This window comes from Colletotrichum karsti (assembly GCF_011947395.1).
Source record: "Colletotrichum karsti strain CkLH20 chromosome Unknown Scaffold12, whole genome shotgun sequence".
Taxonomy (NCBI): Eukaryota; Fungi; Ascomycota; class Sordariomycetes; order Glomerellales; family Glomerellaceae; genus Colletotrichum; species Colletotrichum karsti.
In genome coordinates, this window is record NW_024065912.1 from 913,037 (window position 1) to 1,036,659 (window position 123,623).

Sequence of the window (123,623 nt, forward strand, 5' to 3'; positions counted from 1 at the left end):
GGCCCTTGCCTCCCTCGTTTCTTTTCCATGTTCCCTCGCGCTCCCCCCTCCCCTCACCCCTTAGCAATTTTCCCTCCACCACCCACTTTCTCCCAGCAAAAAAAAAGAGGGCAACCGGTCCAAAACATCACCGTGAACCAGGAAGTTACTTCCATCAGAGGTACATCCACATCGCGAGCAGAGAGCATCCCAACTCCGAGTCCCAACATCACCAGCAGCACTTGCACTCGCACTCCACCCTCAAGCCTCGCTACCTACTCCGTACCTACTGGCTGTACTTGTCGCTCTGCTCACCGAAACCTCACCACCCATCACCGTCGTCATTCCCTTCGCGACAGCACCGAAAAGAACAACATCGTTGTCGCTGCTTCCCGGTGCTGCCGTCGCTGCCGTCCATCACCGCCAAATACCTACCACACCACACCACCATTACCTCACTTCACCTCGACTAAACCAGCCCGAGGCCAAAGCAGCAGCAACAGCGACAGCGTTCAACGCAATTACTTGTTCGCGTCTCATCAATTTCCCTTACATCGACGTTACCTACACCTTACCTCATCGCTTTTGACCTCGCTGATCAAATCTCACCACTTGCGCCCTGGTACCCGTACGGACACCACCACTACTACCTATCACACATACATCCGCAATCGCATCGCACGCGCTGTCTTCCACGCCGGCGCTTCCTTCCCTTTTGCTCCCTGTCCTTCCGTACGGTACACCGTACCCGATCTTTCTCTCACGCACGTCAAACTCATCGGCCAGCCACACGCATTTCGCTCGCCGTCAGCCGTGTGTCCCGCCATTCATTCTCACTCTTTTGACCGCGGTCAGTCCCAGTCGCAGAGTCACCTCACAACCCACCTCGCCTCGCGCACCGCAAGGACTTCCAAAAGTCACTTCATCCCGGGGTTCGATCTCTCTCTGAGCCTGCCGCTACCGCTACCGAGACCAAGACCGCCCGCTGCACCCACCGCGGCGACGCAAGGCCACTTACCGAGCCGTCTACCTACCTTACGTCTACGTCTGCGTTTACCTCGCCTTAACAAGCTGTCGTCTGCCTTACCTCGCGGGCCAGCAGTTACTTCTGATTTCTCGCCTCTACATCCATCTACCTACGTCTCTCTACAGTCTACCTTACCACCCGCCACTTCGGCTACTTCCAGGACTTCCACTCACGACGTGGCCCGGTCCATCCTGACCAGACCAGACCTGACCTCAACTGAACGGAAGGCTCGTTACCTGAATATACCCGGAAGGACAACCTGAACAGAACAGACCGGGGCATCAACACCCTTCTCACGGTTCCTCTTCCATCTTGTCGCGCAGCGCACGCTTCATCTCCACACGAAGCGAAGCGAGGCAAATCATCCACCATCCATTCTCTTCCCTTTCTGTCGCGCAACTTTGCCCGCGCGTCGTCGCTACTTCTCTGTTCTCGGTCTACCTCAGCGACAGATTCCTGACCTCACCGTCATTGTCACTCTCAGGACGCCGCGTCGCCAACCCTGTCTATCTATCTATCTGCCTTCCAGGTTGCCTACCTTTTACGGCATCCACAGCTTCCGCCCGCTGCACCGCCTCTTTTTTTTTCTTCCCTGCCCTGCCACCCTGCCCTCTGCCACTGTTGTTTGCCTGCTGCGTGTCGCGTCGCTTTCGCTCACTACCTTATTACCTACACACACACGCACGCCACCCTGAGAACCCACCCCCAGCTTACTGGAAGGGACGAAGAAAAAAAAAAGAAGCGCCAAAGGAGTACTTGAAGGAAACACGTCCTCGGCCTCGCGGACCTTTGTATCTTTGTTCCTTTTTTATTTTTCGCCGTCACTCTTCCTTCCGTCCTCCCCCCCTCCCCTCCCCTCCCTTCCCTTTCCCAATACCATCCACGTCCCCCCTTCAACAAGTTCCTTCCACGTCCTTCCCCCCCTGGGCGTGTGCGTGACCCGCTTCTTGCCTTGCGACGTCAGGCTTTCCCGCTTGGTCCATTAAGTCTCTTTTTTTTCTCCTACAGAGAGAGACCAGCGACCAGAAAAAATATTCCCCATCCATCAAACCGTCGGTTTATGCATCGCTGCTTGAGTTAATACTGCTACTACATCGCCCGTAAGTACCTTCACCCATCTCCTATGTCGCTTTTCACGCATTGGTCCCATTGACGACGCTCGACTCGCTTGTACCCCAAGCTTGAAGTCATTGTCGTTGATCCTCTTGCGCTTCGCCTCATCGTCGTCGACCTTGCTGGCCTTGAAGCTGTCGCGATTTTTTTTCTTTCTTCGCCTTCGCCTTCCCTCGTGTCGCCGCAATCGGCTTTTCGTCGCGCGCGCGAGAGAGAGAGAGAACACGTCATATCATCGCGTCAAAGATGTCGCCCAATGCCCTCCAACGACTCGACTGTCGTCGCGATGTCAGTTGAGAGAGCGCGCGCTTCTTTGGTCGACGGCGTCAATCTACGTCGCGTTTCTCATCGCGACTTGAGCCCAGTCATGTACCTTTCACCAAGCGCAGACACAGGCCACAGGCGCCCGTGTCGCGTCCGCGCTTGACGCCCGCGCCGTGGGGCCCATGACTCTCTCTCTCAAGCAACAACGATTTTGTTTCTCTCGGTCGCGAAACATCAGCGGATACAAACCGGTACTAACGTTTGGCCCGTTTGTTAGAACATGCAGCAGTGGCAAGTCGGCCCAGTGCCGGAGTACATCTACTCCAACTCCACCCCCCATCAACCTAACGACATGCAGTAAGTACCTCCTCCACCTTGTTGTACCTGTCCTCCGATACCTTCCACCCTCTACCCTCTACCATCTCCGTATCCTCCCGCATGCCTTTCCATCCATCCAAAGTCGGCCCCTATCCCGTTCCCTCCTCCGCCCCGCGAGGCTGCGTACCGACCACCACTTCCGTCCTCTCCTCCGGGGTTCGGTCCATGTACCTGTTCATGTACCGTTGGTATATGGGATACCATACCATACCTTGCTTCGAACTACTCTACACTACTTGAGCAACCCCGGCCATTCTTGGCCTTGCTCGATGGTCTCGAGAGAGGAGGAGGGTGTAACGGGCAACAATAACAACACAACCCTTCTGCTACCGCCTGAGATGCATGCACACACGCACACTCACTCTCGCTTGGTCACCGTGACCTCGCGAGAGTCACTTCCACTCGACTCGCTTTGTTGATCCCGTCAAAATGAAACCTCGCTGACACTCGCTTCCAGTCCTCAGCACCCCTACCAGCAGGACATGTCTCGTCGGGATCAGCATCCCCAGTTTCCTCAGTACGCCCCGCCGCCTCAGCAGAGTCCGGCACCCCATCATCAGCAGGCCACTCCGGTCCAGCCTCCGATGCAAATCCCGCAGCCGCCTTCGCAAGCTCCGGCCCAGCCCCAGCACCCGGCGCACCAGGCCCAGCATCCGGCGCATCAGGCCCAGCAACATGTTCAGCACCAAGCTCAGCATCAGGCTCAGCATCAGGCCCAGCAGCACCAGGCCCAGCACCAGCCCGCACCCCAGGCTCCTCCCCAGACGAACAGGAACCGCAAGCGCCCGGCTCCCGCTCCGACCCCGGTTGCTCCTCCGGTTGTGACCAGCGCCCCGCCTATGCCGGCCGCTCAACCCGCTCCTACCGCAACTCCTATTCCCCCGCCCGTTCAGCCACCTGCTGCCGCCGCTCCCCCTCCTCAACCTCAACCCACGGAAGACGCCGCTGCTCCGGCGCCTCCCCCGGCCAAGAAGAGCCGCACAAATACCCCATGGACCCCGGCTGAGGAGCTCCGTCTGAAGCAGATGAGAGACGCCGGCAGCAGTTGGGCTGAAATTGCCAAGGTTCGTGACTTTCAACTTGCGTTGCCTCTCAAGGATTCAGCTAACATGACACAGACCTTCCCCACACGCACTGAGGGTAGTGTTAAGAAGCACTGGTACAAGGATATGCACTACGCAGAGTTTGCTGAAGACGAGGTAGGTTGCCATTCGGTGTCTTCCGTGTGAAGGGCGTCGTTAACAAGATACAGTCCCAAGCTCTTCTCAACGCCATCAAGGAGTACGAGAACAACAAGTGGAAGGTCATTGGGCAGAAGGTCGGAAAGCCCGCAAAAGCCTGCGAACAATACGCCAAGGAGCACTTCCCGGGTATGCCCTCTCTCAACATCGCGTCGGCACGGCCGCAGTCGCATCAACGGTACTAAATCATTCGTAGACCTCTGGGCCAAACCGAACGCTCGATAGAGGAACTCAAAATATCGGCGGTTCTGAGGATACTCAGGAGGCGGGCAACACTGCGAAACGGCGCTGGGAGTGTCTCGATGCCTTGGGCTTATACCAAATGTGTTCTTCTTTCTCGTTCTGACGATCTCGACGACCCGGACTCGAAAAGACGATTCCCCCTCAGCACATTTTTTGTTGTTGTTTTTACTTTTCTTACCATGGAGGTTGAACTTTAATGTCCCTTTCGACTTGTGCGCATCCTCGTCGTCCATCTGTGGTCGCGATGGGTTGGCTTGGAATTCATGTGGCTCTGGATGGTGTGGATGGTTTTTGCTCGGAGAAGATGGCTTTACATGTATGACGGATGGTCTGGTCGGGCCACTGGGCTATCAATGTGCTTTGAGTCTTCATAGCGCAAACAAGAAAAGGAAGTTGAGAGATGGCGGGTGAACGTCATGCCGTTGAGAGTCGTCCGCGTACCTATGGTTTGCCTGGGCTGGCTCGGCGGTAGTGACAAGCGCGGACTCATCGGTGGGACATGGCCTTCCGTTGAATCGACAGAGCACGGGAGGGATGTCATGACCATGGGGCCAGACCTTGGGCGTGGAAGGTGGCGGATGTCCGAGCACAAGACAAATTTCGAAAGGGCCGGTGTCAAGGATGGATGGTGGGACTGGACGGTGAAATTGTTCGATTCATGATGAGTCTATACCCTTTAGTGTGAAGAGATGTGTTATTAGCGGTCCTGAGCAAATGTCCGGAATAGGATGGGTCGATCGAGATTTAAAAGTGACGTTGTCGTTCATATTGGTGTAGTGATGTCTGAGTGAGGTCTATGGTGTTGCCGAAAAGAGGACTCAGAATCATATCGAACCTGTATTGTATCGAGTCTGAGTTGCTCGCCTTCACGTTGTGTACATCTCCAAGGTTAATATGACATGTGTGAAACTGGGAGTGGGCGATCTGAGCTTCTGCCTCTGACTTGCCTGCCCTTGAATAGAAGACGAGTCTTATATTGGAACTTCAGAGCTAATATGGGCCAAAGTGATTTGTCGGGTTGCATCGTATTCACAGTAATTCGAGTGTATCATCTAGATATGGGAGAGTTAACTCGTTTTTGCCTGCGTTTATGGGTGAAAAGGGTTATGTGATGTCGTGGTGATTTGATATATACATTAATACATTGTCTATCATCTATTACTTATCTACTCCAAATTCAATTGACGCATAAATTTCTAGAGAACTCGGGAATTCAGAACCGCATCATTTGGTATTTGAGAATCTACTTCCCTCACACGTATGAATTCAAGACGCAGCCTCGCGAGATACGGGTGCCCAAGTTTCTCGGCCGAGTCTGTCAGGCTGCTTGCTGCTGGCCACCCGTGGCGTCCTCGTGTCACAGCATGGCGCGGCAAAGTCGACGATTGGCCGGAGAGGTCAAGGCAGGCAGGCTGGCGAACGATGCGCGATCTCGCACCTGTCGGACGGACGCCGTCAGACAGTCCACAGCAGTTGCAGGGCGTCTCGGAGTGGCCAAACGGTCGTGCATGTGCGAGTCTACGAAGAGGTGAGAGGAGTGTGATTGGATGGGTGATTGCATTCCCCCGCGTTGGCATCATCTTTTCTGTTGTTCAAACGGTCAACGGCGCTGGAGATGAGATGGCTGTGAGCCTGGACTTTTCATTTATTGATAGTCTTTTGGGCATCATCGTGTTAGAGGGAGTTGAGATTACGAGTGTCGTGGGATTGGGACGCTAATGGCTGGTAGGATTGGCATGTATGTATGATCCGCACATGAGCCATCGCCCGTCCGAGCACATTGCATCCTGTATGTACGTCACGGGCAGGCGCCTGTCATGTACATCAGTCAATCCTACATGCCGCCTTCTTCTGTGCCACAGTCGTCTGAACACCGGCTGAGGCTGGATCGCGACGTGACGTGACGTGACGGGATGAAATGTCAACGTCGAAAAATAAAATGTCGTGACCCGTGCGCCGAGCCGAAAGCACAGAGCACAGAACAACTTTCTTCACCCCCATGGAAGGGGGGCGAAAATCGCTGCAGGTTGAGACTCAATCGAATTGCAAAAGTGGGCGGATTGGCAATCAGGTCGGGGGAGGCTAATCCCAAAAGGGGCCCTGGTGGAAAAGCCGAGAAGAACACTGGGAATAGGGAGACGCAGGGAAAGGGAAAAAGGCATGATCTGGGGTGAATGGCGAAGGCGAATCACGGTGTTTTAGGCCAATACGATACGAGGATCAGCAGCCACTTCATTACGAAGGGGATTCTCCAGGTTCTTGGTCGATTCTTAGGTGAATCGATGAGTGTGATTGACAGCCAGTCACCAAGTGCCTGCAGTTGTCGTCGTTGTTTGTTTTCCCCGTATTTTCTTGCTGGTTGGGCCTCGCATCGGACAGGGGCAGGGGCATTCCGGGTCTGCTACCTAAATCAAGGATGCTAGCACCGATTAGGCAAGCGAGGGGCGGAGAAGAGGATCCATTGGTTTGCTTTGGATAGAGAAAGAATTGGGCAAACAGGTCAGGTGCCCGGTTGATGTGTGAGTGAGCCCTGGAGATCTCCAGGTTTTTTTTAGGGAGCGGCAGGAGAAGAACCTGGAAGAAGAAAAGGGGATGAACACAGTGAATATGGATGACAGTGACTCGAGGGAGGTACGGCGTCAGACACCTGCTAATCATCAGAATAAGGTCGCTAGAGTTCGGCCGTGCCATCGCCTGATTTGACTTCCCGCGCCAATTCCCACTCCTCCCGCCGTACCCATCCCTTCCTTCCACCCTTCCACGCTTCCAGTTCTGGTTCCCCCTCCCCGAATTAATTCTCGCGGCCTTGGCTTTTCTCCCACTGTCCATTTCCACTCTCCCTCTCCCTCCTCTATCCATCTATCCCGTCGTCTTTCTGGTCGTCACTCGTTTCCTGACCAGCCCGGCGTCTATCAACATTATCTTTACTACCTACTATCGCTTAATATATCATTCTACACCCTTTTGCTAGGTTGTATCGCACGACATCGACCCCTTTGTGCCATTGTACTGTAACAAAGCACACAAAGAACTCGGCACCGTTTTTCCATCATCCCGCGTCGAGACCAGACGAACTCTATCCGAACACCTTGTTTCGTCCCAAATAAGAGACTCGAGTCAATTTCGAAGCCGGGGTCCCGTCCTCGTCCCCATCGTTCGACCCAACGCGCGAACCCGTCGTGTCACCGTCATCAGACAGCCGAATTCCACCGGCCCGCGGCAGTAAATACAAACAGCCGCCTACCAAATCCCGCTCCCCGCGGACGGCGACGTCTTCGATATCCCATCGACGCCGCCCTTTTTGGTCAACCGTTCGCTTTCACTGCCACTCGTTCTATCGTCTTAATACCCTAATACCACCCAATACCACGCACCATGTTGTCGATTCTTCCTCTGGGCCTCGCCCTCCTCGGTGCCTCGACAGTCCTCGCCCAGACTCCTCCCAGTTGTTCCCTGACCAAGAAGTGCCCTGAAGATGCCCCCTGCTGCTCCCGTAAGTTGTTCTCCCGATACCCTATCGAGGCTTCGTCTGACACGTCCAGAATATGGCCAGTGTGGTACCGGTGCCTTCTGCCTCGGCGGCTGCGATCCTCGAATGTCCTTCTCCCTCGACGCCTGCGTACCTGCACCCGTTTGCAAGGATAAGAAGATGCCCATGGACTCCATGGACGGCATCATGGACATCAGCAAATACCTCGGCGACCCGAGCAAGGCCGACTGGGTTTCCCAGGGCGAGCCTGCTCTGCGCAACGGCGCCGTTCTCCTGACCATGCCCGCCAAGAGTGTCGGCACCGTCCTCGCCTCCACCACCTACCTCTGGTACGGCAGCGTCAAGGCTAGCATCAAGACCTCCCGCGGTCCCGGTGTCGTGACTGCTTTCATCCTGTACGGAGACGTCAAGGACGAAATCGACTACGAATGGGTCGGTGCCGACCTGGAGATGTCACAGACCAACTACTACTTCCAGGGTATCCCCAAGTGTAAGTCCAAGTCTGGCCTGTGCTTTGCCTCCAAAACTCAAACTGACTCTTGCAGACGACCAATCCGGCAACATCTCTCTGTCCAACACCTTCAATAACTGGCACACGTACGAGATCCAGTGGACCCCCGATGAAATCAAGTGGCTCGTCGACGGTCAGGTTGGCCGCACCAAGAAGCGCGCCGACACCTGGAACGCGACTGCCCAGCAGTGGGACTACCCCCAAACGCCCGCTCGTGTTCAGCTGTCCATCTGGCCCGGTGGTGCCGACACCAACGCCAAGGGAACCATCGACTGGGCCGGTGGCCCCATCGACTGGGATCACCAGGATATCAAGAACGCCGGATACTTCTACGCCCAGGTCAAGGACGTCGAGATCAACTGCCTCAACGCCAAGAGCTCACCTGGCACCAGCAACAAGAAGAGCTACTACTACAACGACGCCAAGGCGACCAACGACACTGTCGTGGACAGCGACAAGGACACCGTCCTGAAGAGCTTCCTCGGTACCGGTCTCGACATGAATGCGGGCGCTTCATCGGCCTCTGGCACGGCGGCCAAGCCCACCGCGTCGGCAGCCACGATCCCCGGCGGCAGCAACTCTGGCCCGGGTGCTGACCCCGGCCAGAGCAGCAGTGGCTCTGGTTCCGATTCCGGGTCCGGATCCGGATCCGGATCTGGGTCGTCGGGTGACTCCGGCTCCTCCTCCGGCTCTGGCGACAGCTGCGGCAGCAACAGTTTCTCACAAGACTGCAACAGCGGCAGCAGTGGAAGTGGCAGCGGCACCTCGTTTGGAGTCCGCCACGAGTCCATGGCTGGCGCCAGCGCTTTTGCCGCGCTTATTGCTGCGGCTGCTGCTTTCTGGGTCTAAAATGGTGTGAGAAAACATCTTGGAAGATTTGGGTTTAAAATGTTTAATGGATAGCGTGAAGCACTCACTGGGGTTTCGATTCACCTCGTTGTATGTAATGAGAGCATTTTCTCAGGGTCATGTTTTGGGGCATTTCGTGGTAATGGCGCTTGCCGTCCGTTCCTTTTCAGGAGTCGAACAGCCACATTGCATATGTAGGCGGCCGTTGTGACTTGGGTTTAAAACAGGTATATAAGAGGAAATCGACGTGTTGAAACTTTGCATCTGTACATGTACCGATTGAGCAATTGGGCGGAGCACAAGATGCAACGATCCCTGCGATGACTTTGGCTGCAGCGAGGCATCGTGGGGTTGGAGCTACACGACATATGCCGCCGTTTCCGAGGGCCCCTGGATATTGCAAAGACCATCAATAAGAATCAGCGGGCAGAAAGAAACCAACTAATTGCCATCAAAGTGATATCAAGGCTGTGTAGGTCCTGATGCGGCGCAATCGATTGACGCTGATCTGATAAGCCGACAAGGCGATATCCTAGCAGCGAAAGGCAAGCGTGTTTCGCGAGGCGAGTTGTTCTGCTTGAGAGCGAGAGGGCGAGCTGTTGGTTGTTGGTTAGGCCGTCGGGGGAACTTTGGTCGGCATGTGCCGTTGAGGTCTGTTAGGTTTTACGTGGCTATCAAGTCAAAACGCTATCAGATTCTAGCAAATTTCCAGATCGCTATTTTCCAACGACAGGGCACCCAAGACCAATCGAACGCGAACAGGGATGGCCCAAGCGGCGATCGACCTCGCTCATTCAGGGTTTGGGACTTTGGGACGAAGGGGAGAAGTGACGGGCCAACAGCACACCCGACTTTGCTGGTTTTCAATATGAAGACGCTGAGCGAGATGAGAGCGATGCGGCACGGTTGATTGCAAGGCCGACTTGATGTTGGCATGCAGATGAAGACCGGGATGGCGATGTCAAGTCTGCCTGGCTGCCTTCTGGGATGGATGTTGTATTTAAGAAAGATGAATATCGCTGTTGGTGGTAAGGAGAAGGCATCATCATTGTTCACATTTGAGGACATCAGGCTGTCATCTGATATCACAATCACGAATCATTGAAACAAATTTTCACCAACCAACATACCACAACTTACCAGCATGTCCAACATCAGGACCATCGCCTTCTTCGGGGCCTCCGGCGGCTGCGGCCTCGCGGCCCTCAAGCACTCCCTGGCCGCGGGCTACGTCTGCGTCGCCCTCTGCCGCAACCCGGCCAAGATGACGGACGCACTCCCGGAAGCCCAGAACCCCAACCTGGTGGTCAAGCAAGGCAACGCGCACAACGTCGACGACGTGGCCGCGTGCCTGGTCAACCCGACGGACCCGGACCGCCTCGTGGACGCGGTCTGCTTCAGCATCGGCAGCCCCCTGAACCTGTGCAAGATGACGGTGGAGGACCCGGACGTGTGCAAGAACGGGATCGCGGCGGTGCTGGGCGCGCTGGAGCGGCTGCGGGCCAAGGGTGTCGGCGTCGGCGTCGAGGGCAAGCCGGCGCGGGTGGTGGCCATCTCGACGACGGGCATCTCGGAGAACCAGAGGGACGTGCCGGTGCTGCAGGTGCCGATGTACCACGTGCTCCTCAAGGCGCCGCACGCGGACAAGAAGGTCATGGAGGAGAGGCTGGCGGGCAGCGGGGAGGAGTGGACTTTTGTGAGGCCGGCGTTCCTGAGCGACGGGGCGGACCCGGCGAAGAGGGTCCGGGTCGGGGTGGAGGATCCCGGGACGGGGGTTGTGGAGAGCAAGGCGGTGGGGTACGGGATCTCGAGGGAGGATGTCGGGAGGTGGATTTTTGAGAATCTTTTGAGGGACGGGGGGAGGCAGTATGTCAGGAAGGCTGTTTCTATTACCTGGTGATGCAGTTGTCGAATGCGAGGAGGGCGTGGTTGGATGGGGTACCTAATGTGTGGATTCGAATTCGAGTTCTTTGCTCCGCGAGTATCGCAAATCTTAAGCCGTGACCAACGGTTTCCCATGTAGCCGATGTGACATCCGAGTGGAATAGATCAGTGACACAATACTTCTTTGAGTGTCAGGAGCGGCTCCATCCACTGGCGATTCAATTCGGCTGCATCTGTGGCCCGCCTCGAAGTCTCCTACCCGCTGTTCTGCGGCTTGGCTGTTCATCTTCTACCGCGTGTGTCTGCATGCGAGATTTGGCATGTTCGGTTGGATGCCGGTGGTGGACTGTTTTCTGTTCTGGTGTTTGTGTGTGTGTGTAATGTAGTTGGTTGGATCGGTCTGGTTGGCCCTCGAAGCGCAGCCACGCCGAGAATAGGTGCAGCTTTACAAGCGATCCGCTTTTAGTAGCGGTACGTACCGGGACCTATTTAGCGGTTCGTTAGTTGACGTTTTAATCTCTGTTCCAGGTTCGAGAACGTGCTGTTGTTTCTTATAAGTTGGATCGCCTCTATTTTGCATTTTCTCGCGGAAAATGAAAGAGACGGCAGAAATACTGTGCCACGAACATGATCGACGACGTTAATCAGGTCGGGACCAACGAAGCTTGGGGGGCAGCCGCCTCCTGCACGCAGGTCAGCCGGTCGGGATGTTTCTCATCCAACCCGTCAACGGCCAAGAACAACGCGGGCGGGTTGAACATGTTTCGAAACGCGGTCAAGTCAGCCCTCCCAGCTGCTGCCCACCCAGCCGGCGGCCAACCGCAGCGCTTGAAAGAGCCCGAGATGCACTGTTTGGCAACCGCCCCCCCGTTGCATTCTGGCATGTTGGTCTCCCCTGTTTCAAGAGTATTGGGTAGCACACACGCACGTACAGCGAGTGAGTGTGTGGTACATGGTTTTTGTCTGCTGGAATAGGAGAACAGCAGTCTTCATTGGGGGCGAATAGACTTCTTTGCAAGGAACTGCGGACTGTTTGTGAGTGTGTGATTGCTACTTTTTTCTATGGCTGGTGATGACTGGTTTGCTGGGGAGGCTTACTGCGGATGACAGGATCTCACCCCGGAGCTCCTCTCGGACTCAATTCCTCTGATATGACGCTAATTACTGCTTACCTGCGTCGATGGGGTTTGGAATGCATGCAAGCAGCAATGACAGCGGCCAAAAGGTCAGAGCCTTGCCTGCCAAGGTCACCTCAGTAGGCGCCTGTCGATTTCGTTTCTTCTTGGGGGCGTTCTTCTGCATAGGTCGGTAGCTGGCGACTAAGTCGTGCAACGCTCTTCCAAACCAACAAGAGCGCCTTCTTTCTTCTGCGTGCTGTTTCTCTTCCCTCCGCCAATCGTTTCCCTCTTTGAACAGGCCCATGATATTGGACCGCCCTTGTCGTTGCGTCTTCTTTGAGTCTCTTGAACAGGACCCAAGGCAAAGGATCTGGTTGTGCGGGGTCCAGTCCGAGGAGAAGGCGCATGCAGAAAGGGGCCTTTGTGCGATGGATTGGTTGTTTGGTGGTCTGTTACGGTTTCTGCCTCTGCCTCTGCCTCTGCCTCTGCCTCTGCCTCTGCCTCTGCAGGCTTGTCATCTCATTCCCATGCCATCCCTTTGCTCAGCCGTGGCTGGGGCGAGGGAACTTGAAGATGCATTGGATGGGATGGGTCGGGATGGGATTAGAGTCAACAACCATGCTGCAGCCTCCTCGCCCCCAAAACATCTGTGGGTGATTTGAACTTATAAGGTTGGCCCTGCCTCCTTGCTGGATATTCAGATGAAGTCTCTTCTTGTGTATTATTCGCAGCTTTCGACCAAACTTAATTTCAGCTCTTCAAGAAACGAAACGTCCTTTTTTTTTCGGGAAGGAGCATCCCAACTGACAGACCACCACTGCTCTTTCCTCCATCTCAACATTCCAACGCTCTTTTGCCTTGTTGATTATTATTTTTTTCTCCTTCCCACGCGTCTGCCTTTTGATTTTCTTCCCTCGGCACACTTACTCAGTCAATCACTCTTACTCACAAAACCATCCCATCTCTCTCACCCATAAAAAGGGAAAAATCAAAGCCAGTCGTTCCAGGTTTAATCATCACGATGCGCTTCTCATCTCTCGTCATGTCGGCCTCTGCTGCCTCCGCCGCTGTCATCAGCAGACAGGCCAACTCGGCGGCCTCAGCCAAGCTCCTGATCGGCCAGCCCTGGGCCATCTCCATTGCCGACTACGATGGCAAGGAGTTCAAGATCGTCGCGAACCTCACTGAGGAGGGTACTTCGCCCAGCTGGATGACCGTCAAGGAGCCCAACCTCCTCTACGCTGTCGACGAGAACAGTAACTTCACTCGCTTGTACAACGTGAGCCATCCCTTCCTTCCGCTGACTTGACTTCTGTCATCCCACCCCTCCCAATCCTTCTGAATGCTGACCACATTCCATACATAGTATGACACTACCGCCAACAGCCTGAAGTTCGTGGCCAACGGCACTGGCGCCAGCGGTGTCGTCTCTCTTGCCTTCAACTCTGACAAGACCCGCCTTGTGGGTGCGTCCTAGTAAGTCGAAATACTCCGGCCTGATCCACGATCCATCCAGCTAACCAATGCGCAGCGGCGAGGGCAAGATCGATGTCTGGGACGTCTCGTCGCCTACCGAGCTGAAGCTCCTCAAGCAGCTCCAGGCCACCGCGGCTCTCGGTCCCGACCAGGACGGCGGCCAGACCGCGAACCGCGCTCACCAGGCCATCCTCGACCCCTCCGGCCGCTTCTTCGCCGTCAACGACCTCGGCAGCGACACCATCCTCGTCATCGACTCCAAGGACGACGCTTACAAGGTTGTCAACGTCCACAACGTCGGCACCGCCGGCTGCGGCCCCCGTCACGGCGTCTGGTACCCTGCCAAGTCCGACCAGGCCACTCACTACATCGTCGTCTGCGAGATGCTCAACCTGGTCCAGGTCTTCAAGCTCGACTACAACGGCACCGGCATCGGCTTCACCCGCACCCAGGAGCTGAGCACCTTCGGCGCCGCGTTCCCCCCGGCCACCCCCGACACCGCCGCCGCCGGTGAGATCGCCCTCACCAGCGACAACAACCACGTCTACATCTCCAACCGTCTCACCGGCAACGACACCGACTCCATCGCCCACTTCAAGGTCAAGCAGACGGCCGCGGCTGGCGCCTCCCCCTGCAAGGCCGTCGCAGGCGGCATCGAGCTCGAGTTCGTCGACAGCGTCTCCTCCGGCGGCAAGGTCCCGCGCATGTTCAGCCTGTCCTGCGATGACAAGACCCTCTTCGTCGCAAACCAGCAGGGCACGTCTGGCATCGTCGCGTTCGGCCGCGGCGAGGACGGCAAGCTCACCGCGGGTGCCTCGCTCCCGCTCATCTTGACCGGCGCGCCCGAGAACTCTGGCGGCTTCCAGTTCGTCCAGCAGATTGCCTGAGCTCGCTCCGGGCGAGGTCTGGTGTTTCGGTCTTTCTAGGAGAACGTTCTTTTTCACGGAAAAAAGGGATTATCGGCGTTGCATGGCTAGATGGGGCCTCGAGGCGTTTGGGAGGCGGGCACATGGCATTGCTGGATCAGGCATGACACCGCTTGCATTTACTCTGTTCTTGTCTGTATAGAGATACCTTGGTCATTGGTCGTCTTTAGAGTAGATACCTCTGGATTTGAGGTCCGAATCAGATTCGTTTTCATCTTTCAAGTTTCGTCTCGTTCGGTTTTGTTGGTGTAACTGTTTTACGATAATGTGATGACTACGATGCGAGACATGTGTGACGCGATGCGACAGTTGGTGATCGAAGTTGCATGGAAAGTTGAATGAAAAAAGAAATGACGATGGGAAAAGGAAGGTTGAGATGCTGTCAGAGTTGAGCGCGGGACGGAACCTTGATGGGTCTGTCCAGGGCTCGAATCGGAAGTGCAGCTAGCGGGTGTCCACTGTAAATTAGCGGCAGGTACTGCACTGCGACCTCAGAAAGCTCGCTAAAACGGCAAGAACGGTCCGCCGACGATTCCCGTCAGGTTGAACCGCTAAAGAGCCGCACCCCACCGCCGACGTGAACGCATGGGCTTCCCATCTTTCCACCTGAGCTCCTGGCGTCGCAAACTGCATCACCACTACATAAGGTACACCTACGCCTCCCGAAGCGCCGGCTTCTCACCGAAAATCACACTCCCTCAACACCGAACCACTATGACATGAGGGAAAGAGACGTAGCGCCATCCGTACAAACCGAACACCACTCATAACAACACCCTCGCGCCAGACCGCGACGCTCCTCCGCGATGTCGGACAAAATCACCTCCAAGAACCTCTCCTACGACACCAAGATCCCGCCCTTCCTGCGCGCCCTCCACGCGCAGGCGGCCGGCAACGCGGCGGACCCGGACCCGATCCTCTCGAAGCGTCGGCGGGCGGCCAAGAAGCGCTCCGAGAGCGAGGAGGCGGAGGATGCGCCGCTCGTGGTGGACGACGAGGGCAACGTCGTCGACGTCCAGGTGGACAAGGACGGAGGCGTCGCGGAGGATCCGGAGAAGAGAGACGAGGGCGAGACGAAGGAGCTGAAGGACGAGAAGAGGGAGACCGAAAAAGTTGCGGGTATTGGGGCCAGCAAGAAGAGAAAAGCTGGCAAGGTTATCGGTGATGGGGTGGAGGACGCGAAAGAGGATGGAGGGGTTGAGGTCAAGGCTGACGGCAAGGATGAGGATGGGCCCAAGAAAAAGGCTGGCAAGAAGAAGGGCAAGAAGATCAAGCTGAGCTTCGACGAGCCGGAATGAAGGCCCCGGACCACCATCAGGATTTCACATCAGCATCTGTCAAACCGAGGCTATTGTGAAGACCTTCAGATGCTCAAACGCAGAAGGTCAAACCAGCCTGCTACGACGTCGGGAGAAAAAGGTTCTATACAGCCACCACAACTAAGGTAATCTACACATCTGCCGTGCTCACTCCAGAGCAACCCCGATGCCGTCACGCCCCCAGTCACCTTTGCTACTACAGGTCCACCACCTTCCAGGCCGCGCATTTATTGGTATCGGTACTCGGGCTTGACGAAGTCGGCAAAGGTCTTGGGCTCCTCGTAGCCGTGGCCGTGTCCGTGGTCGTGGCCGTGGTGGTGGTCCTCGGTGGGGCCGACGTACTCCATCTTGTAGACGGAGCCGCACTCGGGGCAGCGCTCGACGGGGCGGTCGCGGGAGATCTGGGTTCGGGACAGTCAGCTCGCGGAGCTCGTTTTTGACGGGCTCAATCGGATCGGTAGGGCAACGTACCGTCAGCCAGATGGTGACGTGGGAGTCGGCAGGGGCACCGGTGCAGCCGAGGTACTGCTCGTCACCGGCGGAGCGGACGGGGATGGGGCTCTCCATGGTTCCTGCGGTTTGCGTTAGACTGTCTGGTCGTTCGTCGAGGGAATTGGGCGTTGTCGCGTACCCTTGCGGGAAGCGTCGAGGGGGCGCATGTCGAAGATGTCAACACCCTCCATCTTTCCGAGAATCTCGAGACGCTCGAGACCGGTGGACTGCTCGAGATCGGTGGGGATCTCGCCGGCCTTGGCACCGGGACCGAGGAGGTCGTCCTCAGCCTTGACCTCTACATTGTAGCAATTGACGTTAGTTCCGCGTGACTGTTTGAAGTACTCGTTCGTTTCGTGAAGGACGGCTCGTCGGTCGGCGCGGCCCAAGGGATGTCGTTGTTTGCGTGGTGGCGGTGCCTGCAGAGCAGGGCCACATTCCGGGAGGCCGCGCCGGCCGAGGATAGGTCCGATTCACGAAATTTCGAGTCAATTGACGGTCGACCTTACCGGAGAGGGTCTTGTAGTTCTTGGCGGGGGTAGAGCTGGAGCTGGGGGCGGCGTCGCCTGTTGTGTCGCGGCTGGTCAGCGATGATGGGAGATCTCGGGATGGCGGCCACGGGTGGCCTCGCATGTTATTTTTTTCGGGGTTTGGGTGGAGAGGAGGGTCAAGAGTCAGGCAGGGAAATTGGGACTCGTACGGCGGATCATGGAGGTCGCGAAAGTGCGTCTGGCGAGGGGAGCGACGGCGGCCCGGCGGGCGACGGCGATGGCGGAGCGTTGCAAGAACATTGCGGCGGCAATTGGGGGTGGGTTGTTCGGAGAGGAGAGGTTTCGTGACGTCGGGTTTGGGTTGAAGAGAGAGGGATTTGTCGATGGCCTGATTTGATGGTTTGATGTCCTTGCGGCTATCGGGTAAGGTGCTGGGAGCCCACTTTCGAGCACTGGCCAAGGTACTTGCCGTAAGCGGCAGCGTAAGCGACTCGAGGTCACGTGATGCTTCGATTACCAAATGGGAGCTGCGACATTACAGAGCTTTGCCCTTTTAAGATTCACCTGGTGATGGAAGGATGCGGATGGCATGATCTGTGAGTGAGACGAGATTGGTGTTCTGCTAATTCTGAGCTACGTTCTGCTATCCTGACATCCGGCGTCTCAAGACGATAACTGAGAGCCATGAGCAAGTATACCGAATTGTTCTGAATCCTGGATTGAGATCTTCCCGATGAGATCGTGCTCCATCTTCTCATAGCAACATGGCCATCGCTTCGCGTTCGGTGCAAGGGAGCCACGGCGTTAGAAAGGGCTGCGCGGGTCTTCTGCGGGTTCGTGGGAAGGGGCCACGCTCGACTGTTCGCTCCCCCAAGAATCTGACATCTTCATTCACATCCAAGAGGCTGACGTCCTCGTCCAATCCTGTACCACCCAAAGCCCGGTCACTGCCTTTGGCATGCTCTTCCTGAACAGGGTGTGGTTGCTCCGCTGTGTCCATCATAGCAGTATCGGTGGACTGCGAGTCGCTTGTGCTACTGGCCAACTGGTCTCGCATGGGCTCCCCATATATTGCGACTTCCCGGATCAAGGCTTCGGCTCTCTGGATACACTGTTCGATGTCTGCTGGCAGCCCGCTGCTTCTCGCCTGAGCCGTCGGTTCTTTGGGCGTATGAGATGTTCCATCCTTGCTCGAGGTTGCAATGTGCACAGGCTCGGTCGCCCTCGTCGACGTCGTTGTTCCTGGTGATGTATCGAGGCAAGTTGTATAAGATGAAGTTGCTCCACGAGAAACGCTCGTGTCAGGACCCTCGGCGGGAGACCTAGATCTTACAGGGAGTCGAATCTCGATCTTGACCTTTTTGGCCCGCGACAAGATGCTGGACTCTTCAGATATCCGCTGTTGAAGCCTGGGCGAGGTTCTGCGTCTCTTTTGGCCCCGCTCGGGCAGCGTCGTCAAGCCTAGCTGATTCACCGGCGCTTGTGACGAGATGGATGGCTCCAAGTCGGCCTGTGCAAGTGTTGTTGATCTGGCTGCTGACTTTTGCCTGGGCTCAGGCGAGACAGGTGTTGGTGGTGCTGCAACACGAGCAGATGCATGGGTTGATCGTGATTTGACGGGGGACGCGAGCGGTCCAAGACCTTTCGATCTACGACCGTAACAGTTGTAGTCGTTGGTGTGTTGGGCACTCCGAATCACTGCTTTCCGGAGCAACGGATCGAAAGCGTGGCGGTCTTCCTCGATTAGGCGGCTGCAAAAGCTCCGAGCATGGATGCCATTGCCGGCCTCGCGGTCAAAGCTCACGCTCATACGCCATAGGAGGAAATAGAGCGGCTGCATGGCCAACTCGCCTCTCTCGAATAAGACTTTGAGGCGGTTGAGATAGTTGGCGATTCGGTAAAGATTGTGTGGCAGGCAGAATCCCACATCGGGCATGTATGCCTTGGCCATGAACTGGTTTGGGTGAAGGGTCTTTCCAGGGCAAAACCATTTCCTGATAACCTTTGCCTCGTTCACCAGACGGTAATATTTCTTCTCTTGCTTGTCAAAGTATTCCTGATCCGCTTCTGAGAGCGAACCTCGATGAATTCTTTGCCGCCATTGCTCGCAGGCTTGGTCGTATTCTCTCTGGAAGCGATTCTCGTCGATAGCGTCCCCAAACTTGAGCCAGGATGGCTCCCAGTAGGGGCAAGTTTCGGTGATGGGTGTAGTCGGAACGCCTCGAAGCATGGCTGGACTCGTAAAGACTTTGCCGTCGTCGCTCGTGGTAAAAGCCTCATTCCAAGGGGTGCCAGTGACTTCAAGCAAGGCGGCAGTCTCTTCATCCTCGTTTGGGTCCGGGGCAACTGTCGATTCGACGGGGGCGAAGCCAGCGAGTTTTGTTTGTCGCTTCTTCATCTTTTCCTTCAGGGCAGAAACCTCATCTTTCTTGGAGTCGAAGGCGTCACACAGTTCTTGCCGTTTCTGTTGAGTGCGAATGATGGCAGCGTTGAAGTGCTTCGTGGAACCCGAATGGCTGATTCTGTCGAATTTCAAATTGTCGATCTCGGCATCTTTGTAGGCAACCTGCGTCTCAATGAAGTCTGCTTCTGCTTGAGCATCTCGCATGGCGTCTTCCAGCTCTGCTATGGACGAAATGATCCGCGATTTTCGGACTGGCAGCCCTGGTTGAGCTGGCGAAATCGATGGCATGGCGTGTTCGGGTCGCGATGCGTGGTTTCTGTCTGAGAAAGCAAGTAGAGAGGAATGTCGCGGGATTTGACCGGTCTGTATCCCGCAGAGAATGAGGGGAAATTGTTGGTTTCGAGTAGTCCCCAGTGTCTATTGAGAAGTCGATAAAGATGGTCAGGTGTTGCGGTCGGAAGGTGAGCTCGTGAAAAAAAATACTCCGCGTAGTAAAGGTGTCGAGCTCCTACCAGGCAGCCCAAGTCGTAATAAATGTTCCCGCCTCACTGGCGGCGAGAATCTGGTTTTGCTTTCAGCCGCCAAACTAGATTGCTGATGGACACCAGAATACACTCCGTAAGAAGGAGTAGCTCAATAATCGAGGTCAAAAGTTGAGGAGTCGAAGGGTGTTGCTATTCGTGGATGGCAGGAGCACTTGACTTGGGCGGAAAGGGTCGTTCCTTCCCTAGGTAACGCGCAGTGTAGGAAAGAAAAAGAAAAAGGGAACAAATTGTCAAGTTACGTTACCTTAAGCACAAAGGTCTTTTAAAGAAAGAATTAAGCGTCTGCGGTTTCTTCTAATCAAACACCCTCCCGTCTCCTCTATACGCATCATCCCAAAGTCTGTCTAGATATGGAGAAAATATACAAAACTAGCTCGTCTGTAATTCGAATCATGCCATCATAACTTTTCCTTTTCCGACCTTCGCTCTCTAACGATGCCGTCTTGGTAGCCTGTTGCTACATGAATACCTGATGGACTCCACATCTTACACATGAGCGCCCCTCGCCCTTGACCAGCACGGGGAAACGATACCTCCTGAATCCACCATCCATCGTCTGGGCCCGAAGGATCCTTCATGACTGTCTGGTCAACGTTGACGTGGATGACGAAGGCATACGTCAAGCTTGCTGCGACCCCCAAGCTCCATCCCAGACCGATATGATTGCCGATCATCAACAGGCCGTTTCGATCCGACTCAAAGGCGTGTACGAGAGCATGAGCGTTCGGATCGTCGGCTGGCAGTGGCCCTCGAAGACGGTAGAACAGCAGTTCCCTTCTTTCCGTCACATCCTTTCCTTCGTTCCATGCCGTCAGATCGACCTTGTGCATATCGACAATGGGGAAGTGTCCCGAGGCGTCAGGGAACATGGCCTTGATCTCCTCCACATCCACAGCCGGTGCCTTGGGCCATTGCCCAGGAGACTTGGCTTTGAGAATATCCGCAAAGCGGTCTTGCGGTGGAACTTCTTGAGAGCTGACTCGGGCTTCCTCGGGCCGCTTGAAAGTGCATATACAGCTGAAGCAGACATCGCCGAGCTCCCCCTCAATGTCCTCGAGGTTGAAGTCGTCTACATCAAGGCGTTTGCTCGGTTCCTTTGGCTGCCGCACCGTGACTAGTCGAGAGCAGAAAGTTCGACTAGTTGAGAGATTGGAAACTTCATATACGAAAGGCCTGTTTGCCCTTGCCGCTGCTGAGAAGCAACCCTGAATGCTCTAGAAGTAAGGTTAGTGACATCTGCGTCAACCCCAATGAGAAACGAAAATCTCACGTGAAGCCCAAACCCTCCGGATTGAGCTCCGGCCCCGGCGGGTTCCTCCTCTTGAAGCGCCCGACACGCTGCTAGTGGCGCTTGGGTATAAACATGCCCTCCATAAGCGGCTCGTGGATCTGCTTTCGACCCGCGACCTTTTCCACCAACGAGCTCTGAGCCAGGTACCCAGGCGGGCCAAAGGCTCATGTACCGTTTGACCGTTCTGTCTGGAGTCGTCTGGCTTGGAATCGATGGCAGCGGCGCAAGTGCCATGACATTTTGGAACAGAAGGTTGGACATGGTGAGAAATCAAACGTAGGAAGACTCAATTGATTGACGCGGAGTTGAAATCAAGTCATGAAAAATGAGGCACAACAACCCAAGGTGTTTACACGCTTATGAGACGAGTTCTGACAGGCAAAGTTGACAGGCCGAAAGCTTTTGGGGAAAGGATGATTTGGTGCTAGGGGCCAAGCTTAGGAGGTTAGCTTTGCCCAACAGAGTATGTTGGCTGAGACATTGGAGTTGGAAATGAACCTCGGGACGAGGTGGCCTGTGGCGGGGCCGTGGCCGTGCGCGCCGGAGCTGCTCCTCCAAACTTTCGGTGCGGAGCCGAGGTATCCATGTGAGGGGAAGCTCTCCTAGGTCCTAGGAGGAGGGCATTGTGAAAGCGGCAAGACAATAGGTAGGTATGGTCCAGTGTCTGGGGAGAAACCTAGGAGTTTGTGGGGCCCCGGATTGACTCCGTGAAAAGCCCATATTTCTCGGTCTTGAATACGACTTAATTTATGGCCCGGCCCCGGGAATGAGGACCGAGACATCGGAGACCACAAGCCGTTGAAAAGAGCCACGTCGATATTTCACATCACACTGAATGGCTGATGCAACAAGGCGACGGGAGCGTCGAATAATAATCACGACGAGAAGACATGGGTTCTAGAGTATCACTCAAACCATTTGGCGCTCTGACAATACTTGCACATCCATGCTCTCTTACCCCAGGAGGCCAAAGCCGCTGCTACCCTTATTTACGGCCTTTTCCCACCTGTTTGTCTTGACCTGATCATTTTCTATCATCTCACGAACCTCAGACGAACCTTTTTTGGTTGGTTGTCACCTTACACTTACGGGTTGGTGCGTAGTCTCGGCCGAAGTCCGTCGTCCGCCAACTTTTGACAACTGATGGAAGCAAAAAAGCTGTGGGGTCTGGGCACATCTGTCTAGCTTTGTCAGGCAGTTCGACGAGCTTTTTTGACCCATCCTCGCTGAGGCTGGGCAGCTGAAGCAAGGTCATTATGCAGCTGTTGCAGTATGCGGGCGTTCCGGCCTTTTGGAAGACCTGCTTGGCCTAGAAAGGCTCGGCGACTCATGATACCTAAGGTAGTCTTGGTATATTTGACCGACCGGTGGAGAATGTAATGATTGAGGTACTGAGAATCCTTGAAATTGATACAAATATTGACGCTGTCCACCACATGAAAAATATTCACAAACGCACTTGAATAGAGGGCGCAAGACCCCTGTTAAGCACTGCTGCTATTGATCATAACCCAATTCGTCCTCTAATACTCACAGTTCTCAGCACCATCATTTTTTATTTCTCCGTCTCCCCTCGCTCAGCATTGAAATCTTCTCGGTCGCGCGTGACCCTTCCAGTTTGTGACTAGCGGCTCTGAGCCCAAGGCCGCTATCCGCACTCGCGGAAGTACTCTCTCGATGGGCAAAGCAGCATCGCGCGTTACCGTTCCGGGCTTCCCGCATCGACCATCGCCTCGTCTTGCTCCTCCCGCCTTCTCAGCTCACCGTGTGCGTGCGTGTGTGATGGTGACGAGCGGTGCCGGAACAATTCTCGTTGGACAGGCAAGCTGCATCATGCACCCCGTAGAGATAGACCGGACGCACGAACACGATGGTAAGACAACACCTAGTGAAGAGGCTTTCCCCCGCAAAATGAGTGAGCAAATAGGAGCATTCAATCGCTCGTTGGCCCTTCTGGAACTGCTCTACTGGCACAGTCACATCCTCAGAGTTCCGGACCTCTATAGAACCACGGTGATCAGAATGGATGCCAGCTATGGTGTTACCGAGGAGGCGAAGACGTAGATCCTTGCAGAATAATTCGTTGCTGACGGGCTCATCGACGGCGCATCGCTGATCACTCATCGGTATCAATTGTAAAGAGAGGCTCCGACTGCGGAATGTCTAAAAAGGGTGTGATTTGAAACAAAATGCAGGGTTTCAGTGAGGTCCTCCGTATTTGAAAACATGGCGATTTGTATGGATGAGATTAACAGAAAAGTTGGTGGTGCAGGTGACCCAACCCAACATAGCCACAGGAAAAAGAAACGCTGTCTGGTGCTCAAGAACGCGGACTTGTCAATGTCCGATCGCAGGAAGCAATCAGAAGAACAAGTATGGCAGAGAGGTGAATCATAGGAATGCAGAATAACCTTCTCTGCTTTGCCTTGGTGGAGGACGTATTATCGGGTACGTTTGCAGAGACATCCTGATGCCTGTCTCCTGCTCTCTCCTCAACTTATCAGCTATGTCTTTGTCGCAATCACGAAGCCTTCAGCTTGTTAGAGAGTGACTTATTGCCGCCAGCCCGGACGTGACCACCCGGTCCGGGGTGCAGGAAAACATGTCTCTGCCTCCCTGTTGTGCCTCAACGCGGGAGTTTTAACCAGACTGATATGTTTTTGTTTCTCGCACATCTAAATAGCACAGCCTGCTTGGGAACCTCTCGATATACGCATGAAAATAATTGACATGTCATCGAGAGATGAATCATCTAAGTACCCGCCGGTCGGAAATGCTACACAACATGCTTACACTGCTCCCCCGGGCATTCAACTCGCATACGGCTCACGCATGTTCCATGTCTGAAAGGCCGAAAACGCCCCAATTTCCCGCCCATGTCACATTTTCTCCCCCTCTCAACCCCAGACCGGGGGGTGGTGATGCATGACCAGGGGACCGGCGCATCCCGACCATCCCATTCGTCCCATGCTGGCCATTTCCCCAGGTCTTTGCCATTCCTGCTCCCGCGACCCTTGCCCTGCTTCCCTTCCTCCACATCCACACATCACTCAGCTTCGACCTTTTGCTTAGCCTGCTCAGTGTCTGCGTGGTACGGCGTAGTAGTAGCACACAGAGCTATGAAAGAGGGGGAAGAGTGTGAACACACACACTGGTTAGGTTCCAATGGACGGTCCCGCCCCGTTGGTTTGCGCTGATCTGCCATCTCTCTGTCTTCCTGCCTCTCTCTTTGCCTCCCCACACCGGCTGCCGTAAAGGTGGTAAGAAACACGGTGTAATAAATAAGACCAGGTCTCGTGGTCGACCTGCAGCTGTCGTCCCGGGTTAGCTTCTTTGCCTTCTTGCCTTTCTCGTCTTCCCCACTCCAGCTCACATATCCTGCGGTAAAGTAGGCTTTGGCATTCAGCATAAGGATCCAGCTCCTCGACCGAGAAATACTCCACACTCGCTTCCTCCCGGCCGTCTTGCGTCTTGGACATAGGACATCCACCCTCTGCCAAGTGTCCCCTCATGTCTGTTGTGTTTGGAGATAGGCCGGCATCAAGAGAGTGGCTGCGGATTATGAACCAGCTTTGATCGTTTGGGTCCTGCAGGGCGATCGTCTTGCCTGGGAGAGAAGTGACCTTGATCCCGGAAGCTGGTACCATCGATTCCAGCGACAGTCTTCGCAGCAATCATCATGGTTCTTCAAGTTGGTTCTCTGAATCGGAGCACCCTGGAACCGTTCAAGACGTGGCAGCTTGAGAGGGTTGGATGCGAAGACGATATCGACATCAACATTAGGCCCAATCTGTTCTCATCCTTGACACCGCGTCAATGTTCTGAGCACCTAGGGGTCTGCTGCGCGGAATCAGCACCAAAGTACGAGTCAAAAGATGGAGGAAAACATTTGAGGCAGTGCCTGGAGCTTCTTGCAACACAATCATCGATCCATAATGCACCTTCGTCGAATTTCCAGCACCAACCTTCTGCACAAGGAGGTTCTTCCTCTACCTCTCTTGAAACCAACGAGAAGCCCGGTTTTGAGTTCCCGAGGCAGTCGAGATTTCTCAAGCTCGAGAAACGGCGAAGGGCAGACTCGGACGTCGACGGACCCCACACATCCGCTCTCAGCTCCAAGAAGCGCCGCTTGAGGCTTCACCTCATCACCAGCCGGCTATCCCAGCCATACTCACTCCCCGCGACGCACATCATCAGCCGCGACGGGGCGGCTTCCGGCGACAAGCGCTTCGTCAAGCTGGCCGCCGTGGCCACGTCTCCGGATCCCGGAAAGCAGGGACTGAATCGCGAGGGCTCGTTGATGCTGCGTGCAGCCGTCTTGAATAGGGTGCGGCTTCGCGTCCGGAGTGAGGCGGCGCAGCGGGGTGATCATGTGGTTGCCGTTGCGGCTGCCAATGCTGCCGTGCTTCATCATGGACAGCAACTTGCCACGGGAGCGAGGTTCGTTGCGCCGTCGTCTGCACTTGCGATGAGACAGCAGCAGCCCCCTCCAAGGGTGATATTGATGAGACCTGGTGTGACCAACGGCGGCTCGGGCCAAGTTCCTGTTTCAGCTCAGGCGGAGAGGAGGCCTTCGCCGCCGAGGATATCGCAGTCCACCAGGACGATACCCAAGTCACCAAAACTGCATCCGACTAGGTCGCCGAATCTGACGCCATCGGAGACTATGCTGGATGAGATGGATGATGACGGGACCCTGGCATTTCCCTTGTCCGATCACGACTGCCAGTATGCCTGGGCTGATGAAGATGACCTGGAGGATGTGTACTCCGATTTTGGGGCCATATTCGGTGGGTCGAATCAGACAGGAGACTGTGAGGATGATGGCTCATATGAGGAGTACCTCGATGAGTTGGATGGGATATCATGGGTGGGCAGATGAAGGATCGTATCGACCATGGACGGTTTGAAGGTCAACGAGACTCAAGAGCCTGGCTCTTGATACAACGATCATCCATCGTAGAGTCTGTCAGCCAGCGTGAGAAAGTGAAAAGTGAGCATCGCCAGACGTGCGACCCAAGCAAGAGTTCATGAGAAAGTTTGTGGAACGTCCAAACCAGTGATGATAGATAAAGTAGAAGCGTATAAGAAAGACAAATCAAACCGCTGAAAAGCCTGTAGCATTCAAACTCAGTCTCTGTCTGTGTCCTTCTCAAGAATCGGAAGACAGTCGTTGAATGAAACTCAGACTAACATGAAGTCTGATACGGGAAGTCAGATGAAAACTGAGTGAGGCACGCAGCTGCGTTCTTATCTCTCGGCGAGGCCTTATTGATCGGAAGAAATGATGCCATGCGGTATCGCCGGCATATCGCCGCAAGGAACCTGGAAGACCTACTGGGATGAGTGGATTGGAGCTTGACCTAAGGGGTCCCCGCCTTAGTAGCCCCGCCGGTTCCGATGATCGGCCCGGTCGGACATCTCCCCGGGTCCCGCTCACCTGGGGTGACGCGAGGCGGGGTGTTGGCGGGGTTCATTTAATCAAGTGAAGCACCACCCCGGACGACGTCAACTCTCGTTCCTTCAGACCTGTACATATGTCTATTCGCAGCATTATGGCAGAAGCTTTGGACACCATCATCATCGGAGCTGGCTGGTCCGGTGCCGTTGCCGCCCGCGAGCTGGCAAGCAAGGGTCGGAAGGTCCTTGTCCTGGAAGCCAGAGACAGAATTGGAGGACGTGCCAACACTTGGGCCAAGGGAGATGTCAAGGTCGATGTAGGCTGCAGCTGGATCCATGGGTACTTGGAGGGAAACCCTGCTAGATACATTGCTCAAGATTTTGGCGTTGTAAGTCACACGGAAGTCTTGTGATTGTGTAACAGACAACTGATGAGATGAGAAGGCCGCCCATCTTCCTAAGCCCGCTGAGGGTGTTGTTTATGGCCCTAGTGGTTTGTATCCCGACGAGTCATCGGACAGAATTCGAGCTGATCAATGAAAAGGTCGGCTTTCCACTTCAGACGCCGATAGCCTGCGTTCATCACTCGGCGCCGCTCAGGCTTCCCTGAAGCTTCCTCATCCGTCGCCTCCGCCATCTGCTTCCCTCGCTTCAGCTCTTCTGGCCCCCAACTCGACGTTGTTCTCGACGGCCTCAAACGCGTCCCAGAAGGAGCTCGCTGTTGCTCTCGCTCGGTCCCTTGAGGTGCCTCTGGGTCTCAAGCTCGAGAAGGCTTCGTTGAAGTGGGCAGGCTGGGAAGGCACAACAGCATTTGCCGGCTCCGATGCCGCCCCCGAGGGAGGCTATCAAGCATTGGTCACCAAGGTCATCGAAGACGCCAAGACCGAGGGTGTCGAGGTGAAGCTGAGCACCAAGATTGGGGGCGTGGCACAGACTGAGGACGGTGTGGTTGTCGTTGACACCAGTGGCAACAAATTCACCGCGAAGACGGCCATTTCCACCATTCCCCTTGGAGTTCTTAAGACTCTTCCTGAGAGCACCTTCAACCCGCCATTACCGGCTCGATTCCAGGAGGCGATCAAGGGCACCCACGTCGGTGTCCTGGAAAAACTTCTGCTTCAGTACCCCACTGCCTGGTGGCCTGAAGCTGAGAAGACCGGCGGCTACACATTCCTGCCTACTTCCAAGAAGCCGGTTACCGAGAGTTCGACACCTCTTGAGGTCTTTGAGGCTTCCACCCTGATTACGGCGAACTTCGCGGGTCCCTCTCTCCCTGGCGCAAGCCCGACTCTCCTTACTTATCTATCCGAGACCCCTGCTACTGTCCTTCTGCGTCATGACCCCAAGGAAGTCGCAGCTGCGTTCCACAAATTCCTGGTCTCTCGATTCCAGCCGTCATCTCAGCCTCCTGAGCCGACTGAAACCAGCCTGACCAACTGGTTGACAGACGAATTCTCTCGCGGTGCCACCACGACCCCTTCTATTGTGTCGGAGAATGGAGAGCGCAGCCCCCTTGACTTCAAGGAGCTAAGCAGACCGGTTTGGGATGGGCGCCTTGGCTTTGCCGGAGAGCACACCGAGATGGAGCACCGCGGCAGTGTTGCCGGAGCCGTCGTCAGCGGTTACAGAGAAGCCGAGCGTGTCGGAAGACTACTGAAGTTGTACGAGGAGAGCGCAAAGTTGTAGGCGGGTTTTGCCGCAACGTGTAGGATGAATTCAGATAGACTTCGTAGATACGGGACATATACTGATTTAGACGGTATCGATGTCCGAGACGAACGATTTTTGACGAAGATCCGATGCTCCTCCCCTTGTGACGGCGCGCGCGTGCCTGTTCGCGGCCTCCCGGTGCTTCAGAAGTCGCGGTTGTTCGGAGTTGACAATTTATAATAGCCCTTATAAGTGAAGCAAATCAACAGGAAGCGGCGGCAAGTTTTGAAGCTCGATCTCTGGCGATGTCGCACATGGCCTGGCACGGTTAGCGCAGCACATTGAAGGGGCACATCCTACTGACTTGTACTGCAGCGCGTTCTTCCAAAGCAATATCGCCGCGGGCAATCCGTGTGCGCATGTCCTCCATTACCTCAGGACGGCCCCGGCCGTTGACGAATACAACGTAGCGCAAGCCAGGGAACCGAAGCTCGTATTCGGAATTGAGGGCTGCCAACTGAGAGCTGTCTCCATCCTGCAGTTTGGCCTGCTCTGCCGCGGATTGGGCGCTTTCGACCTTCTTAGCTCCCAGACGGGGATGTGAGCCAATGATCGCGTGCAGTTCGGTCTTGTGAGAAGGGTCGGTCGTGAGCGCTTCGAAGATGTTCTGACAATGTGCGATAAAGTCGTCGTAGGACTCGAACGATGCGGCGGAGATGGACGGGAGGAGGAGGGCATGGATCGCCGGACTCGGTTCGAAGAGGAGGTCCAGAACCTTAGTCTGCTCCTCTCCGGACAATCTGCCTAGGCTTTTGATGTCGGGAAGGGATGCCATTGCACCTGGATTGGGACGATGGCGAATTGACTTTCTGATAGTGTCTTAGAGATGTCGAGGTGCGGACATCAATCGCAGGTGTGATATCATGTTCCGATAAGTTGATAAGATACGAAAGATAAGCCACACGTGACGGAGTGGGTCGTGCATGGTAGCTGGGATCCACTGCGCCTGCCACCGCCTAGGCAAGCAGCGAGGCTGAAGATTTGTTTTGGAGTAAAAGTTGACGCGAACCATCAAACGGCCAATTTCACCGCGACATTTGCTAAAATGCTGTGCGCAAGTACGTCGAGTTTCTGATACACCCAATTGAACATGTCTGACGCGGTCTATAGTTTCCGGAGAAGCTCCTCAGGAGCCCGTCGCCTCGAAGAAGTCGGGTAAGTGTTGGCGCCTGCGACTAGCAGGACGGGATTGCTAACAGCAAACAGGCACTGTCTTCGAGAAGCGCCTGATCGAAAAGTACATCGAAGAGAACGGCACCGAGCCCGGCACCGGCGAAGCCTTGACGAGCGACGACCTCCTCCCCCTAACCCAGTCGCACATCGTCCGCCCCCGACCTCCGACCCTGACATCCATCCCGGCTCTGCTGGCCACGTTCCAGAACGAATGGGATGCCCTCGCGCTGGAAACCTTCAACCTGAAAGAACAGCTGTCGAGAACACGGGAAGAGCTCGCGACGGCGTTGTATCAGCACGATGCCGCCGTTAGAGTCATCGCAAGGTTGACGAAAGAGCGAGATGAGGCCAGAGAGGCGCTGTCGAAGGTCAGCGTCACTGCTGGAGCTACAAACGGCGATGCCATGGCAATCGACTCTGCCGAAGCCCTGCCCGAGGAGCTGGTAGAGAAGGTGAATGCAAAGCATCAAGAGTAAGCCGAATCAAGACCGACGGTTTAGTGGCCCCCTCACTAACATACTGCAGGCTCTCCAAGGGTCGCAAGAAGCGCCCCGTCCCAGAAGGCTGGGCCACACCCGAAGATGTTGCCTCCTTGGCCACCGTGGCCTCCACGTCAACGCCCGTGTCGCAGGCCTCCTCTCTCGCTCTTGAGGGAAGCTACGCTGCCATCGGTGCCCGCGATGGACAAGCCGCGATATACTCAGTTGGAGCAGACCAGGTGGAGAGACAGGTTGCTGTGAACGAGCCAGTTCTAGACTCTGTTTGGACGGGTAGCAAGTTGATCTTTGCGACAAGCAAGGGATCAGTCAAAGTGTTCGAAAACGGCGCTGAGATCGCGTCTCTCTCCGAACACGCTGGACCCGCAACTTCGCTCAGCCTTCACCCGACGGGCGACCTGCTTGCTTCCGTCGGCTCGGATAAGAGCATCGCATTCTACGACCTCAATACGCTCAGGAGAGTCAGCCGCGCATACACCGACTCTTGTAAGTGGGCCCACACGCGACCAATGTAACCTTTTGCTAACTGCCACAGCTTTGACATCCTCTGCTTTCCACCCCGATGGTCACCTTTTCGCTGCAGGCACTGTTTCCGGCGACATCAAGCTCTTCATGACGACCAGCTTGGAGGTTGCCGCGACCTTCTCTCTCGGCGCGCCTGTGGAGGCACTCGTCTTCTCAGAAAACGGCTTCTGGCTCGCCGCCACGGCAAAGGGCCAGAGCTCAGTCACTATCTTCGATTTGCGCAAGGAGGGAGACGCCGCCCGAGCCAAGACGCTTGAGACTGGTGGACCCGTCCAATCGTTGTCTTGGGATTACACTGGACAGTATCTCGCTACGGGCGGCGCAGGAGGAATCACTGTCCAGCAGTACATCAAGAGCTCCAAGGCCTGGTCGGAGCCGTTCCGAAGCTCGGTTGCGGCGGCGTCGGTGCAATGGGGCTCCGGAGCGAAGCAATTGGTGTCTGTCAACGAAGATGGCGTTGTTTCTGTGTTTGGAGTCAAGACGGAGTAAGGCGGCTTCTGGATTTGTCGCTAGTGTATTATAGTAATAGGGCGGAAGAGTCTACCAAAATGATATCCAGTGTCTTGGGCTTACACTGGCATTGTTCCCGAGGTGTCGCCGCCGTCAGGTTAGAGTCACTGTCGCCATCGCGGCGGGGACCTTACCCTTTCGGCTTTGTCATCCCTTAAGTCCGTTTCGGTGCTTGGATGCTGCTGCAGTGCTGCTGCTAGTGGAGTGAATCAAGACGTTTTTTTCTCCGTGATTTTTGCAGCTATGACATAAGCACCGTCAGACGTCGACCAATTTGCACCGTCTGCTGATCAGGCCTGTCAAGGTTCTTCGCGTAGCAACATTTGCGCTCCCGCAGGTACCCACGTTTCCTGTTGGCGTCAGAGGGGTCCAGCTTATCGGGTTCAATCGCCCCTGCACCGTGTGAGCTTATCCGTACTTGTAGGGTGCCTTATCTAAGGCTGCTGGCCGCCCAGACTGGACGTGGAGCACCTTCCTGGTCCCCGTCCCGTCGTGTGCCGTCCATTCGGATCTAAACAACAAGCTGCATCCGCCACCAACAATAGCCAATCCTCAAGGCCGCGCCTACTTCGTGCTTGCTCTCAACAGCATTCACGAAATCCTCCCTTGCACCCCGAATCGATCACTCGCGACGACGGAACATTACCTTCCATCGGTAACCAGGCATGGTTGCCTACGTCTACCTTCCGCGCCTGTCGTAGGAGATTCACTCCTACCCTATTTTCTCCACTGAGACTCCGCGACCCCGACCAGCGACCCATACGGATGCGGATTTGGATTCTCAATCTTGGACCTCTGAACCCTGATCTGCTCTTTCCTTTGAATTTTCTCGGTTTGTCCGTCGTACCCTTTTATTTTCTCTTCGCATTTTGGACTCGGTTGGAAAATAAGCTAACTGTTTCCTCTAGCGCCAACCTATTTGGCCAGCAAGCCAGATTATGAGTTCGGCTTCTCCATCTTCATCCTCCTCCTCCTCGGTGATCTCTGATTCAGAAGCGGATTCTGCTCTGGAACACGACGATATTGAACTTTTCGAGGATGAACTCGTATCCGAACACTCAGACACAGACAACTACCCCAACCCCCCCAATCTACTTGGCGGCTCCCCTTCCTTCGATTCTGAAGCCGACGCATTCGAGGACGAACTCGTTTCCGAACACTCAGACAACTACCACAACCCCCCCAACCCACTTGGCGGCTCCCCTCCCTTCGATTTCCAAGCCAGCGCAGTCGAGGACGAGCTCGTTTCTGAACACTCAGACAACTCCTCCAACCCGTCCGATCTACTTGGACCCCGTTCCCCTTCCTTCGATTCCGAAGTCGACGCCTTTGAAGTCTTGTACCCCGCTCCCGAGGAAATCTCAGACTCCGACGACAACACATCGACACACTCCGACTCAATATCTTCCCGAGAATCATCAGCCGATCGTCTATTCGAGCATCCGGACCTTTACTCTCGCGACTCTTACCCTTTGTCTCCCGATTTGGAAGGCGAACTGGAACTTGCATTACTTGCCCAGATGGACGAACAACTACGACAGCCACCGCGCCGACCGGGCAATCGCGAAGGCAACATGGCACCGCCAAGGCAGGGTGGCGGGGTGAACGGTAACGGACCTGACGTGCTGGTCGACTTGGAGCTCTACTTTAGACAGGAGAGACCTCAGCGCAGAGCACAGAATCAACAAGGACCGGCCGACGTGATTGATCTCACCAACGAGCCGGACAGTCCAGTTCAAAGCCATGCGCCTCGGCCGATCGCGAATCCCCGACGCCAAAACCCCCAAGGGCGCAATCCACCATCTTTCGCACGCAGCGACAGCAGTATCTTGGCCGGGAACCCGCCCGTGATAGATTTGACGGACGACTCCCCCGAGGTGCCGCGTAGGCTCAGACCCGAGAGACCTGCCCTTCATCATCCCCCGATGCCGCCACCATACCGAAACCGCGAGCGTAGGGAACCCAGCGGATTCATGCTCCGAAACACAGCAAGCGCCTTTAGTGGATTGGCAGCCGGGCTTAGGAGACACCTCTACCCACTTCACCTCTTTCCCCCCGAGGAGGACGCCCAGCTGCTTGACATCCTGCACACTAGGATACAGCCAGGAGATCTCAACAACCCGCTCGGGAACATCCAACTGCAATATGAGAATGGCGCTTTCGATCGCCCGGATTCTCCAAAGCCAGTGCACCAACCTCCGCCCCCGGCAAGGTCCGGTTACACGAGGGACACCGGCTCCGACTTGGTCGTCGTTTGCCCCGCTTGTAACGAGGAACTTGCTTACGACCCAGACGTTCCAACGAACGAGAGTCAACCCACGCGCAAGGGAAAGCGCCAGCGAAGCGAGAACCACTTCTGGGCTCTCAAGGCTTGTGGACATGTGAGCAGAAATCAATATGATATCTTACCGATCATGACTAATGCGTTCCAGGTCTACTGCGAGGACTGCTTCGAGAACCGCAAACCAGTGGCCAAGAGGCCGAACAAAGGATTACCCATGACTGATGGAAAGCTCGAGTGTGCAGTGAATGGCTGCGGTTCGGCTGCCGCCAGCAAGACGTCTTGGGTTGGCATTTATCTCTGAGCGCTACGACTCATTGGCACAGAAGACTATGTGTCTAGGCACATGTCGGCGGGGGATCGGCGTCATCCGGACAAGCGGGATGCATTGGCTAGGCGTTTGGTGTGGGAGGTTTTGCCGGAACAAAGATTCCCATGGCACCGGTATAGGGATTTGCTTTTGCTTTATGCGTTCACATATTGAACGCCAGTCACTTTGCAACTGTGATGGCCTCGAGTGGCCAGTCAATAGGTCATTACAAAGTACATGATACGCAGTAGGCAGCACATGACTCCGGTCCTCGAACATTCCGAGGCCATTCTATAGAGTCCAGGTGGACTAATTTCACTTATTACATCCCCAATTCTGTGTGGCATATGATGCCTTTGATGCATTCATTGTGAAGTCGAAAATTGAACCTGCTGCTTCTAAGGGTATACAAATTCCAAATGAGCCTCTCCAGGTGCTCGTGTTCGGGTACGATGCGACTGTGCCAAAGACCGAGAAAACCATGCTCCCAAGCGCCGCCGTATGCTCATCCAATGCATCAAAAATCATCCAGGTCATCATCCCAGTCAATAGCCGCTAGGTCCATCTCGATCAGAGGTGACGGCTGGTATTCCCGTCCCGTTGAAGTCCCTCCAGAGGAGAGCTCGCCGTCCATCCTAGCTGGGGACTCTATCTCCATGACCTCCTGAGAAGACATCATAAGGTCTTGCGTACAAATCAGAGGAAAGAAGTCGTCGAATTGAGCAGGCTTTGTCGTAACAGAGCCCTTGACCTCAGGGACGCGGTTGCAGTTGGTCTCTCGGAGGACGCTCCTGGGTTTGTGGGGTATGGGTGTGGTCTGTTGGGGTAGGTTTCTGTGTTGTGCTGTTTTCTTGTGTGTATCGTTTGTTGTAGGATGTGTCTCGATCGGTGTTGAGCGGGCACTAAAAGCTTGCTCCCGCCCGTCTGCTTTGAATGGCGGCGGTCCACGTCGACTCTCCTGTCGCAAGGCATGCGCTTGCTGCTGTTTTGATGAAGGCAACTTCGACTGCAATGTAGTGTTTGGCCCATTATGGCGGTCGCTCAAAGGCTGCCGAAGGCGTCTATGATCATTGGGGATCACAGGAGTCTTGGCGAGCGGTTTCTTGTCGTAGTGATCTGTTGCTCCCTGGCCCTTGTTCTGGACAGATCGACTTCCAGCCCCTGGATTCCGTAAATGCGGGCCGTTCTCGTCAATAACTCCTTCCTTCGTGTTCAACTCCTCAAGATGTCGATCAACGGTCTCTCGCGAACGGCTCTCTGGTCCATCATCTTCTAGCTCCATGGCGAGCTGCGAGGCGGTCGGGAAAAAGTCATCGAAACAGTCCTGGATGATAGCCTGGGTGCTCGGCGGTGGCATGAAAGACGCCTGCCTGTCTGGAGGCGCCTGTGGAGGAGGCATCTGCGTCTTTGTTGGTAGTGGTGGAGGAGGCATCTTCGGCGAAGATATTTGGGGAGTCGCCACGCGCGGTAACGGTCTCGGTGGTGGAGGCATTTGAGATGACTCGAACTTTGGCTTTGGCCTTGGTTCCCCATTCTGCCTTTCCGTCGGTCTGGCTGATCTCTTTATAACTGAAGAATAGTGCTCAGAAGGGTTCTCATGCTTTTCGATAGGAGGTGTCTTTTCGGCCAAAAGTTTCTTCTCCACTCCAGGTTGATGCTCCATCTCCGGTGGCTTCAGTGGCCGATCCACTGCCTTCTTCTCTTCTGTGCCTTTCTCGATAGACTTGTCCTTCACGAGTGGAGGGTTGGCTTTCTCTTGCTTGATTGACTTCTGGCGGGCAGGTATCTGGGCTGGCAGAATCCCCCTGGGCATCATGAACGGCTTGGGTTTCGGCTTTGAAGCTGGTTTTGGCATGATCACAGGAGGATTTGTGCGGCCCTGCGTTGGCGCGACTACAGGAGCCTTGAAAATAGGAGGCGCTCGCATTGATGGCGCACCAGGGGCCGCCTTAGGGGCCGATGGGGCCTTGAAGTGGGATGCCATGGGCATTGAAGTCGTCGGCCGAGGCTTTTGCGACGGCCGAGGAGGCGGAGGCATGGAGGTAACCGTCGATTGGCAATCTGGAGGAGAAACCGGCTGTGGCGGTGTTATCTTGCTCTTCTTGAGAGGGAGCGGCAAAGGTTCAGCCTCTGACAGCGCATTGGTATGCTCCTCTGGTATTGATTCTCCCGAAGAATCCCTCTTTCTGTTGGTGCCATTTCCACGCACGAATCTGGCAATCGTATCTTGGCTTGGCCGACAGTCGACCAAAGGCTGTCCCTGTCGTCGTCTGTTCTCTCGGGCCTCCTCTTCCTTCGCCTTCTTGCGTTCTCGAGCCTGTTTCGCCTTGACCGCAGCACGTTCTCTCTCCAGCTCTTTCTTGAGCTCCTCCTGTCTCTCCTTCTCCCATTTACGCTGTTCGGCCTTCGTGCGTCGGGGAACCTTGTTCGCCTGTTTGTAGAGATTTTGGGCCTGTTTCGATGTCATCGGCGGTTTGCCCGGAGCACCATCGCGTGAGCCGCCTCCATTTGAGATGACGCTGAAGGTGTTCTGATGCGTCGCCATGGTGATGTTCCTCGTCTCGAAGACATTGTCGATAAACTGTGTCGACGGGACTGACTGAAAGAGTATACTGTCGTCGGTCAGGAAGCAGGTGTCATCTCGTCGAACGCCTGTCCGGCCAGGACTTCGTTGGTCAAGTTATGGCGGGGCAATCAACACCGAAGATGGCCGTGACAGAGACACTGACCGCGTAACTACCTGCTTGGACGCGACGGGACGGCGAGGTGGGTCATCCATTCCATTGAGGTGTGGATGACAATGCAGTGCCAAGCCACACCTCAACGGCTCCTGGCGCAAGCCTGCGCCACGCGGGGTATCGGCGGCTTTGCGCCACAAATCGCGGGGCCCGAATTTTTTTTTTCTGCAGCACCGCATTTTCGCATTTTCGCAGTAGCAATCGGCCAACTTTTCTCGATATTATTATACCCCCAAAACGCCGGAAAAAATGTCGAAGCGCGCTGCTGATGTCGAGATGGGCGACGCCCCCCTCAAGGGTGGCGAGCGTCCCGAGGGCATGGAGATTGACCAGAAGGACCCTGGCATGGGCGAGTTCGAGGACGAATTCGAGGACGAGTTCGAGAGCGAGAGTGAAGATGGCATCATGGAAGCCGGTGTCGACGGACGGCCCGATGCCGAGAGAGAGGCCGAGGAGAAAGAGGGTATGGTACCGGCATAATCTCGCTGAAGGAAATCGAGCTGACCGAACAGGCGCAATGGAGGTTGACCAAGGCACATTCATCGTCGGACGAAACAAGCTCGAACCCGGCCAGTCGCTTGCGCCGGATACGTCTACCTACGAGATGCTGCACAACCTGAGCACGCCTTGGCCCTGCCTTTCCTTCGATATCCTGCGCGACAGCCTCGGCGACAACCGCAAGGTATACCCCGCTACCATGTACTCCGTGGCCGGCACACAAGCAGAGAACGCAAAGGCTGGCGACAACGAGCTGCTGGTCATGAAGTTCAGCGGCCTGAGTCGCATGGAGAAGAACGCGGAGGATTCCGACGACGACGATGACGACGATGACGAGGACTCCGATCCCATTATCGAGCACAAGGCGATCCCCTTGAACTCGACCACCAACCGAATTCGCGCCCACCAGATCCCTTCCCAAGACCCCTCCAAGCCACCCACCACCCTCACAGCCACGATGACCGAGTCTTCCAACGTCTTCATCCACGACGTCACCCCTCACCTCTACTCCTTCGACAACCCGGGCAGCATCATTACACCCCAGCAGAACAAGCCCGTCTCTACTATCCGCGCCCACAAGTCAGAAGGTTACGCTGTGGACTGGTCTCCTCTTGTCCCGAGTGGCAAGCTCCTGACCGGTGACAACGATGGTCTGATCTACGTCACAACACGCACCGACGGCGGTGGCTTTGTTACCGACACCAGGCCGTTCGTGGGCCACACGAGCAGTGTCGAGGAGATCCAGTGGAGTCCCTCCGAGCAGTCCGTCTTCTCGTCCGCCTCGAGCGACGGCACGATTCGCGTCTGGGATGTGCGCAGCAAGAGCAGGAAGCCCGCGCTGACGATGCAGGTCAGCTCGACCGACGTCAACGTCATGTCGTGGTCGAAGCTGACAACACACCTGCTGGCATCGGGCGACGACAACGGCGAGTTTGCCGTCTGGGACTTGCGCCAGTGGAAGCAGAGCTCGACGTCCGCATCTGACAAGCCTTCCCCCATCGCCAGCTTCAACTACCACAAGGAACAGATCACGAGCGTCGAGTGGCACCCCACGGACGACAGCATCGTCGCTGTCGCGGCGGCCGACAACACCGTCACCCTGTGGGACTTGGCCGTCGAGCTTGACGACGAAGAGAGCAAGGACACTGGTGGTGTCAAGGACGTCCCGCCTCAGCTGCTATTTGTGCACTACCTGTCCAACGTCAAGGAGCTGCACTGGCACCCCCAGATCACCGGTGGATTGGTGGCTACTGGCGACGAATTCAGCGTCTTCCGGACGATTAGCGTGTAGACGAAAAAAAAAAAAAAACATGGGTAGTTAAAATGGGATACCAGGTTATGTTTGCTGATGACGAATGACGATCGTATGGGTTTTGCAAAAGATATTTGGCTTCGCTCGGTTCGCTACACGTGGATGTGAAAACTCTTGGGTTCTGTGAGCTCGGCCGGACGGCGAGCCGATTGGAAGATCTCGGTCCCGTTTGCTTGGTTGCACGAATGACCTGAACAGCCTCGTATGACCCTGACACTTTATTGTTTGCAGCCGGGTATTACTCCCGCCGGTCACATGGTGGTCTTATTTTGGGGGCTTCGGTGAGGTTTCTGCGCCGGGCTGGGGAGAAAGGGCTGTCGAGATTGGGGATTTGACGGCTGTTCGTCGGCGGTTCCTGGGAAATTTCGTTGAAATTTCTTAGATGCCATGACTTTTGTAGGACAAATCCAACTCCTGGTGTGCGACGCCGATAGATAAAAGACAAAGAGGTTGGAGCTCGGTTTCGAATGATAAAAGGGACTGGTCGCCCTTCTAGGTTCAGTTCGTAGTCCAGATCAAGTCAAGTTTGACATTCAAGATATCATCACTGCCGACTGTCTTACTCTTCAAGATGCGTTTCTTCTTCACTCTCGCCCTCCTTGCCGGACTAGCGTTTGGTGCCCCAAGCCTTCCGTCCGTTGAAAGGCGCGATGCTATCATGGAGTTTGACAAGTTCTTCATCGGTAGTCTGGCCCCGTACAACGGAAACTTGTCAGTAGCCCTGTGGTCTTCTCCGTGATATCTTAATTGCTAACGTCAAGACCTCTACAGTGTCAGATTCTCAGTCAAACCGACGCCTGGCGCGAGCTTCACCACCTGCATGCTCAGAGACTGGGACGGCGGCCGTATCATACCCACGTACGGGAGGACAGTCTGCTCTAATGATGGAGAGAATGCGACGAACTCGATCACCTGGAGCCTCCAGCCGATGGGTACCGGGTGGCACTTTAGCTGCTGGTGGGCTTTCACGAGCCACGGCGCGGTGCTCAGTGAGGTACACCTTGGGCCGGAGAAGTTTGCGAACGTCACTTTGCCCGCACACCAGGGTGGAGGTTGGCTTATGGAGTACGTCGGGGATCATTACTTCAACTTGACGGCTCGGACTGTGTGATGGCTCAGCCGGCGGACTGATGTGGATGATGAAATGGTGGACGAGCCGACGTAATGTTTCCTTTCAGAGTGCCAAGTCGTATAATTGCCGGATTATCAGATTGAGATTGAAGTAGAGAGTTACGGTTTCAGAACATTTGAAGTAATAGGATCGAGAGTTGACTCAAAAGCACCCTAGTCCAGTTCAAACCATGCCGTCTGTCACACTCCTCTAAAGATCCGCCGTGGACCCTCCGTAAGAGTGTATCTACAAGTGTCAGCAAACGAAGATGTTTCCAGAGTCCATAGCCACTCACAGTCTGGTCAAAACATCCGGCCGGTGTCTGGTATAAATAAGCACCAGTATTGATGAAAACCTCCTGGTTCTCGCATACAAGCCACGCAGCCAGGTTAGGGCGGTTGATATCAGGAGTGCTCCATGTAAGGGTATCGCCCTGGAATGCAAACGTGCCGTAGGTGTTCTTGCTGGCGCTGAACCAGGTCTCGAGCTTCCTCTGCGTCTTGTCCGCGGGGTTCTCCACGTTGAGGTAAAGCGGCGACGACCCGGTGAGGTGCACCAGCTGGCCCGCGTCAACCTTGAACTGGCCGGCGGTGCCCGGCGAGTCGAGATACGCCTTGCTCGGGGTCAGTGTGGGCTTGGCTTGCAGGTAGCTATGGAAGTTGGGAGAGGCGACGGCGCGGATCCAGTACCATCCAGAGACCAGCGTCGTGGGGACAGAACCGCCGCCGCCAGCCGCGGTAGTGGTTACGGTGACGAAAGTAGTCGTGGCCCGGGAGGTGGTACGCGTGCTTCCGCCGGTAACGGAGGCGGTGGTCGAGACTCTGGAGGAGGTGGTCGTTGGAGCGCTGGAACCGGGGATGCATTGGCTGTAGTACGGGCTGGTGATAGTTAGTAAACTGAATACCCGTTTTGAGAAAGCTGGTCTACTTGAGCACTGAGCAAGTGTAACCGCTCACGCAGGTTGTCCCGCCAGTCCAGTTATTGCCTCCACCTATTGCGTGTTAGACGAGCTTGGAGTTGGGAAAAGGAAGAGTCTCACATTGGCCCCATGCAGGCACGGTGCTCTGTGCCGTGACGGTGGCCACTAACAAAAAGCCGGTGGCCAAGAGCTTCAGCAGACACATCTTGACGGATACAGGGTTGACGGTGTATGGGAGTTGAGAGTTCCTTCGCCAACTGACGACTTGGCAATGAAACGAAACATGTCTGCCAAGTTCATGAGTTTAAATACCTTGCACGCGCCAAGAAGGTACAAGTAGTGTTGCATTCGTTCCCGAAAGTCCGTCAGCTTAGAACTGCAACGGAAGCTGATTTCCCTTGTTTTGGTGTTGTAATATAGTTCGTGCAATCACAGCTCACGAGGAAGCCCATGCCTGTTGCAGGACTTGCAAGCGTACCAGAGTCATTTGGGAAGATGGCGCTTCATCTATATTAAGTGTAAGTTCCGTATCGTAGCTGGAAAGTAGCTAAACTAGAAACGGATTCAAGACGCAAGAAGACGGTGACTATGGGGGCAATATACCCGGAAGCCGGCCCCGAGTGTGTTCTGCGGAAGCCAAGCTTCCGGACCCGAAATGGCCAGCCGGAGGGGGCCGATGGCATCTGAACTGATCATATTGAAACACGTGATACATGAAAGCCATCATTGAACCACGAACATAAATGCGATGATATCGATGAAAGTGAAAAGAGATTGGGACGTTGTACGTTGAGCTATTTGAACTCCACAAGAGCGGACAAGTTACCCAGCCACTGCTTCAAGATACAGCTCGACTGATGAAACCACTGAGTACGTCGAGCAAGAAAGGATCAAGCCCCATAACTTCCGCCCCATGGCACAAAAGATGCCAAAACTCCATGTGATCGTCTCCGCCTGATTCCAAAGCTCCAATGCAATTCCCACCGCCAGTCGCCCCTGCGACGAAAGTCGTAGTCAATAACACCCAGGCGATGGCATCTTCCGCGGAGGTACTACCAGAAGGCTGCCTGAACTCGATGGTGCGTCCGTGATCGTTTCCGAGGAGGCGGGAGAGGTTCCACTTGTAGACCTTGCCGTGGACAAAGTCCTTCTTCCTCCCATGGGCGCGCCCGTAGGCGCTGGAGGCCGGAAAGATGCACATCGCCTCAACCACCGCGGGCGTACCATGCTGAGCTGCCACATCAAGGAGGTCGAGGCAGTCTTCCAGTGTTTGACATTGAGATAAGACGGGGTTCCACCTATTGCTTTGACACCAGTACGCAGAGGCCCGGTCAGCGGGTACCAAAGAGTCGAAGCACGCCTCGTAGGTCAGGATTGCCTTTGATAACGCGGCGAGCTGATGAGGGGAGAAGTCCCGTCCGGCCTGGCTGACGTGGATGTGGGTGCTGCACTGCGGTATGTCTTGGACGGAACAGTGCTTCTGGACGGCGGAGAAGATGTTGTCGGTATCGGCGAGCCAAGGGGAGTTGAGGCTGAAGATGGGAGACACCAGTTCGAGAGCCCCTGGATTGACGTTAGTTTGAGTTCATCGTGTAACAGACGCGTTCACTAACAGTTGTTCTTGGAGGGATGCTGTGGGATGGTAATCTCCTGGACGATAGACCATTTGCGGTAATTCGGGTCTACTTTCTCCTTGACCTGGTTGTTGACTCCTTTCTTGGTCAGACGGGAGCTGGTGTCTTGGGCCATGGCGAGCCATGTCTTGTGCTTCTTGCTGCTGGTTAACGACAGTTCAAGTTCAAGACCGAAGTTGAAGGACTGATAAGCGGACATTTTCAAAATGGCACGAGACCAGAGCTTTGGAAAAGATGGAAAATGATGATGAATGCATCAAGTATCCTAACAAGCCTGTTCAGATGTCTTGCGCCCTTTCATATGCCAATAGACTGTTCTAAACCTGGCCGTTTCCACCAGTCCCAAGCCCTAGAAGGTTACGGCCATCACTCGATGAGCCTCTACGACCATTCTAGTGGTTCAGGGAGACTCTGAAACGCCAGTATGGAGTCCGATAAAAAGGGACCATCACCAAAATCTCAGAAGTACGGTCTTTCCCGTGCTCACAAGTCTCTCGATGTAGTCGTCTGCGGCCTCCAAGACCTCGGCGATGTGTGCAAGATTCATCGAAGGCCTCTGTCCATAGGCTGAGAGCCATCCTTAGTTTCTGAACAACACCGCGAGACGCTTGCAACCGGCGCTTGACCCAGGAGGGATTTGAATATCTGTACTTGTGGTAGCTCTGAGCGGTCCGATGTTACCTACTTACTTCCATCTAGCCTGGGACGATCGCAGGTGGGGGCTGGCGAGGCCAAAATAACCCAGCCTTACGTCCCGCCGAATGAGCTTTCGTCACGAGTACACAGAAGCGCCTCACGTCTTCAAAGACAGCCTGATCTCGCGGATAAGTCCACTTGGCGGGCGCAACATCTACAGGGACTTTAAGGGGGCTAGACCCAAGTCACCGTGGTCAACAGCATGCGAGCGTCTACTTGACGGCCCCTGGGAAGAGAAAAGGTGGTTCCCCCGGCGTGTGCGCGCTAGTATAGGCGCCCGTGAGGGTCGTGAAGGTGTGAATCGGCCGTGTGGAGGGGCGGGAATCACGGATGAGGTTGGAGTTGGGGGCGGGGAGGTGGGCGCTTTGAGGGTTTGGGGGATTACGACCTTTGCGAGACATTTGATGGGGTCATCTGACGCAACGGCGGAGGGGTCGTCGGCCTTGCCTCGAGCGTTTGTTTCCCAACGGCGTAGGATGTGGGCAGATTATGGGAATAGATTGCGTTGGATCGGTCGACGTTTCCTTCGTCGTGCTGTGGCCATGTCACTCGACGATGGCCATCCACAGACCGGTGCGACGTGAGATTTGTGGTCTTCTACCACAAAGAACAGGACTGTCGAGTACAAGGATCCTCTGCCAGGGCGGTTGTTCTCTGCTTCGACCGAAATCCGTGAGATCTGGTGCGCCGATGACGGAAGACTGGAGGTTCCATCGTGGGGTAGAAGGCAGGTCATCGCCGTGGATTGAAGGGCGCATAATCCAGGTCAGCAACGAGCAACAAAGCAAAGGGGTGGATCATGGCAAGCCTGTTGCTATCAAAAGGCCAAGGTGAGATATCGACTGGGATGGTTTTGTGGTGGAGGGTGAGAATCACAAGTCGTCGGCGGCTGTCCCTTCTTGAGAACAGAACACCTCAGTCGTCAGTGAGGTAAGAAAGGCGCCTCTGTAACCTTGAAATCTAAAGATCGGCGAGACCATCCAATGTGACCAGCCGATCTGTCTGCCACGGCGACTGCTCTGCAAGACCGTTGCGATCCAGTGACCTGGGTGGCATGCAGAAGGCGCCGCCGATTCGGGGCGAACTGCATGAGAAACCGCGCCAGAGATCTTGAAGAACATGCAGCCGGCCGCATGAGGAACGAGAAAGAGGGGGAAATGTTTGAATCGACAGGGAAACTCATGTTACAAATGCTGCGTGTATTTCTCGCAGGAAGGACGAACTGGAACTGAGGTGGGTGGATTACTGAGGTTGGGTGGCCAATTACGGAAGCTTCAGGGAGCCAATAGCGCCTTCCCCCGGGCAAGCACCTGGAAGGTTCCTCGGCGGCATGCCCCACCTGCACCTGCAACCGCTGAGATGGCGATGACCAACTCATCTGAGCATCTCACTCACACTCACACTCACACTCACATTCACACTCAAACTCATAAAGCCAGAGTCGGAGACAACAGAATCTCACATTCAAAAGTCAACCCACTCGATTCCGAGATAACTTCTCACACACACGAAGAACACAGCAAAAATGGTCGTTTTACACGCCTCCAACCTGGCCGACTTCGACCGGCTCAAGTCCGCCAACACATATCTCGTCGCCGACTTTTACGCAGACTGGTGCGGGCCATGCCACGCCATCAAGCCCATGTACGAGAGCCTCGCCAACGCCCACGGCCAGCCGGGCCAGCTCGTCTTCGTCAAGGTCAACGTCGATTCCGCCACCGACATCGCCCGTCAATACGGCGTGACCGCCATGCCCACCTTCATGTTCTTCGAGAACGGCCAGCCGTACAACGGAGGCCGCTCCGTCGTGCGCGGCGCCGACCCGCGCGCTCTGACTACGACCATCCAGGAGCTGGCGGGACTGGCGAAGAAGAAGGCCGCCGAGGCGACCGCCGCGGCTGCGAAGAAGGCCGAGGCAGAGAGGAAGAGGAAGGAGGCCGAGGAGGCCGAGAAGAAGCCCGACGATGGATCGACCGTGTCTGGCGGGTATACTCTCGGGGGAGACGGCGGGAAGAGGTCGGATTGGAAGATGTCGCTGAGGTGAAGCATGCGGAATCGTCTCACTTGCACATTGATCACAAAAACGAGAGGGCGAGGGAGTTTCGGTAGATACCAAAGCCAATGATTTCGTATTCTTGAACTTTTCACGTACTCCAACCCAGACGCCACCTATTGTGTCTTTGCTACATCTTCCGAAATCGCTTGCAAAGTAGTGAAATAAAACCAAACAAACTTCATGTATGTGTATATGCTGTCATTCCTGCTCTTTCCTCTCTGCAGCCGTTATTGTAAAAAAGGGGGGTATATGGTATCCTTTGTTCATGACATGCGCCTCGTCGAGTTGTGCCCGGAACGTCAAATCCATCGCTGATGAAACAAAACACCAATCCCGTTCGTTCTTCGTCATCATCAAATTTCTTCTTCAGTCGCGTTCGCTTACTTCCCGTCTTCCACTAGTTTGCCACATCCGACGCAGATGAGCCGTTGTCGACCCCCGACCCGCTTCGACTTGAACTCTCGGCTGGCGCACTTCTGGCAGCTCATCTGGTCTCCCTCGTCGCTCGTGTACTCCGAGCTCAGTCGACTGACGATGGAGTTGATGCGGCTGTTGGGGTCGTTGTCGCCCGGTCGGAGCAGTTGAGGGTCTACCTCGGTCTTTCCCTTATCCTCTATGCTCTGTGTCGTACCGTTTTGTTCCTCCTCCACCGCCTTGTCGTATATCCCGGCGCCCATGCTCTTGCGGCGAGACGCCTTTGTGACGTTGCTGGCTGTTGTTTGTGCCGTGTCTGCTGTACTCATGCTGTTGCGGCCCTGGGCCTGCGACTGTGCCGCACTGACATTGCTGAAAGAAACGGAAGATCGCAGGGAAGAGATTCCACGCCAGCGATTCAAGTTCCAGAAGGAGTAGCTCGCCCCGGCGGGATCCAGTCGTAGTTCGTCGCTTTCATCATCGTCTTCGTCTGCAGAGCGGAAGGAGAAGCTCGGAGTCGGGGGGATCGAAGGCCCTCTTTCGCGGGAGGCCCGGCTGGATGTCGGACTCGCCGGGAGTTGCGGCCGGGCCTGTGGGGAGCCGGCGTACGGTTGCTTCCGCGCCTCCGACGCTAGGTTCGCTGCGCTCGTGTTGATCGGGGTGCGTGCCGCCTTGTTGGGCGACAGGGAGCGCTCGCTTTGCGACGGCGTCAGAACCATCGAGCTCGGGCGTCCATGTTCGATTCCTTGCCGCCAAGTGTTGATGTCAGAGCTGAGCTGCGTCGGACCTGGGGCGACGACTCGGGAGATGGAGCTGCGGCGCGAGCGAGGATGGCTGCCGACGCTCGTGCGTGTCGCAACGCTGCCGCTGCGTCCCACACCCACAATGCTCCCTCCCAGTCTCCTCGAGAATGTCGAACCGGTTTCCCAGTTCTCGTGTCGGCGCTTCACGAACGCGCAGTCCTGACGGAAGACTTTGATGACGCCGGACTGGTCTGTTGTCACCAGGATCTGTCCGTCGGGGTGTTTCGACTTTTCGATGTACTGCGGCGATTCCTCGGGCTTCTTCACCTGGGTCTTGTTGGCCTCATCATCCGACTGGCCCCCTTGGCTCGCGATGGACTCCTCGAGGCTCATGAGCGTCACCGGCGGCGGATTGCACAGATCGTAGAGGGGATCCCCCGAGCCGCCGAGAAGTTGACGCGATTTCGTGGGCGCAAACACGGCCGTCGATACCCGGTCAGAGTGAGCGTCAAAGTACTCGCATGGCTTGTCCTTCTCCGAGTCCGCCGAGTGCACCGACCAGATGTACGTCCTTTTGTCTTCGCTCCCTGACACGATCCATTGTCCGTTGTCACTGAAGTCCGCATGAATCTGACTGCACGTGTTCTCGAGACCCTTGAACTTGGCGTCCAAACTCTTGTCGCGAAGGTTGTACAGACGGACCCTGGAGTCGTTGGACGTGATGAGCACCTTCACCTCATCCTCAATGACCATCGTCTTGATGCCGGTAATCTTGCTGCCCTTGGCATTCTTGCCCCTGGAAGAACGGACGTGGAGCTGCGAAAGATGCTTGAGACCTTCTGTCTCGTAAAACATGCACATGCCGGAGTAAACACCAGCGATGGCCGTTTTGCCGTCGGGCGAGAATGCCACCGCCGTCACCAAATCCGACACCTGTGCCGAGTATGCCACGACCTTGTCCGGGATACTCCACAGCCTCAGTGTCGCGTCGAGCGACCCTGCCAAGAAGAAGCGATCGTCGGTGGGGTGGAAGGCAATGGAGGTCACAAAGTCCTTGTGCTTGAAAGTGCAGATGCACTCCTTCCTGCTGATATGCCATAACCGCACCGTCTTGTCCATCGACGAAGACAGCAGGAAATTGTTCTTGCTCCAGCTGAGATCCAGTACCTCTCCCGTGTGACCCCGGAACTCATGGACCGGCTTGCTCCGAAACACGGGCGCACTAAGCCTCTCTCCGGTGGCGCCGGTAGCATTTTCTTCTTCCTCATGGCGCCGCCGTTCTTCTTGCGTCGAAATCACCGCCCACACCCGCACCACTTGATCTTTCCCAGCAGCGGCAAAGTACTTTCCATCTGTGCTGAACTCGGTTGCCCAGATGGCATCGCCATGATTCGACCGACGGCCGCCGTTCGACGTCGTTACTGTCGTACTTTTCTCGCCATTCGTCTCGGGTTGTGGGATGGTCAGCTCCTGGGCGAGGAACATGCGGTTGAACTCGCGGTTCTTCTTGCTGTGCGCCTTCATGCGAATGTATCGTGGCGGCTCCTTGTGGTGGGGAATGTAGCCCGACCCAATGGCCGACGAGAAGACGTGGGCATTGTTGCCTTCGGTTCGATGGTCACTGAAAACGGATTCTTCGTCATCGTCGCGTCTTCGGCCGCCGCGCATGCTCAATCGACTCAGGAATGACACCCCTCCTTTTCTGCATGCCTGTCAGCACATCTTCCACGAGCCCGCCTGTGGCTTTCACGTACTTGTTTTTGGGAGCGTCGAACGCATGTGCTACGAGCTTGACCGGTTGCTCTGGATGATCGGGAAGAGGGCTGTCGGGAGGTCGCCGCAACTGTGGAGGAACAGTGTGGTCGGTGTTCGTTCGCATCAAGATGTGCTTTGCCATGTCAGCAAGGTCGTGGGCCATCCAATGTCAAAAGACGGTGACATACCTGGGATAACGGGTCAATGGCCGCGGGGGACTGCAGGGTGACCGGCGGGGGTTTGACGGGCTTGACCTCCTTCGCATTCGGCGTCGTGGCCCGGCTCAACTTGGTGGGCGTCTTCTTGGCAAAGGTCGGGAAACTGCTGCCTGTAGTCGGTAACCACGATTAGCATCCGCCGTCCACTCTGCGCCACATGGGCGACGATCAGAGGCCGCGCCAGCTCCATACCCGAAGAAGCGGGAGATGAGAGTGGCTCCAGCACAGACGGCCTTACGTACCTTGAGCCTGGGGTTCTGACGCGGCTGGTGATTTCTGGGCGGTCGAGGATCCTTCACGGCTCACTGGAGGAGGAAGACGAGGCTCGGAGGCGGAGGCCGGGGGCAGTGGTGGTGGTGGAGGGCCGTCATCGCGACGGCCGGCGTCCGACAGCTTTAAGGCGGACGTAGGGGTCGACATTTCTTCCCATCATGCGCAGCGCGGAACTGGAGAAAGCCGCGCGTAAAGCCAAGGGACCAGGGAATCGGTCAGTGTTCCAAGGTCAGGTCAGGTCAGGTCGAATGTAGTGTGGACTCTTGCGCGTGAGGCGTGAGCGAGGTGAGCGAGGTGAGCGAGGTAAGCGCGGTAAGGTAAGCTGAGAAGCCCTCGGTGGCTTTCGCTTGCTGATGATGAGTGGTGAAGAGCAGGACCACCAGGTTCAAAAGTAATACGAGCGATCCGAGAGACCCGACGGTCACGAACGGGATTGGATGGAGGACCCGGCGGAGGGCGGGATGACTGGCAATCGCACGGAGAGTTGTAGATGGCCGAGACAAAGAGACAGACAGAACCGCGGATTGCGGATGAGAGGTGCCGAGGTCTCCCGTCGTTGGTAGGTCGCTCTCCTCGTTCCCGTCGTTTCCGATACGACACTTTCGTAACGGACTGGGGGAAAAAGAAGATGGAAACGAGAAGAAGCGGACCTCCTCGGGAAGGAGAGAAGAGTGTAAAAGCCTGGCAGTCGGTGTGTTAGTTTGCGCGCGCGCGCGTGCGGTTGAATGCGTGTTGCGTGTGGTGGTATTATTTTTTTGGTGGTGGTTGGGAATGGGCCTGGGAATCAACCTAAGCGGACATGACATGTGCCATGGAATAGGCCACAGACATGGAAATGTGGGAATCGGTGCTTGGAATTGAGAGGCTAATACGGAGTACGCGGGATCAGATTCGCCTGTCCGCGTATTCCGGCTAAGGACAGGGCACCCTTAGACACTGCTTTTCGATATTATGTACGTGACCCGACCTGCAAGCCCACGAGCAGCTGCTTACCGGGAGGTGAAGGTAAGGGAACGATGTGATGGAAGTGATGAAGGGAAGGGTAAGTTACGCAGCGAATGGAACGCCTTACCTGGGTAGCTTCGACTCTGCGCAATGTAAAAGTCGATGTAAGCAACAACACAACGGCCGCAGTGCAGATGCGCGGCTTGATCCGCAAAGCTTCCTTGCAGGTGGCCGGGATGGCTTGACTTGCACTGGATTCTCCGCCGCGGGCGAGACTGTGGGGGAACAGAAACGAAAATGTTTCTTTTTTTCTGGTTTTCTTCGGGAGCGAAGTATCGGAGAGTCGGGGCCGAGGCAGCACCTGCGAATTCCCGTCTCGTCCGCACCGCTGTTTCTCGCAGTTGTTGGTGTTGACGAAATCGCCGAACCGCGGACAATGACAGAGGCCCGTACGGAGAATGACGGCGTGGAACCAATGCCGCTCGCAGGGGTTGAGGGCGACGACGTAATTCACGATGCACTTGGGTGCAACCAAGGAGGAGGAAGAGTGGGAGGAAAGAAGAACAGGAGGAGAGGGCTGATGGCTGAGGGCTACCTAGGTAAGGTAAGGTAAGGTAAGAGAAACGGAAGAGGAGACGCTGAATGCATGCAGCGGCCGGCTTCAGATGTAAGAAACGTCGGGTCAGAAACCATCTCACAGCCAAAGGCGAAACCCAAGCCGACACACATCATTGCACTGACACCGACACCAACTGGAACGGCGCCGCGCCGCGCTGCGCTTGACACCGGACGATCGTCACCACCCACTGCCACAATCCTTCCTCCGTCTTTGCCTCTGTTATTACTATTCACCTGCCATGCAATGCAGTCAGGCCGGGCAAAATGCCAACACTGACCAGCTCGGCCCGGTGCCCAAGTGTTCCAACTCTGGTTAGCCTTTGCAGCCAGGCACCGGAATCTCAAGCACTTTGGACCCGATTCAACCAATTACTCGGCGATGATGTCCTGCAGTGAGAGATGAACATGGCGAGGTAGTCAAGTGGTGCTCGTTTCTCCCCTCCATGAGCATGAGTTCATCCATCATAGCCACAGCAGTATGCCTGTTCGGGCGGGTGATGGGGACACAGGAAGGACTTTTGGTGGCTGGACGATACATTCGCAGTTGGAGACTCCATCATACAAACATACCCATGACGTCGTCGCCCGACGGTAACCCATGCTCAACCTACCCTCACCGAATACTGGGTATGTGACATTCTGGGCGACCTCGACCATCCGTACGACCACGACCACGACCACGAACACGACTGATGACTGATCTGTCCGATTGAACCCTCGAGGTTAATCTGATCCACGTCGGCGGGAAGGGCTGTGTCCGTGATCCGGCTGGGCGGCAATTAAGGTGATGGCTGAATGCTATTTGGCAGACGGTAAGGTAAAGGTATCGAAGGTTAAGGTAAAGTCAAATCTAGGGAGTTGGAAAGGTAATCAACGATTGAATAAATGGCCAGTCACTCAAATCCCCATACTTCAGATGACCGCCTTGCTCGTCCATAGGTACTAGCTCTGACCCTTCTGAGGCGTCGAGGATTCGCGTTGTGTCGTGTCGCCGCCGGAACCTTGAAATCCAATGTCCAAAGTCTCACAATTCCTACATGGTATTCCGATAGCCGGGATCACGTAGGGAGAGACAAAACCCAATTGAAAATCTCCGCTACCTTTGCCAGGTTCCTCACGTGGCTTAAGCCTTTGCCACGCAGTCTCGACGCCGGTGAAGCTTCAACTCTGTTGCGCAGCACTAGGGAAGTGCGTGCTGACGGATCCCCGCTGACAATCCTCCAGTCTGAGAAAACACAGCCTCTCCCCGAGGCACCCTTCTTTGATACAATGGGGGTGTTCTTGATTGTTCTGTGCAGTCTTCGCCGATCGTCTATCCCGACAACCACCCCGGGCCTAATCTTGCTTGCTGCAAGTATGAGAAAGTGAGGCAGGAAGGAGAAGTCTGTCGATGGGGCTGCCAGAGCTTATCGCTATCGGTTATCAACCCCGATAACGATAACGTTTGCACATCGGAGATAACGACCGCTGTACCTTGGTACCTTACCTTACTAGGTAGGTACCTATATTTCGGAGAAAGCAGTGCGGTCAGTGCCTTAAGCGCCGCTGAGCAGCGCCATCCCAGGCACCGGGCTGGCAGTCAGTAGGACGCTGGAGCACTGCCCGGATGCTGAGCTGATCTGCAGGCTGATCTACCTTACCCGCCAATCTGCGTCGAGATATTTTCAAAATGTTGACTCTTGCATCACCAGACGAATTTGGCCGAAAACCCCCCAAACGAGGGCAGACCACCGACACGATGAAGCTCGTACCGACAAAGGCATCGCAGAATATCGCCGAAGATGCTGTCACATTACTACCCGAGGATTCTGAGGACATGGCAAGTCATTCTTCTTATTCTACGTTGCCCTTATCCCATGCTCTGCGCATCGCGCTGGAAACCCCCCAATTAACCGGCCGTCGCAAAACAGTGGCATGCCTACAACCTCATCAGCCCCGGCGACCTCGTCATGGCACACGCCGTGAGAAAGGTCGTCCAAGAGACCAAAACCGGTAGCACAATTTCCGAGCGAGTCCACACCATGCTGGTCATCCAAGTCAAAAGCACGTTTTTCGACCCCATCGTCGGCCAGCTCCAAGTCAGCGGCATCGTCAAGTCCGAGAACGCATACGTCAGTCTCGGCCAACATCACACACTCGATCTCGAGATCTCGCGCCCATTCACAATAAGCAAGCCCGAGGGCTGGGACACAGTCGCCAAGGAGACGTTATCCGAGAGTCTGTCTGACGACAAGGACGGCGCCATGGCCGCCGTTGTCATGCAAGAGGGCATCGCCAACATCTGCATCATCAGCCAGTTCCGCACCGTCGTCAAGCAGCGCATCGAGAGCATCATTCCCAAGAAGCGCAGCGCCGCCTCCGAGACGTCCCAGGGTATGAAGCGCTTCTTCGAAAAGACCCTGACCGCCCTCCTCCGAACCGTCAATTTCGACCAGCCGAGACCGCTGCTTCTTGCCAGCCCGGGATTCATCGCCGCCGACTTCAAGAAGTACATCGCAGATGAAGGGAGAGACAAGTCCGACAAGAAGCTGATGGGCATCGCCAAGGAGTCCACCGTCATCCACACAAATTCCGGCCACGTCCACAGCCTCAACGAGGTTCTCAAGAGCCCCGAGGTGGGCACCAAGCTGAAGGATTTCAAGTTTACAAAGGAGACGAGATTGATGGATCAGTTCTTCGAGAGATTACGCTTGGAGGACGGGCGCGCATGGTACGGAGCTTCGGCGGTTGCCAAGGCCGTCAGCGAGGGCGCCATTGGCCCCGGCGGAGGTGTCCTCATCATGAACAACTCCCTGTTCCGCAGCTCCGACATCCCGACGAGGAAAAAGTACGTGGGATTGGTAGACAAGGTCAAGGCCGACGGTGGCGAGGTTAGGATCCTCAGCAGCGACCACGAGAGCGGCCAACGACTCGACATGTTGGGCAGCATTGCCGCCATACTGTCGTACCCAATTCACGATCTAGACGACGATGAGAACGAGGCTGGTGCAACAGAAGGCGGAAACGATGGCGAGGAGACTATCATATGAGACCATATTCGACCTTAATGCAAAAGAAACCACGACTTTATGACTCCATGGAAGATTTACCTATCCGAAGCAATTCCCAAATTCAGTGACATTTTTCACAGCGAGCGAGGGGCAAATGGCGGGGTAAATAAAGCTCTGGCCCAGCGATTGCCCCTCCCCCTCGTATGACGTAAACCCGCCCTTGCGAGCCCCCCGAAACAACTGAAACGCGATTCGTGAGTCCCTCTGGTACCTCTGCGGTGCGATGAAATAGGTAGGAGGGAAAATGGTCACGCAATGCCCTCGGCACATCAACACCGAAGCTGCATCGAATGAGTCCAGGTCCTTCCGACCCGTTCCCGATCCCAGTCACCAATGACTAATGGCCTCACTCGGATGAAGACGAGCCATTCGTCTACAACACGTCCCGATATCGTCGCTGCGCGGTACGGCCCTTCCTCTTCTTGAACTTCACATCTTCACACGACAATCAATTGCGAACTGCACTCTCAAAATGGCCTCCGCCCTCACTTTACAGTCGAAGCAAAAGCTCAACACCGGCTATGAGATCCCTGTCCTGGGATACGGCGTACGTTCACTCGTCTTGCGCGATTATCTGACCTGCTGCTGACACACAACTAGCTCTGGAAGACGTGAGTTTCTCGCTATTCTTTTTGTTCGTTTTCTTACCAACGCCACTACAGCCCTCCCGAACAGGCCCACGAGGTGGTCATCGAGGCGTTGAAGGTCGGATATCGCCACGTAAGAACACCAGCTGCCCGCATTCCCGTTTCTTCATCTAACCTCCACAGATCGATTCCGCTGCCTCATACAAGAACGAGGCCGGCTGCGGAAGTGCCATCCGCCAGACCAAGGACATCCCTCGCTCCGAGATCTTCTTCACCTCCAAGGTGCGCCATATCCACTATGATGGCGCCAAGGAGCAGGTCGAGAAGACTCTGGAGGAGACCGGTCTCGAGTACATCGATCTGATGCTCCTCCACTGCCCCTACGGTGGCTCCGCCGGCCGCAAGGGCGCCTGGAAGGCTCTGGTCGAGGCTCAGGAGGCTGGCAAGGTGCGCTCGATCGGCATCAGCAACTACGGCGTGCACCACCTCGACGAGCTTGAGACGCACATCAAGGAGCTCGAGGCCGAGCGTGGAGCGGGCAAGGGCGGCGTGATCGACGTTGCCCAGTACGAGATTCACCCCTGGTGCGCGAGGAACGACATCGTCCAGTGGCTTCAGAAGCGCAACGTCGCCATCGAGGCCTACAGCCCCCTGGTCAGGGGTGAGAGATGGGGCGAGAAGAACCTCAAAGCTCTCGCCGACAAGCACGGCAAGACCGAGGCTCAGATCTTGCTGCGCTGGAGCTTGCAGAAGGGCTATGTCCCCCTGCCCAAGAGCGTCACTCCCGCTCGCATCCTTGCCAACACCGAGATTTACGACTTCCAGCTGTCTGACGAGGACATGAAGTCCCTCGAGACCGACGAGTATGCTCCGGTCTGTTGGGATCCGACCGTTAGCCCCCTGGATGGACCCCAGGATGGCTGAAGTCAAATAGATAGCACTGTCTCACTTTCCCAAGGTATGTCTCGACAAGATCATTCCGATAGGGTGGCAAGTATAGAGCAAAATACCAATAAGAAAGACACGTCACGAATGTTCAGCCCTCTATTGTTGCATGTGAAACCAATGAGGTTGTATTTTGCAACTTCTAGAAGCCTTGGCTTAGCGATCTGGATCTGGTGTCATCGTTACCGACACTGGGACAACCCCGATGTTAGTATGATTCCCATGATGAGTCTTGAATTAAAGCTTTCTTAACGAGCTGCTTCCTATCATGGCATTAGGAGTTATTCCCCATTGAGGACTCCAACTTCTAGCTCAAAATCAGAGGGCCTACCGCCTCGTCGCCGCTGAGCGCCAACAAAGGTTGCGTCGAAGTATCCAGTTCATTCTTCTCTACATTAATATCTTACAAAGAAGCAATAGAAAATCCAGTAGAACGGTTTCTCAAACTAATAAAGATGACACACAGTCTTCTTAATAGCCCTAGTAGCCTTTATAACTTCCCTCAGCGTCTTCATCCACATCCCTGTTATTGGCACTTTTTTTCGGAAGAGCTTCACCTTTCCATTGATCTCATCGACATTACAACCACGTTGTACCCCACCGTCTGGAGAGTAAACCCGGCTTTTCTGAGCAACATTGCCGACCACATTGGACGGCGGCCGGTGTACTTGGTTTCGCTGTTCGCATCAATTCTTTCCAAGGACTCGAGATTATACATCATTGTTCAGATGCGCTGATACTCACCGGAAACGCCTTGGTTCACCCCAGCTTCACTTGCATCCAGGACTCGTTCGCCCACCTGGCCATAGAGAGGTGCAAGTTTAGCAGCCTACAAGCCGGTCTTTGCTACATTCTATACAGCCTGGCCTTCTTGTTCGCTTCGTGTGTTCCAAAGTCATTGCGTGTTATTTCGAGTTTGACAACAAGGTAGGCAAGATTATCAACCACAGCTACATCACTATCACAGTCTCATAATATATTCATAAGCAACTTCACCAGCCACAACTTCGAAACCTTCCCAATCAAAAGCGCCCGTCTTCAGACGGTACAAATGTAGTGATAGTTCAAACATCGTGATAGTAGACTGGATATCTTGTGATCAACGTTGTAGACTAGTGGAGATACTTCCTCCTATCGCTGTTGAGTCAACCTGGATCAACACGTGGGCTGAGACAGGTACACATCTGATCAGTTGGACATCTTCGTAGGCTATTGTTGTGAACTGTTTCCCGGAAACTGGCCATACTTGACAAACTCGGAACTGTATTACATTATTTGCACTATTCTTTAGGTCCTTTGCAAAAGGCTGTTCATCAACAACCATCGAAATACTGACAAGCCTCACTCAATCTGGATCTTGACAGAAATAGATCCTTTCTTGGTTTGGACAACGATCAAGTCATGGTCGTAGGAGATATCCTCCACCGTCGTGTCATACAGTTTCGATCTGGGAATGACGCGCAACGCCATCAAGGCTGCCATGATGTAGACTTCGCAATACGCCAAGCTGCCAGCACAGTTAGAATGTAGACTCTTATAAGCCAAGGACGTAACCGAAGACTTACTTCTCGCCAATGCAAGACCGACTACCCTTGCCAAATGCAATCAGGTACTTCTGCAGCTTGTAGTTGGGCTTGCCATCGATCAACCAACGTTCAGGGCTGAACTCGTCGGGATCAGGGAAAAGTTCCTTGTCCCAGTGGTTGATCATGGAGGTCATGCCGATTGGGGTGCCCCTGGGAATGACCCACTCCTTCTTGCCGTCACGGGTCTTGTAAACCAGGTCCTCCTCACGAGCAATTCTAGCCGAGCGGTGGGAAACACCAGGCATCACGCGCAGGGACTCATGGATCACGGCCCACAAGAAAGGCTTCTGCTCGAGCTCGGTCCACTTGAGCTTCGACGGGTCAAGACCCTGCAGTTCCTGCATCAGGCGGGCATAAGTTGCTGGCTGGGCAAGGAGGTAGTAGGTGATGACGGTGAGGGTGGCCTGAGGTCCAGTCAGTTGGTATCATTGAATGTCAGGACATGCAAATGACTTACGGCGGTGGTCTCAGTGCCGGCAAGCAAGAAGTTGAAGCCTTCTCCGGAAAGACGGTACAAGGACTTCTCAGATTCAGGCATCGTCTTAGACTCCATGAGGTCGGCAAAGACTCTGCCGTTCTCAGGGTTGTTCAGAGCTGCCTTGACGTATCCGGGAATGACAACATTCATTTGTCTCATGACGGCCTTGATGTCCTCGCCCATGTAATCAGCCATCATGGGAAGCACCTGGGCCATCTTCCTGCCGAGGGCGTTGTGTCTCATCATGTAAGCGCTCTTGAAGAAGGACTTGACCCAGGTAGCGAAGTTGGGTTCCCATCCCTCCTGCGCGAGGAAGCCCATGGGCTCACCGAAAGCGTATTGCGAGATGATGTCGGCGGTGAAGCAGTTGAAAGCCTCCTTGACATCGAAGGGCTCTTTGCCGGCCGAGCGAAGCATCTTATCGACAGCAAGTTCGGCGAACTCCTGGACCTCACCCTCAAGCTTCAACATTTGCTGGCGAGAAAAGAACTTGGACAACGCGCCCTTGCGCATGCGGTGAACCTCGTGGTCGACGGTGGAGAAGCCGGTCACCGACACGGGACCGGCGCCGCCGGTATTGAGCTGATGCTGCCACTTATCGCGGATGCGACCCGGGCCGGCATAGATCTCATCGGTGAAGTGGGGATCAGAGCAGTGAAGCTCATCGGGGTTGATTCTGACAATGGGGCCTGGGAATCGCCCGTCAGAACTCAAGTGACCTCCATGACTAGTGCGCAACCTTGACTTACCATACTGCTCATGCATCCGTGCAATAACTTTTCCATACCTGCCCTGCCTTATCCAGTCATAGTAAGCCTCATACAGGTAGCTCGCAGCTGCGATCTTGGGCCCCGGAAAGCGGGCCAGAGGGTGGAAAGGAGAGATGTTGTACAGGGCGACCAGGATATAGTAGGCGAACCAAAGGCCAATAAAGTAAACGATGGCAACTGGGCTCAAGACGGCCTTGAGGCCGTCCGTGATCGAGTTCACTGCCATGCTGAGCGTGACCTACTGGGCAGAACAGGCAAGCTGGGAAGGAAGAAAGCAGGGCGATCTTCGCAGCAATACGACTTTGCAGCGCGCTCATGTTTATGTGAGAGCTATATACGCACACATGCTGAAGAACCGAATTCCACTTATCGCTCGGTCCACAGCCATTCGGGTCATTGACAAAAAACGTGTGCTGAGTGGTTGAACCACCGGCCATCACAGCCCCGAGACCCCGTCGCGTCGAGATGATTGAAGCACGACCACGACAGCCCCTGAGAAGAGAATCCTTGGGAACCGTTGACTAGTGTTGCCTAGTGCGCGTTGTCTGCGGGGGCGGTCCACATTATGCAGCGAGTGGCCATTGAAGACAAATTCCCAGTTGAGACCATGGCACCGATGCATGATTGTGGGATGCCAACGTTCTCCCCACGAACTCAGCCTTTAGGGTGTATCAATCATGCAGCCAGAAGGTCGAATTGGAGGGCATGAATGAAGACCTCAGTGAGACCAAATGGCCGGACATGTTTGGTAGGGTAGTGACCTTTGACGCAGCCGTTGAGTGTTTTCAAATTCCAAGATGTCCGGCACGTTACACTAGATAATCAGCGAGTGTTGAATCCGGGACGATCTCACACCGCTGATGATACGGCAAACGCAAGGGCATCTGCCGTATGTAACACACACATAGCGCTAGGACGAATCATTCACAGATCTTCATGTGCTCTTCCGTGATTTGGTTGGCGTGATTTGGTTGGAACGGACCAGGGCCCGGGATGGAGACAACTCCACTGTACACCCACTTCAAGACCCTCTCTTCGCGAGCCTGCTGAACAGACGGGCCTATTTGCGGCCCTCTTCATCAGTGTCAACCCGTCAAAATGGCAGAGTAGGAGTAGGAGCCCCGTTGACCCGGCCGAGTCTCGCTACGGCCCGCGATCTGGAGAGGGCTGAACCGACGCCTCGATCATCAGTTGGTTTTGTTCTGTGCGCTCCGTCCTCCGATGACAAGTGAAGGGTTATGAATACCTGCAATCCATCTTGATTGCGGATAAGTCACGAGACGGCTAACTAAAGGTGTGATTGTGTGCCGACGTTGATCATCCTTCAATAAAGTTTCGCTATTGTTTGGTTACTTGCGTTCGCGTACGAAATGTTGCAAACTGATAAAGGATGTCCTCCGAACTTGGTAAGTCTCTCGTCTATTACCACTTTATGATGGCCGGTTGGGTGTCGTCGCGTCGATGTACAGTTGACAGGGTTTTGAGAGAACAACAGCCAATCGTAGGATGCGCTAACAGCGTTTCACGTCCAGCCAGCAGTTGGGCCCCGGACATGGGAGAGAGAGGAAATATTGGCTGCCGTTGACGTTGACACACCTTGACACCCTTGATACCCTCGTAAACCCTCTTCAGGCCGGCCTGGAGAATGTCAGGGCTCAATCAGCTTGTTACGGAGATGATCGGCAAACCACCCAAATCCCTTCTGCCACTGTCCAATCGGGAAGTGGTCAATTGATGCTCCCCACCACGTTTTCCCAAACTCGGGTTCGGCCTGGTTGGTTGACGACGGCGTAAGCCGGGACCCGGCCACGTCAATTTCCAACGGTCACCGGGGAATTGGGCCATGATGGAGACGCTTGTTGAAGGATTCGAAGAAGCCCACTGCCACCGGGAGAGCCAAGACACTAAATCTCCTCACAATCTACGAAGCATGTGCCATCATTGCCCTACGTTGAAAGTTGAGCCATCTAGAATGAAGTAAAGGGGCCACCATTTGGGCTTTCCTCATGTTAAAACATTTTCATCATGGACTTGATGAACACACGGCCATGACACTGAATGAACGATCAGCTAGAGACAGAGAAACCTATGCAGCCCGCATCGGACCCTGGAGCTATTCACTGTCTCGGCACCCGAATTGTTGTCAAGAACGACACCACTCTTGAAGACTGTCGAACGAATGGAGAATTACCGATTCTACAAGTATTGTATGAAGAAGAGCATGGCCCACCTGCTGTCAAGAAGCCTGTCAAGACCAAGATTTCTTCGGCGAGCAGGCCCCCCTGACTGGAATATCTCGCAGGACATCACATCTCGGGACACGGAGTAGACCGTCTGCAGAATCTCGCGAGTCAAGTTGCTCCGGTCCCTTACATGGAAGCCCCGTAGAAGGGCGAGGCGAGCGAACCCAGGTCAAAGCAGGGGCGCTGGAAATCTCGGCGCTGCCAAACAGATTCTCAGCTGGATCGTACCAAGAATGATTTTCACATCGATTACCCATTGTGGAGCTTCAAGAGACGAGAGCAAAACCTGAGAACCGACAAGCACAAATGGCTGGTTCTACTAGGGTCAAGTTTCATTCGGTATATGTCCTCTTAGCCATGTCCGTTGAACCGCAAGACTGGACCCGTTCCTGATCTCGAACCACCATACATCAAAACCATCCTCTTTGTGCACGTCGAACTCGTACACGAAATCGAAGCGGCAGGTCGCCATGGCTACGCCCGGAGAAGTGGCAACGCCGTCGTTGCAATATATCCCGATGACAACGAGTGCCCGAGACTCACTTATCGCCATTTGTGTCTTGTGGTCTGTCACTGCCGCCGTGGTTGTCGCTCGATTATGGGGACGGTTCCGTGGTATCGGTATCGGCGGAGACGACATACTCGCCGCCATTGCTTGTGTTTGTCACTCCAAGACTGAGAAAAACGGCATTCACGTTGTCTGTACTGACTTGAGATACTAGCTATTATCAGGTAGCACGATTGGCCTGAATGTGGCCGTGTTTACAACCGGAGTTGGTTACGATTTCGATCCAAACTCTGAGGTGTACCCCAAACGTAAGCAAATTCATCCCTCTGGAAACCAAATGAATCAAGGTTGACGGCATCGATAGTGGTCAATAACTTGCAGCACATTCTGAAAGTCACTTTTTCTTTTACGTTGGTCTATCTCTGGGCTCTTGCCTGCCTCAAGCTCAGCCAGCTCTGGTTCTACCACAGGGCCTTTGCTTTGCAACTCAGCAAGTGGATCTATGTCGTCGCAGGCATCGTCGTTGTTTGGGCTTTGGTCTTTACATTCCTGTTCACATTCTTGTGCGATCCGATTTCGCAACAGTGGACGGTCATGCGGATCGGTCATTGCATGGACCAAATCCTGGTTTTGAAATGCATCATCATGACGAACGTCGTAACCGATCTCTTCATCGTCATTCTTCCAATTTGGACTGTTTGGCAACTGCAAATGCGGAAGACCGAGAAGTTTGCTGTAATTGCTTGCTTTGCTCTAGGCTTGGCGTACGTCTTCCCACATCGCTCTCTCAATCGCCGCCTTCTAACCCAGCTTGCAGGTGCTGCGTCATTGGTATCGCACGATTCGTCCTGATTTTCGTCATCGATTTGGTTGGAAACCTCACTGGAACTTCTCTCACCACATTTATGCTTTGCACCGTGGAGCTCACGCTCGCGGGCCTCTGCATTAACATTCCCATGCTTCGACCGTTCTACTTGCGCTGGAGAGCAAAGTACAAGTCATCTATGGAGAACTCCAACGAACAGAGTGGTTACAAGATTAGTTCGAGCAACCAGCTCAAGGTTCAACCAAAGCCTGGTCAATACACTGCTTGGATCGAGCTGGTAAGTCGTTTCAACCCACTTCGTCATTTTCAACTGCACTCTTTCTCCAACTTCAATGATTTAATGTGCCAAGTCACTGCAAAACCACTGGAATATTCCCCGTCATAACCCTAATTACAAAGCTGTACTAAGTAAAATTTGACAGAACGATAGGGACGGCCACGAGACCGGCAGCAACGACGATGGCGGTTCCGAGAGGAAATTGACACGAGAACCCCCGAGCGATACGATACGAGTCCAAACAAACTGGAAGATCACAAGGGAATAAGCCAGACATCAACGTGTCAAGATGAACAAAGAAGAGGCAGCCAAGGAGTAATTCTATTGAAAGAAACTCAACCTACATTGGGAGCAGTATGTATGATTAGACGTACATTTACATGTATAGAAGCAAGACGAATGATCGCATTGCCTCGAGGAATGATACCAAGGTAATATGGATATAGAATTCAGTCACTTCCTTAGCGCATTGGAGCTTCAAAGTTTGATTTCAATTCGTGGTGCCAACACACTGCTCCCGCATGGCCCGATTATAATGGCATCTTGGCAAGGTTTCGTCTCCGGAAGACGCTCTTTCCAGACCTTCCGACTACCAACCTTTTCTAACCATCAGGCCGGAATCTCGAGTTTCATCCTGCGCAATCATTCTCTTCTATGATTAGTATATTTGATAATGAGTTGCAACGGTTTGCAATTCATTGCGTTAGATATAGAAAAGGTTTTAGTTGCCATATGAAAATCAAGTACATGTTGAGCCAGAGACTAAGTGAACGTCGGAAGAAATGCAGTTAAAACTGAGTTACGAGTATTCGGGTCAACCTGATCCAAACTCTGGTGGAAGATCTTGCGAGTTATTGAAAACTTAGGACATCTTTGCCTACACTGGAGTTCTTGCCACATCGGATGGTACGCGCTCGTTGCCTGATGTATGACCCTGATGTTGGTCTACTTCAACTCTCTTCTTTCTTTCCTCTCGACTCTCGCTGGATACGTCAAAGTATGCTGTAGGATCTGTTAGTTATGTGCAAGATGAAACTTATCCTAAGGCTTGTCTCACGTTTCTCTCCGAAAACCGTTGATCGTATACCTCTTCGAGGTGCATCGTATGTCCCGGGTATAACCCGATGGATTGTGCATCTATATGTTCCTTAGCTAAAAGTGCTGCCTGATACGATTGCGTGAGCGATCTTTGCTTTTAGACAAACCTATTATCCCACATGGCAACAGAGCCCACCTCCCATTTCCATCGAACAGCATGATCGTCGGCTGAGTGAATGTGATAATTGAAGAAGTCAAGCAACTTGTCAGACTCATACTTCTTCAGCTCGGCGAATGCAGTCACAAAACCAGGGTTGATGTTGAGAGCTTTGAGCCCAGAGACCGGATGGGTTCTGACAGCAGGATGGTGCGAATCGATTGGAGGCCGGCTTGGACCGACACCCCAAAGGTCCAAAATGGTATCATACTGCAACCTTGAAGTATGAACTGCGTGAAGGCCGTCGACGAACTTCTTCATGGCATCGCTGAGAGCATCGTAGAGACCATACTGGGACACCCAAGCAGTGTCACCCCCCACTTCTGGGTGCTCCTCCATGCGAAGAAGAGAGTAGGAGGGAGGGTTCACCTCAAATGAAGTGTCCGCATGGAAGTCGCCAGATGGCCAGGGCGTGTACTTCAGGATTTCTCGATGGTCCTCACGGCTTCCTTTAATGACGACATGCTTGACATCCTTCTGAGCTGGATGACGATCCAAGGTTCCGTAGTGCTCGAAGAGCTTGACTTGTCCCTCAGTCGTCAGGTCCTGGTCTCGGAAAAAGACAACGCCACGCTCCGTCACCAGAAGCGCGAGCTCATCCAGTTGTTGCGGTGTGAGCTGTGAAAGCTGGACGTTCTCCAGTACTGTGCCGATAGATTCCGTCAGGTCCGCACGCCTCGCGATGGAGAATAGAGCCTTCTTTTCCGGGTCTGCGAAGGAAGCCCTGTCCTTGTCCGGGAATATTTGCTCTCTGATAGGTTCGGGAGGGACATGATCCTTGATCTTGGGATGGAAATGGGGGTGAAATACGACAGGAAACCCAGAATCAGGCGAGATGTGCTTTCTTGATTCAAGATTTGCCATGACTGAAAGTAGTTGATGTCGCCCAGCGTACGTGGCTAATGGCATCACGTAGACTGTAGAGCAACTAAAAGGAGACCCCTCTTTCTTATCTTCGAGAAGTAGATGATCACATCATCGCAAGACTGCTCTCCAATACCTACCGGATCAAGCTATCTTGTGCCGCGGCATGGCGCGATTTGGATTGCATATGAGGCATGGACGGATCAACGCATGATTCGTAGAACTAGAAGAGGATCTCGAACTTGACTTGAGCGTAAGCCTACTTAAAGACTGTGCCATCCCACCTCGAATCATTCAGGTCAACTTAATTCGATCTTATTTATGTGTTTTCTTACCCATGAAAAACCGATACCAGACCACGGAAACATGGCAGCCCGTCCTGGCTCAACTCACCAAAGGTGTGGGCGTAAACAACATCGGCCCCCGGCCTCCAATCTTTGTGGGAGTCTCAAACAACCTGAGCCAAACGCATTCTCGCCACTTTTAAAGACGAAAGGATGAGAGCTGGCCGGAGAGGACATAATTTTGTAAACAATCCGTCGGATTATGACCGACCACCGGCTGAAATTGACGGGCAGAATCCGCATCAAGTCGGCATCCCTCAAGCAACAGCGGACTACCATTGGCCTTTGATACATTCGTAATTCCGAGGACTGATTGCATCAGAGGGTTAGGTAAGCGAAGCTGCATGTTGTGGATGCGAATCGTGTGTAAAGAGAGGTGTTGGTCGATGGCGTGCGCGCTTCATCCGATGGCATCAACGGAAGTGGGCCGCAGGTCCGGTCCAATTCTGGAGCACGCCGAGCGGGCTTTTACCCCGAACCCGTCGAGATGGCTACCCGACTTGTGGTTTTCAGCCTACTTCCCCACGGGAATACTGCAATCATGGCTTCATCCCATCCTAGTAGAGCAGAAATCGGGTCTGACAGCCGCACGGGAAGTGGAACGCGGAAGCGGAGCGCGGAACCGTAAGGCAAGGTCTGGGCCGGGGAAACGGCACGGCAGAAGCAGAAGATGCAAACTTTTTTCACATGGAAAGTTGGTTTAAGAGCGTTGGATCCTAGGCGTGGATGCTGCTATGAAATCGTCAATGTTCTGCCAAGTATTGATCTTGGCGATTCGCAACTTGTAGCCGCAGAATACCACCCTTTTTGTTGCAACGGCTACCATGGACGAAAAGCATATCAAAACTGTGGCTGGAAGTCCTGAAAGCCATAGCGATGGAGACAATTCTGAGATCGACTGGTCAGCAGAAGAGGAGCAGCGTCTGGTTCGAAAGTAAGCTTACGGCCAATGCAATATGACTTCCCTTCGGAGACTAACCGGATCTTTCTACAGAGTCGACGTCCTCATCATGCCACTTTTGATTCTTGCCTTTTTTGCGCTACAACTCGACCGCGGAAACATGTACGACACCCAAAGACGAAACGAAACGAAACAAAACGAACGAGTAGTCTGACAGACACGCAGGGGCAATGCTTTGACGGATTACTTTCTCAGAGATGTAGGCATCTCTCAGAACCAGTTCAACGTCGGTCAGCAGCTGCTGTCGGCAGGAATCGTGATTCTTGAGGTTAGTTGTGCAATAGGCCCAGCAGGTTCCCGCAACCACCTAACAGTCCTCTGTAGATTCCCAGCAACCTTATCTTGTACCGAGTTGGACCGACTCTCTGGATCGGAGGCCAGATTATTGCATGGTCAGTAACCAAACGTCCGATATCGTCAACTAAAAGTTACTAACTCAGTCGACAGGGGTTTAGTCGCAACCTTTCAAGCGTTCCAGAAGGGTCTCGGCCCGTTCATGGTCACTCGCCTCCTTTTGGGGTTGTGCGAGGCTGGCTTCATCCCAGCAGCGCTGTATACAATGACGCGGTGGTACAAGAAAGAAGAAACCAGCAAGAGATTCTCATGGTTCTTCATTGGAAATATGCTCGCAGCAGCTTGCTCAGGCCTCATCGCCTATGGCATGTAAGTTGGTGACTCCGAGAATTGGGGTACTGGCAATCCGCTGACCTGGGTGACAGTCTGCACATGAGAGGCGTCGCCAACCTTGCAGGATGGCAGTGGCTATTCCTGGTATGTTGCTGAAACTTTATAGCCACACCGTAGCCAATGCTAACCTCGAATAGCTTGAAGGTATCTTCACTGTACTAGTCGGCATTTTCTTCTTGGTCTTCTTCCCCAACCAAGTCAGCGATCCGGTGTCGATGATGGGTCTGCGGTATTTTACGGAACGTGAGGCCGAGATTCTCTACAAGAGGGTAATGATCGATGATCCTTCAAAGGCTCATCCGAGGAAGTCAGTCAGCTGGCCAGAGTTGAGAGGAGCAGTGCGTACCATGATCTCGTTCACTTGAGAACCGCTCGCTGACAGGAGGCAGTTGACAAACTGGAAGCTCATTCCTCATGTCATCTTCACCATTGCCGCCCTCTCTCCGTCTTCCACTCTGAGCTCGTATGCGCCGTCTTTGGTTGCTTCGATGGGGTACGACAGACTGCAGGCGAACGCAATGGTTTCGATCGGGGCCTGGATTCTCATACCCGTCAACTTGTTCTGGGGATGGATCGCGTGAGTTCTCAACCGCTTTGCCAAGCTCAAGTCGATCAAAACCAAACGAAACTGACTGATGTTGACAGCGACAAGACAAGAGTGCGCGGGCCATGGGTGTTCCTGGGATTGCTGATCTTTTGGGGCTTCAACGTGAGTCGAACGCGTCATGTGTTCCTGGCTTGGCAGAAGGCGGCTAACAATGCGTAGCTTGGCAACTTGTTGTTGATTGACTCTGACCGTACGAGGAGATTCACAATGTTGACTCTCTCCGTCGCATTTTCTTTCCCTTGGCGTAAGTTCATCTCCTTGAGATCAACACATGATGATCATGCAGCTGACGTAGCTGAATTAGACCCCGTCAACGGAGCTTGGGTGTCAATGAACGCCAAGTCCGCCGGTGAGAGGTCCATCACGATGGCGATTCTCATCATGGCTGCCAACTGCTCTGGTATCGTTGGCAAGCAGCTGTTCCGCGAGGGCGATGGACCAAAGTATCGTCAGGGCTGGACGGTGATCACGGGGCTTGTGACTGCTGCGGTTGTCTGCGGCATCTGGGCCAACGTGCAGTACTACATCCTGAACAAGCGCAGGCTGAGTCGGACTGGGCTTGCTTATCAGTATTGAGACGAACAACGGCGCTCGGTGGAGCCGGCAAGAGTCATACGCAAGTCGGCGATGCTCAGCTGAAAGGACGGTCTTACGAATATTGGAATTCATAGTACACGCAGTGGCACTGCCGCGAGGGCTCTACACATAGAATCTGTGCAAATAAGACCTGCAACGGCCAATCCGTCTATTCTGGATTTTCTAATTTGGTGATTTCGGGGGTTTTCAGCTCTACGTGGTGGACGTAGACGTGCTACCGGGGCAGACCATGCAAGCATCGCATACTCCCCGATGACAGCTGAATCATGTACTCTGGTCCTACGGGCGCAAGAAAGGAGGATCTACGCCATGCAGCTGCCATGACTTGTTTCCAAGCCACGAGGGAGAGAGACCTACGCTTGAGCCACATACTTCATTCGAGACTGATGTGGTTTCTAAGCAATGGAGCCAACAGGAGTTGCTGTTCTCTCATCGTGTCATTCTATTGTCGTGCCTATTAAGTTTTCTCTGCTTGTCATGGGCTCTGGCCTCCAAATTGCGCCCTGCGTCTGGCTTCGAATCTCATCGTCCATGGCTCGCAAGACCTCCCTGTAGTGGTTGGCGACTGGCTCAGTGAAGTCGGCGAGGTCCGGCACCGTCCACTGGTCATAACATGCTCCGTGCGTGTTCGCTGCGAAGTAAGCCCCGTGATGTCGGATGAACAGGAAGCAGAGATAGCAAAAGTACTTTGAGGCGCCGAGGCATCTTGGCTTATGCCAAGCACGACCACCGGGCTGCGGCTGATGGAGCTCGAGGTCGTGATGAACACTGAGGATGACTTCTGCGTGCACGTGAGTCGATTTCGCCCATGGTTGGAAGGCGACGGTGGTGAGAGGCACCGCCTCGTATGGAGGCAGGAAGAGAAGTTCCACAGCGTCGAAAAGCTTGGCGCGGGATTGGGACAAACTTGTCAGGTCTAAACAAATGCGGTAATAAGCTGCGACTTTCTCGAGTTGGCGCAAAGTTTTGAGGCAGGCCTGGATTTGAGTTGTTGGCTTGTTGAACCCCTGCAGGCGTTCAAGATAGTTCGCAACAAGGGGCGAGGTGCATGCTTCGTAGCTACACCGAACAATTTCGACTAGCTTGCCGTGATCATCATCTGCGGTCTCGAAAGCCTCGAGCAGTTGCCCAAGAGCCAAGAGTTCTTTCTCGAGCTGCGCCCGCGTATCGGCCTCCTTTTTGGTATAGACGAATTGAATCCGGTGAACCAGATTGGCAAAGTCGGCATGCAGGGGTTTCTTGTGAGTGCGTGATAGGTAGGTCGGCTTCTTCCACTTGCAAGAACGCAGTCGGTTGAGCAGACGAGCTTGGTGATGACGGGTGACTAGGTCCAAGAGACTATGTAATGTCTTGGCGGTCGGCACGGCAGATAGTGTGTGGAAAACGGAGCGGAGAAAGGCCTGTGAATCGGGCTGGATCGCGTCGACGGAGGCGATGGTGACCTTCAGTCCCTTTCCTTCCGGACCCCGACTTTCCTGAATAGTGGTAGCAGCGACAGACTGCGCCCCTTCGCCGACGGCCACCAGGCAGGCGATGTCATCTGCCAGGCGCTGTTCAGTGGCCAGCGAGAGCTGACGGGGATGAGGTTGCTGAGTATCGGAGGTTCGGCCACCCGCGTCCGCCTCCGTGGCCTCCGTGGGGTTTGAATCTCCATGTTGCGCGACCGCTGCTGCAGAATCAGAATGTGGAGGCAGGGGGAAAGTTTGTGCGTCAACTGGCACGGAATTGGTGAGTTTCTCCAGATGGACGATGTGTTGTCGGAATTCAGCTTCCGGCAGGTCTCTCCAGATGGAGTTTGTGGGTGACGCAGTGTTTGTAGCGCGTGCGCGAGGCTCGAGAGGTGAAGTTGACGAGAGCGGCAGCGGCGGCGGTAGCGCATCCGCCAGCTCGGACACTGAAAAAGACATGGATGAAAGTCGTTTGCGCGTGTTTGTTGTGGAGGAATGGGTGAACAAGACGGAGTTTGCTGGTGGAATCACGGCCAAGGCGAAAGTCCGCCAAGGCCCAAGTCCAAGTGGGAGTGGAGGAGAAAGAAGATGGGAATTGGAATTATTCTGATAGAGGTCCACTCGGCAGTATGAGCAGTACGAACACAGGTGACCAATGATGAGTGGAGGGCTCAAAGCGCTGCAGTTCTGGAATTTAGTGCGCCAAGAGATGAACTTTACCGCGGCGGGCAAGCTGTCGCGGCGGGAATGACTAAGGTAGGCGACATTTACCCCTGGGTGCCCTTACCCATGAATTAAGAAAAAAAAAACATTTCAGCCTCCTACTTCTATTCAGTCTCTCACTCTTTCCCCCGAATCATTGTCAATATCGACATGTTGGACGCTGTATCTGTAAGTTTACATAACGAGATCGGAGAAAACATATGTGAAGGATTTCTGTGGGCAGCCCGCTGCAGTGCCGGTTCCAAGGTGCCGGTACGCCCGCTCCAAGCCACGAGCAAAACGGCGGCGCCAATCTCGAATAAGCAAGTCGGTTGAGTCCCCGGGTCTTGGTCCTGCGGTACAGACTCTTCCATAGGCTGGATTGCTTAGACGAGTCTTGGACTTTTCTTGGACGTTTCTTGGAAATTCCAGAGAACGCCGCGTCTATACCCGCCAAGCGTGTTCCCGCCAAGCCAGCCATCCGTTCTCGAGATCAAATGGACTCGAACGGCTTGGCAAACAATTGCAGTTAAGATGAGGGGAACACGGACTTGTAGGTACTCGGTGGTGTGCTGGGTTCATCATCCCAGATTGGTGCTAGGAATTACACAACCCAAGTACTTACTCTATTTTATCTAGTACAGAAGATGGAGAGAGCACGGAGCAGCCTGAAGACAGCTCCTCCGGTTGCACTTACCGTACCGCAGTAAGATACGTCAGTACTCACAAAAGTAAAAAGGAAAGATCTAGAGCGCTTGAGCTGGCGTACCGCAGTAGAGTCGCAGACCAACGTGGCTGTGTGTTAAAATAGTCCACCGGCAACCCTCCCCCTTGGGCCGTTGAGTCTTGGCCTCTGAACCTGCTCATCTCTCGGCACCCTCTTTAGCCCTGTAGGCTCCAATCAGACGGGTCAGATGCCGCTGGCTGCATAGCCCTTCTGGGCCCTAAACTTTATCTTGACCAGCATCAACCACGCAGGCTTCAGTCTATCTGCAGCTCGTCTTCTTCTTCCGCCTTCACCTTCACACGTACGCTCTCCCTTGCCTTATACTGGGCCGGCCCTATTGACTACTAACGTACGTACGCGGTAAGGCGTTTTGCTACCGGTGTAGAGACTCCAGGGCCTTGTACCTGGTTCTTGGCGTCGGCTTCATCGCATCATGACGCTGCATTTTCATCCGCCAACATCTGTCCCTCCTCCTTGGCCATGAAACCAGACTAGTCTTGCCCGTTACTTTTCCACCAAGGGCGCCGTTCGCATACCCGTGGTATCGAGTTCGGACGGTTTTCAGTCAGGAACGTTGGACCGGCTTTATCCCAGACAGGCGGCTATTCTTGACGGACTTTGAATGAGATTGATGACTGTGGCTAAAAATGCCACGAGTCAGCCGCGTGCCAGCCGCTGCGTCGGCGCCGACTTGCTGGGTCACCAGCCGCTGAATGGGCGAATTGTTTTTCTTGTTCGTCCATGGATATCGGCCGATCAAGAGTCTTGGCCTTTTGCTGACATCTATCACCGCGGGAAGTGGTGTTCACACGGGACGATGTCAATGTTAACGCGCCTCCACCGGCATAGCGACGCTCTCCCGCCAAGCGCTCGCCAATTTGACTTTTTTGATGACAACCTGCTTCGGGCATTCTTTCAGGTCCCTTCCATAGGCGCTTCTTTCAGGGGCCTTGCTGTGTTGACCATGGGGATTCCAGTCTCCCCTTCATTCTCGTCATGTGTTTCCTGGCCGCTGACTCTCACCCCTGCCGTTCGTCCCCTGCTTCAGTCCGCGATTGATTTGCCAAGCACGTGGCTACGGAGAGGTTTGCACCTCCGTACTCAAGCTGCGGACTAGCAGAGTGCTTGTAGCGAGCCCAGAGGGGGGCTTGGTGTTTTGCTGTTCTGGCCAGGCAAACCTGCCAAGACGTTGCTCCCAACCCACGTATCTCCCATCATGACTCCACGAAATTAATATCGCATCTCCAAGTCGTGCCTTCCCGGACCCCACGATCGACCGTCACGCTGCAGTGTTGGTGTATATCTACCTTCAGATCTGCCACTCTTTCGATCTGATGTTTCGTAGTGTTACTCTCAACTCAACTCACAGAGCACAGTCATTCTTTTCTACTCGCAACATACGATCATTCTCTTGATTTCACAATGAAGGCCGCCGCTGTTCTTTCTCTCATCCCCGCCGTTTCGGCTTTCTGCCACCATGGCACCAGCCTCTTCAAGAGAGCCGAGGGCACTTACGGCTTCGACGCCATGAACGGTCCCCTGAACTGGCACTCTCTGACCCCCAACAACTCTGCTTGCGCTCTCGGCAAGAACCAGTCTCCCATCAACGTCCTCGACTCGAACACGAAGCAGGTTCAGGGTTCCACCATTACTTTCGCTCCCGCCGATTACCCTCAGGGTACGGAGTTGGAGAACCTCAACGGCGTTCTTGAGGTTCGCGCCAACGGAACCATGAGCAACGGCGGCAAGGACTACACCCTCCGCCAGTTCCACTTCCACACCCCGAGCGAGCACCGCATCAACGGCGAGCACTACCCTCTCGAGGTCCACTTTGTCTGGGAGTCTGAGGCTGGTAACGGTTAGTTTGGATCACGCATGGTATTGTTTCTCGGCCATGTAACTGACACGAAACGTAGGCTCTTCCTCCCTTGCCGTCGTTGGCTTCCTGATCGAGGTCGCCGAGACCACCGACCCCATCCTGGCCGCCATCTTCAAGAACGTCGACCAGGTCAAGACTGTTGGAGCTCACGCCGCTACTGGCCCCTTGGACTTCAGCGCCCTCTCCAGCCACCTGTCCAAGAGCACTATCTACCAGTATGTTATTCCCTTACGCACCGCGCTACCACTCAAATCACATACTGACTTTGTCCAAGGTACTCTGGATCCCTCACCACCCCTCCTTGCACCGAGTCTATCGCCTGGAACGTCGTTGGCACCCCCATCAACATTGATATTGCCACCTACAAGAAGGCCAAAGGCATCATGAAGTTCAACTCCCGTTACACCCAGAACAACCCTGGCGAGATGAACCTGCTGGAGAACGCCATGGTCAGCCTGCAGAAGATTGTCGGCGAGCAAGGTACGAACTAGATTTACTAGGTATTCTTTGTAATTAAGTAGGGTGTGGAGTTTTGTATAAAGTTTGAGGTTTCTCAATCCCAGTTTTCTCAACCAGAACAGTCTGATGCCGTGATGCTTCTGCGGATTATCGGCAGTCGGTAGATAAACAAGCATTGCCAAGTTAGACAGAATCGTTGCTAAACATGGATTAGGCGCCGATCCCGCTCCTGAGCGTCCGTGCAAGAAGGGCAAGAAGCACGACCGCCACGATCGCCAAGACTAAACTGTTCACCGACCGGATACCCAACAGCAAGCTTCACAAATGTAACACTGCACCTATGGAGTTCGAAGTCAGGCAGGCGGGGCGGACTGGTATGGTATTGCTACCTCTGGGCACCGTCTACGGGCCTTGCGCCATGTGCTGGGCACAAACTAATCAGAAGCTTCTTTTGCTCCAGCCCTATGTACATAGTTCCTTCATGTAATTCTTCCCTTGACAGAAAATCGACTCTTATAAGCTTCTGAACTACTTCAGCTTGGCCTCAATGGAGTCTAAGCAGCCCGAGAACATCGTATCGAGGATCCCTGCCAGCGTCGGCTTGAAGCTCGGCTCCGTCCAGTCCGATGCCCCGGACCAGCTGAATTGCGTTTTGGTCTCGTCAATAGCGGTGAGACGAAGCGTACCACGGGGATTGGTTGTGTTCGGGACACCGTCGAGAATGAGGTAACTGATGGTGTGCGTTTCGGGGTCCGCAATCTCGAGCCGTTCGTGGACTACGGTGCCGTTGTCGAACGTGAGGGTGCGGACGGAGCCGATTCCGAATCCTTCAAGGCTAGATTTGATGACTCCAGGAAACCAAAGTCTTTCGGAGCCAAAAGCAGCAATGAGCGCCCAAATATCGGAAATTGGAGCGTTGATGGTTCGGACCACCTCGTGAGTCTTTTCGTTGTCCATAATGGCGGCAATCGCGGAAAGAACTGTAAGTGTTTTGCTGAGAAAGTATTTATCCAAAGATGTCAATGTGTTGCTGAATGCATGTATCAAAGAGCAACATGAAGGGAAAGCATATCGTCTTTTAAGTATGGATTCCTGGAACATCGAAGTCATTACCAAGCTCTGAGGTCCGCCGGTGGGATGCCGAGCGCCCAGCCACGCTTCGACCCCCGCGGGTCGCGTTGTCGGCCACGGAGATTTATCAGATGGTCCAAAACACCGACCAGTCACAAACATCGTGGAGCAAAGTTCCCAGCAAGCGTTGGTCGGATCTTAACACGAAAGCAACATACGATAACAAAAACAGACATGGGCCAAGCCATGGCTGGTCCTCCAAATAGAATAAACCAATCAGTTAAATAATCTATATATCTTTCTACTCACAAAAACATCCAGCTCGAATTACTATCCCGACAAAACGTTAAGAAGATTTGCCATAATTGGCATACTGACCAGACAGACAAATTCGTACACCCTCCTTGCTAGCCTCATCAATGTCCTCTTTCGGCAACCCGAGCAAATCATTCGCCAGTCCATACTTGTGCTCAACGTCACCATCGTTCGAAGGAAAGAAAAGACGACTGTACATAAGTCTTGAAAACCCAGTTCGATCCCCCTTCTTGAGCGCATCGTGACCGGCCTTCCACCGCTCCTGGGCGTTTTCATGGGTGATGGTCCAGTCACTTTCCACTGTGCCTGTAACACGCTTGACACTCTCGAACATGTCCCTCTGCGAAACCAAAAAGCTCGAAATGTAGAAAACATCGTTGGCCCACTTGTGAATCGTGGGAGACTTGTCGTTCTCGTCCTCGGGCAGCCACTTGAGAGTGAGAAACGACGCAAGGCCGCGTCCGCACTGCGGCCAGGTTGAAGTGTTGATCTTGACATTGCCGTCATCGAAAAGAATAAGCGACTTCTTCTTCATGTCGAAACCATACGTGTCAGAGGACAGGCCCAGGCTGTACTCGTACCAAAAGCCCGGAGACATGACGATCCAGCTGCTCACACCGAGCTGCTCGATTTCCTTGATCGCACCTTGGAAGGCGCGACCGAGGAGGCTGTCCCTCTGATAAACTTCGTTTTTCGGATCGGGACACCACGCGTTGGGCATCACGTAGGGGACGCCGGCCTTGGCCGCGGCTCTGACAAGCCTAAGTTGGGTTTCTGGAGGAGCCAAGGTGTTCAAGGTGATTATGAGATATTGTTGTCCCTTGAGGGCTTCGACGATTGAAATCTCATCGTCATAGTTGACCTTGGCCGCTACGACGCCTTCCGGTAGCTTCGACTTGCTGTCGTGGCGCGTGATAGCCGTCACAGTATGTTTTCCGCCTTTCAGAAGTTCTTCAGTCACGAACTTGCCCATTGTGCCAGTGGCCTAAGAAATATTAGTTTCCAATTTATTGATGAAACCATTCAATGTTTTCTTTCTGTACTTACACCGACTATTGCGACCTTCTCAATGCGGTTGACGAAGCCTGCAGGCTGATCCTTCGCGTAGTTGGGGTTTGTAGGAGCCATTGCGAAAAGGTGAGTTTGAGTGAGGCTGTTAGGTAATATTTGAATGCCGGATGATGCACCAGAAAACACCAACTGAGGAAAAAAAGGAGTTGATGCTTGTTGGCACAAGAAGTTCATCAGAAGGTGACAACGAAGCCGACTTTTATTCCTTCTCTGTATGACAGCGTCTCCATAACTCTGTCGCCAAGATGAGGAAGTTAAATCTCCGAGTTGGGGATAATGCCAAAGTCCGACGGCACTGCAAACTGATGCGGAGAGCCGCTGTGTTGGGAATGGTCAATTCCATCTTGATGTTCAGTTAGCTCATACATGGCTAGTGTGCGAGTTGTGTCAGTTTAGATGACTGAGCCTCCGAGCAAATCACATTGGAAGCACAAGTACAGCGACTTAGCAGATCGGAATTAAGCTACGTACATTGGACTGCGAATCCCGGAAAAAAAAAAGGCAGGACAACGGTCCATTATTTTGCGAATCAGTGCCTTGCGATTGCAGCTGGGGATTTGGATGACGGCAGTGTTGATCAACTGACCCTCACATCGACGGTAAGACTGGGGCGTCGGAGAGCGAAACTTCCTAAACGGGAAAGTTTTCCTCCGAGACGGGTCCGCCTCTCGGATTCAGTGGCGGAGATAATTTAGATATCACCTGTGCTACGCCATCACTTTAGCCACGTGCTTGCTTCCGCGGTGGTCGGATACGCATTGGCGCGTCCAGACTTTCGATGAGAGGAGGGGAAGTTTGTGTCATGATTTCATTCATCCTTTGAAGCGACACGAAATTCCATCAACATTCCCTTGCTGAATCTTGGGCAGGAGACGAAAGATCATCTAAATGTACAGCAGAGAGCGCTGTTAGACACCCATACGAACCGGCGTCTGCACCTTATCGATGAAATGTTTATTTTGACAGGTGTACTAAGCCTTGTGCTGTCGGGGACGAGAAGAGATATCTACAACAAAGAATAATATACAAGAACAGTAGAATGCGATATCAACATCAGACGGAACTGCGTGATCACTGGGTGAGATTGTCCTTGTCAATGGTGATGGAATCAACGGTCCAGGTGATTCCGTTGTCTTTGGTTTGCCATTCGGTGTGAGTGGCGTTGGTGTAAGTTACCAAATCACCCAGATTTTGAACGGCCTGGTTGAAGACGAGGGTGATGTTGTTGTAGGCATAGGCATCGAGAGTGCCACAGCCATCGCCGTAGCACTCGTTACCCGAGTAAAAGACGGCAGGTCTCATGCCCTTAGCTGTGGCAATGGTTAGTCGCCAGCTTATGCAAGTAAATTCATTCTTGGAACAACTCACAATCTGACTCAGAAGATAGAAGCTTGCCCTTGTTGTAGACCTTCTGGTCGATCTGGTCGGTGGCAGAGTTGAGAGAGACTTGACGCAAGTTTGTCAAAAACCGTTAACTTCATGATCAAGACAGGCATGACTTACTCTCAAAGTCGAGGGTCGCGTTCTCCTCGACCTCCACGTACGGCTGTCCAATCTGCCCATCAGGGGTGTAAGTGCTGGTCGCGACACACCACTGAGTGTTGGGAGCGCTGCAGCCCCAGGCAGTGTTGTCAGGGCCCCAGTTGAGCAAGGGCTGAACGAAGTTCATCTTCAGGACATCCCCATTGCTCGGGTTGTTCTGAACGCCAATCCACAGGGAAAGCCAACGCTCATTCTCATTGGTTTTAACCCAGTCTTTCGGAGGCGCAGGGACCTCCATAGAGTAGGTGGCCTTGGTGATGTATTGGCCACCGGTCGTGGGACCAAGGTAGAACATGTTGCCATATTCGTAGTTGGGGTTGATGTCAGCCTTGACCCCCAGGGCTAGGACGATGGTAACGGCGAGATCCAAATTCCGCATTTTGCCGAGTTTTGCGTCGATTTAAAAACGAGCGACGAGAGATCCTGTCTCCGTAGTTGGCGTTAATAATGTTTCAATGAGCGTGTGAAGAGTTCGAAGACCAGATGTAGATCGCCAAGGAATCGTGATAGTTTATATACACGTTTCTCAACTCGTTTAATTGACACTTGCCCCTGGCCCAGACACTTGCGCTTGAAGGCCAGTGAACCCCGTCGTGGGTCGATCTAGCCCGCGAAGAAATTAACCATGCCCACTCGGGTAGCACGGCATCCAACCGAACTGCTAGATGTACGAGAAATATGAAGACTTGCGCCAATCGTTGGTTCGCAAAAAGGGGGCAGAATGAGATGAACGCGTTGCTCCAGGAGTTGAGCTGGTCGGGTAACAGCAATAATCAATCACCTCAGCCAACTACATCAGTTCATTCTCGCCTAAGCCAAAGTATTTATCGGTTTCGGTTTTTGGCCAATAACAATTGTCCATCCACGCGAGGGCACACGAGACCAGCTGCACAATTCTCAACAACTACCGTAGCGTTAGTGCGAAGACCTTCGCAAGTTTAAGTTGGAACTCTGTTGCGCACTATCCAACTCTTAGACTCACAACCTCAAACTCGATCACTGCGTCTTCCAAGGCATAATGACTATCTCTCCCGGTTCTCTTTTCTCAGTCGCCGTATCCCATGCTTGTTCCCAATCCTTGAGCGCAAAACTTCGAACTGGCCCCATTCCAGCCCGTTCTCCAAGAGGAAGCACGCCAGTTTCGACCATCTTGATGAGTCTCCGGGTTTGCTCAGGAGTGCACATCCATGTTCCTTTGATCGTCAACCCTCGACCCATAATGTCCATGTACCCAAAGTCAGCCCCGGAATAGACAGCGCCCTCCAAATTCACACGCGCCCCGTGCCTCAGAACGCTCATACAGCTCTTGAAATGACTCGAGTTTGCCGCTGCGGCCGGCGACATGTCCCAGAAAGCATCAGCCAATCCACGGCACGCTTTCTTGAGTGACAAGATGTCTTGCTCAATGACGTTGGCGAGACAAACAGGTGATACGCGGGGACTGATCCTGGCAAGCTTCTGAAGGACTTCGCAGTTGCGCCCAGTCGCGACAACGTGCGCGCCCATCGCAAGTGCGAGGTGGACAGCTGCGCTTCCGTAGCGTCCAGTTGCTGGTGCGATGATGACGGTGTCGCCAGCCTTGATGTCGATGTCCGCAAGCCCACCGAACGGTACAAGCATACTGAAGAGGTGGGTGAGATCCTCTATAGAGTATCCGAGTCCTCCTTGTGAGATGTCGCCAAGAATTCTTTCTTCATTGAAGACATGGCAATTTTCCAATGGCACTCTGGCGAATTCCGCGTAGGTGGAGTCCCTGAACTCTCCGTGAGAGAGCTTACGGCCACCTTCATCGAAGCCTTCCATCATGCCGGAGATGTATATGCCGCCGCGATCTCGGGCCTGAATGTATGGGTCGAAAAACACGAGCTGTCCAGTTTTCAACTTGGTAGCATCAGGCCCGATCTCGGATATCCTCCCGATCGCGGCGAAACCGGGGACGAATGGAAAAGGTAGAGGGTGCCCGCTGTCAGGATTCTGATAGACATGCGGAGAGTTGGCCCTGACTGAAACGGCCAGAACGCGAATCACCACGCTGCCGGGACCTGAAGAGGGAGCTGGGCGGGTTTCGAGGTTGGCGGCTTGACCTGCAGCAGCAAGGTGGACTACTCTGCTTTTTAACGTCGTCGATGCCATGTCGTAAGGCGAGAATTATAGTATCTTGAAACTCGATGATGACTACCTAATAGAAGTGTAGTTCCTAATGGATACTATGATGTTCTTAAATATTATTTTTGCTATATCCATGCGTACGGTTCGAGGCGAGAACCTTTGACCGAGCGGAATGGTGATGGGGCCGTCAGGTTCCGAATACGAATATTGACGTAGCCAAGTCAGTCTTTCTACTGAGACATTCGAGATAATCCAACCAGCTTGTCACGATTCAGTATCCTTAAATCTTGCCAAGAGCGCGGGACACCCACTTTGAAACAATACATGACTGTGGCCTACTACAGCCGGCGGAGTCGAATATGGACTGCGGACTTTTGATTAATAATGAATCAAAACTCCGCAAGTTAAAGGCCGTGGGAATCACGTCTTTGAGCTGTGAGGGTAGGATAACTTTTTGCATGTTCTGCTCTAATGACGATGGTTGACATGCTTTTGCAGAGCAGTGAAGATCATATGGCCGGGAGATGTATATGCGTTCTATGTTGCTAGGGAAATTAGTGTTCTTGATATGGTACTATTTTGGCGGTCGCAATGCGTATGAAAAGTCAGACAAGGCAAATAGGTGCCCAGTAATAGTTCAAGTTCGGCTGCTCAATATTGTTTCATCTAGTATTCATCAATTGGAGATACGTAGCAACAATCACTTGCTCATTCTTATATTTAGAAACAATCCCGTAGAAAAGGTTTGAAGGATTCAACTTTTGGGTCAAGGAATTATTCACGAAGATAGAAACTTGTGCGTCTAACGGCCTGACCTGCCATAATCGCTAGAGACGACGATGCATGTGTAAGTACCATTTAATTCAGAATGTGACCATGGCGAATAGTTCTGTCTCAGTCAAGCAACATCAATAATACAAGTTGGCCGTCGCGGACTCGCGGCTGAGTGACAGAGTGTGGCTTACGGCGGAGTTTCCAAATATAGCTAGCCCCCGACACGATCTGCCCATAAACGAAGAGATGCGGAGTTCAGGGATGATAAGAAAACTTGCAGTTTGCATCACATGAACCCCGACTTGTCTCTCCATATCAACTTCAGGGAACCGTAATCAAGTAAAACGATGAATAGAACAGCAGATGCAGTCAACTCAGTCTCTTCATTTTTAGCCGACGAAGCAATTCACGGGGCGAAGGGTGTCAACCAGTTCTTCAAGTCCTTGCCAAGCTCTGACGTCAATAGTAGTCAATCAGAGCTGCCGATTGACGCCATTGTCTTCTGTGCATCTTCGGTTCTCTCGCTGGCAGACACTGTCTTCCATGCGTTCAAAAGGGAAAGTGACGAGACTGGGCAGGGGCAGATTGTTGTTGATCTGTAAGTTGCGGTCGTTCGATTTGTTACAGAATCAGCAGTCTTGAATGCCATCGACTAATCCATAACCACAGCAATGGAAGAAACACAGTGCTGGTCCTCTGTGGCGGCATCGGCCACTCTACCCCCTTCTTGTATGAGGCTGTGGCAAAACATCCGATCTATAACGAGATCGCCGACCAAGTTCAAGGAAAACCCGAGGCTCGTGTCCTGCAGATGATTGCAGAGAGATGGTTTGGAATGCGCGTGTTCGACGCAGGCTCAAATGGTGCAACAGTGCTCCCAGGTGACCGCAATAAGTTGCTCGTCGTCGTCGAAGACCAGTCTACCAATTGCGGAGCTAATGCATCCGAGTCCCGAAAAGTCCTGCAGGCTTGTGGCGTCTCGTCACCAAGATCTGTCGTTGTTGTGCAGGATCCGACGATGTCAAGGAGAACGGTCGCGACATTCGAGAAAACATACTCAGGTAGTGAGGGCAAAAAGCCCCGAGTTGTTAGCTGGCCAACGTTTACGCCCAAGGTCCACGTTCAATCGGAACATGTTGAGTCGGCACACGGTGATCCACTGGCCCAACTCAGATATCTGAATCGAGATGGTCAAAGCATGGGAATAGATGGACTATGGAGTATGAGGCGTTTCGTCGATCTTCTCTTGGGTGAAATACCTCGTTTGAGGGACGATGCGAATGGATACGGGCCCAATGGCAAAGGTTTTCTCGTCCATGTGGATATTCCAGAAGAGGTCGAGGAAGCTTGGAAGTTCCTGGACAAGAGCTTAGGTGCTAGCGGCAGAGATCGATAGTTGCTATATTTCCATACTATCTACTTAGAAATGAAAAGTACTCCATCCAACTAATAGCGGCAGAGGCCCATAGCTGCGTTGCTCTATCGGTCTAGAACATGTCTAACTGCTTGATTTGAGCTTTTGCCGTAGGCTCATATGGCGGCCACTAAAGCCACGGCATAAGGGTACTCTGACCAGTACTGGATCTCAACATTTATATCACATGCTTCACAAGTCTCAAAATGTATACACGGCGCACGTTTACTAGGATGAATACAGGATGCAGCTCGTACGAGTCGCAGGAACAACAGCTACCGGACACATGCTTTCTTGTTCACCATCTTCCCCATAGCAGCTCGCGATCCCTGTCATTATACATGTACAGCGCGGCCAGCCAATGGATGCTGGACATATTTTGCAGACACGCTGTTAATAACGTGCCCCAGGATACGTGATTAGAAAAATGCGAGGGCATTGGGTGGACTTGCGACCGCCCCCGGTACCTGTTCACGAAGTAGTTAGACCAAGTGAATGCAGCAAAAAGCTAAGAAAAACTTACGTGCATAGGCGAGCTCGACAAAAAGAAGGTGTACCGCCCAAGGGAGGAACAGAGATGGGCGACATCTTCCAAGTAGAATAGTTCCCCAATGGGCATGCCCCATCCAGCCAACAGCCATTCATGGAGATGCCATTCTATGTCTTTGCACGGCCAAACTTCTAGCGATCTTGTATCCCCGCAGATCGCAGCTACCCTTTTGTTCCATAGGAACTTCAGTAAATCTCGAGATGGCTTGATGCCGATGTTGTCAGGCTTCGTTGTTCGATAGAGCTTGTCGAGTCTCTCTCGCTTCTCCTGGCTCATCGACTCGTACTGGGCAAGATACCCGAAACGAATGACAAAAATGTCTCCTGGTCGAACAATGTCTTGATGAAGGCCTTGATCTTGCATCGCCTCAATAATCTCGTCAAATGTCACCTCGTACGAGCTGAAAGCATCAATATCAAGGCCTCGCTTCTGAGCCCAACCATACCAGTCGACGAAGATAGCTCGACCAGCAATGCCTTTCCTTGCGGCATCTTGTGTCCAGTTAGAGCTTTAGTCAAAATAAGGCGTTGAGACCTCCAACACTTACGTTGTATCCCGTTGGGGATTGTGGACTTAGCAAAGTCTTCCGCAGTGCGCCCCATGTAATACAACTGTACTGGGTCAGAAACTTCGTGCTCAGTAATTGTGCTATGACGGCTGATAACATTGCAGACCAACTTACAGCTTCTTCTTGATAAGCATAATGTCGAAATCCATCCCATTGCGAGCTACATTGCGAGTTGAAGCTCCACTAAGGTTGGCGGCGTTAGCCTTATGACTGCCAAAACCTCCTCTCCTCCGGGAATTTCCGCATACTTCGTCATCATGCGCGTGTTTAACAGGCGCTTTGTTTATGGTATGTAACTCAAGAAAGTTTCTCGCAAACTTTGGATAAGAAGCACCAGTCATGGACCAACTACTCACAAAACCATACTCAGCAAAATTCAATGTCCAAGAGAGAAAACACAAACTGACTTGAGAGAAATTCTCTGCCCCGTGATAATGTTCTCTTTGGCGGCGTTTGCGACAACATCATCGGTAAGGAGGTTGAGAGTGCCAAGCTGATCATCCGGCCCCCAGAGTCCCCACGCATTGCCATGGGGCCCTTTCTTGTCCAGGGGTAGGTCCTCGAAGTCCGGGTAAGTGCCCGGTGCCATTATAGAACTTGGGGGTAGAACCAAAAGTTTTCCGAAGTCAGAATGTCGTACGGTGTTGAAGTTGATAACCTTGTATCGGCAGGTCTTGTTAAAAGCCAATGAAAAAGATGTAGAGAACGACAGCTTGCTGCCGGAACCGCAGAAAAGCAAACGACATCAGCCTCAAGAAGCCACCTAGGCATGCAATTCGTGTGACAAACTGGTCAGCAGGAAGCTTTGCCGCAATTAGTCGAACGCCGCCCCATTGGATGCTCTATTTTTGAGATGGCTAGTCATGAGTCTGGAATATTGCCGAAGAATATGGTTGGTCCCGGAATCGCTCCGGTTACGCTGGTTACGGAGAGTCTCCGGACCACCACCGAACCCCATTCCGTCCTTGGTGTGCTGGCATAGGCCGGCGGTTTCAATTCTCCACAAAGGCAACAGATGAACGACCCCAAGTTACACGATGAGATTGCGGAGAGGAAGCGGAGACTGAGCTAGCAAACGTCCGGAGACATTGCGGGGACCCCAGAAAATCTACATTCAATGGCTAGCTGCAACGGAACCTGTCCGATAGTCCCTAGTATAGAACACAGAAAGTGAGGCATGCCGCAGCTTTTTCATGAGCCACCTTTCATGTGTTGCTGTAATTTGCTTTACGGGTTTGCCAATCCCCACCAATCGCCAAGAACGCGTCTTCATCTTGCCTCGCAGTAATCATGGCCCATGATAGCCTACCAACTCACACGCAGTCTGGACTTCCGAAGCCTGATGCCAAGCACCTGGAGCTGGAGAGGGCCTCAGACCCCTACGCCGGGCTCAGTTTCGACGATGCACAGCTTATGAGAAGCTATGAGGGGAAGGCGGGCCAGAAAGTCGTCAGAAAGGTAATCAGGAATAGGAGATTTCACTCTCTGTCTCTTGCTTAGCTACTTTGTGGCTGGACGAAATGTGCTTATGATGTTGTAATACAGATTGATTATCGTCTCATCCCTATTTTGGGCTTTCTGTATCTTCTGTCCCACATCGATCGAGGGAACATCGGCAACGCAAAGATCGAGGGCATGGACGTCGACCTGAAGTTGACGGGCAACCAATACAACATTGCGAGCACCATTTTCTTCGTTCCTTACATCATTTTCGGTATGATCAAATGCTTTGCTTTGCTTGACGTTCGAGATAAGAGTCTGGCTTAACTTTGCTCAACTAGAGATTCCTTCCAACATTGTCCTTAAGAAGATCCGTCCGAGCCTATGGTTATCGTTTCTCGTACTCTCATGGGGGACCGTAATGACTTTGATGGGAGTCGTCAAAGACTTTCAGGGCATGGTGGTCTGCAGAGTATTCTTAGGGCTATGCGAGGTAAGCTTTCTTCCAAAACATTGACTCCCTGAGCTAATCTCCTTGTTTGATGTCGTAGGCCGGCTTCTTTCCCGGAGCTGTATACATCGTCACCACCTTTTATCCGCGGCACGAACTGCAACAACGGCTAGCAATATTTTATACTGCCAGTGCTTTCTCAGGTGCACTGAGTGGGTTGCTTGCTTTCGGAATAGCTCGAATGGACGGACTTCGTGGCATTGAAGGCTGGAGATGGATATTCCTTCTTGAGGGAACGATAACTATTGCCGCAGGACTCGTCATGCCGTTTTTGATCCTCGATGCTCCAGAGAAAGCTAGCTGGCTCAGCGAAGATGAGAAAAGATTCGTCGATCTGCGGCTTCGTCTTTCAGGCGTTCGCTCCCAGACCCAAGAGGGGGATAGGTTATCTTGGCGCTTGCTCCTCGAAACCATGCTTGACTGGAAGATTGGGCTTGGGATCTTACTTGCTTGGGCAAACTCAGTCCCCAATGCCGCTTTCAAGTTCACTATGCCGCAAATCATCAAACAGCTCGGATTCCCAACCGAAAAGGCACAACTTCTAACCATCCCCCCTTACGTCTGCGGTGGTTTGTCGGCGTGGATCACCGGCAGGTTCTCTGATCGCTTCTCGTGGCGGATGCCATTCATAGCTGGGCCGATGATCGTACTTGCTGTTGCTCTTGGAGTGTTGTTTGGATTCTCATCAGATGTTGCAAACAACGTACCAAGTATGTACGTTGGCGTTGTATTGGCCCAAATCGGTATCTATCCTTTGTTGCCAGGCATCACGGCATGGATTGGCAATAATCTAGCCCCTTCATGGAAACGTTCAATCGGTATTGCATGGCTTCTTGCAGCTGGTAATTTTGGAAGTATGTAAATATTCCATTCGAAGGCTGTTACAGAAGTATGGCTAACTTACCCTTTAGGTCTAATCGGAACCAATGTCTTTCTAGATAAAGAAGGCCCTCGGTATCCCACTGGATATGGAACTTCTCTCGGCATCATTTGCCTAGGTCTCATTTCAGCCTTCGTTCTGGAGTTTCTGTTGTGGTCTTTGAATAAGAAGAAGGCGATGCTTTCTGAACATGATGTCCGCCAACAATATTCTCAAGAGCAGTTGGATAGCATGGGAGAAAAGAGCCCGCTATACCAATACACCCTGTAACGAGCCTCATAAGATAAGAAGTAGACAATCACTGCATCATATACATTGTTAATCAAAAAGTCAAATGCAATTGATGTCGAACTCACATGGTCGTTATCCATTGTTATGATCTGAGGTCCCAGCAACGAAGTCTACAACAAGAGCCAACCATGTAATAGATTAGTCAACCACGTCGTAAATTGTGTTGGAACCCATCGAAATAGACTATGCCGGCGTTGCATCTCAAGCTCTGGCGAGAAACTAAGAAAGGAGCGTTTCGAGTCCTGAGGTTCCCAGGTTACATAAGTTGTGACAGCGTTGTATGATACCGCATATTAATTGGTGTTGGGTACTACAGTCCCCAGGAAGAGGGATTGAAAGTCTCCCATTATTTAGTATCGGTCTGCTGCTAGTCACGACACAAAAGAACATGGAGAATCGTGCGCATTGCTGGTGATTCATGCCATACTTATTGTCATTTGGAACATTCCCAACTCATGTGGTAGTTGGTGTGATTTCCACAGTCCATTCATATGGCATGAAGGAAATGCACCTGGGAGACAAATGGTCGACCATTCATTCCCGCAATACCCAGTATGGCCTTTTCATGTTGCGAACCTCCAACCTTTAGGCTGACCAGCAAGCCTTTCTTGCTCTTCCAGCTCCGAATTCTTCCTGTGACAGTACCATTTGGCAGCGAGAACAAAGATCACAGTCAATCCACATCCAGCAATGATAGCCCCACCTCCAGTCTGATAATAGGGTTCTTGGTTGCGAAGGAAAAAGTATGGGGTGAACCAGTGGGACACGGAGGATACACAGTTTGCAATTGCAATCAGTGCAGCTCGCTTGGTACGGGGACGTGGCACAACTGTGGTTTCCCACGAAATTTGAAGCTATTTGACACAGTGGTCAGATATGAAAGCAATCGAGAAATGCGATGATTGGTAGTTCGGACTTACGTTTAGACCGACAAATGGGCCAGTGACCAGCAAAATCATGGAGAAGTAACGAGCGCCAACGTTGAGGGTCGTGATCATAACGATGCAACCAACAAGCGTTAAGAGAATCGGCACAATGATGTGATATCCGTGCTCCAACATCCGACCCGACGACCAAGATACTGCCAACGTCACCAAAAACGCAATAATTGGCGGTGGGGCTTGGATAAGATATGTGGTGGTGTCCCCAAAGCCCAGCGTGGCGAGAATCTGCTGAGATTGTCAGTCAATGAGAAAATAGCCTCATCAGGATGAGTCACGTACGGATGGGAAAAAGTCCTTGTAGGACTGTGCAATGATGAGAAAGAAGTGAATGGCGGAGAAAAAGTAAGTGAACGGATCTTTCAATGCCATCCATACACCACCCCAATAGTCACCCTCATCGTCCTCAGAACGGCCTCCGGCTGACACAGTTTGCCTGTATTGTGCCATTTGCGATTCTTCAGCCGTGAGGAAATATGTTCCCGTTGACTCTGGGAAGTTTGGAATGAACCAAAAGCTGGCAAGAGCAACCATGATACTGACAATGCCTATTTTGCGTTAGCAGTTTGAAGGCCAGCGTCTAACCGAGTGGACGGGTGATCATACCTTCGAGTAAGAGAAACCATTGCCAAGCCGACATCCCGGCAATATTGTTCATGTTTTTGAGAATTCCAGCCGCAAGAAGTCCAGAAATTGCTTGAGAGATGGTATTGCCGGCGTGCCAAATGCCCATACGAAGAGGAGACTCATGTTTCGTGTACCACGACGAGGTCAGAAGTGACACCGCCGGCACAAAAGGGCCTTCACAGACCCCGACCATGAAACGACAGAGAAGGAATCCCCATCCAGCGGTGACGGCAGGCATGCAGATTGTTACAAAGGACCAACCAAGCATACAGATGGGGAGCAGTACTCTGGGCTTGCCTTTGGCAATTATGACGTTCGCAGGAACTTGCGAGATGATGTATCCGACATAAAATAGTGAGATTCCAGCAGACCACATCGTGTCAGACATGTGTAAATCTTCTTGCATTCCAGCAAGGCGGGCGTTGGAAACGTTGATACGGTCGAGATAACTACACAAAAGTGAAAACAGAATCAGGCGCCGATCTCTGGGGATTAATTACGAGACAAGCTGCAGACCTAAGAAATGTCACTTACTTCATCATCAGCATGGCACAGACCATGGGTAAGAACTTCCAGTCCAACTTCTTTCGAACCGATTTGTCCAGAGCACGAAGCTCTTCCGGGGACTTATCTTTGATCAGGTCATAGGGGTCAAGAAGAGGATCGCGAACTGGTGCGTTTTCCAGTTCTATTCCAACTTTGGCGTCGATAGAGCCGCGCTTTGAGTCAAGTGAAGTACCCATCTCGGGGTCGATTATGGTGAAAACAACAAGAGGGCAAAGAGATTGAAGTTGAGGTAGTTTGCTTTACCAGACCAAACTTGAAACGGCGACGTTTGCGTATTTATGGTTTTCCCTTTCCTTCAAGCTTACGCTCTCAGTGGCCAGGCTGAACCTGAGCCAGCCAGCCCGTGAACCACACCGCTGGAGAGATCCCCAATCCCCGCATAACAATTCCATCCCCCGCGATTCTAAGAACCGCCGATGGGTTGTGGGTTAGCTGGGGTTCTCTATTCAGCAATCCGGGGCACGTCCGATGACGAAGGAGTCTTCGGGCTTGGCCCGCGTTGGCAATCGACACGGTGGATGGGTTAGCGTCGCATTCACCATGGGATACCACTCAATACCAAGACACAAGCGGAAAAGTGAGTTTCCTAGTCAGTTCTGGCCTGATGTCTGGCGGCGTGCATCCAGCGAACTGACACCATTTTGGCCATTCATTGGTCTGTATCGGTCCAAACGTCGTGAAACTTATGGGTCCTGTCAACCCCAGGTGTTACTTCGAGAATGGCACACGCATTCAGCGAGACTGGGGCGATGCTTAACAGATAATGGTGCTTCTCTGGAAGTGTGATCGTCAGGCAAATGATCAGTTCAAGGCGCCCGAGTGACTTCTTCCATTCGCACCATTTGACACCGGACTCGGCGTACCCAGAGGAACGCTTCACTCAAGATCTCTAATGGTTTGTATTCCCACGGATCCGCTTGGTGGTATGTAGTTTAACGCACTGAGACTACGATTACAGATGAGCCACATGATCTTACATGATGATGACTCAGATCAAAATCATACTCTGTGTTGCCCATGATGTCTCATCACAGATGCTGTGTCAGATTCGCGAATATGGGAACGTATTTCGAATCAGTCGCTGAATACGACGGGGAATGATTGGTGAGAAATCCTCCCAGAGTTTCCCCTTTGGTAAAACCATTTAGCAACATAAATACTCCAATGAGAAGAGAAGGGCAACGGGCTTACACGATGCTCTGAATTTTCCCCATCCATAATTCGCGTTGATAGAGCTAGCAAGACGCGTTGGAAAGCGAACAGAGCGGGAAATCTCGAAGCAACAATGGTAACTAGAGTTGAAGCTTTGTTGATAATTTCGGATGCCCTGGCGAGCTGCCCTTCTCTTGGAGTCGTGCGATTGCACCGCCAAGTGAGACAAAGGAAAATGACTGCAGCTTGGAAAATGTCATACGCATCGACAAAGCTGCCAACGAAATTGCCGTGTATAAACCGATTGTAGCATCGACTGATGAACTGATCGCAGGCAGTGATGGTTTCAGTCTCCACATCGTGAATAGTCCCTAATAATAGACTAAAGCTGTCCTCGTTTCCTAGTGTAGGATACACCAGCTGGGACAAAGCTCGACAAGACAGCTGTTGCAGTAAGTCCGTGACCGTTTGCGCCGTCGATTGTGAACGGTCCATGTTCGGGGGCAAATCTCGCCAATGGCTCAAGTTACCATAGTCGAGGAGAATACTGCTTCTGTCACTGTTTCGAATGCTGGACACGAGTTGTGCGTGGAGGATAAGATAACGGCTCATTGAAAGTCTCTTGGAAGGGTCCTGAGTTGACAGCGGCGTTTCAACTTCCTCCGTCGGTATCTAATCCCGCATGATTAATAAAAGTTTCGTCCATGTTCAAAACGCACCAGACATAGCGTTGCTTACCCGTACAGATATATCGTCATCTTGGATACTAAGCGGGCGATCCATTACTAGACTCAACGTACTACCTGATGTCATTAAAGACGCCTGGAACCCCTGTCAACCTGCGTACGTACCGATCGAGTGAATACACACTCCAAAACAACCACTTCTTTCTATTTGACTCGGTGATTGTCAAATCGGCCTGGGCATCAGGCTCCCTATGAAGACCAAGAGAGATGCAGGTCTTGACTGTCAAACCTAGCAAATGCCAAGCTGAGCCACCCGCGGAGTTGAATAACGAGTAGAGAAGCAGCATGATCATGCAATGTATGTGTTCAAGCGCTGCCTCAGAACGCAAAATAGAGGGAAGTTCCCGAATGCTGATTGCATGAAAGCTGGTGCTAAGCATAGACAAGTGGGTTGACTCGGGAGACATCAAAATGCCAATCGCTATTGCCATGTGGACGTTAAAGATTTGCAAAGGGCCAAAGCTCTCATCGCTGCGATTGTGGCTGTTGGTGGCTGACATGGCGTCGTACTGCTCCATGAAAGTCCCCTCGTCGAGATACGGCAAAAGAACGCCCCATTCAAGAAACCTACGGATGTGTGAAGCCGTTGTGTCGCGGTTAATTGATGCAAAGTGGCCTTCCATCGAAGGCGTTCGAAGCGCTGGCAACGCTGCAGAAGGATCCCTGCCGTCAATAGCTAATGCCCCTGAAATGATCTCGCCCAAGGAGAACTTCCTGGGCAAGTCATCCGCGTGATCGCGAGGTTCTGCCATGGCGTTGCGGGATAGAAAACCAATGGCGCCCATGGACGCTAACACAGAAGAATCTTCGTTGCCTCTGTGGGTATTTCGCCCGGAGACGTGACTGGACGCTGCCGAACGAGCATCTTGTGCTTCAATCTGAGCTTGGCCAATGGGCGAATTATCGTCAATGGATTCATCTGCATAGCTTTCCGTTCGACGTCTTTTCCTCGATGAAGCTTGTTGCTCAAGGCTAGCAACCCGTCTTTTCAGCGACTCAACGTAACTGTGGTGCATTAGTACGAGGTAGTTCATCAAATCATACAGATTAGTTCCTTAGGGAGAATTCATACCCAAACACAGAAGTGTGTGACAGCTCAGACAACGTATTGAAGTCTTGGTTCCGAGGGATGCACTCAACACCCAGTGCGTGGCAGGGGGAACATGTCGGCAACCGTCGATCGCACTACTTGCAGTCAGCCAGTATCGCCTCGCCATTTGTAGAAGGAGATATCGCTTACCTTTTGCTTTCTCTTCCAGCATCTTTCGCAGGCCTGAGGTCTGGCTCTTGATATGCCTGGAGAGGCTTCGGGGGCCGCGCCAGACTTGGACGACTCAGGCACTGAGGAAAGCAAGCTCATGCTGAAGCCTCCCGCCGACAACCGAGCGGCCTTGATCTATGTTAAACAAGACATGTAGAAGTGATAAAAGGGTTGGAAGAGGATGGTTCACGGACTCAGCATGAGCGATGTTGACTGCCAAGAGATAGAAGTATTGCCGAACTACCAGAATCCTTCACACCATGTGAGCCGACCGATGTCGCCCCCTCTCACGTGACGTGCCGTTCGGGGCAATTAGTCATTACAGCCAGTTCCCCAGACACAGTTTGTGGGGTAACTAACAGCGAACATTGTGAAAGCTGATTGGTTTACTTGGAACATCACACGTTGAGGTAACCAGAACGTTATTCAAGATCCCGACAAATAGGCAAGATATCGTATCACTATGTACACCAAACGAAAACACTAGGGAAGAAGTCTACATCTTTAATTTAAGGCGTTGCACGTAACTTGTGCCATCTCTCCCCGATATCTTGTATCCGGAGATGGTCGGCTTCAGCAATGGTTGTCTACGAAGTACCATTTGTCTTGGCACCTGTCGCTCTCGCGCTCAAGCTGGCCATCTCAGATGCTCTCTTCGTCGCACCCGCAATGAGTAAAGGACCATCAGTGGCTGCCATAACCCAGCGCGCGCCCATCTTGCAGAACTTCTCCACCAAATCCATGCGCGAATGAAGGCCTCCAACTCCAACCCACTTGCCGTGCTTGTTGCAGGCCGCAATGGTTCGCTCGTAGGCTTCGGTCAGCCTGGGGTTGTCGTACTCCCCTGGAATGCCCATCTCAGCCGTCAGGTCGTTGGTTCCAATGAGAAGAGAGTCAACGCCTTCCACTGCCGCAATCTCATCTACCAGCTCCAGTGCCTCGAGCGTTTCAATCATTGGTATAACGAGGGTAGCATCGTTTGTTACAGGGTTGGAGACCTTGGCTGGAATGCTCCGGAACTGGTAGTGAGGCAGCCCGTTGGTAGATGAGCGGGTGCCGATGGGCTGGAACTTGGCGGCAGCTACCACATCGCGTGCGTCCTGCACGCTGCGAATATGCGGTACAATGACGCCAAGCGCGCCACCATCCAGGATTCTCGACACGAAGAAAGGATCCTTGCTGGGTGCGCGGACGATGGGCGAAATTCCAGCATAAAGAGCGGCTATGCAGAGTTGGGAGGTTGTCTCGAGATCGAATGACGAATGCTCCATATCGACGAGAATTCCGTCAAAGCCAGCTGTCTTGGCCATCATGGGAAGCTCAACTGACTTGACCAGCTTGACGCTGAGCGTGGATGCCACTTCATTGCGAAGCAGCTTCTCCTTAAGAGAGTGGGGAATAGAGACGGCCATGGTGAGAATAAAGGATTTGTGTAGTAAATATGATATGTGTTTATGCTGAAGTAATTTCTTGACGTATTTGGTGACATGATTGTTGTTGTTATAATAGCAGTCCGTGACTGAGTGCGGAGCTCTAGCCATCGGACTGCTGCCGAGGCGATGTCGACGTTTTCGGCGCCCCCGATCTGGAATCTTCGGTCGTCCGACAAAAGATTTACGACCAAGTTCATTCAGTGCCTGCTAGAAGTATTCTCGGGGGGGTTCCGCCTTCTTGGTCGCAGCGGTACATCTGTGCGCATAGACCGGAGGTGGTCCGGACGGTGTCCGGACGCCCCGGAACACGTCCGATGCCATCTTCCTCTACCGAAAAGAGCGGGCAATATGTTACACATGAAGATCTCCCAACTGTCATAAGCGAACGTCAAAACTCTTACCCAAGATAAGAACAGTATTATTGCGCGACAGCCCACCCATTGTTAGGCCTCTCTTAGTTATCCTCATCCTCTTCTAAATTTGTTTGTACCTGTCGAACGCCCAATTTCTCAACATGGCACCTGGCGTTGTTTCGGACCACGCTGACACCAGCCCTCCTGAAAGCAAGCCGACTGTCTATGTATTGGACACGTTCCAGCCGGAAGTCATTACCTTCTGCCAAGAGAACTTCAACGCCATTTTGCCAGGTCAGCCGGAGCATGGTCAATGGAAGCAGAAGGCAAAGTTTCTCCTGATGCGCTCATCGCGCCTGACTGCCGAGGATGTTGCATCCTGCTCCAATCTTCTGGCGATTGGGAAGCAAGGTGTTGGCATCGACAAGATCGATGCAGACGCTTGTTCTGCTCGTGGCATCAAGATCTTCAACACTCCCGGAGTTAACGCGCGGGCTGTCGCCGAGCTTGTTCTTACGCTGACAACAGCGGTTGCCCGGCAGGTCGGAAGTATCATCCAGAAGCAAAGTGCAGGCATTGTTGTGCCCAAGGAAAAATGTTCAGGCCTCATTCTGCACCGCAAGACAATCGGCATCCTGGGTATGGGCAATATTGGGAAATGTGTGGCACAGATCTTTCGGGGGGCGTTCGAGGCAGATATAATTGCCTATGATCCTTACCTCCCCCCTGAGGCCTGGGCAGAGATTCCCCACCAACGCGCTCAGTCCCTCGAAGAGGTTCTTTCGGCTTCAGACATGGTTACGGTTCACATGCCCCTGACTCCAACCACCAAGGGCCTACTCAGCTATCAACAATTCAAGATCATGAAGAAGACAGCTATCGTCATAAACACTGCACGAGGCGGCATCGTCAACGAGTCTGATCTGGAGCGCGCTCTGTCCGAAGGGCTCATCTGGGGTGCAGGTCTTGATTGTCATGAACAGGAGCCTCCAAGTCAGGAGAAGTACGGAGCTTTGTGGAATGCCGGTGCCCTTAGCACGCCGCATATTGGCGCGGCAACACGGGAAACACAGGTTCAGACAGGAATGGCAGCAGCCACGCGTTTGCTAGAATACGCCAAGTCTAGAGCCGGATAGGTAGTCCTGAACAACACTGGTTCGCAATGGCAATCTTTCTCTTGGAAAGTTACCAACCTTCATCAAATCGAATGACTTCCATATATATATGTCTCATTGAACGAAATTCTGATTAATGTGCAGTGAAAGACTCCCGTGCAACATGCACAAATAAATGCACAAATAGTCTAATCATCATGGAACCGTAACCCAAGTTGCACAAGGTCACAGAGCTGGGCATGGATGGCAAATGTCCACGAGAGTGTTTATAAAAGTCGCAGTGTTTTCTCTTATATCTGAAATACTAATAACTGTATTCTGATTGCAATAAGATTCTTCAATCAACTTAGAGTAAGAAACTAGAAGAGAGACGAGAATTAGGCTTGAAGCGTTGGTGTTGGAATTTCCCAACCTGTGTTTGTGGGCTGGCCCGTGACCTTCGAAGTCATTACTCGCGAGATCACGACGAGCGGCTTAAAAGGTATCGAAGCTATCCAAGACTCCATGCCGCCTGCTTGGATCTCCATACACATATTCCCCAAGTACTGTTTCCATGCTCCATAGTGCCTCGTCATTCAGAAATGCCCAGTCAAGAAGATCACTCTCCGGAGAGAAGTTGTCAGGGACGCCCAAAGCCGTGTAACCACTTCCACCGCTGAATAAGGATGTCGCACCACCTGATGAAATCCCCTCGAGAGGAAATGAAAAGGGGAACTGTCCCGATGGGTTTCCCAATGAGTCGTGTTTGTCGTCTGGATTGTAAGTGGAGCTCCGTAATCCGATCGCGTCTTGAGATTGCATGGCGAGACCGGAAGGGCTGGTATTATTTCGTGAAGAGTGCTGCAAAGAACCAGATGCCAAACTGGACGTCAAACCACTCGCTGATGGGACACGAGCTGTCGGATCGGAGCGCAATGCTTCAAGTATTCGGTTCAGCTTTCGGGCGGTGTTGCGGCGAAGGGCTTCAAACACGATGATATAGTGTCTGGCACTCGAGAGTTGTTCCACCATATCTCTCAACGTCTCTTCGCATTGCAGCAGGCCAGAGGATGCATGCTGAACGTCTTCCTGGTCAAGGCTTGTTGCGGTTGATACGCAAAACATAACCGATAAGCCAGCTGTGAACATCATGTGGAAGTAGCTTCGAGTGTGCGTGATGAGCGGGCGATGTTGGCACAATGTTGAGTACACCTGAATCGTTCGCAGTGCTATCCTTAGACACACGACAGAGACATGTCTCGGCGTTCTGCCATCTCGTTTGGGTATGAGATCAATCGCTCGTCGAACCAGATAAAGTTGCTCTCGAGCGAGGAGAAGGTCGTACCAATCCTGTGATTCATACAAACAAGTTGGTTGCTGAAACACCGGGGAGTTATCTCTCCAGTGCTGAAGCTCCTGCATTAGGCGGTTAAGAGTTATATATATGTGTCCTGGGGCGAGATGAGTCTGCGATGGTTCAGAGTGGTTCCGAGCAAGCTTAGAAAATTCCGTATGGATCCGGGATGAGATTTGCCGAAGACGAACTGAGGCGAAGAACACCGTCATCTCACAGGGTACAAGTGAGACACGTGTCATTTGGAAAGTTGTAAAGTCTGCTGACGGTAGATCCGCAGCTGTCAGGTCCTCATCGTTTGCGTCGGCTGGGAAACTTGTCTCAATATCGCTGTCATCGATGGCGAAAGGCTTTCCGAGTAGGGTAGAGCTATATCTGTCGATCATGTAGAATTGCCAGAAGACTCGGCGTTCCATTTGTGCCTGTAAGAAGCTTCGCGCGGGCCGATCGTTCAAATGCAAGCCTTGCTCAACACAGAGGCGCCCACATAGTCGGATCACATCCCAGATGGAAGTGCCTGGCGATGCGTGGTTAGCAGAGCCTTTGGCTGAACGGTTCAAGTGAACTCTACCTACCTATACGGTGATAGATGCCAAAGCGACAAACCAAAAGCAAGTCTTGCACGGATTCTAGGCTTCGAGTGAGGAAGTCTGTACCCATGTGCTGTAGCGCTGCAAGGTAGTACCCTTCTGGATGTTGTTTGTGGGTGTCATTTCGAAATGGGAAGACTGAGCCTATCGCAAGAATCATGAAGGCGCGAAAGAGGTCGCAGGCCGCAGGTGATTGATCAAGTGAGGAAGACGAAAATACGCGGCGACGAAGAGCTCTGACTTCTTCACGACAAAGAAAAGGACTTTGTATATGAGACCAACTCAGACTGATTGGCGTTGTGCGGATCAGCAACTCGCAGTTGTAAGCACATGAGATGGCTAACGAGAAAAATATACTTACTACTTCTCAAATAGTACTTCAGCCTCCTCTGAGGACGGGAGCTCACAGGGCTGAACAGCAGGTTCTGGTGCACTTGGTACTCTGGCCAGTATTTGCAGAAGCTCGGAGTTATTTTTTCTCAAATCCGGGTCGGTGAATAGCGAAGCCATGAATCTGCAAGACTACTTAAGAAGGATGTGAATGTGGGTATGAAATCGACTTACCCAAGCCCCTCTCCGTGTGAGATGTTGGAGCTCTCGATGGAAGCGACCGTCCGGCCAAGCTCAGCAGTGCGCTGGTCAACGGTGGTGGCTGTCGGCGCTTCATCGTCTTCCAAAACATGCAAGGAGGTGTTCAGAGTCTTTTCCTGTTGCTCGAGACGGTCGATCTCCCTACATAGGAAAGGGTTGGTCACTGTAAAACGCGATAGTTCTGCTGGGTAAATGCATCCGTAACATACGCTCTCGAGAGTGGTTCGTCATTGCCTGAGCTAAGAACAAGGCAATCACTGCCATTTCTCAAACATGGCGTGCATTTTGGTCTTGTGCTGTCGCACTGAATTGCGTAGCTGTTAGCTGTTTCTGCCAGTACTGGTTGAGACATGTGGCTGGGTTGACAGTCGATTGGAAGAAGAGGCGGTTGGTTTATTGACGTCATTTAAGACAACGTTGCATATCCGTACGTACTTTGATCTTTTTCTGATAACACAGCTGGCAAGCTGGTAGTCGGGGTAGACGATCGGTTGTGGGGTCCATGTTTGATCATTTCCGCCAAGGGCTGTTTGTACGCTCCGGCGAAGACATCTGCGTGTTAAGCAAGTTGTGAAAGTCAAGGTTTTCGGAATGGCTCCGATGCGGCACTTGAGACTAGAGGAGTTCGGCTTTCCTCGGCTACGATTATTTCAAGGAAGCCTCAGTGATCCCCGCCGTGGCTTAGCAACGTGATTGTGTGGCTGAAGTACTCCCGGGAGACCTTCATGATCCATTACCCTCGTCTTGCCAAGGTGAATCACCCGTTTGCTGCGTCCTATTGAGCGGCAAAACTAGACTATTTTTTCTTGCCTATACCAATAAATCTGCCTGCTTTACCCCTGTATCCTAAGGAGCCATTCAGTGGCCAACATAAGTGTCAGCTTTGCTTGATCAATTCCATGAGAAGTGGATCATCAACATTGTCCACCACGTTCCAGGTATGACGCTTCTATGGCATCCCTCGAGCTGTATGAAGTACTACCCATCACAGTCGACAAGTCTCATGAAGCCAGAAGCAGGTTTGGTATACCAATCTCACGTCGTGATATGGTTACTAGAACACTGCGGCCACTGAAAGCCTTCAGCGAAACCACCGGAGCGGCCCCGGGGGCCTTCCGAGCGCAGGGCAGCCATGGCCCCAATATTATTTTCCTCGCCCATTTTCTCAGCAGCCTACCTAACCAGTAGAAAACAGGCAGACCTCAATCATCCAACGGATAAGAAGTCAATGAGCACGCTACACAAAACTATCTGTGACCTGTCATCCGTGCGCCGAAAGTCGATCTGTACAGAGAGGGGGTTTCTCGCTCGGCTTCTAAGTCCATACCAATGCAGAGCACAGGTTGCGACGTTCTCGACCGGTAAACCGACACCTTTGGAAAATTAATCTCGGTCAAATGCTTGCACGCTCAATTGACAGTCTAGTTGTTTCGATGAGTCCCATTATACTATCAATCTCGGATCCAACAACCAGCAAATCCTCGCATAGTTTTCGTGGGTTCCTTCCATTTCGCTTCCGGTGCGTCCATGAGATACTGCGAGCAGTGCTCCGTGTGTCCCGGGCTTGTTACAACAGAGTCCATCGCAGCCCTGTCATCGAAGAGAACGTAAAACTGCCGTCTCCACATGATAGCGCAGTGATTGATATGATCTCTGATTGACGTCCAATAAAAGTCTCGTTCCGACATCTCCTTGACACTCAAACGCTGGGTCATGTTGATGTCGGAGAAGGCGCCCCAACTGTTGTCGTCGCGATATTCATCCACTGACTCCTTGTCGAAGCAAGGGGCCGGAACCCAGTGGTTCAGCAGAATGTCGTACTTGCACCCTTGTGCTCTTGCATCATCCGTCGAGTTTCCGCACGTAATGAATCGTCTTCCGGACGTTACGTTATGCCGCTCGCCAGCTAAGTGGTTTTCGAGTACCGAGGGGTTGGTTGACACTGCGCCATGCCCTGAATGTATCGCTGCCGGTGAAGGGATGACAAGATAAATGACCAGAAGCCACACGAGTGATGTAGCGACGAAGACCAACACGTGGGAAAGGACCGTAGTTCGGCGTTTAGCTTGACGTTGTGGAGGACTAGCCTCCTCGGTCGTCGGGTCGTCCGAGTATTTGAGAAAGGGCTGATATTCGGGAGTTGAAGACATTCTCGGCGCACAGTTATATGCACGTATTGCGATGGTCGGATGGTGAGAGCGGAACCAGAATCATGGAGTCTGGGAGGGAAACCTTACGATTTTATTCAGCTTTTGAACAGAATCCGTGCTCTCTGCGCCTCAGCAACCGTTACTCGTGATGGCTGTGCACGCCTGCGCATGTTACATGTCCTGTTTTGAATCACGACCCTATGCAAAGAAGCATCCTGGCCACTCGTCATTCTGTTTCATCCGAAATCTTCAACATGAACTGGAGCCTGATGTTTCAGCCAGAGAATGGATTCATTGGTTAACTCTAACTTTGAGCATGCAGATCATCTTGCGATTGGCTATTCACCACATGGCTCAGGGTTGAGTCCAAAGGTCTTGCAGGGGTGCTGGTGACAATCAATCAAGTTGGTGATCGCACAATCTAATCGGACATTTTCACCCAAATCGCCGCATAGTAAACACTGCGGAGGAGTCGATGCTCAGACAATGCATCACATCCGGCGCCGGGAGAAGCTTGGCTCCGACGACTCTCGGAATCTTCTGCACGTAGTCGGGCATCGAGGCTGCACGAATGAATATGATCATGGCACCACGGAACAAATCTTTGGTCACGGGCTTCTTCGTTGTACGCAGTATGCGGGCTGGCAAGACTTAATTGCATACTCCAGCTGCTCTATATTGCTAAGTATTCAGTCTCGGCTGCGTTGTTGCTCCCCGACAGTGCCACTCCACCTTCTGCACGTTTCCCTCTAAACTGTCGGTGATGTAGATTGTTTTGTTGTCTGGCCCTCCAAAACAACAATTCGTCAAATTGATCCCGGTTGTGCCGCTCACGATACGGGCTTTGGGCACCCCGTCCGAATCCACGACAAAGATTGATGCCAAACTCGGGTGGCAAATGAATAAGCTACCCTCTTCATCCATCGCAAGTCCGTCTGGTCCAGCATTGCCAAAGGACTGGAAGAACACGCCCACTTTGGTTGTTGTCCCATCAGAATGAAGAGGAAGACGCCAAACTTGGTTCGATCGTGTCATTGCGACAAACAGAAACCTTTCGTCTGGTGAAAGAACAAGACCATTGGGCGACACTCCGTTTTCTATCAACGTTTCCAGCTTTCCGTCGGGACATATCCTGTATACCTTGCCAGATTGATCTGTCATGCCGGTCTGCCCTTGATCGGTGAAGTAGATGCAACCTTTGGAGTCCACGATCAGATCATTTGGGCCCTTGAATCGCTCAAGATGCCGTCTAGTCAGCAGGGGGCTGACAGTACCGACGGACGGGTCGAAAGTCAGTATTCCCTGATGATGGTTAATCGAAAGGTTCCGTGGAGTTGATACTTGTGGTTTGACAAGACGTTGGTCAAAATACCTGTTTGTAGTCCGCGACGACTAAAACACCCTCTTTTGTAGCAGCAAGACCGTTGGGCTCGCCATCCCAGTCTGCAGCAACAGTGATTTGCTTGGCTGAATCAATCTTTAGAATCCTCCCATAAGGCACATCCACAACAAACAAGTTGCCAGCTTCGTCTGCGACAGGCCCTTCAAGGAATATGTTCTGGAAGGGTCTGGCAAACCCGCCGCGCCACTCCGTTTCTTTCCCCAGACATCGTAGATGCTCAGGTACTCGAACGTATAGTTCAGCTTCAATTGTTGGTGGTACCGGATAGAAGTTCATCATTCATCAAGGGGGCTTCCACGATTACTAGAAAAGTAATTGGAATTTCTTCAGGCCTTGCCCGTATTATGTTCTTTTCTGCCCAGCTTGCTCTTTCATTAATCCGATGACCGGCCTTGGCTACAAGGGGCCGGCAGAAAGAGAAAGAAGTACGAGCGGAACGAGGGATCTGCTCCGAACCAGGCCCTCCTGGCGGATATGTTCCGGTAGAGTATGTGTTCATACGGATTGGCTCCGACGGAGGCACCCCGAGACTTCGGCGAGTATCCGTCACCCGTATTCTGCTTCCTCATCTCCCTCACAACACTACAAAAACCCCACAACTGTGGGGAAGTTCGTGCTGGAGTCTGGGGTACTCTCATGCGGAGAAAGACCATGAGTTCTTTGGGGTTATTAAACAGTGGAAGTATGTTTGCGACATACACCGATGAAGCTGTCGTGGACGTCTTCCTGACTTTTCCAACCTGTCGCAAATTTCAAAATGTCGTTGATCAGCGCTACAACTGCTGCTGTAAGAAACAGCCCGAGAGAAATCTTCAACTGGTATTTGTTTCTATGTACATGGATATGGAGCTTCTCAGGGGTTGCGAAAGGCTTTGACGAAGGTAAGTCATTTACAGGTTATCTTGATCGGCCCTGGACTATCAAACTAACAAATGAACTTGATACACAGGCAACATTGCCTCTCTCGTCACCATGGCAGCCTTCAAAGAACGGTTTGGAATCGACCATCAATCCGAAAGCGAGTACTCGAATACAAAGGGCTGGATCGTTGCAATTGCTACCGCTGGTGCCGTGCTCGGGTGTTTGGCTTGTGTCAAACTGACGGAGAGACTTGGGCGAAGGACAACCATGCAAGTCTTCACAGTTATCTACATCGCCGGCATTCTGGGTCAAACATTTTCGTCTGGTAGCATGGCAGGTCTCTATGTTTCCAGAATCATTTCTGGTGTAGGCATTGGAGCTACTACGGTGTTGCCACCAGTCTACATATCCGAAGTAAGTATGCGATCCCGATTTGACTGTTCGTACCCTAGAGCTAATGTTTCGAACTTCAGATCGCCCCTCGTTCAATTCGCGGTCTTCTTACACTTCAATACACTTGCTGCCAACAACTCGGCGTGGTTTTCGGATTCTTCTTCAATTATGGCATCACCAAGCACTACGCCGGATCCCAAGTCCAGTGGCAACTTCCCACGGCCCTGCAAATTGCTCCCGCTATCATCTGGGGACTCGGGACGTTCTTTACACCAGAGTCTTCTCGCTTCTTGCTCTCCCGCGGAAAGTCATCCGAAGCTCTCAAGGTTCTCTGTGACTTTAGAAAGCTTCCTGCAGATCACCCATACGTGCGGGATGAGTTTCGGGCTATGGAAGCTCAGTTAGAACACGAGATGGAAATTGTCTCGGGTGCTTCGGTTTGGGATCTTGCCAAAGAGACATGGACCGACATGCCAAACCGACGACGTTTTGTTCTCATGTTTCTCGCCCATTTGTTCTCTCAGTGGAGCGGAGCTAACGCCATGTAAGTTTTCCTCGCCTTCAAGCAAGCGAAGCCCAAACCTTGGTCGTAACCATTGAGCTTCTCTGCGCCACACTGTATAACTTTGGAATATCCGCTAACGCTGTTGTGATACAGTACTCAGTACAGTCCTTCAATATTTGGGTACCTCGGAATTCAGGGCGAGGAGGGCCGTCTTCTTGCTACTGGCGTGTATGCGATCCTCAAATTCGTTTCGGTTCTGATCTTTTCGGTCTTCGTCATCGACTTTATCGGCCGAAGAAGGTCTTTGATCACCGGTATCACCCTTCAGATTACTACGTTACTCTTTGTGGGAGTTTATCTGAAGGTCACCAACGGTCGTAGCCCCTCGGATATCTCAGCAGACCCAACAGCTCGCAGGGCCAGTGAGGCCGCTATTGCTGCTATCTACCTGCACGCGATCGCGTGGTCTATCGGATGGTTTTCCATTCCGTACCTTGTCAGTGCAGAGGTGTTCCCCATACGGATCAGGTCATTGTGCGTTTCGGTGCTTATGGCATTTCATTGGGCGTTCTACTTCGGATGCTCCCGTGCCATGCCGTCCCTCCTTGCAGCCACCGAACGATACGGTGCTTTTATCTTTTTCGCGGCAATCTGTTCGATTTCTCTGGTTTACGTATTCCTCGCAATGCCAGAGACATCTGGACGATCTTTGGAGTCAATGGAAAGTCTCTTCAGTCGACCTTGGTACACTGTGTATAAGGTTGCGTACCCGAAAGCTGAAGATCTTGCGGCGGCCCCGACAGAGAGGGATGAGGAGACTCAGGATGGAAAACCAACAGTGGCTCATATGTCTTGAACTGGCCGTAAAAGGTCATTTCGCACTTTCAGCCAAGTCTTTCATTAAGCCGTTGTCAAACAGTACCACAAAGGAAACCAGCCAGAAGAGTGTACTATCAGTAGGCTGTGTACCCCTCGATATCCCATTGACCAAGGTGCGAGTGGACTGCAGTAAATAGGCGTGAGGTTGCAACCAATCAATAGAAGTCTTCATTCTTCGAGGGCCTTTAGCAGATGTTGTGGTTGAGATAAGGGTGTCCGAGTTGTTGTATTGCAGTCCAGACGCACTCCACCATGGGATCGACGTTGTCTCTTGACTGCTTGTAACATGTCTTCCAAACGATATCGTGGCGCTGCAATCACTCTCATCTCGCAGAACTCTGAGTCCGTATTCGCTACCTACCTTACATCAAGCCATTGAAACAATCAGCTGTAGTCACCCTTTGACTTTGTTTTTCTCCAATGGGACCTACTACCAGCACCAAAATGTGTTTTTCACAGCATTACTTCAAAACCATCCATCATTCTCTCCCTCCTCAACCCTCTCTCCGTGTGTGTGTGCGTGTGTGTGCGTGTGTGTGTCCAATACACCACGAGCAGTGTTTCTGAGCCAACATCGACGGCAATGGCAAAAGTCTCGGATCTAAGCAATCTCAGCAGTTTGTTATTGCATGCCGATCTGGTCACGTACTCTACGATCTGCTGACACGTCATAGAGGTGCTTGAGTGGCGATTCTTCGAGATTTGGGGAATGCGCGAAAAGGGCCAATGCCAAGAGGCAGCCAGAGACGGCGGCCGCAGAGCTTTTGATGGAGCCGCGTCTTAGCTCTATCCATCGAGCTGGCCACATCCCCGAACGACTACGTCGACCATGTGAAGGAGGCCGTCCATCTTTACCAACAAGTTATCGGTGATAATGACTTCTCGCCGTCGGAGCGAGGCAACTTGCAGAAAATGCTCACCGCTGCGGAAAAGGCTTTGCACGAGGCGCGTATCGATCAAGTGGCCATCAACAGTGAGGTGCAGAAAGAACTGTAAGTATAAGATATCCCATTGACCGACAATCATTGAAAGATGCAGTGACAGCGGCAAGACCATGTCCCCTCTCCGCTATGCTGAGATGCAGGAGCTTTTCGACTGGGAGCAACGCGCGCAGGTCCCTCTTGGAAGTGAGCACGAAAATACCCCGTCGTCCCAAAAGAACACTGCCGGAGACAGCCTTTCAACCAACAAGAAGACGGTCCGAATGGTCCTTACCTCTAGCCAGAGCGTCCCCGAGACCGCTGCTGGTGACTCGCAGCGCACCAACAATAGCCGGTCTCAGTTGACTGCACTGACCGACTTGGATGATGACACGACCACTCTTCCCGACATTGACAAGTTTCACAGCTCTAATGAAGAGATTTAAAGTCTTCCCGTTTTGAAAGTATAAACAAGGCCGGCAGCATTGTCGAAGTGTTCGAGAAAGTCTCTCAGACTGCCGGCGAAGCCCTAACCTTTACATTATCGCTCGCTGACGACGTCGAGCTCGATGATGACGAGAGAAAGAGCTTGATAAAGGAGGCGAGGCTTTCCCTCCGTCATTGGGCAGTCACTTTGGCAATGTATGGACGCATGATGTCCAGAACCACCGTCGACAATTCATATGAGCGCAGTCTCGAGAAGCTTGAGGCCACGTGAGGAAGGGGTTGACTAAGACAGGGTTTTCAGCAGGTAGCAAGAATCTTTTTGTGGTCTAGTTGTATAATCGCGAGTCCTATACGGAACCCAGGCCTTCTGATATCCTTCAGAAGATGGCACCCTGTCACGTTATTCCCCGGATCATTATCGGGTCCAGCAACCGTTCCTGGGTTATCCTCGCAAAAAGAGGCGATGGTCGAAACTTGTATGAACACGGGAGATGTACGAGAGGCGTGGATCCGTGGCGCAGAAGTTGTCGACAACGTCAACCGGGCTATTGCACACGGCGACATGGCTCCAAACAACTCAATGCGGGTGTGACGCAGACATGTCAAACTCCGTCATTCGTGTATGCTCCGTGTGTGGCCGCGGCCAGGTTTGTTCTTCACTTGTGATAAGTAGCTATGATGGGCAGCGTGAGTGCGACTCGTGACCTTTTCTCGCACGACCAAGGCAAGGGCCGTACGCCAGTTTCGAACGAGGAAAGGATGGAATATTTGGGGAAAGTTAGCCCTAAACCACACTCATTGAAAATCAGCTGCTAATCATTGCACAGGGAAAAGAAAAGGACAAGATGTCGCAGCGTCACAATAAAGTGATCGTCAACTCCGACGCCGATTCGTCGGGCCTTGGTGTAGACCAAGAGGTGGTCGCGGAGCTCCGAGCGAAGTACGAAGAGCTCGTGTTCTTCACTGGAACCTTCATGGCGGCCAAGGAGATACCGAGGAGTTCACTGGGCTTGCGAGGAACATGCAGAGCGCCATTGAGCGTGGCGATCGTGAGGCGTTTCGCAGCGACTTGGGGGTCGCTCAAGCGGAATTCAATGGTTGACTGAGGTCGAGGTCTTTTGCGACTCTGCATCAAAAAAAGGTGGACAGCCATGTAGATGTCGTTGGAGATGGAGCGTGGAAACTTGGGGGACAGACATACCAGAAGATTCGGGCAGTGAGCGAACCTGTGGAATGCTGGGCTGGGAGTTTGTCATGAAGTAACTCATATCTGTAGGTACATGCATCCGGTTGTGAGACGGAAATACGGCATCGGCTCAGTCCAATTGGCAGAAAATGAACACTTCAACCTCATAAAACTTTGACATCTTGTGATTTGCTCGCTACAGAGTTTGTGATCCAGTACCCAACGCCTTAACCTCAAGCTGAGTCCGACTCTGACTTGTTTCCGTTCGCAACTTCCTTGTGCGTGGCCTCGCCCTTAGCGTCTGTGCGGAACTGCACCTCCTCTTCTCTAAGCTGGGCCATCAAGGTCTCGTTTGCCTTCCAGACCGGCTTGATCTCGAACAGCCTATCAACCTTTTCGAGCGGAACGCCGCTCGTCTCGGGGATGAGGAAGAACGCAAAGAAGAATGCGAAGAAGGACAGAGTCGCAAAGAAGAAGTAAACGCCATAGCCCATCGCGGCAAACATCTGCTCCGTGAAGCGGGAGACGAGAAAGTTGAAGAGCCAATTGCTCGCAGTGGTAGCACCACCAGCCAGGGAGCGGAAGTTAGGGTCGAAGAACTCCTGTCAAATAATTAGCAGGCGAACACTTGGTTTTCTGGGCGCTTCTGAATGGGGAAAGAGGAGGAGGGGCGAGAAAAAAAAAAAAAAAAAAGAACATCTCAACACCAACTCGACATCACGACTTCAACATCACGACAACGGAATGACTTACAGAGTTAATAACCCAAGGAGTACCGTTCCACGAGGGAGTATACACCGCTAAAAATTGTTAGCAATAGTCAATGAATAGGCCAAGAGGAACATGAGATGCTTACCGGTCCAGAGATAAAAGAACACGATGGCAACATAACCGCTTGCAGTCAAGTGATCTTGAGGGTTCTCTGTAGGTTTGGCGATAGCAATGTAACCCCCAATCACCCACATGCAGATGGAACCGCAGATTGCACCGATGAGCAAAAGCTTCCGTCTTCCGAGCTGGTCAACAAGGAACAACAGCCACACGAAGGTCATGACAGCTTTGACGACGCCGAAGATACCGGTCATCAGGTTGACAGTGTTGGAATCGATGCCGATGCTCTGGAATTGTGCTGTTAGTCGCTTTGAATACTCAGACAGATATGTTGCAGACTTACGGAGAAGATGGTGGGAGAGTAGTAGTTGATTGCATTGATACCTACGAGGAGGTTAGCTTCGGCACAAAAGGATTAGCCACGTCACGTTAAACATACCTGATCCGTTTTGCCAAAAGAACAGCATGCAACCCAAGAACAATCTCCATTGCAAGTTCGGACGCTGGCCGAGAGCCTGGAAAGGCTGCCAGAAACCGAGACCGACGGTAGACTTTTGCATCTCGTAAATCTTGTCGATGGCCGCAATTTCTTCCTGGATGTAGAGGTCGTTGGGTTCCAGTTGGCGGATCCAGCACAGATTCTCCATCGCCTGCTTGCGGTAGTCCTTAAGGAAGAGCCACCGCGGCGATTCCCGAATCCAGCATGAACCAATCAGTAGGAGGCCGGAGGGGACCAGCTGAACGGCAAATGGGATGATCCATTGGATACGACCAACGGGAACATGACGTTCGACACCGAACTATCGAACATGTCAGCGCTTTGTAAAATGTTCGGTATGTATCTCTCGCCACTCACGTTGATCCAGAAGCCAACCAAGCCACCGATTTGCCAGCCAAGTTCATAGAGACCGACGAGTCGACCACGGATCGCTGGGGGAGACAGTTCGGAGATGTAGATTGGAATGATGTTCTGTGAAGCTCTCCGTTAGCTTCGGTCCCACATTCCACCACGTCGGCGTCCCGAATATGCCATCAAAGCCAGCCGACCAAGAGGTTAAGAGTACACATACCGATGCGACACCAGTTCCCAGTCCCGAAAAAACTCGTCCAGCGTAAAGGATACCCAAGCCAGTGCTGCCGGTAGCACCGCAGGTGAGTCCAGCACCGAGGGAGAACGTAGTTGCGCCGATGGCCAAGCACCACTTGCGTCCGATAAAGTAGCTGAGGCAGTAGGTGAGGAGAGCGCCAAAGAAAGCCCCGGCGACAAAGAGTGAGACAATGTTCTCGCTGATAAGGTTTCTCGCCGCTGTAGACTGTGTGTCCAGGCCGAATTCCGTCTTGAAGGACTCAAGCTTGATCGTCGTACCGATGAAGGCGCTCGTATATCCGATCATGCAAGATCCGCAAGACGCAATGACGGCGAGGACGTAGATTCGCCAGTTGTAGACCGATGGCGGCGTCGGCCGTTCTTCGACAACGGTGAGGATACCCATGACGACTATTCACACAAGCTGAATGGTTTGGCGAGTGACGAAGTTGGTGATGGTCGAGAGAGGGCGTCTCGAGGATGAAAAGGGAAGGGAAACGAGATCAAAGTCCAGGCTTTGGTCTTCACTAAGTATTTTCTTCCCGGTGGAGCAACCCCATAACATGAATCTTCAGAGCCCCATAGTCTGGAGCAACGATTTCGGGGTTTGCGGAGTGGAGGACTGGAGAGCATGAGGCATATTGTTGGCAACGCAGGACGACAGAATCTGATCGTCGAAACGTCAACTATGCCGGCAATAGTGAAGCTGGCCTTCGTCATATCCGTCACTGTGCATTCAGGGCGTTCCCTTGGAAAGAGAAAGGATCCACCAACCTTCAGACGGGGCGACGACCCTGGCCGGGGATGCGTTTTTCCCCGTGGAGCATCCGCTTCATGATTTTCCCCATGGAGAGAGAAAGACACGCAGCCTGGGGCGACGAATGAAAGTCGGTATATATCTCACACGCACCTCCCCCTCAGCTCCCACTCAGGCTTTGATGCTTGAAAGTTGACAGATTCCAATTAGTTGGAGCATCTCGCACTCTTCGGTCATCTACCGGAATATGGTCCGTGCTTGAATGACTCCGATCCCGGCCAGCCGAGGGTTGATAATTATTGACCCGCCACCAACCACGCACCCGAGGGAGCCGCAATCTCCAGTGCGGCGAAGTGTTCAATCTTTGGAACGGCAATTAACTCTTCCGTGACTGGACTGGATTAAAAGCACTGGCCAGGCGCTTATCTGCGAGTTTCGCCCCCTTTCAATGGGAAATACGCTCGTCCGCTGCTCCTAGTTGACTCTTGGCGCATTTTCCTGAGTGAATATCTTGTCTTTGACATGTCCGCTGGCAGGCTTGAGGTTGCACCGATCGCCATTCTTGCATGTCGTGGAAGTACAATATTCCCAGAAGAGATAATGTTGTCGAGTCATCTGAGCTTAACCAGGAGCTTCCCCAGGCAACTCTAGAGACGAAACATGACAGGGTGAAGGAGATTCATCCGAAAAGTCGCTTCTCACCTCCGGACATTTGTTTTGTTTTGTCCGTTCTTCTCCGACAAGCCCAGGAATTTTCCAATGGCTAGAAACTGTGTCCGACTTCTTTTGCGCAAACTCCCAGGTTTACAGCTTGAGGGGTCGAGCGACGTTGAGAAGTACACGGCGCAGAAAGACCGATCGGTGTTCTTCACTATTGAGGCTCATCGGTCGCAATTTGCGAAGGTTTCTTGGCTGTCTGCTTCCCGTGGCAAGCTCTGTAAGGCCGCCAATGACGGTGCGAGTCATCATTTTCCGCTATCCTTGAAGCGGAAGGTCTTTTTTCCAAGACGATGCCAAGATTACTAAGAACACGATTCGGATCCTCCCGTTCTTGTCCCGTCGAACCGCCGAGCCGCGCATCGACGTCAGGTCACGGCCGATCAGCCGATCAGTCGGATCCAACAGATTTTCAATCACTCTAAGACCATGAAGTTGTGTCGGTCATTACTCCTATCAGACGCAAAATACTTCTATCTTTCGTTCTCAACTTCTTATAGTTACTGACAGTACAAACTCTCGTTATGTCGATGGCTAGGTACATACACCTACAGCGTTTCTTCAAGATTCTCAGGGTGTTGCATGATACGAGCCTTTACTTCCCACCGTAACACGCGATTGAAAGCCGTGATTCCCAATTCTTGAGATCTGGTAATGAAAAGAATACTTATCGAGCGGCTTCCACCAGTACAATGCGCAAGTCAAATGAAGCTGTCTTTCGTTTGGCTGCAGTGTTGTCCCTGACGTCTTGGATGCTTGCCAGAGCTCCGCAAGCTCAGACTGAGATCAAGGCTAAGACTGTTGATAATACGAGATGCAGTGACCATCCTCAACACCTAAGAAGAACCCATTAATGTTGTTGGCTTCAATGTAGGCATCTCAACATTTCAGTCTTTAGGAAGCAGACACTTAAATAATCTATATACAAACCTGGAATCGAAGAGAATGTTATCTTTTGTCTGCATTCAAAAATGAGCTCTTCATCAGTCTAGTGCGGAATTGGCAATATATTCTTTCCGTAAAGGAGAGGCTACCTACCTCAAACATGAGTATGACACCGTTGCAATTTATAAAACCTTGGTGAGAGGCCTTCCTAAGTATCTAAATACTCCTTCAACGTCTCATGTCTGAGGACCCTCATCACAATGCAGAGGCTCTAGCTACAACTTAACAATGTCTAGCCTGAGCTCTTGTGGTCACAAAGCTCACAAAACTTATAAAGGCCATAAGGCATTCAACGGATCTCACACGCGGCCACAGTGAAACCACGGGTAGAGCAATGGAATTGGTCCGCAATGAATTGCAGCGCAGAATTGCGATCTTAGTCTTAATCCTGCTTTATTATATTTCCCAGTAAGTTAATATTGTTATGTAGAATATGTTACAAGAACACTCTTAATTACTATAGTCTAAAGCGTAGTGCCCTACTATTACGTAGTCCGTCGCCCCAAGAGCTTGCAACAGAGCTTGCAACTGTAGAAGTAAGCTCTCAGAAAGTATGGACTCCCAATGGTCGGATATCCATCATACAGAGACAAGATCTTTAAGATCCATTGCAGACTAAAAATAATTTGAGGGATCTGGATGCGGTTTAGTGTTCTGGAAGAGCGGGCTGGATAAACCCTGTCCTGACGCTTGAAAGCCTGCAAAGATGAGCGGTGAACTCTTAGCCCCTCATGAACTGTTGTTTAATGACTCGCTACATTGAGGATAGTCACAGGAGAGCGCAGTATGAGGGAAGTATGTTAAGTATGCATGCTGTTCATCTTAGAGAGCAAGGCGTTTCAACTCATTGCCTATAGTGAATAACATCGCTGGGGACTGGTTGTAAAGATATAATTGTACTCAACACTATACTTTTGAGGCGTCATGACACTCTTAGTTTGCACGATTAGGGTGGTGAGTCTGGAGACGTTGTCGTTGGGGGTTCCGCGCTTGGCAAGCCTGGGGCACGAGTCAATGGCATTTAAGGGCCTTGGCATAACCATTAAAAAGGTGTAAGAATGTAGATCAGATATCAGAGCCCGCTTCTTATGGATCTTTGCCAAATTCAGAAGTACTCTTATGCCGAGTATAAGTAGATTCTTACTACTCGGTGCCAGCAATGGTGCACCGCAAGCAAACACTACTTTCTTTCCATTACATCGCAATCGTCTTCGCTGCTAGCTCAGTGAGTCAGTATGAAGGCATACAGTGCTCTCCTCCCGTTCACTCTCCTAAGTGCCGTCCTAGGAGTAGACATGACCAAGTACGAAACAGGACCAGGTGTAGATGACACCTTTAGGCCCTTTCTCGAAGCGTATGCCACACTCAACTTCTTGCCTCACTTCTGCACAACCTCTGCGTGCGGGTCAAAGAAGGCCAACGGTTACCACGAACTAATAGTGATTCAGTCTTTACGCTTCAGCAGAGGACCCGAAGGCTACTGACACGTTCACGGACTTTTTCATCCCGGACTCAGGCCGCCTCGTCGTGCTCGAGAACCAAGCGCAAGGGCCCGGCGCAATTGTCAAGCTGAAACAGGCTTTACTGCCGTCAACAGGCGAGAAGCATTGGAACCACCTACCTAACATTACCACCGTGCACTCGGAGACTTCGGTCGATAAGGTGTACAATGTGCTTGGTGTCATCCAAACCAAGTTTGACGCTGGTAACTGCTCGGTTGCATTGTATGAAAGCCCCTGTCTCTCATAGAAGCAGACTTTATTATCTGTGGTTGGACTCAGCTAATAGATCATCTTCCACCGTACAGCTACTCTAGTCGTTTTACTGTGCTCAAGGACAGTGATGGAAACGTCCGCAATTGGCCTCACAGTGGATCACTTGTGCTGTACGATGACTACATTGTGAACCCTCCTGAGTCGCCAACACACATCCCCTGCTAGACCAGTCAAGGAGCCATTTCAACTGCGTTCTCTTTATATGTAGCAGCGTAGCTTCTTGCCGGGATTTATGTCAAAGGTAGCAGAGCGCATGCTATAGTTCTAGTCTAGGAAGAGTACAGCAGAAGATGAAACCTAACACATTCATGCGCGCCCAAAGCTTTTGGACTACCTTACGTACCGTGTAACAATGGACATCTTGCGAAAGAAGACAGGACAGTCAACAGAGCAGTCGTAACTCGGACGAGCGTGTCGATGAGCGTCCCATCCTGTCGATGAGGTGGAAGCAAGGATTTGATGCAGTTCGTGAATCTCATGAATAGGAAGTGATACGCTAACTGATAGCAACGTCATTAGCCTCACCAATAGATAGTCCTTCATTGCAGGCATGAAACCATTGTCATAGTAGTACTTGATTGTTTATAGTCCATTAAGTAAGGAAATGTGACCCAGATACGTGGCTGCCCGGCACGCCTGATATTGCATGTGACGTCGAGGTTGCGGTGCAAAAGGTTTAGCTTAGAGAGCAGGCTACAGGTGTGCGTGAGCTTTCGTGCGTGTGTTCAAACACATAGCAACACATCGATGCCACACCACATCCGAAGAGTACTTCGAGTTTGGTTTGCCATGCGTGAGATCTCCTGGGCCTCCAACTTTGAATTTGTGACGGACACAACGGAAACTGTTCCGACTTTGTCCCTCGACTGATATGTCCGATTTATGTTTGCACTGGAAAAAGACTTGTGTCTATTGTTTTGAACATTGGGAAAGAGATTGCTTTCCGTCGATAGATAAGTACATGATATAATTACGGAAATACAGTCACATCGTTTCAAAACATTACATTACAGCTCCAGAGCTGCTGCATTCATGTCGTTCGTGCTCCACCGCTTCCGCAAGTGTGCACTTTAGATTCTCATCCCCAGAAATGCTGAAAGAATTAGACAGTTACAAAAGCCTTCGACGTTCTGCAACAGAAAACAAAGGTATTGGCCCAGATTCGAGGCTGGTGTGCTCTTGGTGTCTGATGCTACGATGCTCCCGAACGGCAGGTAGAGGTGAACAGAACATCGATTCCCTGGGAGCTGCAACAAAAATATTAGCCAAAAAGCGCTCTGCAGTAGTGCTGTCTGTCGGCACGTGTTATGCCTATTGCAACGTTCCCTACCTTCTCGTGGCTGCGTTCCTGAGAGAGGATCAATGAGGCGCACACTTCGCAATGCGGATGCTTGTCATTCGAGGAAGACGAGTGCCGGGCCGAGTTCCTGACCAATTTTTTCTGTTAAGCACGATGTCTGCCCTCACCAAGGTCGACAGAGGATGACCTCGCCGTCGATTCGGACCGTAGCCGTTGGTTAAATTCATCCTGGAGGCTTGGCACTCCCACAAGTGCATTTCTCTTATCCTCAAGATCCTGCCGCCTCTTTTTCCACGCCGGCCATGACCGTAGAGACCTCCATAATCGCTTCTTTGTCAGGTAGTCGTTCAAATCCAACGGCGCCACCTCCGCAATCTTTCTTAGAGGCTCCCAGGTGGTATCTTCTGATGAGTCCGAGTAACCGACCCACTGTACGAGCACGTAGCATCTGTTTTGGATTCGTCGGTGGGAAAGTATGTCAAAGACATGGTAGAATTCGCATTGCAACGTTTGCTCCCTCGTCAAGCGAGAGTTAAGAAACGCCTGATGCCAATACTCAAGGACCTTGTTCTGGTTGATGAGCTGAGCGAATACTTCGTGGATAATGTGCTCTTCGCGGACGCCGACGCGCTTCCATTTGAACATGACCCTGTACGTGCGAGGGTCCATGTTGTGATCTGTGATGATGCCATCGGGGAAATCTGCGACAGCCCTCGGAGAGAGCCAGACAGTCAGCGCATTCCAATGCGGGTAGTTTTGACGGACAAGAAAAGGACGGCAAGGAGAATATCAGACCAACCTGTTTCCTCATCAACGGGCCGTAGACCAGGAGTTCCTGTTTTCAATGGCGTTGGCGGCGGGGGCATCAGATTCCGCGCCCGAGGATTGGGCGGTTCCGCATCGGGGGAAACCGATGACATGATGACCGAGCTGCGGCTCTGGGGAGCTCCCCGCGGAGTGCCGCGTTGCGACATGTGAGTTGTCGGTCCAGTAAAGGATGAAGAAGCGTTTCTTCAAAGCTAAAACCCAGTAATGTGGGTTGACAAAGAGTTTTGGCTTCCAATCCAACCTAACTGCTGCGCGAATCTAGTGTGAGAGCAAAAGAAGGCGTTTCCCAAATTCAACGTGGCCGACGACGCCATGCAGTCTTCCGTGTCGCATCGCGTCGCGTCGCGTCTGTGTGACAATAATATGGAGCGTGCGGGGTCGCTGCGATACCTAGCCAATCAGTCCGTTGAACTTGGACAAGGACGAGACTGGCAGGGTCCGGGTTAGGGTTAGTGGTGTGGGAAGGATGTTCCCGGCCGTTTTAGATTTAGCTCGCTTGGCTCTCTGTGATGCTTCAACTGGAACTGCAACTCTCTACACAACTCCGCAACTGCAAAGGGATATCATAATTTCTGGGACGGGGATTTGCCTGAAATCGGGTAGCTATTCATTCCGTCATTTCACCTTAACAGAATAGGGGTATCAGGCGACGAGGAACATTTAGACCTCTTAACAAATAACAAAGGGAACCAGGCGTTAGGAGAGCAGCATCTCCCAACGACCAGGCCTCAGAGAAGAGCTTTGACTAGGCGGGGGAAACAACTACTGACACCAACAGTGACCTCAAGGGGGTATGCAAATGAAATCTTACAGTCAAATGAAGTCCACGGCAAAAGGATGACGACAGCGGGATAGCCCGTCGAAAACTTGAAAGCATACAGTTGTATTGCGTCTTCAAGACTTGTTGCTCTCCATCACAGCAGTAATTAGAGGCGAGATTTTGGCGACATTACCATAGCGCTGCCTCCTGCTCGCTGCACCACGGCATGCACTGAAATACAAGCAATATACAGCTGATATATAAGCACCTGTGTAGACCCGCATGTGTCTTGTTTTCTCAATCTTGGGCGGAAACTTTAGCTGCTAGTGGAAGCAACGAAGCTCTTGAGTCGATAGTGAAGGTAGGTTAATAGGTAATCTCTAAATAGAGCACGGTAAAATCCGATGAGTCTTGGGGCGCCGTATTGCAGTCAACAAGCCTTTCTAGTAGAGCGATAAGTACGTCCGCTCTGTATACTTGGGCGTGCTGACTGTTGATGCCGGTACAGATGACGGTAACCTTTATAATAAGAGTCCAACAGAAGAAGAAACCAAAGATACGCATGCAGCATGGCAGCCCACGCCCGGCATGGGGTCATTCACCTGGAACTACGCGTCCCTCACTTGGGCGATCAATGATCATCAGCACAGCGGCGATGTACGGATCGCGAGAGCGGTCTTTTGGCATCGTTCTTCGTGTCTTGATCTCTCGAATCCCCGAGGTAGGTGGAGACTGCTGTGCTCCACGGACTCTAACTGATTGAAAACCTTCTTTCGCAATGGCGTCGAGGTCGACGATGGCGGTGGTCGGGCATGGATCGTCATCATCTGTCTCGTTTTTGACATGACAGTGGTGATTCGCGGGCACAGCAGTTGTGATAATGTTGATCGCGAGGCAGTAAGAATCGCTACTTACGAGGTTAGAAGCGAGATCAAATGGCTGTTGTTAAGACCGAAGATCTGAAGACCGGCGTGCAGCAACCTACTTAGTGAAATACAGTCTTACGGAAAAGCGCTTGAGAACTTGCCCCAAGACATTCTGCCGTGGCTAGGGATTAGATTCCGCCGCCAAAGATACGGCGACCGTTGAAGGACGAAATCTCAACTTCTAATCAGAGGAGGCTTCGGTGGCAGCTATGACCTCTGCGCCGCCGTGTGAGATGATGAAGACGTCGTCAAATTGGTTAGTATTGCTGCTGGGGTGATGGAAAAGCTTCAGGTGCCGACTGGTCCAAAGGACCGGCTTTACCCAAAGTGCCTCACGAGCTTAAGCTCGCATCAACTGCTAGATTGATGGATTGTGGCAGTATGTATTCTCTGCCATGACGAGAATTGATGCGGTGTGTATTTACATAATGTTGTTGACCAGCAGTCCTGGTGGACAACGGGATGTTGAGTCGATGGCTTTCTCAGGCGCGAACTGGAATCCATCGCCCCTGCTGCCTGGCCCACATCGTAGGTTCTGGGGTGGTTCACATACCGTTTTACACCGCAGGGAATGATGTCACCCCGCAATTCCCGTCGCTGGCGCAGAGCAGGGGCGTCCAGCGGGTGTCATCGCTCCCTACCTTACCTCACCAACAGCTATGCATTCAAGACAGCATGTGACGTGAATGGCAGATGGACAGCTAAACGAAGAGTCTCGTCACATGCTTTGCTGCAGCCACAGCAGCTGGCCCCAGACGGCCATCAGAAGTGTGGCTGAAACACTGGTTGAACCTTAACTGGACACGTTCACGGACCAACTCCATTTGACGCGTCTCCAGCAGATGGCACGCGTCAACCTCATCCCCAACCTCATCCCCAACTTCATTCCCCAACATCAACATCGTCTCGTCCACCAAATCACCTTTCATTGTCCAACGCAGCACGATTTCTAGCTGAAGCAAGGCTTAAACGACTCTTACCTCAAGAACAAAATGGCTCCTACCCAGAAGAACGTCTCCGAGGTCAGAAAGGCCAACGCTGCCCGAGCCCGTGCCACCCGGGCCGCCAACCTTGCCAAACGCCAGAAGCTCAAGGCAGATAGGCAGGAGTATCTCGCTCGTGCTCGCGCCAGCAAGAAGAGCAGCAGTCAGTTTCTTGTTACTTAATGCGAATGCGCGACTGACCATGCGGCAGAGGCGGAGGCTTAGGCTTTGGGATGTGCTTGTGAGCGCGATGGGCCGGGAGACTTACGGGAAGTCCACGTCGACTGACGAAGAACACCAAGCTCCAGTAACACAGGATACGCAGGCATGTCTTGTTTGATTATTTCTTCATGGAAGGGGGAAGAGTTTGCTGTCAGCAGGTGAGGAACCAGGAAGGCAAGTGGAAACAATGTCAGACCCGCGAAATGTTTATAGAGGTTCTCTCAAGCTTATGCCAGCAACTGAGATGTCTCGATCAAAATGCTATTTCATTGGAAGTTATTGTCCTCCAGCCTCGCTTCTAAGACTCATCAAATGACAAGGAGGACACATCGACGTGGTAATCATCGGTGGCGAGGAGATGATCCTAGGAGCGCCCAACTTCTAAGATGACTGAACTCGATGCCGGGGCTGCCACAATCATGAAATGCAAGCTGCTATCAAGGGGGTAGCCATGGACGTAGGATTGACCAGGGCGACAGACTCTCTCAAACTAGAGGAGTACCTGGGTAGTACGTTCCGCTGGAGCCTAGAATCATCACCCGCCAGCCTCGCATACTTCTATGGCCGATAGTCAGCAGTCAAAGTCTTTCAACCATTGTGGAAGTCATGAAGATAATATTGATTTGCCTTGGAGTGTGTTCCATAAAAAGTAAAAGCCCTACTTCGTGTTCATCAGGAGGACGCTTGCGGCTTGAATGCAGACAGATGTCATCGAAATTATGTGAACCTTTGCATCATTTGCAAAAAAACGACGTTCTCCAACGTCTACTCCAGACCAACGCTGATCGCAGCCAATGCCCAGTCCATAAATCCCGCATTCGTGTCCAGAATGTTGGTATTGAACTCGGCCAAGGTGGGATAGAAGTCACCCGATGGACCGAACTCCAAAGTGTATCCGTAAACTTTGTTCACACCAGGCTTAGCCCAAAAACGGGAGAAGGCATAATCGTCGCTCGCGCCGGAGGTCGGGTAAAGACCGACAGCCTGGATAGACGTGTATGAGCGGCCGCCAACGGCCTTCATGGCGTTGACAGTGGCGGTAGCGACAGTTCTGATGTTGGTTAGGTCATTGGCGGGGATGTACTCCTTGTACACCGAGTCGCCCACGGGACCACGCTTGCCGTCGTAGGCAGAGTCGAGGAAGTTCATCGTAGACGTGGTTGTCTGGTCGTCGTCGTCACCCCAGCTGTACAAAAGATCGCCGACGGCGGAGTGGATGTCCATAAACCACCTGATTTTGGGAAAAGAATCATACACGGAAACGAGGTTCTTGGTCTCCGGCTCCGAGGCAGCAGAAGTGCCGTAGAAGACCTCGGAGCTGGGAGAAGTAGAGGCAGGCGACTCGGATGCATCAAAGTACTTTTTGAAATTCCACAGAAAGTCAAAGTTGCGATTGATGTCGACGCCGATCGAACCCCCGCTTGAGCCAGACTTGGTGTTTCGGTTCTTGCGCCAGAGAGATCCGGAAGATTGGTCGTAGGCGACTCCATCTGCGTTCACGAGAGGGAAAAAGACGATGCCGGCAGCGAGAACACTCTTAACTTGGGCATTGGTGTAAGTCTTCTTCCCGTAGGCGAGACCGCTTCCGGACTTGTTCGCGGCGAGGAGGTCCGAAACCCAGTAAATGATGTTGTCAGGGCCACCCCGTTCGCGGGCATGCACGGCGGCACTGAAGTACAGGTGGTACTTAGACTTATCGGTACCGGCTCCGACGTAGTAGGCGTACTGACTCGCACCATTGAAAGTCTTTGAGGGCAAGGTGAGGGACCCAATGCCGTAATTTTTGACAAGGGCATCAACGGCGGATTTGATCTCAGCAACGTTCATGATGCTGGCAATAGTCGTGCCGGAAGCTCGCGTTCCAAGACCGATGGGCGAAACGGTTCCCGCACTGAAACGGTCACCAGTTCCAATAGGAGCAGTGGCTCTCTTGTCCAACGTTCTTCTGTGGAGTGACACTTCGGGCATCAACTCGTATTCTTTAGACAGATACTCGATCTGATCCTCAGTGAGCCAAGCGTGGAGCTTGTAGTGGCTTCGATCCTCGCTAGGCTTAGCAACAGCCCTGCAACCGAAGTCGTATGTGTCATTGCGGACGATGTCTCTGGTTACCTGCGTTGAGTCAATCTGTGAAGCGTCGGGACAAGAGGTTCTTACCTGAAGTGCGAAGGCGTCGGGCCCTGAATGTATACTGGCAACAGGTCCGCAAGCACAACAGTGCTCTGAAGGATCAGAGACGCAATGAGGGCGTACTTCATTGTGAGCAAGATGATGGAGGCCAAGATCAAGATGCGAGAAGGATCAGTCCATCGCCAAGGTAAATGGGGTGCAGCTCGTTTTCATATTGCGTCCACGACCTTCATAGAACCTTCACGGGAGCTTGCATCCAGGCAGAGGAAGCAGCTGGCCCACCCCTGCCATTCACAGATGGGTGTTATCGCAACTGGAGGTCCTTGATCCTACCTGCCAGAATGAGCGTAGCGCCGAGCTTGTTGCGGCAGGTGCCCAATTTCACTCAAATGCAATTGCCGCCAATGGAGAAGCCAGAACCAATCACATCTTCACTTTTCTTCGAGCTGTTTTCTAGCGTTGAAGCGATCATTGAGCACCTCCTTTTTACGTTGAGCATCCCGACGGGGGTGGTAACAGCTCACACTAGTCTCCACTTATCCCCGGCATGCGCGAGCAGGTCTCAGTTGCTGTTGAGGCCACTCAGAGATTAATAGATTCACGGCAAGCAACTACTTCTTAGAGAACACTGGAATCGAAAGGCTGTGAATTACGCTTTGCGCGTTGTCCCAAGCGAATTTAAATTCGCACCGGTAATTACAGCTCGCCCAGCTAGATTGAAATGCCCTGTGCCTTGGGGTGAGACTGATGACTTAGCTGGAAAGCCTTGAACCTTGAGACGACGTGTTTGAATCGTCAAACCTGCACTGTGACACGGATCTATTCAAAGGAACTAGGTTCCAAGCCATTTTCTACGTATACTGCTGCCAGATCGTCTAATTTATGGGCCGCTTTGGAGTCACAGAATTGATTCACTTCAATAAATGTTAAGTTTGTGTTTAGCATACAGATAGCTATTTTTAGTATCGCTCACCCTCCAGTCTCAACATAGATGAGGGGATCATATGAAATTGACATGAATCACTGAATTATAACCTGAAGACCATCCCGCTCACTCGTATTGCTAGAAATCTGTAAAACCGCTTGATATGTCTAACTCAGCACACAATGTTGAGAGACCAAGTATTCCTCATATCAAAGCATTGGTTGTGCTCAATCTTCGTGCCATTTTCTTTGCAGATGACGTCTTTATACGCCATCACTGTCTCCAAGGTTATTCCAGGAACCTCTGATAAATGAGATTGGAGAGCTTTCAGAACTCACTGTGGCAATGCGGCCGGGCACAGTTCACTGATGTCTTGACGCTCGTGTACACGAGACTGGGACCAAGCGCCCAACACGGCTGTGGGTAGGGCGATCCAACTTGGTTCTCATAAACGATTGGCGTTGCTTCCCCGGTACAGTTATAGACCTCATATGGGTAATAGTTTACAGTGATACGTGGATTGGCTTGAGGTGCAATGCTGCTCTGTGCTGTGGTTTTCATAATGAAAGGTGTAATGATTGTGAGAATTAGACTCTGGGAAACTATTTTGATAAACTCCGCGTGAATGCTTATTATGAGAAAGATATCAGTGAAGCACAGTCAACCCCTCTCGTTTAATAAATTGGGGGAAGATTAAGCTATTTATACCCAGTAGGTAGGTGTAGAATGTAAAATGTCTTGAGGTAGAGCGTGGAAAGTGAAACATAATCTGAGATACCTAGATATTACTTTAAGATACTAATCCCTAGAGCGTTCCTCAGATTAGCAGCTAGTTCTCAGACTAGCTAAGAATAATAATTAAGAGTCTAAGGACTAGAATCTTAGGTAGGGTATTAATAGTACTTACCTACCTATTTATTAATAGTAGCGGGCGCAAACGGCCCCAGTAGGGTGGGGTTAGGGCTAGGAAAAAGAGGTTTAGGCTAGGAAAAGGAGGTTTAGGCGGCTAGGAAGGAAAAGGAGGTTTAGTATTAGGAATAAGCTAGGTTATAAAGTTATAGTTATAGATATTATTTTATTTACTTTAGGTATCTATAAGTAGAAAGGAATATAGGGGTAGATAAGTAGGTAGATAGGTAAGTAGATTAAAAAGCTTTATTTAGAATAGAAAAGCCCTTAGGGGCTTATTAATCCTTAAGTCTATTATATTATTAAATATTAAATAAGCCTTAGGGGGCTTTTAAATTATAGTTATTAGAGAGCTTATCCTAAAACTTATTATAAAGTAATTTATAAAGAAGCCCTAGGGAGCTTTTAGATTATAGTTATTAAGCTTATCCTAAGACTTATTATAAAGTGATTTATAAAGAAGCCCTAGGGGGCTTTTAGATTATAGTTATTAAGCCTATCCTAGGACTTATTGTGAAGTGATTTATAAAGAAGCCCTAGGGGGCTTTTAGATTATAGTTATTAAGCCTATCCTAGGACTTATTATGAAGTGATTTATGAAGAAGCCCTAGGGGGCTTTTAGATTGCAGTCGTTAGAGAGCTTATCCTAGGACTTATAAATAATCAGACGACTAATATAGCCTCCATAATCTCTTGCTTATAAAAATGTAACTATTAATAGCTCTACTAGTTATAGGAGATAGAAAAGAAGTGATCTATATAGAACGCGTATATAGTAGTAGATTAAATAGACCTTATTTGTGGAAAGAATTATATAAAGAGACGTAGAGAGCAAAAATAAAGCTTAAGCGGCTAGCCTTAGTAGGAACAGCACCTATAAGCAGCTTAGAGATATATCTCAAATGCGCTAGTTTGAAGCCTACCCCTCTATAGAGTATATAAAGTGGTTTGTAGTTTATTGAGGCCGTTTAGTATCAGAAACCACATGAGAGATTCTTCTTATCCGTTCTAACTCTAGCTTATTACTGTATGGTGTGTTTGTGGGGGCTAAGTGTTTGGCTGGGCTAGCGGTAAGGGATTAAATATAGATGAGAAAGAGAGAGGTAAATAAGTAGGAGGATAAAAGGATATATCTGGGCATCTAGCTAGCTACCTACTGATATATCTGGGTTATAAGACTTCTTTATCTCATTATATAAGATTCTCTACTTATATAAGATCTATTATTATCTTAAATCCCTCTAATAATTAGTGTAACTTAAATAAGAAGCTAGATATATTCCTATATAATATAGAAAGTATATATAGAACTACTGTTATCTTATTGGCGTAGTTATATATGCTAATAGTATAGAGAGATAAACGCCTTATATATATTGTAGTAGGAGAGAACAATTTAGGGGCATCATTTATTAGAACTTCTATTCTAAGAAGACTTTTAATATTATAATAAACTTCCCTAATAAATTAATAGCGGTATAAACCTAATATTAGTATTAGCCTAGGAACTCTTAGTCTTATTATATTACTCCTAGTATAACTATAAATAGAATAAAGGCGTAATAAAGACGCTAGAGAGTGAAAATAAGCTATATGTTACGACCCGTTAGGCATAACCAATGAAGGACGCCCTACTAGGATACTGGGCGGTTATGATAACATATTTGTATGTAGAATCACGGGAATACATAAGGATCCCTTAGGAACGGAAGAACTATAGTATAGGTTACGTGACGATAAGATAAGAGATTAGATCCATATGATCAAGATACGGCATCCGTATTCCAGAAAGATGGAAGCCGTATGCCAAGGATATGGGAGCCGTACAGGGCATGTACGGCACCCAGCAATAGGACTACCCAGGACCTGTATATAGGATAGACTTGAGTCCGCTTGAGGACAAACTTCTATAGCTCTTTAGCAATTAACTTGTGATTCTTACTTGAGACTTTTAGCTATACCTAAGTGATAATTACTCTATAACTCTTATTAAGGACTTAACTAATCACTAAAACCTTTAAAGACCTATAATTACTTAGATAGCCCTATAGAACGACTTAATACTTGTTACAACCCGTTAGGCATAACCAATGAAGGACGCCCCACTAGGATACTGGGCGGTTATGACAACACATTTGTATGTAGGATCACGGGAACACGTAAGGATCCCTTAGGAACGGAAGAACTATAGTATAGGTTACGTGACGATAAGATAAGAGATTAGATCCGTATGATCAAGATATGGCATCCGTATTCCAGAAAGACGGAAGCCGTATGCCAAGGATACGGGAGCCGTACAGGGCATATATGGCACCTAGCAATAGGACTACCCAGGACCTATATATAGGATGGACTTGAGTCCGCTTGAGGACAAACTTTTATAGCTCTTCAGCAATTAACTTATGATTCTCACTTGAGACTTTTAGCTATACCTAAGTGATAATTACTCTATAACTCTTATTGAGGACTTAACTAATTACTAAGCCCTTTAGAGACCTATAATTACTCAACTAGACCTATAGAACGACTTAATACTATTTATAGTTCTCAATCCCTAACTTACTACTAATATAAACCCACTATTAGTTAGCTAGCTATAACACTTTAATTACTCCTATTTAGTAAGTTACCCTTTAAAAACTACTAATAGTATTATAATGTCTTTATAACTCTCTAGAAAGACCCCTAGCACTAGATCCTCCTCTGGCGCTGGGAAGGCCCCCATTAAGAAGAACCTTACTTAAGAACTTAGGGATTAGAGAATAAAAGATAATAGTAATAGTAATAATAATAATACGCTTAAGGAATAGCTTAAATGAGCTAACTATAATATCTAATAGATATAGGAAATGTTTAACGCTAACGCCTGCGCTACTGAAGAACTTTAGGCCGCTATACGCCTATCTAACTAGCGCACCTAGGAACTTAAATAGTAGAACTATACTCTTTAAGCTGCTACTAATATTATTACTACCCCTATTATAGAAGGATAAGAGAAGCTTTAACTTAACTCTCTTAATCCTTTTGATAGATCTTTAGGATAGCTTAAGGGATTCCTCATCTAAGTCAAGAACTACTAGAATTTCTATTATAGTAACTTTAAGAATAGAACTAAGAAGGTTATCTATACGTCTACCTTCCTTAAGGGATAAGCCCTCTAGTGGTTTAAACCCTTCCTTAAAGAGTACCTTAATAAGGAAATACTTAACCACTATTCCACTAAAGTTAGAGATATTTTTAGTAGCTTCTAGGGCTTTAAGTCCGCCCTAAAGTCTCTATTCTAAGACCCTAATAAGAAATAATAAGCTAAATAAGACTTACTTCGCCTTAAATAGACTAAGTTAGCTAAGGACTATACTATAGAGTTCTAATAGATCTACGCCTAGCTAGACTTAACTAATAAAGGTAAGATCTTTATATTCTATAATAACCTTAAGGATAAAGTTAAGGATAAAATCATTAAGGTTAATAGACCTAAGGACTTCCTCTAGTATACTAAGCTTACTATTAAAATTAATAACTAACTATATAAGCGACGTAAGGAGAAAGGTAAATAATAATAACCTACTAACTCTAGCTATAAGTACTAGTAGTAGCCTAGATACCATAATAACAATCAACGCAACAAACGCAATAGCACTACCTATAGACACTATAGCGGACCTATAGATCTCAGTGCGGCCTAGCGCAATAATAACAATAAGGGCAATAGCTAGAAAAAGAATATTAAGTGCTATAACTATAATAAGAATGGATACCTTATAAAAGAATATAGAGCACCTAAGAAAGAACGCTTCTAGCTAGTACCTAAGAAAAGATAAGTTAGTACTGCTACTAAGGTAATCCCTTATAAATAACTTAGTTAGACTACCTACTTTAACGATAACTATAGAGTTCACTTAGACTCTAAGGAATATATAGGATAGTACCCTAAGAACCCTAGTAGAATGGGATATAATACTACTAGAGTGAAGAATATTAGTGGACCCCTAAATTAATAAACTATTACTATAGGATATAGAAGTAATAGCAAACTTAAGCGTAAGGCTTAAGAATAACTTAATAGCCTCCTAGAACATGGGGCCCTTAAAGAAAATGGATAGTTTGAGACGTCTAAATATATCGGCCTTAAATAAAAACTAACCTATAACTTAGATAAGCCTCATAACGTTATATAATAACGTGCTTAGATGGTAGCTATCTATAGGCGCGAACCTAGCATTAATGACACCAGCTCTAAAGAGGACTCTAATAATAAAACCACTAGGGCTAGCAAACGCCTTTAGTACCAGAAAATTAATCCCATAAAGGATAAATAGACACTTGAATTCTTTGGCACCTTAGGAGAACAGCGTAATAGAAACTATAAACTAGAGTTTAGGCTAGACGACCACCTATATTTATATGTGGAAAGCAACCACTACTGATACCTCTACTAGCTGTAGTGCTTCTTCAACAACTGTAAGGAACATCTTAGAGATAAGTATATATATTAATTCTACCCTAAAAGGTATAACTAAGAACCCATTAAGAAGGTCTATTAAATTAACTAAACATATAGATGGGAACTTAAGCTGTTTAATAGATAAATTGCAACCTTTAGACTAAGCTAAGAATACCCTATAAGATGCCTCTATAACACTAATATAAGCTAGTAAGATTGCTAATAAGATAAATATATAATCTATAGAGAAAATAAAGCTAAAGCATAGCAACTTAGCTAGAATAGAGCGACCCCCCCTATAGTAAAGTATAAGGAGAGCTAGCTCTAGAAAGCATAACGTAAAGGGAAACGGATTACCTACTATAGAGATAACTAGTCAAAAAACTAGGATCGCCTACTAAAACTAAGGGATAATAATAGGTAGATAAGATAAGGTCCCTATATAGTACAACTAGGGCATACCCAGCTCAACGATATGAGTATATCTGAGTTCAGATATAACTCAATAGAAGACTAGCTACTATAATAATAGATAGTAGAGCCTAAGGAAACTTCATATCGCTATAAATAGTAAATAAATAAAAATTAACCTAGAAGAAGAAAGCAGTAGAAGACTGCTATAAACTTAGCACCATTAAAGGAGAATAAGTCCAGTATAGTGGAGGACACATTATAGTGGAGACAGCGCACCTCCCTATGCAGATCCATAGCCAGAATGAGCAACTAAACTTCAATATTATAGAGATAGGAGATAAGTATGATGTTATCCTTAGAAGACCATAGTTATATAACAGCAACCTATAGATAGATTGGAGAACTAGCTAACTCCATTAGGACTAGGATTTAGTTACTGAGCAGTAGCCTAGAAGAGGTGCCTTAAATAAACCTTTTAGAACTCCTAAAGCAAAGAGATTTTTAG

General features: G+C 51.9%; 40 protein-coding genes across 40 annotated transcripts; 22 read left to right on the plus strand and 18 right to left on the minus strand.

Moving 5' to 3' along the window:
* Positions 1-2,663: 2,663 nt before the first annotated feature.
* Positions 2,664-4,187, plus strand: CkaCkLH20_04641 (putative MYB DNA-binding domain-containing protein; the record flags this gene model as incomplete). Its single annotated transcript, XM_038887360.1, has 4 exons — positions 2,664-2,740; positions 3,219-3,825; positions 3,880-3,960; positions 4,014-4,187. 4 exons carry the CDS (start codon positions 2,664-2,666, stop codon positions 4,185-4,187), a joined length of 939 nt encoding a protein of 312 aa, XP_038747526.1.
* Positions 4,188-7,620: 3,433 nt separating this feature from the next.
* CkaCkLH20_04642 (glycosyl hydrolase family 16) lies at positions 7,621-9,095 on the plus strand (the record flags this gene model as incomplete). Its single annotated transcript, XM_038887361.1, has 3 exons — positions 7,621-7,738; positions 7,788-8,225; positions 8,281-9,095. The coding sequence occupies 3 exons, from the start codon at positions 7,621-7,623 to the stop codon at positions 9,093-9,095; spliced, it is 1,371 nt and encodes a 456-aa protein (XP_038747527.1).
* Positions 9,096-10,239: 1,144 nt separating this feature from the next.
* Positions 10,240-10,995, plus strand: CkaCkLH20_04643 (uncharacterized protein; the record flags this gene model as incomplete). Its single annotated transcript, XM_038887362.1, has 1 exon — positions 10,240-10,995. The coding sequence occupies one exon, from the start codon at positions 10,240-10,242 to the stop codon at positions 10,993-10,995; it is 756 nt and encodes a 251-aa protein (XP_038747528.1).
* A 2,123-nt stretch (positions 10,996-13,118) lies between these two features.
* CkaCkLH20_04644 (carboxy-cis, cis-muconate cyclase) lies at positions 13,119-14,460 on the plus strand (the record flags this gene model as incomplete). The annotated part of the gene is made up of 3 exons (XM_038887363.1): positions 13,119-13,376; positions 13,464-13,573; positions 13,629-14,460. The coding sequence occupies 3 exons, from the start codon at positions 13,119-13,121 to the stop codon at positions 14,458-14,460; spliced, it is 1,200 nt and encodes a 399-aa protein (XP_038747529.1).
* An 845-nt stretch (positions 14,461-15,305) lies between these two features.
* On the plus strand, positions 15,306-15,797 carry CkaCkLH20_04645 (uncharacterized protein; the record flags this gene model as incomplete). The annotated part of the gene is made up of 1 exon (XM_038887364.1): positions 15,306-15,797. The coding sequence occupies one exon, from the start codon at positions 15,306-15,308 to the stop codon at positions 15,795-15,797; it is 492 nt and encodes a 163-aa protein (XP_038747530.1).
* A 248-nt stretch (positions 15,798-16,045) lies between these two features.
* CkaCkLH20_04646 (cytochrome c subunit) lies at positions 16,046-17,101 on the minus strand (the record flags this gene model as incomplete). Its single annotated transcript, XM_038887365.1, has 5 exons — positions 16,046-16,219; positions 16,290-16,390; positions 16,450-16,608; positions 16,820-16,876; positions 17,011-17,101. 5 exons carry the CDS (start codon positions 17,099-17,101, stop codon positions 16,046-16,048), a joined length of 582 nt encoding a protein of 193 aa, XP_038747531.1.
* Positions 17,102-17,555: 454 nt separating this feature from the next.
* CkaCkLH20_04647 (acyl-thioesterase) lies at positions 17,556-22,296 on the minus strand (the record flags this gene model as incomplete). The annotated part of the gene is made up of 4 exons (XM_038887366.1): positions 17,556-19,426; positions 20,241-20,864; positions 20,917-20,964; positions 22,131-22,296. The coding sequence occupies 4 exons, from the start codon at positions 22,294-22,296 to the stop codon at positions 17,556-17,558; spliced, it is 2,709 nt and encodes a 902-aa protein (XP_038747532.1).
* A 2,424-nt stretch (positions 22,297-24,720) lies between these two features.
* On the plus strand, positions 24,721-25,923 carry CkaCkLH20_04648 (uncharacterized protein; the record flags this gene model as incomplete). Its single annotated transcript, XM_038887367.1, has 1 exon — positions 24,721-25,923. The coding sequence occupies one exon, from the start codon at positions 24,721-24,723 to the stop codon at positions 25,921-25,923; it is 1,203 nt and encodes a 400-aa protein (XP_038747533.1).
* A 655-nt stretch (positions 25,924-26,578) lies between these two features.
* On the plus strand, positions 26,579-28,127 carry CkaCkLH20_04649 (polyamine oxidase; the record flags this gene model as incomplete). The annotated part of the gene is made up of 3 exons (XM_038887368.1): positions 26,579-26,830; positions 26,883-26,934; positions 26,986-28,127. The coding sequence occupies 3 exons, from the start codon at positions 26,579-26,581 to the stop codon at positions 28,125-28,127; spliced, it is 1,446 nt and encodes a 481-aa protein (XP_038747534.1).
* Positions 28,128-28,353: 226 nt separating this feature from the next.
* On the minus strand, positions 28,354-28,926 carry CkaCkLH20_04650 (ohcu decarboxylase; the record flags this gene model as incomplete). Its single annotated transcript, XM_038887369.1, has 2 exons — positions 28,354-28,410; positions 28,456-28,926. 2 exons carry the CDS (start codon positions 28,924-28,926, stop codon positions 28,354-28,356), a joined length of 528 nt encoding a protein of 175 aa, XP_038747535.1.
* A 165-nt stretch (positions 28,927-29,091) lies between these two features.
* CkaCkLH20_04651 (cell cycle control protein) lies at positions 29,092-30,835 on the plus strand (the record flags this gene model as incomplete). Its single annotated transcript, XM_038887370.1, has 5 exons — positions 29,092-29,209; positions 29,262-29,306; positions 29,358-29,796; positions 29,850-30,307; positions 30,357-30,835. 5 exons carry the CDS (start codon positions 29,092-29,094, stop codon positions 30,833-30,835), a joined length of 1,539 nt encoding a protein of 512 aa, XP_038747536.1.
* Positions 30,836-31,794: 959 nt separating this feature from the next.
* CkaCkLH20_04652 (cell cycle control protein) lies at positions 31,795-33,441 on the plus strand (the record flags this gene model as incomplete). The annotated part of the gene is made up of 2 exons (XM_038887371.1): positions 31,795-33,237; positions 33,289-33,441. 2 exons carry the CDS (start codon positions 31,795-31,797, stop codon positions 33,439-33,441), a joined length of 1,596 nt encoding a protein of 531 aa, XP_038747537.1.
* A 523-nt stretch (positions 33,442-33,964) lies between these two features.
* CkaCkLH20_04653 (uncharacterized protein) lies at positions 33,965-35,992 on the minus strand (the record flags this gene model as incomplete). Its single annotated transcript, XM_038887372.1, has 1 exon — positions 33,965-35,992. One exon carries the CDS (start codon positions 35,990-35,992, stop codon positions 33,965-33,967), a length of 2,028 nt encoding a protein of 675 aa, XP_038747538.1.
* A 442-nt stretch (positions 35,993-36,434) lies between these two features.
* On the plus strand, positions 36,435-37,974 carry CkaCkLH20_04654 (uncharacterized protein; the record flags this gene model as incomplete). Its single annotated transcript, XM_038887373.1, has 2 exons — positions 36,435-36,648; positions 36,698-37,974. 2 exons carry the CDS (start codon positions 36,435-36,437, stop codon positions 37,972-37,974), a joined length of 1,491 nt encoding a protein of 496 aa, XP_038747539.1.
* A 592-nt stretch (positions 37,975-38,566) lies between these two features.
* CkaCkLH20_04655 (uncharacterized protein) lies at positions 38,567-39,106 on the plus strand (the record flags this gene model as incomplete). The annotated part of the gene is made up of 2 exons (XM_038887374.1): positions 38,567-38,706; positions 38,767-39,106. 2 exons carry the CDS (start codon positions 38,567-38,569, stop codon positions 39,104-39,106), a joined length of 480 nt encoding a protein of 159 aa, XP_038747540.1.
* A 210-nt stretch (positions 39,107-39,316) lies between these two features.
* Positions 39,317-41,858, minus strand: CkaCkLH20_04656 (uncharacterized protein; the record flags this gene model as incomplete). The annotated part of the gene is made up of 6 exons (XM_038887375.1): positions 39,317-39,352; positions 39,402-39,984; positions 40,034-40,097; positions 40,146-40,282; positions 40,961-41,588; positions 41,639-41,858. 6 exons carry the CDS (start codon positions 41,856-41,858, stop codon positions 39,317-39,319), a joined length of 1,668 nt encoding a protein of 555 aa, XP_038747541.1.
* A 2,022-nt stretch (positions 41,859-43,880) lies between these two features.
* CkaCkLH20_04657 (thioredoxin-like protein) lies at positions 43,881-44,399 on the plus strand (the record flags this gene model as incomplete). The annotated part of the gene is made up of 1 exon (XM_038887376.1): positions 43,881-44,399. One exon carries the CDS (start codon positions 43,881-43,883, stop codon positions 44,397-44,399), a length of 519 nt encoding a protein of 172 aa, XP_038747542.1.
* A 392-nt stretch (positions 44,400-44,791) lies between these two features.
* CkaCkLH20_04658 (WD repeat domain-containing protein) lies at positions 44,792-47,961 on the minus strand (the record flags this gene model as incomplete). Its single annotated transcript, XM_038887377.1, has 4 exons — positions 44,792-47,270; positions 47,323-47,456; positions 47,512-47,651; positions 47,784-47,961. The coding sequence occupies 4 exons, from the start codon at positions 47,959-47,961 to the stop codon at positions 44,792-44,794; spliced, it is 2,931 nt and encodes a 976-aa protein (XP_038747543.1).
* Positions 47,962-51,326: 3,365 nt separating this feature from the next.
* On the plus strand, positions 51,327-52,406 carry CkaCkLH20_04659 (translation factor; the record flags this gene model as incomplete). Its single annotated transcript, XM_038887378.1, has 1 exon — positions 51,327-52,406. One exon carries the CDS (start codon positions 51,327-51,329, stop codon positions 52,404-52,406), a length of 1,080 nt encoding a protein of 359 aa, XP_038747544.1.
* Positions 52,407-52,899: 493 nt separating this feature from the next.
* CkaCkLH20_04660 (putative aldo/keto reductase) lies at positions 52,900-53,938 on the plus strand (the record flags this gene model as incomplete). Its single annotated transcript, XM_038887379.1, has 4 exons — positions 52,900-52,974; positions 53,028-53,038; positions 53,090-53,147; positions 53,198-53,938. 4 exons carry the CDS (start codon positions 52,900-52,902, stop codon positions 53,936-53,938), a joined length of 885 nt encoding a protein of 294 aa, XP_038747545.1.
* A 1,362-nt stretch (positions 53,939-55,300) lies between these two features.
* CkaCkLH20_04661 (benzoate 4-monooxygenase cytochrome P450) lies at positions 55,301-57,019 on the minus strand (the record flags this gene model as incomplete). The annotated part of the gene is made up of 4 exons (XM_038887380.1): positions 55,301-55,466; positions 55,525-55,949; positions 56,003-56,712; positions 56,773-57,019. 4 exons carry the CDS (start codon positions 57,017-57,019, stop codon positions 55,301-55,303), a joined length of 1,548 nt encoding a protein of 515 aa, XP_038747546.1.
* Positions 57,020-59,506: 2,487 nt separating this feature from the next.
* On the plus strand, positions 59,507-60,915 carry CkaCkLH20_04662 (uncharacterized protein; the record flags this gene model as incomplete). The annotated part of the gene is made up of 5 exons (XM_038887381.1): positions 59,507-59,695; positions 59,759-59,852; positions 59,909-60,308; positions 60,362-60,647; positions 60,793-60,915. 5 exons carry the CDS (start codon positions 59,507-59,509, stop codon positions 60,913-60,915), a joined length of 1,092 nt encoding a protein of 363 aa, XP_038747547.1.
* Positions 60,916-61,842: 927 nt separating this feature from the next.
* On the minus strand, positions 61,843-62,766 carry CkaCkLH20_04663 (TfdA family Taurine catabolism dioxygenase TauD; the record flags this gene model as incomplete). Its single annotated transcript, XM_038887382.1, has 1 exon — positions 61,843-62,766. The coding sequence occupies one exon, from the start codon at positions 62,764-62,766 to the stop codon at positions 61,843-61,845; it is 924 nt and encodes a 307-aa protein (XP_038747548.1).
* Positions 62,767-63,934: 1,168 nt separating this feature from the next.
* Positions 63,935-65,941, plus strand: CkaCkLH20_04664 (alternative sulfate transporter; the record flags this gene model as incomplete). The annotated part of the gene is made up of 11 exons (XM_038887383.1): positions 63,935-64,044; positions 64,105-64,173; positions 64,237-64,339; positions 64,396-64,463; positions 64,519-64,734; positions 64,791-64,842; positions 64,896-65,096; positions 65,148-65,335; positions 65,404-65,467; positions 65,525-65,609; positions 65,670-65,941. The coding sequence occupies 11 exons, from the start codon at positions 63,935-63,937 to the stop codon at positions 65,939-65,941; spliced, it is 1,428 nt and encodes a 475-aa protein (XP_038747549.1).
* A 458-nt stretch (positions 65,942-66,399) lies between these two features.
* On the minus strand, positions 66,400-67,869 carry CkaCkLH20_04665 (uncharacterized protein; the record flags this gene model as incomplete). Its single annotated transcript, XM_038887384.1, has 1 exon — positions 66,400-67,869. One exon carries the CDS (start codon positions 67,867-67,869, stop codon positions 66,400-66,402), a length of 1,470 nt encoding a protein of 489 aa, XP_038747550.1.
* Positions 67,870-70,261: 2,392 nt separating this feature from the next.
* CkaCkLH20_04666 (carbonic anhydrase) lies at positions 70,262-71,462 on the plus strand (the record flags this gene model as incomplete). Its single annotated transcript, XM_038887385.1, has 4 exons — positions 70,262-70,697; positions 70,756-70,933; positions 70,993-71,198; positions 71,392-71,462. 4 exons carry the CDS (start codon positions 70,262-70,264, stop codon positions 71,460-71,462), a joined length of 891 nt encoding a protein of 296 aa, XP_038747551.1.
* A 243-nt stretch (positions 71,463-71,705) lies between these two features.
* On the minus strand, positions 71,706-72,134 carry CkaCkLH20_04667 (bet v i allergen; the record flags this gene model as incomplete). Its single annotated transcript, XM_038887386.1, has 1 exon — positions 71,706-72,134. The coding sequence occupies one exon, from the start codon at positions 72,132-72,134 to the stop codon at positions 71,706-71,708; it is 429 nt and encodes a 142-aa protein (XP_038747552.1).
* A 460-nt stretch (positions 72,135-72,594) lies between these two features.
* On the minus strand, positions 72,595-73,691 carry CkaCkLH20_04668 (isoflavone reductase family protein; the record flags this gene model as incomplete). The annotated part of the gene is made up of 2 exons (XM_038887387.1): positions 72,595-73,548; positions 73,611-73,691. 2 exons carry the CDS (start codon positions 73,689-73,691, stop codon positions 72,595-72,597), a joined length of 1,035 nt encoding a protein of 344 aa, XP_038747553.1.
* A 1,014-nt stretch (positions 73,692-74,705) lies between these two features.
* CkaCkLH20_04669 (uncharacterized protein) lies at positions 74,706-75,555 on the minus strand (the record flags this gene model as incomplete). The annotated part of the gene is made up of 3 exons (XM_038887388.1): positions 74,706-74,944; positions 75,003-75,080; positions 75,138-75,555. 3 exons carry the CDS (start codon positions 75,553-75,555, stop codon positions 74,706-74,708), a joined length of 735 nt encoding a protein of 244 aa, XP_038747554.1.
* Positions 75,556-76,172: 617 nt separating this feature from the next.
* On the minus strand, positions 76,173-81,180 carry CkaCkLH20_04670 (isopropanol dehydrogenase; the record flags this gene model as incomplete). The annotated part of the gene is made up of 5 exons (XM_038887389.1): positions 76,173-77,283; positions 80,208-80,514; positions 80,571-80,634; positions 80,706-80,774; positions 80,995-81,180. The coding sequence occupies 5 exons, from the start codon at positions 81,178-81,180 to the stop codon at positions 76,173-76,175; spliced, it is 1,737 nt and encodes a 578-aa protein (XP_038747555.1).
* Positions 81,181-81,881: 701 nt separating this feature from the next.
* CkaCkLH20_04671 (MFS transporter) lies at positions 81,882-82,358 on the plus strand (the record flags this gene model as incomplete). The annotated part of the gene is made up of 2 exons (XM_038887390.1): positions 81,882-82,049; positions 82,137-82,358. 2 exons carry the CDS (start codon positions 81,882-81,884, stop codon positions 82,356-82,358), a joined length of 390 nt encoding a protein of 129 aa, XP_038747556.1.
* Positions 82,359-84,506: 2,148 nt separating this feature from the next.
* Positions 84,507-86,024, minus strand: CkaCkLH20_04672 (major facilitator superfamily transporter; the record flags this gene model as incomplete). The annotated part of the gene is made up of 5 exons (XM_038887391.1): positions 84,507-84,542; positions 84,634-84,882; positions 84,937-85,202; positions 85,261-85,730; positions 85,816-86,024. The coding sequence occupies 5 exons, from the start codon at positions 86,022-86,024 to the stop codon at positions 84,507-84,509; spliced, it is 1,230 nt and encodes a 409-aa protein (XP_038747557.1).
* A 3,570-nt stretch (positions 86,025-89,594) lies between these two features.
* CkaCkLH20_04673 (HpcH/HpaI aldolase) lies at positions 89,595-90,419 on the minus strand (the record flags this gene model as incomplete). The annotated part of the gene is made up of 1 exon (XM_038887392.1): positions 89,595-90,419. One exon carries the CDS (start codon positions 90,417-90,419, stop codon positions 89,595-89,597), a length of 825 nt encoding a protein of 274 aa, XP_038747558.1.
* A 535-nt stretch (positions 90,420-90,954) lies between these two features.
* Positions 90,955-91,929, plus strand: CkaCkLH20_04674 (uncharacterized protein; the record flags this gene model as incomplete). Its single annotated transcript, XM_038887393.1, has 1 exon — positions 90,955-91,929. The coding sequence occupies one exon, from the start codon at positions 90,955-90,957 to the stop codon at positions 91,927-91,929; it is 975 nt and encodes a 324-aa protein (XP_038747559.1).
* A 6,802-nt stretch (positions 91,930-98,731) lies between these two features.
* On the plus strand, positions 98,732-103,085 carry CkaCkLH20_04675 (MFS quinate transporter; the record flags this gene model as incomplete). Its single annotated transcript, XM_038887394.1, has 9 exons — positions 98,732-98,855; positions 98,924-99,249; positions 99,309-99,772; positions 99,887-100,229; positions 101,411-101,604; positions 101,651-101,950; positions 102,016-102,246; positions 102,361-102,565; positions 102,807-103,085. The coding sequence occupies 9 exons, from the start codon at positions 98,732-98,734 to the stop codon at positions 103,083-103,085; spliced, it is 2,466 nt and encodes an 821-aa protein (XP_038747560.1).
* Positions 103,086-103,398: 313 nt separating this feature from the next.
* On the minus strand, positions 103,399-105,489 carry CkaCkLH20_04676 (quinate permease; the record flags this gene model as incomplete). Its single annotated transcript, XM_038887395.1, has 7 exons — positions 103,399-103,767; positions 103,919-103,965; positions 104,022-104,283; positions 104,340-104,380; positions 104,436-104,796; positions 104,853-104,966; positions 105,067-105,489. The coding sequence occupies 7 exons, from the start codon at positions 105,487-105,489 to the stop codon at positions 103,399-103,401; spliced, it is 1,617 nt and encodes a 538-aa protein (XP_038747561.1).
* A 3,248-nt stretch (positions 105,490-108,737) lies between these two features.
* Positions 108,738-109,442, plus strand: CkaCkLH20_04677 (uncharacterized protein; the record flags this gene model as incomplete). The annotated part of the gene is made up of 3 exons (XM_038887396.1): positions 108,738-108,856; positions 108,951-109,226; positions 109,310-109,442. The coding sequence occupies 3 exons, from the start codon at positions 108,738-108,740 to the stop codon at positions 109,440-109,442; spliced, it is 528 nt and encodes a 175-aa protein (XP_038747562.1).
* A 1,279-nt stretch (positions 109,443-110,721) lies between these two features.
* On the minus strand, positions 110,722-111,246 carry CkaCkLH20_04678 (uncharacterized protein; the record flags this gene model as incomplete). Its single annotated transcript, XM_038887397.1, has 1 exon — positions 110,722-111,246. One exon carries the CDS (start codon positions 111,244-111,246, stop codon positions 110,722-110,724), a length of 525 nt encoding a protein of 174 aa, XP_038747563.1.
* A 2,837-nt stretch (positions 111,247-114,083) lies between these two features.
* On the plus strand, positions 114,084-114,681 carry CkaCkLH20_04679 (uncharacterized protein; the record flags this gene model as incomplete). The annotated part of the gene is made up of 2 exons (XM_038887398.1): positions 114,084-114,237; positions 114,617-114,681. The coding sequence occupies 2 exons, from the start codon at positions 114,084-114,086 to the stop codon at positions 114,679-114,681; spliced, it is 219 nt and encodes a 72-aa protein (XP_038747564.1).
* Positions 114,682-115,061: 380 nt separating this feature from the next.
* On the minus strand, positions 115,062-116,554 carry CkaCkLH20_04680 (peptidase m14; the record flags this gene model as incomplete). The annotated part of the gene is made up of 2 exons (XM_038887399.1): positions 115,062-116,400; positions 116,454-116,554. The coding sequence occupies 2 exons, from the start codon at positions 116,552-116,554 to the stop codon at positions 115,062-115,064; spliced, it is 1,440 nt and encodes a 479-aa protein (XP_038747565.1).
* Between the last annotated feature and the right edge of the window lie 7,069 nt (positions 116,555-123,623).